The sequence below is a fragment of the Diceros bicornis genome, chromosome 1, assembly GCF_020826845.1.
Source record: "Diceros bicornis minor isolate mBicDic1 chromosome 1, mDicBic1.mat.cur, whole genome shotgun sequence".
NCBI classification, from domain to species: Eukaryota; Metazoa; Chordata; class Mammalia; order Perissodactyla; family Rhinocerotidae; genus Diceros; species Diceros bicornis.
Window position 1 is genome coordinate 40,478,646 of NC_080740.1, and position 121,896 is coordinate 40,600,541.

The window sequence follows — 121,896 nt, forward strand, 5'->3', positions numbered from 1 at the left end:
AAGCTGTAACAATAATAAAAGACTCTTTCTCTCTTACCACCTTGCCTCTGGACTATTGGCTTGTCTTTGCGGCGAGTAGAGGACCCCTATTTGCTAATGATAAAACTATTTAATAAATATGATTTGCATATTAAAGATATATAATCAAATTATATATCTTTAACTTCATCATTAAAGGCAATTGATGATTCCAAAATGTAGCGCAACTTAATGGTTAGTAGTTGAAAATAAAAAGGAAACAAGTACTTTTGTGCAGTGTTTGCAGACTTCAGTCAGCAGTGAAATAATTGCACGGCCTTGGAAATGAACTGTCTACAATCTATCAGCAGCTCTACCCCACTTGCCTTTTAGATGCCACTTCACATTCAGATAAACAGCTGTCAAAAAGTCAATGAAATTGTGATTTGCCCCATCTTTTGAGTGATTCTTACTGATTTGTTCAATTACTCTACCTTGAAAGACTTAAAAAAAAAGCAAATGTCAGTAGCAGCCAGGAACGCAGATGTGTAGAAAATCAGACAAGAGAAGAAGGCTTTGGCATTTCAACTCTACACTCAGTTGCATCTCTCAGGTGCCCTGAGTTATTTCCAATTCAGTCTGAATTCTTCCCTGAAATCCTACACACTACACACACCACTACACACACGTGCACTTGCATTCTCTCCCTCTCTCTCTCCCTCCTCCCTCCCATATTGTCTCTCATTACCCACCCTACCCTCGATGCTCTCCAGAAAAGCTAACCACTTCAACACTATAAATTCATCTTCCAACATTAAAATGCTTCCTCAGATGCTCACTCTGTACCACCTTATCTCAATTTAGGAGTAAAAATAAAAATAAAACAAAGTATCAAGATCTCACATAAAAACTCTTCAGATTTACAGGAAAGCAATACAATTATCACCACTATTGCTTTAATCTCTGGTATGCACCTTCAATATCCCCTACTTCCCCCCAGATATAAACATTCTAGGAAGGTGTAGAGAACAATGGAAGGTGGGCAACCTCTGAATCTGGGATCAGATAGATCCAGTGCTTTGCAGGGCTCCACTAACCTACTGCTTCTCCCTGTTGTCCTTTATGATGCAGCTAAGGAACTTTTAAAGAGTTTGTTCATTCTTAAGTTGATTACTATACATTCCTTGGTGTCTGTTCAATATCCAACACTATTCCTTCAAAGGCATTTGCTCATCATCCCTATACAATGAAATTTTTCCTGAAGTACTCTAGTTGGAATCAAAATTGTGTAAAATGTTTCAAGTGCAGACAGAAGCAGCAGGATATGTCCTGACTAACCCTGCCTCAGCCCCGAGGAACAAAGATTTTGAGCAAAGCAACTCAGTTCATATTGAAATAATTGTTTTCCACCTACTACTTCTAGCAAACTTCTATGTTCACAGGAAAAACTGAAAAAAAAATCTTAAACAGAAACAATCCTCTTATGACTGTTAATCCATTCCACTTTTGCACCATTAGATTAAACAGACACGGTGAGAGCAATAGATCAGCAGCTATACCTACAATAAACAATCTAAAGATACTGTTGGGAGCATGAAAACACCTTTCCTAGTATCCTCTTTAACTACAAAGAGTTAAATCTAAGTACTCAGCAGGATTCTAAAACAAAAGTTGCAGGCTCAGATGAAGACAGGAGCCGGGCAGGTAACACAGGTGACTGTGGTAGGCCAGGGAGAAGTGGGAACTGAAGGACTGTCTAAAGCGGGCAGACAGCACTGACCTCCCTCTGACAGTTGCTGTGAAGGAATACAGGCTCAATGAGGCCAAATCTTTTAATTTTTTGAGAGGAGCCAGAAATCTGGATTTTTAAGTGAGATTCCCAATGTGAAATGTTAGCAACTACTTTTTAAAAAATTAATCAGTGTGCAGATTGTAAAAAACCTATTAGTTCATGGGCCACCAGTCTGTCATAGCTACATATTTAAAAGAAATTCTTCATCATAGCCCTTCCAACTCTACCATCAGGGAGCAACTCTCTTGAATGAGTCTGTGACAAAACAGAGGCAAGAAGTACCACAGAATGATGTCCCATCGACCACCATCCTTAGAACTAATGACTGGATACTTTGGTAAGAGGAACATGGGGTCATGATTAGAAGTGGACTAAGACAACGTTCACTCTCTTCTATCAATGGACACCTTAGTGTGTGAGAGAAAAGGTGAACTAGGCTGAGAATGCAGGGAGGCTCTACAAAAAGGTGGCCGGCCTTCTGTAGATAGATGATTTAGCATACCTGTACAGAATGCTGAGGGGATAGAACAAGGTTGGAGGCCAACATTCTACCATGTTATCCAGCTGTAACCTAAGGCTTGGCTCCCAGCTCCTGATCATGCCAGGGGAAGGGCTGATGCTTCTCCCCAATAATTCATCTTGAAAGTCCTACATTCCAAAGGCTGGGCTGCTAGCCCAGAGCCTGCCATTCAGCCCTGCTATACTTCTATGCTTTTTTCCAGAAAGGGAAAGGCAACGAGGAACTCACATCTCCTATTGTTCCTCCCCTCTCTGGGTTTTCTCCAGTAGATGCTATTACAGGTCTAGGTATGCTATCTGGTCATTGTCTCTTGTGAGGCCTTTAAATGGACATATATGAGGTTTTAGGGAGTGTCTTGACATAAGTACAGCAAGGTTTGGCGTTCCATTGACCTATTGCCACCAGCACACAAAGAAATATAAAGCTGCTTTCTGTGTGATGGGAACTGGCCCTTATCCCACAGAGAGAGTTGCAAATTGTAATATTTCAAGGCTCTTTGGGCATCGTAGCTCAGGACGGACTGGCCATCTGTGCCAGGCTGGGACAATAACCAGGGAGAACAATGCACGTACACAACTGCTGGGCTGGGATGATAGCCAGGGGGCTCAGCGCACGTACGCCACTGATAACCATTTGTGCATGGATACACTAAATGCTTGCTCTGCAAACTCTGTAACTGCTCACTCTGGAAATTACTGATGTTATATAAACTGCTGGAAACTGAGGCCTGGTGAGAGTCTCACCTGTGGAGGGGATGCCTTGCCCAGGACCTCTGATGATCAGATTCCTGCCTAGCCATGTCAATTGAAGGGACTCCCTCGGGCAGTGGGGCTTGGATGTTGTGAGTAATCGATCTGATGCGTTTTCTTTTCAGTCAACCTGGTGTTTCTCTTTCCAGTTGATTTGTGTCATTTCCCTACAGTCGATTTGGTGTTTCCCTTTCTGATCGATCTGATGTTTTCCCCTCTTATTATATGATCTATTCAAATCTGCTGCTATCTCAGTCGATTTGGTGTTTCCCTTTCCAATAGATCTGATGTTTTTCCCTCTCATTATTTGACCTATTCAGATCTGTTTGCGGACTATCACCTTTACTCTCCTCTATATAATAAAATATACCTTCAGTCCATTTGTTTGGAGTGGAAAGTTTCTTTTACGTCTCCGATCGAATCCCCCAAACCCCTCAAAACAGGGAGAAAGCAAGGTCTAGGCTTCAGATGAAAAGGATGAAAGGAGAGTCTCTGAGGTTTAAATATGGTCAAGCCCAGCTCCCTAGGGTTAAAGGTAAAATGGGGGTTTAGGAAGGACAGAAATCTAGCCACAAATGCATTTACTAGCAACTCCCCTTGGCCAGAACGCTCAGTAATCAGTGACAGAACAGGGTCCAGTGAAAGAAAGTGAGCTGGGATTCACAACTAACAAAAGGAAGCTAATTATTTTTATTATAGAAAAAAAGACTAGGGGCCAGCCCTGTGGTATAGTGGTTCAGTTCAGTGTATTCTGCTTCAGTGGCCCAGGTTCACAGGTTCGGATACCAGGTGTGGACCTACACCACTCGTCAAGTCATGCTGTGGCAGTGACTCACATACAAAATAGAGTAAGATTGGCACAGATGTTAGCTCAGGTCTAATGTTCCTCAGCAGGAAAAAAAAAAAAAAAGACTGATTAGAGAATGCTACAACACTACAACTTGCACCTACATTGTCAAGATCAGCCAAGACCAGTTAGTAAAGTCTCGTTATTGTTCTTGTACATTCCTGCTGTTTCAAGTCAGCAGAAAGGTGACTAGTTATAACACTGGTCAAAAATAATAAGTGCTTCTAATACTTGTCAAAAAAAATAAGTTTTTCTTAAAGATATTTTGACTTGCTATAAGCTTATGCAGGGGCTGGCCCAGTGGCACAGCGGTTAAGTTCACGTGCTTCACTTCGGCAGGCCAGGGTTCACAGGTTTGGACCCCAGGTGCAGACCGATGCACCGCTTGTCAAGCCATGCTGTGGCAGTGTCCCATATAAAGCAGAAGAAGATGGGCACAGATGTTAGCCCAGGGTCAATCTTCCTCAGCAAAAAGAGGAGGACTGGCATCGGGTGTTAGCTCAGGGCTAATCTTTTTCACACACACAAAAAAAAAAGCTTATGCAGATGAAGTTATATAAAGGTAGAGCTTTTTGGGCTCTTCAGAAGTTTTAAAGTAAGAAGAAAAGATATCTGAAATTACATGTGAAGTAATAAGTTGTCTAATTACCTGCAAGATCCATGAAAATTTTCAACATGAACATGTTGAAAAGGTAAGATTTAGTTCATTAAGACAGATCGGATTATTGAGGAGTTGAATTTAGACGAAAGATAATTGTGAAATAAAATTAACATGAAAAAGCTTAGCAATTATTTTGTTGTAGTCTTTGAGCAAAAAATGAAGACTTGATTTTTTTTTTTTTTGGCCAAAAAATTTAGTGTTACATAAAATATTAATCAGTAACTAAATCAGAAGAAATCTCCAATACTCTGAAGCTTTACTATGTCTAAGTGCCTGACTCATAAGTAATGTAAATGTTGACTTTTTCTTTCAAATCAGTGGAATCTTTCATGAAGAATTCATGCCACATGGACAATTAGGCTTGATGCACAGAAATGGTGAAGTGTTTGGGTTTTCTTTTCAACTCAAAAGAAACAAACTATAATTTCTTCACCATATTTTCACTGTAAAACTAGGTTGATTTCCACTTTCTTCTTAATTTGAGCTAAAATTTTTGAAAACTTAGCAAGAGATAATTTTCTTACCTTCAAGAATATGAAAAAAAATATTGATCTGGGTTCTGGATGCAATTCCAGGAAGATTCCTAAAATATTGTGGAATATGTATAAAACTCCTGACCTGATTATTCTGATGGAGACAGTGCTTCTTGGAATGTACAAAGGCAGGCGTATTTTTTTTAATTACTTTAATAATTTTATAAAACTTTTCTACCATGAGTATTTCACAAAGCAATCTGTGTGACTCAGGGAGGCGCTTAATGTTCTCAGGACTGATGGCTATAGGTGCAGTATTTTAGGGGGCTATTTCTCTTCTGAACTACCTTTATGCCCCTCTTCTCTCCTGCTACCTCCAATTTATGAGGGTCTTTGTAGACCAGTGAACACTCATTTTTTTCTCTTAGTCATGTGTGTTTGGCCCTTTTGAGAGAGCACATCCATTTTTCATCAGGAGCTCCAGAGACACGGTAAGGAAAACCCCACAGGTAGAAAGGCAACCTTAATATAGATAACAGGATGTTAGGCTCCTGGGCAGCATCTCCACAATCCAGAGCACTCCTTCTGCACGGGGAGGATCAGCATGAGTCAACCTGCTGGAGGTTCCACAGGTTTCCTTTGTGTGGTAAAACTGCTAATGTAACTGTCAAATGCCCTTAAGGGCTCCTCTTCTGCTAGTCCTGAGAGTTTCACTCTCTAACAGTCTTCCTTGGGTAGGATCAGCCCCCTGCACTCCAATGCAATGACCAACCATTAGTTGGTCAATTTTCAGCACTCAGCTGGAGATAGTCACAATACAAAGTCAAGGGGGAATAATTGGGGAGTGAACAGTAAGAGTTTCATGCTTAAAAACAATAAATAATAAACAACAAATTTAGCCTTTCCTTCAAAAGGCAATATACACATTTTTATATTCCACATATTACAGGGGCCAATGTTTCTCTTTACTCCCTCCTGACTTTTGAGTAAGTCAGACAGTTTCAGAGCAGAATATTTGATATTATGATATAGATTTTGTCATTCATTTCCAACTTAAGAGGCGTAGGAAGATCCACCATCGACACCATGTTTGAGATGCTGCCACAGAATCTGTTGCAGAATTTCTATCAGAATTTTAAAATCTGACAAGCAGGAGCGTGGCTTATAATAAAATCAGGCTAAGTAACTCTAAGAATAAAAAAGAGAGAGACAGAGAACTTTTCTGGATTATTTTTTCAAATATATGGGCAAATAAGTTGAAAGAGGAGCAGGAAGTTGATGCAAAAACTGTATCTTGTAAAATACTGCAATTTTGCATGGCTGATTGGTGGAATCCTGGCAACGCACAGTGAGAATTTTATTTGTGAATTAGGAAACCCAAATTTCAGATTTTGATCATTTGAGAAAACGTTTTGCAGAAAAAAGAGATTAGAGATCTATGAGCCATTTCTTACCTTACTCCACTTACTTACTCTATGCTATCATAGGATAAAAAATTAAAAGCAGTTCTGTCAGATCTAAGACGTCTACTGATGAACAATTATTTTAGGATTCTTCATACATCAGTCTATTTTCTTTTCCATATTATAACAATATATATGAGGTTTCTTTATGCCGTAAGTTAATTTCAGAAATGTTTATCTACATGTTTCTTCATAAATATTTTTGGTTATGCATGCTTATTCATAAATATCTAAATAATTAAAGAGAAAGATCTCACCATTAGCCTTGAAAAATATGTCACTTCCTGTGGTGTATGTTATGTACAGTGCCATTCTTATAATCAGAAAGTATTTTTTTAGCCTTACCTTTTGGGGAAACTCTGCATTCACATCAAGAAATGCTAGTACAGGGGCCAGCCCGGTGGCGCAAGCGGTTAAGTGCGCACGTTCCGCTGCGGCGGCCCGGGGTTCGCCGGTTCGGATCCCGGGTGCGCACCGACGCACCGCTTGTTAAGCCATGCTGTGGCGGCGTCCCATATAAAGTAGAGGAAGATGGGCATGGATGTTAGCCCAGGGCCAGTCTTCCTCAGCAAAAAGAGGAGGATTGGCATTGGATGTTAGCTCAGGGCTGGTCCTCCTCACAAAAAAAAAAGAAATGCTAGTACAACTCCAGACAACACGAACTCAAGCTCCTTCTGGTTCTATTTTAAAAGAGATTGTTTTGACAGCTCTAATTGTGGCAAACAGAAATGCCAGTCAGGTAGCTGAACTTGCGTTTCAAACACTATCATTCAGGACTGAATTTATAAAATATTAAATATGAGCATTAAGAATATCATACATTTTACATAGAATATTTTGGTTCCAACATGATTTCCAATTTTCCCAAATCATTGGTCAATCCAATCCCTTGCTACTATCTTACTCAAATTATGCACCAGGCAGGGCATTTTCCTGTAGAAATCAGCAAGTTAACTGGAACAACCTCTCTACAGGAAGGCCCTGTCAACATATACTACAATCTTTTTTCTGAATTATATTCTGATGATAATAAAGTGAAGTAGGTTAAGAAAAGAAAATTAATTTTCTTTATAAGAAACATCTAATGAAGCTTTTATTCAGGGATTCACCACATGTTGAGAGCAACATCCTGGGCTCAAGAGGAAAAATCAGATTCCACTCCCCATTCAAAAAGGAAGTGGAGATGTGATATGGTTTCTAAAGTAATAAATTAAGGAATTAATGACTAGATCACAAGGATTGAGACAAATATTTTAGTCGAACAAGTATATATAAAATATTACTGTTGTATCCTTCTTTATAAAGATCTAGACAGGATTAAAGGATTTACTAAAGATTACTAATGCCTACCACTGTGATTAAGAGTATTCTGTTTTTTTCTAATAGACATTTATAACTAGAAAAAGAGAATTAACTGGACAGTCAGGCTGTACAAGTTGGCTTTTTTATTTTACGAACAAGATTTTTTTAGGAACAAGCACTTATGTGAAGATGCCCTATCACTATCAAATTTTCCTATAGAAAATCCAAAATATTGGAAAATCCAAATAGCTAGATTTTTTTTTTACATAAATCATTGTACTTAAGACAGTGCCTGACAACTTACTAGGTGTTAAACATATATTTATTGAATGAATGATAAATAAGATAAATTAGAAATTGATGAAAATCAAAGTCTGCATGGTATATCTTTTTCCATCCTTTTACTTTTAATCTTGTCTTTATATTTAAAATGTCTGGGGCTTCTTGTAAAATGCATACAGTTGGGTCTTGCTTCACTAATTATCACTACATCAGGGAACTGCAAATCAAAACCACAATGAGATATTACCTCACACCTGTTAGAATGGCTACCATCAAGAAGACAAGAGATAATAAGCGTTGTTGAGGATGCTGAGAAAAGGGAACCCTTATACACTGTTGGTAGGAATGTAAAATGGCACAGCCATTATGGAAAACAGTACAGTGGTTCCTCAAAAACTTAAAAATTGAACTACTATATGATCTAGCAATCCCACTCCTATATATATATATCCAAAGGAATTGAAATCAGAATCTTGAAGACATATCTGCACTCCCATGTTATTGCAGTAGTATTTGCAACAGCTGAGATATGGAAACAACCTAAATGTCCTCCAATGGATGAATGGATAAAGAAAATGTGTACACACACACACACACAATGGAATATTATTCGGATAAAGAAAATGTGTACACACACAATGGAATATTATTCGGCCATAAAAAAGAAGGAAAGCCTGCCATTTGCAACATGGATGAATCTGAAGGGCATTATGCTAAGTGAAATAAGCCACAAAGAGAAAGACAAATACTATTGTATCACTTATATATGGAAGCTAAAAAAAAAAGCCAATTTCATAGAAACAGAGAATAGAATGGTGGCTACCAGGTGCTGGGGGTAAGGGGAAATCGGGCAATGTAGGTCAAAGGGCATAAATATTCAGTTACAAGAAGAATAAGTTCTGAGGATCTAATGTACAGCATGGTGACTATAATTAATAATACTGTATTGTATATCTGAAAGTTGCTAAGAGAGTAAATCCTTTTTTTTTTTTTTTCGTGAGGAAGACTGGTCCTGAGCTAACATTTGTTGCTAACCCTCCTCTTTTTGGTTGAGGGAGATTGTCCCTGAGCTAACATCTGTGCCAATCTTCCTCTATTTTGTTTGTGGGACACTGCCATAACAAGGCTTGACGAGCAGTATGTAGGTCCACGCCCAGGATCTGAAGCCACGAATCCCAGGCTGCCGAAGTGGAGCACACGAATGTAACCACTATGCCACTGGGCTGGCCCCTAGAGTAAATCTTAAAAGTTCTCATAACCAAAAAACAAAAATTCTAACTATGTATGGTGATGGATATCAATTAGACATGTTGTGCTGATCATTTTGCAATGTATAGAAATATCATATAATTATGTTGTACATTAGATCTTAAGCATTCTTACCACACACACCCAAAAAAGTTACCTACGTTAACTATGTCAGGTGATAGACACGTTAATTATCTTGATCTTGGTAATCATTCTACAATGTATACATATATCAAATCATCATATTACACACTTTAAATATATAAAATTATATGTCAATTTTTCCTCTATAAAGTTCAAAAAAATCACTCTTAGGATAATATTTACTGCATGTTCTGACATTAGGATGTATCCCATCATACCTTATAAGAGTAGTCACTTCAACTCAATCAGAAATGTAAACCTCTCACACTATCCCTCTTCATATAAACTCACCACTAGGTTTCTCTAATAGATCCCATTTCCTATTCTTCCTATCCTTAACAAATTGTGATAATATGATTTATAACAAGAAATATATATTTGGTCTTCTTCCCCATTTCTGGCACAGATCTCCTACAAACCTTGGAAATTCCTAAGTGATAAGTGCAATAACGGTGTCTTGATATTCATAACAAACCCCTTTCAACCACACCTGAGTTTTTGTTACTGAGGTAACTTTTGGAAAGCACTTAAGGATGGGGACTGGTTGCCAGGGGAACAAACCATGTGATTGGAAGGTTAGAACTTTCATGTTATTGCAGCATTATTCACAATAGCCAAGATATGGAAACAACCTAAATGTCCTTCAGTGGATGAATGCATAAAGAAAATGTGGTATATATATACAATGGAATACTATTCAGGCAAAAAAATGAAGGAAATCCTGCCATCTGCAACAATATAAATGAATCTGGAGAGCATTATGCTAAGTGAAATAAGCAAGAAAGAGAAAGACCAGGTAGGGGAGAGGATGAATCATTAGCCAATGACCACTGACTTAATCAATCTCATCTATGTAATGAAGCCTCCATAAAAATCCAAAAGGATAGGGTTTGGAGAGCTTCCAGGTTGGTGAACACATGGAGATTAGAGAAGAGCAGTATCCTAACAGAGCATGGAAGCTCCAAGCCCCTTCCCACATATATTGCCCTATGCATCTCTTCCATCTGTCTGTTCCTGAGTTATATCCTTTTATAACAAACCGGTAATCTAGTAAGTAAAATGTTTCTCTGAAACACTCTAGCAAATTAATCAAACCCAAGGAGGGGGTCACTAGAACTTCCAATCTACAGCCAGTTGGTCAGAAGCACAGGTGACAACCTGGACTTGAGATCGGCATTAAATTTGTGAAGACTAGGTCAATGTCCATGGAGAACTGAGTTAATTGGTGGTGTGGAAAAAACACAGATAGTGGACAAATCCTTCCACTGTCTTTTAAAATTCATGGTCGATCACCAATAGGGTGACTATGTATTACAGTTTGTACATTCCTGTATCACTTTACTGTTTTTCCAGTATCCCAACCAACAGATGAAAGCGTCCTCATTTATATAATAAATTAAATGATCAACTTAATTAGCAGTAAACTCTCCTATCCTCTGAATGTTTCCCTTGCCATAACTGCAACTTGATGTCCCCTTAGGACATTGCTTCCCCTGCAGGCCTCTCAAGTGGAGACTGCTTTTTCTCTCACAACCCTCATACACAAAGCCTGGAGCCAGGGTGGTTTTGCTCTTTGATGGCCATTGTCACTTTCCATCCAACTCACTTGCACTCTCCTCCTTTTTCATTAAAAACCTCTAGCTCCTTTGAGATGTATTATCAGACTTTATTATCCCTTGCCCTCCTTGTTGATTTACCTCTGATCACTTCCCCTCACTCATTAATGAATTCAGCACCTACTTTCCACCACTACTCATATTATACTTGGAGACTTACACACCCCAAAGTTATCCACCCAATTCCATAGCCTCTTGATTCTTAAACTACCTAGCTCTAAACATCTATTCCTCTACCAAATCTTAGCATCATTTCTATGGTCACACACTGGAAACTGTTATCAGTAATAACTGTACCACCTCTGAAATCTCAATTTCAAACTTCCTATTCTCTGACCCTCACCTTCCAGCTTATTTATTCTAGAATAAAATAATTCCAATAATTCTCATGACGCCCTCCAATCAGTGACCACACCAAATTTCCACTATCCATGGTCCAGATGTCCTTCTTCCCTCCTATCCAGCCTATTCTATGGTCTAGCACTATAACACATTACCCTCAACTCCCTTCTCTCTCTCCTTCTCTTGTGCTCATCTATTGACACCCCAATCCAATTATCTGCCTACTCTAGGACTATGCACCACAGCAGAATGTGGCGTGCGCACACACATACACACAAATCACATAACCACGCTGACCAGATCTACTTCAAATTTATACTCATATATCTGAAAGGGGCACACAACAATGCCAAACAATCCTACTCCCTCCCCCAGCAGATCTATCCTCTAGATAACTATATCATGACCTCTCTCTCCATACACACATCTCAATATCCCCCTTTGCTCTTAGTTGAGTGCTAAGAAAGTGCTCTGCCATTTTCTTCATAGAAAAAAGTGCAATCAGATAAAAATTATCTCATTTTTTCTTCAAGCAAGTCTACCAATCTACCCAGATAGCTATCCTTAATATCATATCTCTAAAAAAGAAAAATCCTCTAATTTAATCCCTCTGACCTATTATTTCTCTAAAAAATTCCTTAAGGGTTATTTATATGCTGCTTCCTTCTCATGGTTTAGCACAAAACTGAAATGTCACCTCCTTCAGCAAGGCCCTTCCAAACTACTGTAACTAAAGTCTCATCATCCTCTACTACAGGACCCTTTTATATAGCAGTTGTCAATACCTGAAATTATCTTATTAAGGTCTGTCTCCAACCACCAGAACTTCAACTTTTTGGACATCCTGTCTTCTATATCACTGTATTCTCTAGTACCTAAAATAGCGCCTGACACATAATAAGAGCTAAATAAAAATATCTACTAAATAATTTACTGGACTGATTACTGAAAAACACTAAGTAAACCAAGATCTACTACTAATAGACATAAAAGGCAAAATTTACAGACACTTTTACTATATACTGAAACCTGATATTTTTATGGATACCCAAGCCTATTTCACTACAAACATCATCATGTCCATTATCCAAAATAATGGTAGATACATGGAGAGATATATTATCCAATACACTCTGCTCTTTGATGCTAAATACTAGGAATAATTTACATATTTCAAATTAAATATTTGATATTTTAATAATAATTCTTAAATTAATTATTCATATTCAAATAAATAATTATTGAGAATCACCACAAAAATAAAACACAGCAATTATATTTTTAAAAACAATTCAAATAACTTTTTTTAGCAACAAAAAATAGTAAAAGCATTATCCAAAGTAACTATTAAGTCATTAGTAATTTAACTCTCTCTTTTAAAATGGAAATTAAGTTCAACATTGTATTAGTAATTTACTGAACATTAGATATTATAAATTACAAATGTTTAGTTCTAAGTAAAAACTATTATTATACCTCATCAGCAAAAACATTAATAAACTCTAAGCTAAAATGAAAACCAATACTCTTAAAAGTAATGAATTCAATTAGCACAATTAAAAAATCAAAAAGTAACATCATAATCCATTTTTCCTACTTTAACTTACTGAATAAACACTTTATAAATTAAAGGAATAGTCAATTTGTTAATGTATTTTACCTTAAAGATAATCTTTATTTCTACTACTCTTTACTTTTACCTTATTCACTAAATGGATATTTTTCTTTTATAGAAGACTATACACGTCATGGGTGAAAGTATCTGTCATTGTTTGCCACATAGAATTTGAATCTGCAAGAGTTCTGAAACTTACTAAAAGAGCAAATATTAAAATATGAGGTTAAAACGTTGGTTTTGGGGCCAGCCCTGGTGGCCTAGTGGTTAAGTTCGGCACGCTCTGCTTCAGCAGCCCAAGTTCAGTTCTCAGGTGCAGACCTATACCACTTGTCTGTCAGTGGCCATGCTATCACGGTGGCTCATATACAAAAAGAGGAAGATTGGCAACAGATGTCAGCTCAGGGAGAGTCTTTGTCAGCCAAAAAAAAAAAAAAAAAAGCATTGCTTTTGTTTCTATAATTGTAGATATTCCAAAATTGGAAAAGAGGAAAACTTACAAGTTAGATCCAAAATCAAGATTTTTCATGTATGTTTAAAAATGTTTCTTCACTGATTCTATTAAGAAAGAAGCAATTTTAGAAATAAAACTACTTAAAAAGTCAAAATAATACACAATTATATTTATAAAATCTGATGACCATATTATAAATTATTGCCTTTTTCAATCAACTAGTATTTCCCATAAAATCACATATACACAAAAAAATATAATAAGAGATTTCTCACCTTGTATATAACATATTTAGAGAGAGAAATGGGTAAATGCAAGTCACATGTGAAATCCATGAGGAGTATATCTGTGATGAAAATAATCCTGAGGCAAATGTAACTTTTAAAATGTTTTAATTCCTAAATATACTTTTAAGTAACAATAACAGTAAATTATACTTTCTTATTCAAGTGATATCTACTTGAATCTTTTAAGACTCTCTTACAAAGTTTCTTTAACAGATGGCCAATAGGCACATGAAAGATGTTCAACAACACTAATTATTAGGGAAATGCAAATGAAAATTACAATGAGATATCACCTCATGCCTGTCAGAATGGCTATAATTAACAAGACAAGAAAGAACAAGTGTTGGAGAGTATATGGAGAAAATGGAACTCTCATACACTGCTAGTGGGAATGCAAACTGGGGCAGTCATTACGGAAAACAATATGTAGATTCCTCAAAAAATTAAGAATAGAACTACCACATGATCCAGCTATTCCACTGTTGGGTATTTACCCAAAGAACATGAAAACACGAATGTGTAAAGATATATGTACCGCTATGTTCACTGCAGCATTATTCACAACAGCCAAGACTTGGAAACAACCTAAGTGTCCATCAAGGGATGGACAGATAATAAAGATGTGGTTTATATACACAATGGAATATTACTCAGCTATAAAAAAAAAGATGAAACCTTGCCATTTGCAACAACATGGATGGAACGTGAGGGTATTACGCTAAGTGAAATAAGTCAGAAGGAGAAAGTCAAATACTGTATGATCTCACTCATAAACAGAAGATAAAAACAACAACAACAAACACACACATAGATACAGATTAGATTAGTGGTTAGCAGAGCGGAACGGGGGAGGGAGGAGGGTGAAAGGGGTGAATGGGCACATGTGTAGAGTGACGGACAGTAATTAGTCTTTGGGTGCTGAACATTATGTAGTCTACATAGAAATCGAAATATAACGATGCACACCTGAAATTTATATAATGTTATAAATCAATGTTACCTTAATAAAAAAAATAATAATAAATTATGACCTTGTTCCCCCCAAAAATACAAAGTTTCTTTTTTTTTTTCTTGGTGAGGGAGATTGGCCCTGAGCTAACATCTGTGCCAATCTTCCTCTATTTTTGCATGTGGGATGCTGCCACAGCATAGCTTGATGAGCAGTGTGTACGTCCACACCCAGGATCCAAACCCACAAACCCTGGGCAGCCAAAGTGGAGCACATGAATTTTACCACTATGCCACTGGACCGGCCCCAAGACAAAGTTTCTTTAAAAAAATAATTCTTATGTTGTTAATTCAAGTGAACCATTATTAATGACTAATAATGTTTCTCTAATGTGCTTTCTTTAATAGAGTAAATTCACGAAGTCATGAGCATGGAGCACTGCCTGATTTCCTGCACAAATTTTAAACATAAAATTATAATCTGTTAAGACCACAATAGAATCTTTTGTAAAGAAAAATACTTGTGCAAAGATACACAAATAATTTTTAAAAATAAAAAAAAACTAGGGGCCGGCGCTGTGGTGTAGCAGTTAAGTGCGTGCGCTTCACTGCCGGCGGCCCGGGTTCAGATCTCGGGCGTGCACCGACGCACCGCTTGTCAGGCCATGCTGTGGCGGTGTCCCAGATAAAGTGGAGGAAGATGGGCACAGATGTTAGCCCAGGGTCAGTCTTCCTCTACAAAAAGAGGAGGATTGGCATGGATGTTAGCTCAGGGCTGATATTCCTCACACACAAAAAAATAAAAGAAACTAGTACACAGGATAAGGATAGTAGAAAAGGAAAGAAGACAATGAGGGTAATGAGAGAGGGAGAGGAGCCTGGGAAGGAAGAAGAAAGTATGAAGAGAAAGGAGGGAGAACATGGTGACTCTAGTTGACAACACTGGATTGTATAATTGAAATTTGCTAAGAGGGGAGAACTTAAATGTTATTACTGGAAAAAAAAAAAAAGTAAATATGTGAGGTGATGGATGTGTTTGTTCATTAACTTGATGGGGAGAATCTTTTCACAATGTATATGCATACCAAATCACCATGTTGTACACTTTAAATATCTTACATTTTATTTGTCAATGAAGCCTCAACAAAGCTGAAAAAAAAAAAAAGAAAGGAGGGAGAATATGCTAAACACATCCAGTAAATAAAAAAATTAGATTGGACAAATTAAGAGGTAGTGATTCATTCTATGCTATGGGACACATTTAAATGCAGTTTCATTACATCTAAAACACAATATTATTTATCTATAAAAATATCCACTCATGAGCATCATGGCGGAGTGAGCTTTCCCGTGAATTCTTCCCCCACAAAATACAACAAAAGTAACAGCCACAGACAAACAACGGAATCCCAGACAGTCAAAAGCTGGAGCGGAGGGATCCACACTGCCGCACATCTGAGAGCGGAACGTGCTGGGCCCCCGGAGGAAGTGGGGAGAGGTAAGGAGAACTCCGCTCCCTCCCCATCAGATCAGCGATCCGGTCCGCGCGGCTCCCAGAGAGGGGGGAGGGGCGGCCCTCGGCGGGAAACTGCAGCTCTTCGGGCGCTCTCAACCAGTGGGAAACTCCCGCACAGAGGGCTCAGAGGAGCCACAGGGCTACCATCAACATCTGAGCAACCCAGAGAGCGGATAAAGAGGGGCAAACGAGAAGCCTCCCACGTCAGGGACCCAGAGGGCAAAAGAGAGAGCTCCCCCCTCCCCACAACCCGGAGTCTGCAGCTCGACCAGATCTAGCGGTCCGAGGCAGACCTGAATAAATTGGACTGGACCCGTGGATCGCAGTGGGGAAAAGAAACAAAACAAAACAAAACAAAACTGCGGATCGCAGCAGAAAAACTGGGGCAGAGCGCAGGGGGCTTAGACTACACAGCCCTTCACCACCACACAGTGGCGGCAGGTGGAAAGTGCAACCAGAGACTTCCAGGATGAGGAAAACCAAAACCAACACAGGAACCACAATGCAAAAATATATGAAATCACCAGACCAGAAACAAAATGACAAGCAACCAGAAATCAACCCCGAAGACACAGAAATCCATAAACTAAACGACAGAGATTTCAAAATAGCTATCATAAAAACACTCAACGAAATACGAGACAACACAGACAAACAATTCAATGAGATTAGGAGTTTCTTCACAAAAGAGATTGAAATCATAAAGAAAAACCTATCAGGGCTGATGGAGATGAAGAACACAATGGAGGAGATAAAGGAGAATCTGGAATCTTTAAAGAACAGAGCTGACAATATGGAGGAAAGAATTAGTACTTTAGAGGATAGGAATACAGATATACTCCAGATGGAAGAAGAGAGAGAACTAAGACTAAAAAGAAATGAAGAAAGACTCCGAGAAATATCGGACTCTATTAGAAAATGTAACATAAGAATTATAGGTATTCCTGAGGGAGAGGAGAGGGAAAGAGGAACAGAGAGCCTATTCAAGGAAATAATAGCTGAAAATTTCCCAAATCTGGGGAAGGAGCAGGAAATACCAGTAAGCGAAGCCAACAGGACTCCTATATATATTAACAGACAAAGGCCTTCACCACGACACCTAGTGGTAAGGCTAGCCAGGGTCAACGACAAAGAAACAATATTAAGGGCAGCTAGACAAAAACAAAAAATAACGTACAAAGGAACTCCCATCAGGCTCTCAGCGGATTTCTCAACAGAAACTTTTCAGGCTAGAAGAGACTGGAATGATATATTCAAAATACTAAAAGACAAAAACTTTCAGCCAAGAATACTCTATCCAGCAAAAATATCCTTCAAATATGATGGAGAAATAGTAACTCTCCCAGATAAACAAAAGCTAAGGGAGTTCATGGCCACGAGACCGCCACTACAAGAAATACTCAAGAAGGCCCTCAGGCCCGAAAACAAGAAGAGAAAGGGAACACAAAGCTTGGAGTAAGGAGAAAAGTAGGCAGACAAAATCAGAGAAATAGTAGATCTTTACCGGAATAGGTTAGCAACCACTTAAATACTAAACTCAAAGATCAAAGGAAGAAATTCACCAAAAATAAATTTAACCTCATCACTGTAAACACACAGCCACAACACAAGATAGAATAAGGTATAACAAGAGCAACTTAGAAGGGGAAGAGGAAAGTGACTGAATTGACTTAGTGTAAGGAAATAGGAGGCTATCAGATAATGGACTATCTCATACAGAAGATTTTTTGCCCAAACCTCAAGGTAACCACTAAACAAATAATCAAATTAAAACCACATATGATAAACAAAGAGAAAACTAGAAGAATCATAAGACAGAACAACCAAACTGAATTGGCAGTCCAAAACAAATGGGACAAGAAACAAAGGAAATGCAAAAGAACCAGAAAATAAGTGACAAAGCAGCAACATTCAACCCTCATATTTCAATAATTACCCTAAATGTAAATGGATTGAACTCTCCAATCAAAAGATACAGAGTGGCAGAATGGATTAAAAAGCAAGACCCAACAATATGCTGCCTTCAGGAAACACATCTTAGCACTAAAGACAAGCACAGGCTCAGAGTGAAAGGATGGAAGACAATACTCCAAGCTAATGGCAAACAAAAGAAAGCAGGTGTTGCCATACTCATATCAGACAAAGTAGACTTCAAGATAAAACAGGTTAAGAAAGACAAAGAAGGGAAATATATAATGATAAAAGGGACACTCCATCAAGAAGACATATCACTTATAAATATATATGCACCCAACATAGGAGCACCAATGTACATAAAACAACTATTAACAAACCTAAAAGGAGAAATCAACAACAACACAATAATAGTAGGGGATCTTAACACCCCACTTACAGCAATGGATAGATCATCCAGACAAAAAGTTAATAAAGAAATATTAGACTTAAATGAAAAACTGGACGAGATGGACCTAGTAGACATATACAGAGCACTCCACCCAAAAACAGCTGACTACACATTCTTCTCAAGCGCGCATGGAACATTCTCTAGGATAGACCATATGTTGGGAAACAAAGCAAGCCTCAATAAATTTAAGAGGATTGAAATCATAACAAGCATCTTTTCAGACCATAAGGCTATGAAACTGGAAATGAACCAGGAAAAAAAAACTGGGAAAGTGACAAAAATGTGGAGATTAAACAACATGCTACTGAACAACCAATGGATCATTGATGAAATTAAAGGAGAAATCAAAAACTATCTGGAAACAAACGAAAATGATAACATGCCATATCAAACCATATGGGATGCAGCAAAAGCGGTCCTGAGAGGGAAACTCATAGCGATACAAGCCCACCTTAACAAACAAGAAAAAGCCCTAATAGGCAACCTTAAATTACACCTAACAGAACTAGAAAAAGAAGAACAAACAAAGCCCAAAGCCAGCAGAAGGAGAGAAATAATAAAAATCAGAGCAGAAATAAATGATATTGAGACCAAAAAAACAGTAGAAAGGATTAATGAAACAAAGAGTTGGTTCTTCGAGAAGATAAACAAAATAGACAAACCCTTAGCCAGGCTAACTAAGAAAAAAAGAGAAAAGGCTCAAGTAAATAAAATTAGAAATGAAAGAGGAGAAATTACAACGGATACCATGGAAATACAGAGGATTATAAGAGAATACTATGAGAAATTATATGCCAACAAATCGGACAATCTAGAAGAAATGGATAAATTCTTAGACTTATACAACCTCCCAAAATTGAACCAAGAAGAAATGGAGAATCTGAATAGACCAATCACAAGTAAAGAGATTGAAATAGTAATCAAAAACCTCCCAAAAAATAAAAGTCCAGGACCAGATGGCTTCTCCAGTGAATTTTACCAAACATTCAAAGAAGATTTAATACCCATCCTCCTCAAACTATTCCAAAAAATAGAGGAAGATGGAACACTTCCTGAATCATTCTACGAGGCCAACATCACCCTGATACCGAAACCAGACAAAGACAATACAAAGAAAGAAAATTACAGGCCAATATCGCTGATGAACATTGATGCAAAAATCCTCAACAAAATATTGGCAAACCGAATACAACAATATATTAAAAAGATCATACACCATGATCAAGTGGGATTTATACCAGAGACGCAGGGATGGTTCAACATCCGCAAATCAATCAACGTGATACATCACATCAACAAAACAAAGAATAAAAACCACATGATCATCTCAATAGACGCAGAGAAGGCATTTGACAAGATACAACATCCATTTATGATAAAAACTCTCAATAAATTGGGAATAGAAGGAAAGTACCTCAACATAATAAAGGCCATATATGACAAACCCACAGCTAACATCATACTCAACGGGGAAAGACTGAAAGCCATTCCTCTGAGAACAGGAACGAGGCAGGGCTGCCCACTCTCACCACTCCTGTTCAACATAGTACTGGAGGTTTTGGCCAGAGCAATTAGGCAAGAAAAAGGAATAAAAGGAATCCAAATAGGTAACGAAGAAGTGAAACTCTCACTATTTGCAGATGACATGATTGTATATATAGAAAACCCTAAAGAATCTGTTGGAAAACTGTTAGAAACAATCAACAACTACAGCAAAGTTGCAGGGTACAAAATCAATCTACAAAAATCAGTTGCATTTCTATATGCTAATAATGAACTAACAGAAAGAGAGCTCAAAAAGATAATACCATTTACAATTGCATCAAAAAGAATAAAATACCTAGGAATAAATCTTACCAAGGAGGTGAAGGACCTATACAATGAGAACTACAAGACATTATTGAGGGAAATCAACGATGACATAAAGAAATGGAAAGATATCCCATGCACGTGGATTGGAAGAATAAACATAGTTAAAATGTCTATATTACCTAAAGCAATCTACAGATTCAATGCAATCCCAATCAGAATCCCAATGACATTCTTCACAGAAATAGAAAAAAGAATACTAAAATTTATATGGGGCAACAAAAGACCCCGAATAGCTAAAGAAATCCTAAAGAAAAAGAACAAAGCAGGAGGCATCACAATTCCTGACTTCAAAACATACTACAAAGCAATAGTAATCAAAACAGCATGGTACTGGTACAAAAACAGACACACAGATCAATGGAACAGAATTGAAAGCCCAGAAATAAAACCACACATATACGGACAGCTAATTTTCGACAAAGGTGCTAAGGACATGCAATGGAGAAAGGAAAGTCTCTTCAATAAATGGTGTTGGGAAAACTGGACATCCACATGCAAAAGAATGAAAGTGGACCATGTGCTATCGCCATACACAAAAATTAACTCAAAATGGATCAAAGACCTGAAGGTGAGACCTGAAACTATAAAACTCATAGAAGAAAATATAGGCAACACACTATTTGACATTGGGTTTAAAGGAATCTTTTCAGATGACATGCCTACCCAGACTAGGGAAACTAAAGAAAAAATAAACAAGTGGGACTTTATCAGACTAAAGAGCTTTTATAAGACAAATGAAATCAGAATCAAGATGAACAAACAACCAACCAGCTGGGAGAGAATATTTGCAAAACATACATCTGACAAGGGGTTGATCTCCATAATATATAAAGAACTCACACAATTGAACAACAAAAAAACAAACAACCTGATCAAAAAATGGGCAGAGGAAATGAACAGACACTTCTCCAAGGAAGATATACAGATGGCCAATAGGCACATGAAAAGATGCTCAACATCACTAATCATCAGGGAAATGCAAATCAAAACAACACTAAGATACCACCTCACGCCCGTTAGAATGGCTATAATCACCAAGACAAAAAACAACAAATGTTGGAGAGGATGTGGAGAAACAGGAACCCTCATACACAGCTGGTGGGAATGCAAATTGGTGCAGCCTCTATGGAAAACGGTATGGAGATTCCTCAAAGAATTAAAAATAGAGATGCCCTATGATCCAGCCATCCCACTACTGGGAATCTATCCAACGCACCTGAAATCAACAATCCAAAGAGGCTTATGCACCCCTATGTTCATTGCAGCATTATTCACCATAGCCAAGAAGTGGAAGCAACCTAAGTGTCCCTCGACTGACGATTGGATTAAGAAAATGTGGTATATATATACAATGGAATACTACTCAGCCATAAAAAAAGACAAAATCGTCCCATTTGCAACAACATGGATGGGCCTGGAGCGTATTATGTTAAGTGAAATAAGCCAGAAAGAGAAAGACAAACACTGTATGATCTCACTCATATGTGGAATATAAACAAACACATGGACAGAGAAAACTGGACTGTGGTTACCCGGGAAGTGGGGGTGGGGGGTGGGGGATGGGCACAAGGGGTGAAGGGAGTCATATATGGGGTGAAGGACAAACAAAAATGTACAACCCAAAATCTCACAATGTTAGAAACCATTAAAATATCAATAAAAATGTAAAAAAAAAAAAAAAAAAAAAAAAAAAAAAAAAAAAAAATATCCACTCATACCCATTTTTTTTTTTTTGTGAGGAAGATCAGCCCTGTGCTAACATCTGCCAATCCTCTTTGTTTTTTGCTGAGGAAGACTGGCCCTGGGCTAACATCCGTGCCCATCTTCCTCCACTTTATATGGGACGCCTCCACAGCATGGCTTGCCAAGCGGTGCATGGGTGCGCGCCCAGGATCTGAACCTGCAAACCCCCTGCCGCCACAGAGGAGCGCACACACTTAACCGCCTGCGCCACCGGGCCAGCCCCCACTCATACCCATTTTTAAGGAATAAATCCATATAATAAAAGTCCAGTTATATAAAACTTTTGAGTTCACTAAGTCAAACCTAATTTTTACTTACAGCATCAACAACATTTACTTCTATACCAAAGGCAGCTGTATCCAAGGGTCAACAATTTACCTCCCTGAAATTCAGCATTATTCAATGGAAAGGATTCTCTAATGCCATCATCATGTTTTTAAATGGCCAATTTAGGGCAATCAATGGGAATATGTGATGAAGAAACTGAAGATGTTATATAGAAGTGCTCTTCTACATAATTCACTAACAATAGTGTGGTGAGGAGCTTGCTCGTTCCAAAATCTTGGGGAAAAAACAACATTGTAATGGTCATGGCTAAGGAAAGTTGGGTTTCGAGTCTTAAAGTGGAGGCACATAATTTTTCCTAACAGATCTAACTCCCAAGTTCCACATAAGAAATCTTGTAATCCAAGCTATAGAAAGCTGCCAAGCACTGTGACTTGCTTCAGATACTGTAGTTCTCAACCCTTTATACTCACATGTGCAAGAAACTCTCAAACTAAGATCACTCATCACACAGTGATTTTCAACTCACTACAAAGGGACTGACTAAATGTATAGTCACCTCGTATACAAGGGACTACTACCCTCTGAGTTACATGGTTTAAATAACAATTCACAAAACAATCTACCCCACATCAAAGTGCAGTCAGAGGACACGTAAAGTTACAAATCCACAAAACCTGGTTCTAGTCCAGGCAAATCGAGCAAACATAAAGCATAGGAATTTAAAGCCAACCAATACAATAAAAAAGTAACAACTTTTAAAAGCCAGATTACATTTTCAGCTAAAATCCTCACATAATACTACACACTTTGAGAATTTTCAGTAACTAAAAATACTAATAATAATATTTTTTTAAATATTATTTAAAACTTTTTTTAAAGTTTTAAAACTGCTTAATAAAAGCAAGTGACTAAAGAAGCATTGTATACTAGAGAAGATTAAATGGCATGATCTTGGTAAGAGGTCAGTAAAATACTAAAAATTAGTAACATAATTCAAGAGGTCAGAAAAATAATTTGGAAAATTATACATACTTTCTTCAAAAAATTTTATACATTTCCAACAACACGGAATTTTAAGCTTGCTTAAGTGTCCAAAAAACATCCTAAAATGTTGTATTTAAAAGACAAAAGTAGTAATTACTCTAAAAAAGCAACACAAATTGAAGTAAAATTTTAAGATTTAAATGGTGTCTTATGTAGGAACTTTCTTTTTTTAAAAAAGCAACAATAATGGATAAAGGAAATTTGCCAAATTTATTTTTAACACGAAAAAAATTACTGCAAGATGATTTTAACCCATTTGGTAAGAACTCATTATACATTATTATATTTCTTCTCTATTAAACCTAGATAATCATTTGATATTATAGGTGTTTTAGATTATAAATGAGCTAATTTGTTTTTAAATCAAAAAAAAGTCAATAATAGAAATCTAACTTTTGTTGAGATTTTAAAATATTTTCTGCATAGTTTCCCCAAACATTCATTAGCATTCTAGTTATGACCAGCATTAAAGCTTTTAATAAAAGTCTAATCCAGGTCAACAATAAATGAATAAATAAGGATAAAAATGATCAGAAATAACCATTGGTGTATGTTCATGTATCGCATACTCACACATATATATCAAGCTTACTTTTAAATCACGTTTAGTTTTTCCTTACATATTAAAACTGGATACAGAAAACTCTAGAAGTTATAAATAAAGAACAAAACAAAGTCCCCTCTTCTTGCAGTAGATTTAAGTTGGATATAAATATATACTACATATATATCTCTTATTCTATACAAAATCTCAGTAAATATTTTCCCAAGGGGGTGGAAAAACTTTATTCTCTCAAAGTTTTTGCCCACTAAAAAAGATTTAAATAGCCCTAGTTACAGAAATATGTTCTTGAAATTACAGCTGTATTATATCCTACTTCAGTTATTTCCATATGAAAACTTCAACATAACTAGTTTGTCACAGTCAATAAACTTATTCAATGAATACTGAAAAATCTAAACTTATCCAGTGATTACAAATGAAAATGTGTGCTATTTCAAAATTATATGCACCTCTTTAAAAATTAGGGCTACTACCCAAAGCAATCTACAGATTCAATGCAATCCCTATCAAAATTCCAACGGCATTTTTCACAGAAATAGAACAATCTTAAAATTTGTATGGAACCACAAAAGACTCCGAATAACCAAAGCAATCTTGAGGAAAAAAAACAAAGCCGGAAGTATCAAGCTCCCTGATTTCAAACTGTATTACAAAGCTATAGTAATCAAAACAGTATGGTATTGGCATAAAAACAGACACATAGATCAATGGAACAGAATAGAAAGCCCAGAAATAAATCCACGCATATAGGTCAATTGATTTACGACAAGGAGCCAAGAATATACAATAAGGAAAGGATAGTCTCTTAATAAATGGTGCTGGGAAAACTGGACAGCCACAGGCAAAAGAATGAAATTGGACCACTATCTTACACCATACACAAAAATTAACTCAAAATGGATTAAGGACTTGAACATAAGACCTCAAACCATAAAATTCCTAGAAGAAAACATAGGCAGTAAGCTCCTTGACATTGGTCTTGGCGATGATTTTTTGAATGTGACACCAAAAGCAAAGGCAACAAAAGCAAAAATAAAGAAGATGGACTACATCAAACTAAAAAGATTCTTCACAGCAAAGGAAACTATCAACAAAATGAAAGGGCAACCTGCTGAATGAGAGAAAATATTTGTAAGTCACATATCTGACAGAAGGCTAATATCCAAAAAATATAAAGAACTAATACAACCGAATAGCAAAAAAACAATCCTATTAAAAAATGGGCAGAAGATCTGAATACACATTTTTCCAAAGAAGACATACAGACGGCCAGCAGGTATTTGAGAAGATGCTCAACATCACTGACCACCAGGGAAATGCAAATCAAAACCACAATGAGATATCACCTCACACCTGTTAAAATGGCTATTATCAAAAAAGACAAGAAATAATAAGCGTTGACAAGGATGTGGAGAAAAGGGAACCGTTGTGCACTGCTGGTGGGGATGTAAATTGGTGCAGCCACTATGAAAACCAATACGGAGGCTCCTCAAAAAATTAAAAATAGAACTACCATATGATCCAGCAATTCCACTTCTGGGTATTTACCCAAAGATAACAAAAACACTAACTTGAAAAGATATATGCACCCTCATGTTCACTGCAGCATTATTTACAATAGCCAAGATACAGAAACAACCTAAGCGTCCATCAGTGGATGAATATATAAAGAAAAAAAATGTGGTCTATACATACAACGGAATATTATTCAGTGATAAAAAAGAAGGAAATCTTGCTATTTGCAACAACATGGATGGACCTTGAGGGCATTATGCTAAGTGAAATAAGTCAGATAGAGAAAGACAAATACCACATGATATCACTAATAAGTGGAATCTACAAAAAAAAAGCTCATAGATACAAGGAACAGACTGGTGGTTGCCAGAGGCAGGGGGTGGGCACAATGGGTGAAGGAGGTCAAAAGATATAAACTTCTAGTTATAAAATAAATACGTCGTGGGGATGTAATGTACAGCATGGTGACTACAGTTAATTTGCATATTTGAAAGTTGCTGAGAATAAATCTCAAAAGTTCTTATCACAAGAAAAAAATTTGTTGTAACTATGTATGGTGACAGATGTTAATTAGACTTACCATGGTGATCATTTCACAAAGAATACAAATACAGTCACGCACTACATAACATCATTTCGGTCAATGATGGACTGCATATACAACAGTGGTCCCATAAGATTAGTACTATATAGCCTAGGTGTGTAGTAGGCTACCCCATCTAGGTTTGTGTAAGTACACTCTATGATGTTCACACAAGGATGAAATTCCCTAATGACGCATTTCTCAGAACATATCCTTGTCAGTAAGTGACGCATGACTGCATCAAATCATTATGTTGTACACCTGAAACTAAAACAAAGTTATATGTCAATTAGACCTTAATAGAAAAAAATTATGGCAATTAATAGAACACCTAATCACATTAACTGAGTTCAAGTTTAGTCCCTAAAGAATAGTTTCCTTATTCTGTTATACTATTTTATGAAATAAGTTCAATCTAAACTACTTGATTATCATTATTTTCAAACTATAAAGTTCACATACAATTTTGCAAATTGACGTAGGTATCCTCTATTATAGGTCTATACCTAATTATCCTATAATCATTAATGGAAATAATACTGTCCCAATCAGGCAGAACAATTTCCTTCCATAAGAACTTCTAACCCAACTCAACAACTAATCACATTTCAAATTACGGATTTTAAAAAACGTAATAGAGGCACATTTTTAAAAATAAACATAGTATGAAATCTTGCTTTTTACTGAGTCAGTAATTTTTGTGTGTGTCTGTCTCTTTACAGCTATTTGGTTTACTTTCTTCTTCTGGGTAAGTTTAGTATGCAACTCTCATTCTTTAGACAGTCAAAAGCCCACAGACTTAAATTGTATGAAGACTTAACTTAGTATTGTCAGCTGAAGACACCATAACTAGCACCATAAGAACAACTGCACTAAATTTTAACACTGTTCATTAACAGTTCCATTTTCCTGAGTTTGCGTTTGTTCTTTGGCATCGGCTTAGGATATATTCCGTTTTTCAGAAGGTGTTCCTTGCTGAGGCGAATCTGAGCACCATGCTGAAGCTGGAAAGAGCATAAAGCTTGAAGAGGGCGAAGCAAAGTCTGTTAAGATAAAAAAAAGATACTAAAAAAGTGTCTGTGACAAATCATAATATTCTGTCTAGATTTTTTTCTTCAGAAACAGACTACATTTCTTTTTATTATTATTGGCTTTTAACTATGAAAAGCACTAGACATGCTAATAAATATATGATTATTTCTAAATAAATAATTTCTTTAAATTCATACCTTACACACCACTAAAGAATTCCAATAAGAATACAAATACAGATTTTCCATATGGGTGATAAAGTTTGAATTTAGTTTTACACATTAATAGTCAAACACCACAAAAAATTGTTGCCATTATAACAATTTAATCTGTAACAAGCAGACTAAAAGAGACCTTTAGATACAAATTAGATAATTCAGTTTCATTTATAGACTGATGCAAGCTTCCTGCTATCTGATAACAAGGAGATGATGGCAGCAATGGGTAAGTGGTTTACTAATTCTCTCACACTAGTCCACGGACCACACACAAGCTAAATATCCAGGTTTTGGTGCATTTGAAATAATTCTAACTGTATATGTACCTGTCTAAATTCCAATATCTATAGGGCCAGCCATATACATAGACATGCAAAATGGCTGGACCCGTAAGATAAAGAGAATGGTAGAGGCTGTAAAACAACTGGAGCATATGCTCTACCTAAACTTATTCATTTTCAAAAATCAAAAAAAAAATAAAAACACTATGTCAGTGTTTTAAACATATTTTGAGTCAGATTCTTTCTTTGGGCCTGAGACCCCGATATAAATCTCTTAAATAACAACAGCAAAAGCTTGATTGAACAGATTGTTAAAAAAAAAAAAACATAAAAGGAACAAACAAAAACACTGACAGATTTAACAACAAAAATTTCACAATGTCGGGGCCAGCCCAGTGGCGTAATGGTTAAGTTTGTGCGCTCCGCTTCAGCGGCCCGGGGTTTGCAGGTTCGGATCCTGGTGTGGACCTATGCCCCACTTGTCAAGCCATGCTGTGGTGGCGTCCCATATAAAGTGGAGGAAGATGGACACGGATGTTAGCCCAGCGCTAATCTTCCTCAGCAAAAAAGAGGAGGATTGGCAAAAGATGTTAGCTCAGGGCTAACCTTCCTCAAAAAACAAAAAAAAATTCACAATGTCTATGTGAAAATTTACTCCCCTACATATACAATGTAAGGGGTAGCAAAGAGCTTAATAGCTTCAATTTACAATGAACTCATAAACTGTGGCAGTCACTAGTAGTTGCTTCTCCATATCCATTCTTTTCTTCTTTGTTAAAAAAATCCAAAATTTTATTCAAGGTGGCAACGTGTCCAGCTTGTAATATTACATTGGCTAATGGAACAGTCTATCCAATGAGATGTAAGCAGAAGTCTTAGGGTGAGGCTTCCAGGGATACTCTTTAAAACTGGACAGACTTAGCAGGCATTGGTTTTTGCCCTTTCTTCTTGCCTGGAACATGACTGCTAGACATCAGATAATCATCATGTGACTACAGTACAATAAACATAAAGATTAAAGCCAAATACATATGATGAAGGACATAAAGACAGAAGAAATCTGGGTCATTGATGTCCTTTTCAGGCTGCATCCCCAGTCCTGGACTGCTCACTTTGGCATTTCTTATTTACAGGAGAAAAACAAATCCCTATATGTTCCAACCACTGCAGTAACGGCTCTGTTACATGCAACCAAATGTAATTCCTAACTGCTATACACCAATAAGAAAAAGATAAACATCTTGGAAAAGCTCTGCATGACATTCCTGTAGAAAGCCCCTTAAGTTTGTTCTCATAATTTCTTCCAATATCTTCATTACTTCAAACAAGAGAGCAAATGTGGAAACAACTATATATTACTTTACAGAGCCATAATGGACTGATTGGATTCTGAAAGATCATACCTAGGAAACATACCGAGGACTATATACAGACTGAGACAACTGAAAGTTCTATTGCTATGTTAGGACGTTTATTAGATTCTTCATAGATAGGAGAATACTAATAGTCCTGTGGTTAAAGGCCTCCAACTTTTATCTCCTGGAGATAAGATTCTACCAATTTTCTGAGGTAATTAAGAGAATGAATTTTGGAGATAGACAGATCTGGATTAGATCCCCACTCTATCTCTGTGGTCGTTACTAGGGCTCTTCACAAATACGCCAGTGCTCCTTCTTGGTATATGATCACATTGTTTTTTCTAGCCCCCTTTGAAGTTATGCATGGCCATATAACTTACTTTGGTTAATGAAATGTGAGCACGAATAATGTGTGTCACTCTGGGTAGAAGCTTTCAAAGCGGTGTATGATTCACCACCTCCCCTTATTCCTTCCTTGATGAAAGCAGAATGACTGACGTGTCTAGATGATGTCTCCATCAGCCTGGGACCCTAAGAGAATGCAGTGAGCAGAGGTCCCCGGCAACTCCACTGGACAGACAGCGTGAGAGAGGCGTAAACCTTTGCTGTATTATGCCATTCTGATTTTGGAGTTTTAAGTTACTGCAGCCAAATCTAGCCTATCTTGACTAATGCAATCACTTACTAGCTATGTGTTCCCAGATAAGTTATATAACCTCTCTTTGCCTCATCTTCTTCACCTGTAAAATGAGGACAGTAACACCTACCTTACAAGGTTATTATCATGGTACACTAAGATGATGCATTTAAAGTGTTTAGCACACTACTTGATAATAAATGATAATGTTGCTATATAAATTAATAACATCATATCTGAGGCCATTTGAACTATATGAGAGACGGACTGGCTTAGAGAAACTAAGAAAATCCTCTATTTACAAAATTAGTTCATTTCTAAAAGTTTGGGGGGAAATCAGTGTTTTGTAAATCCTTTTGTCTGTAGGTGCAAAGTGACAGTTTTCAAGGGACCATTATTACCAACTTCTGGTGTTGAGTAGAGCTAAGGCACTTAGGCTACGGCACAAAGCTTCGCCACATCAGGCTATACAAGTTCATAAGGTAAAACTGCCAAAGAAGAGAAGGTTCTATAATAAAGACGATCCCCAAGCTCAAAGCTTCCAAGGTATGAAAAGACCTGGTAAATATTATAGTAGCTGAAGGAAAACCACCAACTTTTAGTTCATAATTTTTGTCAATCTATCATCAAGAACCAAGAGAGGCAAGGAAGGGCAAAAGGATTAAACCTTCCTGAGTGCCTGGTGCCAGGCAATTAACACACATTATCCCATTCAATTGTCACAATAATATTATGAGGTAACTATTTTTTGTACATTACAGATAAGAAAACAAAGCACAAAAAGATTACAGAAATTGCCCACTGGCAAAAAGTGATGATGATAAGTGATGAAGTTTTGATTCAAACCTGCTTCAAAACTCATATCATGCTACTTCCAAGTGTCTGAAAAACTGCTCAAGAATAAAGGATGAGGAAGAATCAACAGGCTAAGAACACTATTCTATGCCAAGTTCTTTGTTTTGAGGAGGCCTACCTCTACAGAATGAAGCCAGGTGAAAAACTGCTACTCTTCCCCAACATCTTAAGGCTTTATTAGGATGCCCCTAATGAAAAGTTATTAAGGGAAAAATGTATGTCATAGCTTTCCTCCCTAGGAAAGAGAAAAAATACCTATGTTCAGAGCAGATGTAACTGTGTTTCTCAGTGGAATGTACTCATTTTTTAATTGTAGCTAGATTTGAACAGGCTGAGCTTGGCGTTCCCCCACTAAGAAAGCTAATTTTTTGCCAGCTTTAATAATAAGCAACTTGGGATGTTTCATTACGCATTTCTTCTGCTCATGCTCCCGTCGACCATCTTATCAGTACCCCCCAAATCACACATCTAATTGTCAAACATCCTTTTTCTACTCCTGGCAACTTTAGTATGACTATTCCTAGTGACCAAAGCAAAGAGAACTCTAGGACGTCACTATTACTTTAGGATTTTGTATTCGATTTGATCCATAGACAACAATAACAAAAGCTGAAGAGATCCTGGGTCCTGTCACCTTTCTGTATCTTAAACTTTGCCTGTGTTAGATATTATACTCAGAATACAAGATAGGTTTCCTACTGTGATGGTACATTAATTAATACCAGAATAATATATCTTGTAAAACTGGGAAGGGGGGAACAGTAGCAGCAGTAGCAGTAGCGGTACAAACCCTATCCCAAACTCTAACCCTATTATATTACAACTACTATTATTAAACCACCACCACCACCACCAACATTAAAGCTTCTGTTTAGGATTGCAGTAACGATCCAATTCCAACTGTGGGAATAAGAGGTATAAGTATATAGAGAATTCTTTTCAGCACCCAAAACAAGGAGAGGAAAGAAAGTATTAAATCTATAGCCAAAGAATATTATATTTTCCCTAAAGACTTGAACTTTTAATGGGTCCCAGGTATGTGTTGGCTGATCCTAGAGGTTTACATCAACAAAAAGGAAAATAAATACAAAGATTATACAGAAAGCAAGTTTAAACAACAGCACTGGGTTTCATCTTTCTTTAAGACACCTTAAAACAGTGTAGTTTTTTTGTTCAAGAACATACAGGGATGATGGTGAATAAACAAAATAGAAAGACAAATATAGGGGTATAATACATTGGAGTTGGCAATAAAGTTAGAGGGGAGGGAGAAAAGTCTGAGAACACTCCTTGGTCATTTGGGGTAAGGATCTAGGGACCCTCATGAATTTGTTTTTCTCAAAGGAGAGAGAACAGAAAAAGAGAAATTGCCTAGACCCAAAACGAAGTCTACTCGCACGAATATACACAAAAAAAGCCTACTCGTGAAAGCCTACTTCTTTCAAAAGAAGAAGAGTCTTCAACTCCGACCTTTTCCAAGGCTTAGGGTAGGGAGAGGAAAAAGGCCATTCAACGCTTGCTTCTGGCACTCTTTAACTCTCCCTACTCGCTCGGGAGGTTTTTTGTTCTTGTTCTTGGTAACTAATCCAGTTACTCAGACCTGAGCTTTTATCCATTATTGAAATCTCCTTCATGGCTAAGGCACACTCTTATAATAGTAACCATAGTATATAATGAGAGAGAGAGAAAGAAGAAAGAGTACTTCGTGTGTGTGTGTGTGTGTGTGTGTGTGTGTGTGTGTGTATTAGAGGGGGGCGTTATAAAACTCCATTTAGTTATGTTGCCATCCTCTGACTTTTTCTTCTTGAGTTGTATTTACCAAAAATTTTCAGTGATTAAAAAACTCTAACAATTTAAGTTTTACTATTTTTTTCTTTTGCCATAAATGCAAAGTTTTTCACATATTCCAAAAGATTGAGATGTTAGTAAGCCCACTCAAACATTATTCTTTACTGATGATTATTAATTATATATGAAATCATCAGGCTTTCATGGAAATTAAATAAAATGATGATTGCAGGTTATAACCTTTTCATATTCTGCAGGAGTTTTTCTCAAAAAATTATATCTTTTTTACACTCTAAGCAAAGTTAATAAGATAAACAAGAAATTGGTATACCTCCTCAGTATACCTCCTCAAATAAAAGCACCAATGTAAAAAAAGAAAAGGTTGCTGTAAAATATTCTTTTGTTTCTTTTTCCTGAAGAAGAGTAGCCCTGAGCTAATAGCTGTTGCCAATCTTTCTTTTTTTGCTTGAGGAAGAGTGGCCCTGAGCTAACAGCTGTTGCCAATCTTCCTTTTTTTGCTTGAGGAAGAGTGGCCCTGAGCTAACAGCTGTTGCCAATCTTCCTTTTTTTTTTGCTTGAGGAAGAGCGGCCCTGAGCTAACATCTATGCCAATCCTCTTCAATTTTGTACGTGGGTCGCTGCCACAGTGTGGCTGATGAGTGGTGTAGGTCCACGCCTGGGATTTGAACCTGTGAACCCGGGCCACCGGAGGGGAACACACTGAACCTAACAACTACACCATGAGGCGGCCCCTGTAAAATATTCTTTTAATTAAAACTTAAAAAGGTGAGTACAAGAAAATACAAAATACTAACAGAGAAATACAAAATACTAAAAGAAAAATCTAGCCAAAAAAACTGTATTTAATGTTGTGCTACTTAAAAGCAATTTAGCATATTACAAATGCTGTTTGCACAGCTTAGAATGAATATTTAAATAGTCCAATCTGGAATGCTAAACTAACACAGAAAAACACCAGAGGGGGAAAGAAGGTTACAAAAGTACACAAATTTCTATCACAGATACATTTTACTTGTCACTTGAGCTACAAATTTAACAAGTTATGCACCTCTAAATTTTCTAGATAAAATCTAACCAAACTCCTACTTTCAAAAACTATATCACTTTCCACAGACATACCTCTTGTATGTAACTATTTTTCTCCAAGATGGAAAGAGCAATAGCTGCACACTCCAGTGTAGAAAGGCACCTATTAGTTGGCTGTGTCCGAATTACATACTGACTAGAAACGCTAGTTTTTAACTGCACCTGAAACCAAAAACAGAATAACAGAATGTAATTTTGGTTTTAAATTTAAAAGTATAAAGTCTGTGTTTTAAATACTAATTACTTTAATTTCCTTCCAAAATTTCCAGTTTAGAAATATTCAATGTATCGATATCTTCTATACATAATATACTTTTGTTATTGTTATTGTTAAATAGTAGAAGCAAGAAAACAGTTACACATATATTGGACAAAGAAAATATACCCAGACTATACATAAATTCCTATAAATTAAACATAAAAAGACTAATAGCCCCCTCCCAGTAGGCATCTAGTATCTCTAAAGTCCTACGAGTCTCTCATTCCTTTAAACAATTAAAACTCTCTCATCCATGCCATCTTGTCCCTCAACCTCATTCCTCCTTTGTTTCTCATGCAGTCACCCCATGATGAGAAATACAGTTCTTCTACTCTGTTTTTTCTTCGAAGAACTCCCCTCTACAACTTATATCATTTCTTTCCTCAGAAAGAGGAGGACAGGAGGAGAGGGAAAGAGAGCATCATAAAAGATTCACTACAGAATGTATTTGATTTTGAAACACATCCTTTAAAGCATATTTGACTAATAATGTTTTAGATATGATCATATTAAAATTACTCTGTATTTCTACCAATGAAAAAGACGGCAAATAGATGTAAGGATGGAAAGAGATCCAGGAAAATAGTTGAGAAACATGTATAATGATAAAAGAAAGCCTATGATTAAATAATTGTAAGAATAATTCATAATGTTGATTAACTGTAATTACTGAAAGCTTTGCTATTTCATCAGGTCAACTAGTAGAACAGAGTACAGCCAACTACTGCTTTCAATATTCAGTTCCAAGTCATCACTGGATGAATTTATAATAGACATCTGATTGCAACACAACCTTCGGGAAACATGCAAAATTCACAGTGAATTTTGTTTATTGGAATGAATTTGATTTTTAAAAGAAGTTTGTTATTTTAGGGAGGAGTTTTATTTCTCACTTTATGAAAACTCAGAATGTTAAATTTTTGTAAGTTAAAAAACTTCAGAATATCCTTCACAAATCATCTAACCAGAAATTATCCAGTAACTAGATATATTAAAAGAGTATATAACTAAGATCTGTCATATTATTAACATACATGTTATTAGAGCATGTTAATGTGATCTTCTCACAGTTCCTCCTTTTATGCTTATGTGCTAGTTCACCTTCATCACACACTTGATTCAATGAGTAAATGACCAAGAGCAAAAAGAAACACTGTTGATTCATCTTCTTGAAAAGTCACAGGCATCACAATAAATAATTTGTCAGAAATTGCTTTGTCTTCTTGAATAAAAGTTCAAGAAATCCCAAGGCAAAATTAACTATTCTAAGAAAGGACAAAATTAACATAAAGTCCAGTATAGAAAGAAGATCTACTGAAAGACCAGGATTATTATATCAAACCTAACAACAATTAATCAATCAATCTCAGTCAAGTCATTTAGTTTCTCAGCTCCTCTTCACCTATAAAAATCAGATAGCTGAACCTGATGCTGTTAAAACCTATCTTTTAATGATCAATCCTAAGATTGTAATTTATACATTAATTATAAATTTCAATATAGTTATTAATATATTATATACATAATCTTAATTTCCAAATTTTGTAAGCCATGCTGACTCAAAGAATGCTTCAGTAATTTTGATCTTTTTGGAAGTTGGTTCTCTATGGATATAAGTTGTTTGAGTGCTCGTAACATAACCCTTCTTTACAAATAGGAAAATCACTGGTTGGCTTAGAATTCTACCAGTATAGATTGTGAGCCTGTAATATAACTTCCATTTTAGAAACAGCCAACTCTTTCAAATCTTATTTCTAGACTTAGCTTCAACTCTTTTCCATTGATTCTCTGAATTGGCTAAAATTTGAATTGCTGTAAATTCTTTTGTTGTTACAATGCCGTCCTTTCTTCTCTTCCATTAAATCTTAAATATATATTTAACATATAGGAATACCAGATAACAGTTTGATGGCTATGATCACTGTTCAGATGCCTTCAAAAAGACTTTTTTCAAATGTTTCCTTCCTAGATATACCTTTACTACTTTGGTCACCACAAGTGATTTGTGTCGTTAAAAGTTTGGGTGACATTGCATGTTTTTAGCTTTAGGGCTAAAAAACAAACAAATATCCAAGGAAATAACACGCCATGGCTTATGTTTGCAGAACATATATATTTTTTAAATAATTTACCATAACATAGTTTATTCTTTTGTCAAGCAAACTAAAAATTAAGACCACAAAATTAATATTTTAATTCATAATCCACCCCCACAAACACTGTATTTTTATAATTTGATGGTGATTACTTGTTATCTGTACTCAGGCTATTTTAAGCCAAGTTTCATTACTACATAAAACTGTTGTGCTTCTAACTTAATTATTAAGAGTCACACGTCTTTCTAATTACTTGAGCAGCTTCTTTAAAGGTTTCTAGAAAAATCAACCTATTTTCCAGGCTTTCTGAAACAACCCTAGTCTAGAACAGGCTGAAATAAACTTTCTTTTAGTACCACCCTCAAGTCTTTACCACTGGAAAACAGACATAAAAACCCTCCTTTCTGTAACAGCCTTCTATGATCTTTCAGAAGCAAAATTCATTATCTAAGCTTATAAGGTGCCCTTTGAAAGAGAGGTACTAAATCTTTTCTTCTAGCCCTAATCCCTTGATCCAGTTCACTCCTTTCATTCCCTCAGTTTAGTTCAATGATATGATCTAATAGTGGTAAGAGTCCAGCTGTTACATTACACAATTGTCAGCTCTAACACAGACTTAGCCACTTACGTGCAAAGTTTCATGCATTTACTGGAACCTAAGTGTTATTCTAGATAATGTACATGTATTGTCTCATTTAATTCTCACAAAGACCCTATGAAGTAGGTACTATTATTCTCTCAAACTTATAGATGAGGAAATCAAATCACAGAGAGGTGAAGTAACTTAATCAAGGTTCCAAAATCAGTCCTGGTAGAGCAGATATAAGAATTCATGAAGTCTTAGTCAAGAACCTGAGTTCTGGGCCAGCCCCGTGGCTTAGCGGTTAAGTGCGCATGCTCCGCTGCTGGCGGCCCGGGTTCGGATCCCTGGTGCGCACCGACACACCGCTTCTCCGGCCGTGCTGAGGCCACATCCCACATACAGCAACTAGAAAGATGTGCAGCTATGACATACAACTATCTACTGGGGCTTTGGGGGAAAAAATAAATAAATAAAACTTTAAAAAAAAAAAAAAAAAAAAGAACCTGAGTTCTTCATCACCAAGCTAATAAATAAAAGTATGAACTCTTAGGCAAATCCCAACATATGAAACAAATAAAAACAAAGCTGTTCTACTGGAAAGCAAGGCTGAGGCACTCCTGAATAATTTCAGAGTTCTTTGGTTTAAAAACAATGGTATAGAGGGAAGGGTCTTCTCTTACACAAGTATGAAAGCTACTCGAAAATATCAGTATCTATGCCTTGCTCCAGTCTTGCCAGACTATGAAGCCTGCAAAGTTTCTGCAGAAAGTACAGATTCCATGATTAATGTTGAAATTCAGAAAATTTGATAAAAATAAAGTTTAAAAGGGCATTAGTTATAGATAAAATGTTAATATTAGTGCTACTTCCTAAACACATTACTGTTTAAATTATTTTTTTCTGAGTTGGCCTGAGAAATTTCACTTCATAATACAGTTTCTATAGGAAAGCACATTTCCAAAATTACAAGAAAACTTGTAGAATACATTTGGTTTAAAATTTAGCATTTTCTTACACATGAAAAATGAGAACTAAAGTTATACATTGCTTCTCTAACATACAAAAATTTTGATGTTAAAAAATGCAGATACACAATTGAGAAGCCTAAAAATTAAACACTTACAAATTTCAAATGTGAGGAACTTTAAATAATGATACAAAATTAAAATTCCATTGAGTGACATATTTAGCCAAATATCTTGATTACTGGTTCTTTTTGTTAAAAAATATTTAATCTACCATTGCATGTCACAAAACTCCAACACAGTCCATATGTGAAGTCACTGGAAACTCTGGATATGGAAATATATCCAGAAGGAAAGTAAAAAACACCCAGATTCATGAGATCACAGAATTAGAAGTAATCTTTAGAAGTCAAATAGTCCATCTCCTTGTTCTTAGGCATGACTCTTCTTTAAAAAACTTTGGATTCACAGAATTAATCCAAAGTTTAAAGCAATATTGAAATACAAAACTTTCTTATAATTAAATAAAACAAGGTTTTATCTGAATTTCGAAGCTTCCTCTTAAAAAAAATTAAAGGAGGCATGAAAACAAAAATTACTTAAGATTATTAGCTATAATAACTTCAGAGTGATTTCAGTAAGCAAATAAAATGTTATGCCACTCAACAATGTCAGAAAGAAGAACACCACTACAGATTATAAGTCTTGGCATTCCTTTCTGCTACCCCAATTCCTACTTTTTCTAACAACAGTTAATGAAGACAAGTCTCTGTTGAACAATGCTATAGAAACTAACTTTTGTGATACCCACTGAAATTGAAATCGTCCAACTAATGTTTACATGTATGCATTTTTTCATATTGGCCTTATATCAATTTATATCCTTTATTAGGAGACTTAAATTAGAAACTGATTGAGGATATTAAAAACTGACTTACTAGTCTTACCTAAATAATAACCAATTTTGTAATGTCTTGCTAGTCAACATTTTCCACCAAAGATAAACTTCATTTAACAATTAGCAATTCTCTCCATTTCAAAAGCTGTCATGGCTTCATAAACAGCTATTGAAAAATAAATCATAAATTAGCTAGGTGTGAAATAAAGCACATATTATACAATTACTTAAATTCATTTGCCACATTAGGTTTTTATTTTAAAATTTACTCTAAGTTGCATGCTATTTTATTTTATTAAAAACACTTGTATTTTCTATAACCTTGAATTAAAATACTGTTCATGAATTGGGAAGCAGAAAAGTACAGTTAACTAAAAGTATAAGATGTGAAGTTAGACACACCTAAATTTAAATCTACATAATAGTTTATGACCTCAAACAAGTTTCTCGAACTCTCAGAGCCTAAAACATTAACAATCTTAGAGGATAATTGTGCTTTAAGCAACTAATGTATGTGAAGTGCTTAGCAAAGCCTGCCATACAGTAAGCACTCAACACAGGCAAAGATGTTGATGAGGGTGGTACTGCTGCTGCTGATGCTAACAAGGATGGTGGCAGTGGTGGTGATTCACAACGCTTTCTTCACAATCTAATGAATAAGTGTGCAGCAACTCAGCTTTACTGCAATAAATCCAGATGAGTAGCCTGGCCAAGGGTGTGGAATGCGACGGAACTTAGGACAGAAGAAGAAAAGCTATGGAATAGGTGTTAGGAGCTGGAGAAAGAACCACAACAGAGAGATTTTACTGAATACCAGAAAAGAACAAGTTACTTTGCCAGGTAAATGAAATATTCCTAGAGTTAGAACCTTGTAAAATAAAAAAGCCGAAATATTTCATTAAAGGTATATTTATAGACAAGGAAATAGTTTTTTTAGTCTTTCACCCTTTAAGCACATGATCTGAGCATCATTAAAATGTGCAATAATCATCAAAGTAATTAGATCTGTATCTATATCTTTAGATATTTCTTTAAAACATTTCCAAACAACACTATATAACAGAAAAGATAGACCATGAACTTGTAATGATTTTTGAAAATCACTTTTAAAATGAAAATTTTTCATTTCTTGCATGACTGTTTTATCCGCCTGATGTTTTCAATGTATTTTCTTATCCTCCTCTACCTCTGCCATGTGTAACATATCTGCAATGTTTAATTGATTTTATGACAGTAAAATTGGCAGACAGACATAAAAAAGAGTTGGTTAACAATAGGTTATGTTCCTTTGAGCAATACAGAGCACAGGATACCTAAATGATGAGAAATTATGCATTGCAGAGTATCAGAACTTTTAAGACCTTAGTTTACTTACAATAGTTTGACTCTTCATGTACAAATGAACCAAATATGTAAAATTATAAATATCTATTTACTAGTGTCTCAATAATTAAAGTCTGTATTTTATTGAGCAATATTGCAGAAAACCTAAATAAAAGGAGACATACAGTGTGTTGTTAGAATGGAAGACTAAACCTTGTACAAATGCTAATTCTAAAAATTTGATTTATGAATTAATGTAATCTCAATAAAAATCTGAAGAGGTTTTTTGCGAGATTTCACAAAGTTGATTCTGAAATTATATGTTAATACAAAGGGCAAAAACATCAAGATATTCTTGAAGAAGAACAAAGTAGAAGGACTTGCCCTACCAGCTACACTTATCGTAAAGCAACATTAATTAAGATAGTGTGTGGCCGGCCCGTGGCTTAGCGGTTAAGTGCGCGCGCTCCGCTACTGGCGGCCCGCGTTCAGATCCCGGGCGCGCACCGACGCACCGCTTCTCCAGCCATGCTGAGGCTGCGTCCCACATACAGCAACTAGAAGGATGTGCAACTATGACATACAACTATCTCCTGGGGCTTTAGGGGGAAAAAAAAAAAGGAGGAGGATTGGCAATAGATGTTAGCTCAGAGCTGGTCTTCCTCAGCAAAAAGAGGAGGATTAGCATGGATGTTAGCTCAGGGCTGATCTTCCTCACAAAAAAATAAATAAATAAATAAAAAGTAAAAAAAAAAAAAAAAGATAGTATGTAAGTGGCACAAAGACAAATAGACCAATAGAACAGAATTTAAGGCATAGAAATATATTCTTACATTTATGCACAAATAATATATCACAGAGGTGACATTCCAATGCAATGAGTTTAAAATGGTGCTCTCAGTAAAAGGTGCTGGGACAACAAAAGTCCAATAATCCAGCAGCCATACGGAAAAAAAAGTGAAACTGGACCCATAGCTCACACCAAACACAAAAATCAATTCCACGCAGATTAAAGACAAATGTAAAAGACAAAACTCTAAAGCTTTTAGAAGATAAGAGAATATGAGCTAGAGATAAGAATGAATGTCATAAACAAAACACAGAAAACACTAACCATGAAAACAGAGATGAAAAATTCAACCACATTAAAATCTAAAATTCCATTTATCAAAACACAGCATAAAAAGAGTGAAAAGACAAGCACAGAGGGAATATATTTGCAGTATATATAACTGTCAAATGGCTCACATCCAGAATACATAAAGAACTCTTAGAAATCAATAAGAAAAAAATTAAAAGCCTAAAAGAAAAATGGTTAAAAGATGTTAACAGGCATTTCAAAAAAGAACATCTAAATGGTTAATAATAAACATATTAAAAAGGTGTTAAACCGCATTAATAATCATAGAAATGAAAATTAAAACCAAATGAGAAACTACTAAACACTCATCAGACTGGCAAGAAGTTTAAAACATCTGACATTACCAAATGTTAGAGACGACAACTCCCATACATTGCTGGTGGGAGTGTAATTAGTTATGATCATGTTATAACATTTTGATTAAACCTAGTAAAACTGAAATTAGGCTTAACCCATGACCCATCTATTTCATTCCTAGGTACATGCCTGAGAGAAACTCTCGCAGATGTGCATCAAGATATACGCAAAAGAACATCTATAGCAGCACTTAATCATAATAGCTCCAAGCTGAAAATAACCCAAATGTCTATCAATAATAGAATGGATGAACTGTGATATAGTCACATAATGGGATGTTATACAGCAATGAAAATGAACAGAGTACAGGTATGTACAATAACATGGATGAATCTTAAAGATACGATATTATAGAAACACAAGATACAAGAGAACATATATAGTATGGTTTGATTATACAAAGTTCAAAAATAAGCAAAACTGCATCACTTAGGGGGTACATATCTTGACAAATAAAAACAAAGAGATGACTACAGTAAAGGTCAGGATATGGTTACCTCTGGAGGTAAAAAAGAGGGTAGTGAATGGGGTAGTAACACATGGCAGAAAAGGGGCCTTTTGGGTGCCAACAACGTTCTATTTCTTGACTTGAAGGGTGGTTATAAGAGTGTTAAGTATTTCTTACTCTACATGTATATTTTATGCATATCTCAAAATAAAACGTTATTAAAAATTTTCATGACAGATATTGTTAAAAATTCTCATGATAGGTATTAGCTCCCTCCTTACTATTAGTTTTCTCTGCTATGCAGAACACTAAAATCAAATTGGAAAACAGAAAATAGTTGTGTAATTAGCAGTGTGACCTTGGGTAGGTTACTTCCTTTTCCAGGTATCACTTTCCTAACATATGAAATAATTAATTTAAACCTATCTCTAAGATTCCTTCAGGTTCTAAAATTCTTCGATTCTGTTTATCTCCCATCATTCAGGTGAACACCACCAGGACACTGATTAAATCTCATGTATGCTTTTTTCCATTCTTCATTGTACAGCAAAGTAGAAAAAAACTGCACATGAAATGCCAAAAAGATATACATGCAAACATAATATTTCACTCTTATTTAAAGAACTACAATCAGCCAAGTTGTGACTCTGAATTACTACCTTATTGTCCATCTAAAAGAGTGCTAGGGATATAAATAGCTGCTGATTGATGAATAAGTTTTTAAAACTCAAATATACAATAACTATTCTGTGTCAGAGCTGAAAAGGTATTAAAGAGAAATATAACATGCATTATATTTTGTGGTGTTGTGGAATTTAATTTTTTAAGACTACAGTCCATTCAAGTGTAGTCAACATATTGAGATGTTAGATAATGCCTATACTTGATGTGTGAATTATTTTATTAGACTATTTAAGAGAGCTAGTGAAATCCAAAAAGTGATTTGGTATTTCTTAAATGAATCCATTCAAACACAATTTGAACAACATAAAATCCTGTGTAATAGCCATTAATGATACAATATATTCCCCTCAGACAGATGGTAATAATTCTGTCAACTTTGTAGTATGGAAAATATCTGCATAAATATCAGATACCAAATCTAACAAATGAATTAGTTTTTAGTGATATATATAAAGCTGAAGAACTACCACCCAAAAAAGTGATGAAACACTAATAATTGCAATGAAGAGAGAAAAGAATATGAGATGGAGAATTTTATCAAATTACAGGGATTTCTTTTCCATTCAATAGGAAAAAATTCTGATTTCAAATTAAAACTGAATTTTCCCAAAGCTCATCATTCATCTTTTCAAGGGATTTAAATGAAAATTCTATTACGTGGTTAATCAAAATAGTGGCATATTAATTCTACGCTTCTTTGTGGAAAGCGTTAATTACAATAAAGGTATCATTATGATGATATACAATATTTAACAAATCGTAGTTTATTGTTATATTGTTTTTTACCATCTGCTTAATGAAAGCTTCTCCTGTAGTTTAACTTACTATTATCTTATTAAGATTCCTATCACTTTTTTAATCTACATAAAAGTTGTTTGTGTATATTTAATTTATTGGCAACATCTAGAATCTAATTCCATCTATATTATCTAGTCCTTTTTCTACTAGACAAGATCAACATTCTAAGCCAAAGACACAAACACACAAAATCTTTCTAACTATTAAACTTCTATTTTTAAATAACTTTCTCTCCAATATCAGTACTCAGTTCAAGTCACCATCATTTCTAGCCTGAATCTCTGCAAATGCCTGTCTGGACATCTTGTTTCCACTTTAGTCTTCTTATAAATCCTTCTCTATGTGTCAGCGAAGTGATTCTTTAAAAAACAAACTGATCACACTATTACTCAAGATTAAAATCCTTAGCTTGCCGCTTAAGTAAAATCTTTAACATGATCTATAAATCACCTGTTTCATCAATACCACTCTCTTCCCAGCTCCCTTACTACATACCAGCCAGACTAAGTATGGAAATTCCTTTACCCTTCTCTTTGCCTGGCTAACTACTACTTATGCTTCAGTTATCAAATGCTAGAGAAGTTTTCATGAATCCCCAAGTTCAATCAAATCCCCATTTTAAAGCATCCCTTGTATTCCATTCACAGAATTTACTTTGTAAATTTGTACCTATATGCTGATCTAAGTGGCTATTTATTTCCACATGACGTAAGCTCCATTAGGACATGGACTGTCTATTTTACTTACCACACTGTGTTCTAGTGTCAAGAACAGTGCCCAACACACTGGCTGGTTCAATAAATATTGGATGTAGTCACGAACGCTGATCACAGTCATTAGAAAATAAACAACTATAGCTATGAATTCAAACCCAGCAGTTAATACTTAAGTTTAGGGTTTTTTGTGACTTTACTGGGGAAGCAGATGTGGAAATGAGAGGTGGACGAGGGATCTATATAAAGAAGTTAGGGATTTGTGTCTGAATTTAAACTTATGAAGTTGATAAACAACTGTTGTTAGTCAATAAATTTTTATAAAGGAAAAGTTGGAATTGGAAAACAAATATTATTAGTGGATTTGAGTAAGTTTATAAAGCAGGGAGAGCCCACTCATGGCACACACATCCTATAAGAATTAGAAATTAAGCCAATTATTAATATTAAAGAAAAAGAAGTACAGCTCCACTCAAGCTTAGAAATCTATAAAAAGCACTTAGACTTGATGAACCAAATATAAATTGTGTTTAATTATAAAATATGTAGTGCTTACACATTGCTTTTCTAAAGGAATATTAAAAGGATTACTTTCTTTTTTCTATGTACTTTTAACATTCTTTTCCATAATGCAAAATCTGAAAATCCTACATCTAAATATTTTCAGCAATTTCTTTTGGGATACATGAAAAATTCAACCAGAGAAAAACTCAGCATGTTATTGAAATCTACACGAAGAACATAAATAAGTTATATTTTCCAAACATTATGCTTTAATTCAAAGTGACATTTTTAGAGCACTCATTTGGAGAAAAAAATTCTAAAGGGAATAAATGTCATGCAGTTTTTTAAACTGTATAGTCATATAAGGAAAGTACATGTCACAAAAACCTTTTCTACTCTTATATTTGTGTAATCACATATACATGTACATAGACACACACATACTTATTCTACCATAAAAATGGAGATACTAAAAGTTTCTAAATTGTCAACCCAAGAAATAGGTATAAACTTGATATCATGGGAAGCCAGTATTTTCAAGATCAATTATATCATTCATATGTTTCTAAAACATTTAACATTCTACAGAAAGTTAGAACTTTTAAAAATATTTTTAAATAATCACAGAGACTGTGTTTTAATAACCACAGAATTTACACATTGTTCCTTTTAAAATTAAAATGTTTATAATCTTTTACCTTAACTTCTTATAACAACATATTTTTCTAAAAGAAATTCTAAAAAAGATGAAGTGTCACGCAGACAAAGGATATCTGTTGCACAGCTTGCAAAATAAGCTTTTACTTAAAGTGAGTAGTTTTGGAATTGTTTAATAATATTGCATACGAATGAATGTATAAGTACTATATCCGTAACAATGTAGCATATATTAGTTGTCTTTTGACCACTCAAAGGTCAGCTTTAGTCTTAAATTTAGCTATATATTATACCAGTGTAAAAAATGCTGACCCAAATTTGGACTTACTAACTGATGAAAGATAAAGATGCTTATCTGAAAGTCTGAAATGAAGGTAAATACTGGGCCTGATGATTTTCAAAAACAAATATCCTTAGTATTAGGTCTGACATAGCTTAAGAGGATAACATATAACTCAAGGTTACCATCTTCATTAGAAAAATATTAGAAAAAATTTGCATTTGTGTTTACCTTCCTATAATTTATATCTTTTCTAGATATAAAAAATTATATGTTAACTATAAAAGACCTACAAAATTTAGAAATGCATAATATAAAAAGTGAAAGTGGCCTATAATGTCACCACTCAGAGACAAGGACTATTTACTATATGGTATTTATTCTTCTAACACTTTAATTTTTAGTATACAATTAAGAAATTTTTAATATCTACAAAATAGAATACATAATATTTGAGTTACGAAATATAAGACTAAAACTGACATCCCTGAATCTTCTTCTATTTAACAAATAGAATATAACCAACATGACTTACACTCTCAGGACACTCCTCCCAGTATGCTCTACACACTAACAGAAATATAAGATAGATAGACAGACAGACGATAGATAGATCAATCCATACATCCAATTTCACTTAACAGTGTCCTTAGTAAAACAGTAAAAGTTCTCCTAATAAACTCAACCCTCTGAGATAACCACAACACTAAATTTTTTATAATTCTCTTACTTTTAGGTATTCTAAATGAGACATCGTTCAATTTTGCCTATTTTTAACTTTATTAAAAAGGTATATATTCTTCTGTGACTTGCCTTTTTAACACGATTATAATTCAGAGATTCATCCCTGCTGATTCCTATAGCTGGCAGTCATTCATTTTCATTTCTATCTTACAGAATCCCTGTATGTGAATTTAACACAATTAGTGTAGTCAGAGAAGCTTTTGAGTTGTTTAAAGTTATTTGCTATTATAAACAAAGTAATAAAAATTCATTGTTCTAGTATAGAAGTACAGGAGCTTCACCAGAATACACACCTATGAGTAAAACTGATCAAGTATTGGATTATGCTTTCTCCATGAAACAATGACAAATTATATTCAGAGTAGTTATATTTTATACACCCTTCAGCAGTAAGAGTTCCATTTGCTCCATATTATCTCCCACATTTGATATTATCAGACTTTTAAAAGTGTTTGCCAATCTAGTGGGTATAAAATGGTTCTCATTGTGGGTATTTTGTATTTTTCCTTTTTTCTACTTAATTCATCAGTTTAAAACCCTCCCATATCCTTTATCTTCATTCCAATGAGACTGAGGAGAGATTTTTATTATCCATTTTATAAACAAAGAAATGTGGATGCATGTATTTTTTTTTCAATTTAAAACAAGTTTTAAAAAGTCCCAACAGTAACACATGTATATAAAGCCTAGAGACCTCTGAACGAAAAAAAAACATCTATCCAAAACGAAAGAAAATAGGCACAAGCTTGGTCCAGAAATAAAACTTCAGAGTTGTAAGGAAGGAGTAATTCTGGGTAGCTGATTAGACTGTTCGGGGAGCTCATGTAGGACACCATTTGGGGGTTTTCAGAGTCACCAATGGTGGAAGATTTGCTTGTGACTGTGGTCAGACCTTATTAGGCAGGAGCAAGAACCAGTGAAACAAAGGTGATTATTACTAAGGTGATCTCATTTTGGACCCCAGCAGGATACTGGAGGAATCTTGATTTACCACATTCTATTGCTGGTTTACTACTCACCTATTGTACATGAAGGTGGGCTGACTTGTACCTCTTAGCATCCTAAGAATCTGACATTATCTTGAACATAATAGGTTTATGAATGTTTTTGGAAAGATATCCACGTGAAGTGGAAAAGGCATTAGACGGGGAATGAGAAAACAAAAGTTATAATCCTAAATTCACCAAATACATCCTTATGACTCTGGCCAAGCACCATAACTTCTGTAATTCTCAGTTTTCTATAATATCTGTTGTGCCTGGTAGAGTTATGAGAAAGATCAAATGAAAATGAGTATGGCAAAGCACTCTGCAAACTGTAAAATGCTTTACAAATGTAAAGAGTTAATAATATTATTAATGCTGATAATGTTCAAACTTGCATATCTATATTGTGCAATTTGTAATTTTAAAAGTCAGAAAGCTGATTAAAGCTGCAAGTGAAAAAAAAAGTTTAAAAAAATTTAAGAGACCTCAATAGTAGTCTCCACTCTGCTGTTAACTCGGCAAGTGATCTTTCCTATTTATGTGTATATAACCATTTTTTTTTTCACTTAAGTATAACGTGTGTGTGTGTGCCCCCATTTTTATAAGATTGGGTTTTCTGCCTTTTTCTTACTGATTTGTAGGATTCTTTATATTATGTATTCCAAATATCTTCTTACTGTGACCTGCATTATCACTTTCCTAATGTCTTTGATGACTAGAAGTTCTTAATTTTAATGAAGTATAATTTATCCACCTTTTACTTTACTGCTGTTCATATTGTGTTTAAGGAATCTTAAACACTAAAATCACCTAAAAGGACAAGTGATAATGGCATCTGGCAGACACACAGGGCTGGGTATGTGCCTTTTCCCACCAGCCAGACTGGAAAATCTCAGATTCACATGACATTGAGTAGAGTACACAGAATGGTCTTTCCTCCAAAGTGGGGAATAATTAGCCCTAGACTGAGCACTTGAAAAGTGTTTGTACAACTGCACTTGCTTGCTTCCTCTTACATCTCTGCCATCATCAGGAGAATATGCCTGAGATAGCCTACAGGAAGATGAGAAGCAAGTGGAATACAGTTTAATCACATTGGTGACCTATCCAAGAGCCAGTATACACCAGTTACAACAGTGAGCCCAACCAAGACCAGTAGAGCTGCCTAGCTAGCGTCCAGCTGACCCTGGGAGTGATAAACTTATTGTTATAGGCTACTAAGATTTTTGTGGTTGGTTGTTACACAGAATTATTGTGGCAATATATAACTGACACACTGTGTAAACTTTCATTGGACAAAAAAAGATTTTTGGTCTTAAAGTGATCACAGAGCTTTGCAATATTTCTTTTTTTTTTTTTTTAAAGATTTTATTTATTTATTTGTTCCCCCAAAGCCCCAGCAGATAGTTGTATGTCATAGCTGCACATCCTTCTAGTTGCTGTATGTGGGACGCGGCCTCAGCATGGCCGGAAAAGCGGTGCGTCGGTGCACGCCCGGGATCCGAACCCGGGCCACCAGCAGCGGAGCGCGTGCACTTAACCGCTAAGCCACCGGGCCGGCCCTGCAATATTTCAAAACAAGATCTTCTTCTGCCATCTAAAATAATATGGTTGAACACTTAAAAATGTACACTTATAAACAGTTGAGGGGGCTGGCCCAGTGGCATAGTGGTTAAGTTCACACACTGAGCTTTGGCAGCCCAAGGTTCGCAGGTTCAGATCCCAGGCGCAGACCTACGGACTGCTTATTGAGCCATGCTGTGGCAGGCGTCCCACATATAAAGTAGAGGAAGATGGGCACAGATGTTAGCCCAGGGCCGATGTTCCTCAGCAAAAAGAGGAGGATTGTTAACAGATGTTAGCTCAGGGCTAATCTTCCTCACCAAAAAAAAAAAAAAAAAAAGTTAGGATTATAAATGTTACGTATATTTTAACACAATGAAAAAGGCTAAGGTTCTCCCATTAAATGATGCCAGGCATTAATGATATTAAAACTTTATCCTCATTCTAGGCCTTATCCTACTCTCTGGCATCTTTTCTTGCCATTTCATTACTTGCACCTTATTTTCCAAGGACCCTGATCTGCCTATGTTCCTTATATACATGATGCCCTTTCTCCTCTCCAAGAATGCTCCTGCTTTCCGCTCTTCATAGAAATGTCCTTCCCTCTCTTTGCTGCTTCCCTGGGTGACTCAACACATTCTTTAGGTGGGTAACAGCTCTCCTACAGGAAACATTCCATAACTTCCCCAGCAAGGATACGTGATATTTCTCTTCTCCCAAAATACCTACTATCATTGTTCTTGGAGCAATGTATTGTAATTATATTTACGCATCTGTCTCCCCCAACTCAACTGTGCTTCTTGAGAAAAGAAATCTTGGTTTCTCCTCATCTTTGTGTTTATGGTGCCTAACAAAGGGCCTGGCACATAAAAGACACTGAATAAAATTTTGCTTTATAAATACATGTGCAAGCAAACAAGCAGATAAGCCAACCAGTCACACTCCCTTCCCAGGGCAGGCAGGAACTTTACTTTCTAATTCTTTCTATCCTTTTTTCCTCAACACTGAGGAAAGTATCCTGGAATAGGATATCATTAACTGACAGAAAAATGCCTAAGATTTATGAAAAAGACAGAAAACAGAAAAGTGGTTTCTGAACTAGGATACTTAGTGATAGTTATGGAAAAAGAATTATATGCTAGCGTAGCTCTCCAGAAGTGTTCTGAAACATACACACTGCATGGCTCCCGATATGCTTCCTGTCTGTTATGAGAATCACTATTAAAAGTAAGAAAAGGACAAGGAATCTGGCCCCCTAACAAGCACTCAGTAAATATTCAAATGTAACTTCGGCAAGGAGATTTTCTTATAAGCGATTTAGTATGACAGTAAAAGAATTTTTTTTAAGTAAAAGTGCTAAACAAGTTAAAGAAAGGATAGAACTGCTTCCCACATTGATACTATATTCAATGATATACCAGAGTTTATATTTCGTGTGCAAATTATTTATTTGTTGTTGAAAAGACCACTTTACATAAACAGAAATATATGAAGTTGAAAAAACTGTACATAAACATAGTAGTCTAGTTGGTAAACGTGTTTCTTAAAGGGATAAGAGTTAATAATCCTGAAACTAGTTTACGTGTATATTCAGGTTGAACAAATAATAAATTGTAGATAATGGGATCCAGGTTTCTCAAGGTCAGAGAAAGAATTTATAAACAAGCAAGGGGGACAGACTGGAATGAACCGTGTGGTGCTGGATTAGAGCTGGATATATCAGTATGAACTCATTTACTATATACGCAGACAGCTAATATAGAAATAAGTAGAGATGTACGTGTATATATGAGTTGGTATATATAGATATATTTTCTAGGGCTGTAAACTGAGAGGGCCTAGAAAAGTGACACCCCAGTAGCAGCAAGCATATCTACAGCCCATACCTTGGTTTCTAAATACAATTCATCAACAAAAAAAACAGGGATCCTTGGAGAAACGGCTGAGCTGGAGAAATTTTAGGACTAGAGCAGGAAAAATCCAAGATAGGCCTAGAGCACCTTGTAGTGACAGCAAGTAAGGAACTGCTTAAGACAAAAGAAAAAGAGAGAAAAAAAGGATGAGGCAGGGCAAAAGGACACAGGAATCAATCTGAAAGAGCTCCCAATGGCCAAAGCTGAAACAATTTGAGCAACAAAATAAATAAGGATAGAATTATCACCTAAAGAATAAAACAAATATCCATGAGTCAATATTGATATAAATAAATGACTAAACAAGAAAAATGGGAGAGAATGGACGAATTACAGAAAATTTCAAATAATATATTTAGATATTCCTTCCAGGAGGTGGATCTTCCAGGAGGTGGATCCCCTCCCCTTGAATATGGACTGAACAATGATTCACTTCCAATGAACAAGGAATGGAAATGAAAAAAAAGTGATTTTACAGTGGATAAAGATGGCAGACACCATCTTAAGCAAGTGATCAAGGTTACCATCATCAACGACAAGTCATGTTATTATCACGTCTCCCCTGATATAAAAGAGTACTTCACCTTTGTTGGATTCTTTATTAAAATCTATAACCCCAATATAATCGTGAGAGGACATCAGATAAACCCAAATTGAGTACAATATACTTGACCAGTACTCCTCAAAAGTATCAAAGTCATAAAAAACAAGGACAACAAAAAAACAGTGACTATGAAAACCAGTGACTACAAAACTGTCAAAGATTACAGGAAACCAAGAAGACAGGACTAAATGCAACATGGTGTGCTAGATTGGATCCTGAAACAGAAAACGGACATTGGTAGAAAAACTGGTGATATCTAAATAAAATCTGTAGTTTAGTTAATAATACTGTACCAATGTTATTTTGTTAGTTTTAACAAACAACCATGGCTATATAAGATGTTAACATTAGGGAAAGGTGGGTGAAGTAGTATACAAGAATTCTCTGTACTTTCTTTGCAAATTTTCTGTAAATTATTCCAAATAAAGTTTTAAAAAAGACGATAAAAAATCTGAAAGAAATAAAGATAAAGAGAGTCACAAAATTAAAAAAAAGAAAATGTAATTACATACACTGTCATACCACAAAAATTTACAACTCAGAAGGAAAATGAACTATTTCAATGTCAAAAACTAAATCTATATATTGACATTATTCTCTGAAGCTTAAGAACTGTTTCCTACCTTCCCCTATACTGGCTTTCTTTTAACTTTAACTTTATATTTACTTTAACAATGCCTCCAGAGAAATTTTGTTCTTAAAGCAAATGTATATGTGCTCTTTCTCATATGGTCTCCGTCTCATCCCATCCCCATTTTTACATAAATGGTATTACACTAGACACACTGTTCTGAAACTTGGTTTTGGGGAGTATTTTCCTACTTACAATATAGCTTAGGGACAATTCCACAGCTTTTAATAACTATCAACTGTGTAAAATGCTTCCATTGATGAAATAATTCTTCAAAATGAATTATGCTCTAAAAATAGGCAAAAAGACATGGGGATAAGAAAGAATTAGTTTATGCAAAAAAATTAATTATGTTAGCAAAACCAAAAAGAGTTCCATAAATATTAGTTTAAAATATTAATACCAAAACAAAAATATTCAAATCTGAAATGATATCTCTGCCACCTTTTCCACATTATTAAACGTGAAAAAAACATGTCTTGGACCTTTCAAGTTACAAAGAAAACATCACCAATTAGAGGAAATAAATATTTCCACGAATCTCACAAAGTAAGCAGGCAAATGTTTTTGGATTAACAAAATGTAGACTTGCCTACTGCCAAGGATCAGAATTTACAAGTATTTGAATCTTCAAAGACAAACCTAAACAGATTTTTTCAACACTGAAGTCATAAATTATATACCATCAACATATTCAAAATAAACAGCTTTTTCCTAGTTTATCTAGTTAAAAATCAAAGAAACTGGGTGATATATATATTACTTGCTAACAAGCTCTGGGTGTGTGTGTGTGTGTGTACACTTTGGAAATACAATAAAGAAAACTTGGAAAACATAAAACACATTTCAGTTCTTTGGCTAAATTAAAAATCTTAGACTAGCATAATTAAATGTGAAAAAATATTTAACTGAATCTGTCCACGTTTAGCCTTTGAAACAAGAGAAAGGTTCTATTTGCTCTGATTACATTTTAATTATACAGCTCTATTCAGAAGATGGTAAGAAAATGCAAGATACTAGTCATTGAGATTTTCATTAATCATTTTGTATGGTAGAGAATCTGTTTCATGGAAAGGAATGTAGCAATGTTTTTACATTCATGACTTCATGAAGACTGCATCTGAGGACTAGAATTCCATGTATAAGTTTTAACACCTCTCTTTCAGGGAAAACATCCTGACTCCTGGGCTTATGTTTACATGCCCCCAAAAACATTTTTTTAAAAAGTGTTCAATGCTTTAATTGCCCAGGCCTTTGAATTTCTTTATAGGTCTCTTAGGCAAAAGATTCAAACCTTTGACAATTGTTGCTTTATATCAAATATAACGAACAGGGACAACAGACTTAAAAGGAACATAATAAAGAATATTCTCAAATTACTACAAAACTAAGAGCTATAGTTTTAAATGTCCTATTGACAAGCATTTTTAATTTTTTATGTTTACTGAGCAATCAGTCCAAAGGACAATTCAATTGCCTATGTTATTTAACATGTTTCACACTACAGGAGAACATAAGGAAAGTATATTACAAGAAGCTTAAAATCATGTTGAGGAAAAATGTAAACATATACATACAGGAAAAAAAAAAAAGGAAATGACCAAGTGTTAACTGGTATTATATACACTCTAAGAGGAATACGAAATAGCGATCAGAAGACCACATGGAAGGAGTAAGGACATGAACAGTGGCGATTAGAGGAATGCCTCTAAGAACTAGTGAAATACACAAAAGAAGCAGTTCAAGTCTTAAGCATATTTCTTAAATCTGCATTTGAATTTTCAATCAACCACTTATCACTAGGAGGACTGAGAGATTATTAGGGTCCATTCTTGATTATTTTCTCTGGTCTTCAGGCTATACACCAGTGTGAACCATTATCTGAAAGGGGCTCACAGCCTTGCCTCTTATACCATAATCACCTTTAAATCCAAGAACTAAAAATTCATTTAAAGCTTAGGCAAAACTCTAATTAAAAAAACAAAGAAAGAAATTCTTTGGACCTATTTATTTTCAACTGATTAAGATTAGCAAAGATATTTTAACTACACAAATTGTTTTTAACATAGAAATTATAATTTAAGAACCACTTAAAATATTGGTGGCAAAACAAACATATGCTATTTAAAAAATCAGAGAAGATAAAGCTATGTTATCACCCATTCCTGATTCTAAAATTCTAGCATACTTATTATATGTAAAAATTTCACAGTAATGTGGTCCCAGGTGTCATAATGCTTACTTATAAAAACATCTCTTAATTGCTGAGATGCCAAAGTTGGGTTGCTTCCTTTGATGTATTTTCTCATGCACACAGAAAAGTAGCCCCCTATCGGATGCCAAATTACGTGCTTTTTGCCTACAGAAATAGATATTGTCTGAGAAGTCATTCTGTGACAATAAATTATTACAATGCTGATGCTAATTTAAATACAGCTTGAGACAGTATATAATGTACATGCTTTTTCACCATCATGACCAATTATTCATCTCATAACCTTAAGATACACCTACACTTGATTACTTACAATTTCTGAAATACATTTCAATTTGAGAGCAAATATTCCTTCACAACCAGCTGCCTTCAACCTAGGCTGATTGTAGCTTCACTAATAATCACTTTAAAATAAAATACAGGCAAAGTAAAACATATCGTAAATGACATTAGGGCTATCTTATATCATATTCAAACATAGCAGGAAAGAATAAAGCATTTACTGACTCAAGAACCACTGCTTTAGATCATGAATATGTATTTCTATATCTTCACTTTCTCTTCAGTTTGTTTATATACTATATAGCAAAAGTGCTACTTATGTAAATAAATATAAAAGTAAAGTACTAAACAAACTGAATTATACATATAAACACATAACATACTTAGCGAATCACAGAAAATAGAGCTTAAAATTTCATCCTTCGCATTTTGACATGACCATGTTTTTTCATACTTCCCTTAAAGTCATTGAAAAACTGTCCAAATGTATACAAGTGACAAATTTAAGTAAGAAACATAACAGTAGGTGAAGAGCCCTTACATCTCAAGGAAAAATATGCTCCTTATTTTGCCTTACTTTGTGAAATGTACCAAAGGTCTAAAAGTAGGGTGTTGTGTGTTTGGGGGGTGGGAAGAGTAATGGACCTTTGAAGCAAAATGTCTTAATATGTTCCATTTCAGAACAACCAGGCACACAAGTTACGAATCTAAAAACCTCTAAATTGTTACTTGCCTTTCAAAAAAATCCCTCCCACTTAAAATTAATTAGCTGTGTAACATCAGTTACTTAAATTTGCTAAAATTTAGTTTCCTCATATGAAAATGTGAGATAGAACTAGAGTCCTCACAGTTATAAAATTTTAAAATTTAAAAAAATAATCAGGGCCGGCCCCGTGGCTTAGCAGTTAAGTACGGACACTCCACTACTGGCGGCCCAGGTTCGGATCCCGGGCGCACACCGACGCAGCGCTTCTCCGGCCGCGCTGAGGCCGCGTCCCACATACAGCAACTAGAAGGATGTGCAACTATGACATACAACTATCTACTGGGGCTTTGGGGAAACATTAAATTAAATTAAATTAAATTTTAAAAAAAATCATCATCAAAAGCATCCAAACCAAACTGCTTCTACAAAGACAGCATAATAGTGATGATAAAATCATACACAGATTGACTATCTCCCAAGAGAAGACCATATGGCAATTACATGTATAATAATACTGATGCAAAAGCCCTGGATTATTCATTAACAAACTGAAACAGTGGTATACCAAAAACGGGGTTCAAAAGATGGGTAAGACATACACGAACATTAAAACTCTACAATGGAACATACTACTCAAATAAATAAAAAGGTAAAATTTGTAAGGAAAGAAAGGATATAGTGTTGTAAACATAAATTCTTCTTAATCTATAAATCCAATGGAACTTCAAAGAAAAACCAATGAATGTGTTGCTGTTGTTGTTATATTATTATTATTAGAGTTTAAAAAATAAATATTTATAGTCAGAAAAAAACAGAAAAATTCTCAAAAATATAAAAATGCTAGCTCTGCTAGATGTTAAAATATATTAAAGACTTACAGTTAAAGAAACTAAATTTATTATGGGCCAAAATAGACAGGCAGAGCAACAAAACAGAACAAAGGGCATGAAGTAATGATTTATATACTTTATAGGCAAAATATGCCCTTTAGTTCAAACGTGAATAGGATACACAATCTAATACACTTCAAAGTCAATGATCAAAAAGAAAAATTTCTCTCCACAAGTCCATGACAGAATTATTCTGAAAGATTTTAAAGAATTCTACAAGGAAAAAAATATTTTCCTTACAACAACAGGTCACTAAAACATCTGTTTTTCAATCAATTGTTTACATTACCTACTTTTCGCATTTTTACGAAGACAATTTTTCAGGACAACAGAGTGATTAAGAACTCTCTTGCACCAGACTGGCTCAAAACCAGGCCTGCCACTTTCTAACAGCAAGTCCTTGAGCAAGTTACCTAACCACTCTGGTCTTCTATTTTCTCTTTTTTTGTGTGTGAGGAAGATCGGTCCTGAGCTAGCATCTGCCAATCCTCCTCTTTTTGCTGAGGAAGACTGGTCCTGGGCTAACATCCTTGCCCATCTTCCTCCACTCTATATGGGATGCCGCCACAGCATGGCTTGACAAGCGGTGCGTCGGTGCGCGCCTGGGATCCAAACTGGCGAACTCCAGGCCGCCGCAGCGGAGCGCACGCACTTAACCACTTGCGCCACCGGGCCGGCCGCTGGTCTTCTATTTTCTTAACAAAATACTATGCTATACAAGTTCAAGTTCCAACCACCCCTTTAAGTTACTCATCATTGAGGTTCTCCCATTTGTATGCACAATGCTCATGTTAATAAACTCGTGCTTATTTTTCTCTTGTTAATCTTTTGTCGGTCTAATTTGCAGGCCCCCAGCCCAAGAAGTAGGAAGGTAAAGGAAAAAAGTTTTTCCTCCTCTACAATGCATTGGAAGACTTAATATTAAGATATCAATACTATCCAAAGCGATCTACAGACTCAATGCAATCTCCAGCAAAATCCCAATGACATTTTTTGCAGAAACAGAAAAATCCATCCTAAAATTCATATGGAATTTCAAGGGGCTCCAAGTAGCCAAAATAATCCTGAAAAAGAAGAACAAAGTTGGAAGTCTCACACTTCTATTTTCAAAACTTACTACAAAGCCATGGTAATCAGTGTGTTACTGGCATAAAGACAGATATATAGACCAAGCGAATAGAGAGTCCAGAAATAAACTCTCACATATATGGCCAAATAATTTCAACAACAGTGCCAAGACCATTCAATGGGGAAAGGACAGTCTTTTCAACAAATGAGGTTGGAAAAATTGGATATCCACACGCAAAAAAAAGAAGCTGGGCCCTTATCTTACACCATATATAAAAATTCACTCAAAATGGATCAAAGACCTAAATGTAAGAGCTAAAACTACAAAACTCTTAGAAAAAACACAGCGCAAAAACTTCACAACTGAAGTGGGCAATGATTTCTTGGATATGATACCAAAAGCATAAGCCATAAAAGAAAAAATAGATAAATTGAACTACATCAAAATTAAAAACTTCTGTGCATCAAAGGACACACTAACAGAGTGAAAAGGCAGCCCAAGGACTGGGAGAAAACATTTGCATATCATTTATCTGATAAGACGTTAATATCCAGAATACATAAAGAACTCCTATAACTCAACAACAAATAAACAAAAAAGCTGATTAAAAAATAGGCAAAGGACTTAAATAGACATTTCTCCAAGGAAGATATACAAATGGTCAATAAGCACATGAAAAGATGCTCAACATCATTAATCATTAGAGAAATGCAAATCAAAACTACATGAGATACCACCTCACACCCATTAAGATGGCTACTATGAAAAAAAAAGTAACAGGGCTGGCCTGATGGCATAGGGGTTAAGTCCAGCACATTCCACTTCAGCGGCCCAGGTTTGCAGGTTCAGATCCCGGGCGTGGACATACATCACTCATCAAGCCATGCCATGGCAGCGACCCACATACAAAATGGAGGAGGACTGGCACAGATGTTAGCTCAGGGACAATCTTCCTCAAGCAAACAAAAAGAGGAAGATTGGCAACAGATGTTAGCTCAGAGCGAATCTTCCTCACCAGAAAAAAAAGCAAAGAAAATAACAAGTGTTGGCAAGGAAGTGGAGAAATTAGAACACTTGTTCACTGTTGGTGGGAATGTAAAATGGTGCAGTCACTATGGAAAACAGTATGGCTGTTCCTCAAAAAATTAAAAATAGCATTACTATAAGATCTAGTAATTCCATTTGTGGGTATATACCCAAAAGAACTGAAAGCAAGTCTCAAGATATTTTTTGTGCACCCATGTTCATAGCATCATTATTCACAATGGCCAAACTGTAGAAGCATCCATACATCAACAGATGAATGATAAACAAAATGTGGTATACACACAGTGCGATATTCTTTCCTCCAAAACGAAGGAAAATCTACAACATGGATGGTACAACATGGATAAACCTTGGAGATATTATGCTAAGTGATATAAGCAAGTCATAAAAAGACAAATAACGTATGATTCCACTTATATGAGGTACCAAGAATAGTCCAAGTCATGGAAAGTAGAATGGTGGTTGCCAGGGGCTGGGGAAGCAGGGTATGGGAAGCTATTGTCTGGGTACAGAGTTTCAGTTTTGAAGATAAAAAGAATCTGGAGATGGCGGTGGTTGTACAATGATATGAATGTACAACAATGTAATGCCACTGAAGTGTACTCTTAAAAATGATTAAGATGGCAAATTTTACATTATCTGTATTTTACTACAATTTTTTTTTAAACTATAAAAAGAGCTATAAGTTAATAAGAAACTTAAGACAGACGATAGCTAAAAAGTAGATGGGATCTGACTGGTAGAAAGGAAGTCAACCACATTCCAAAAGTGCTGGAAAAAACTACTGCAGGTCCACAAAAACTCCAAACTCAGAAATAAAAATACAAACATCAATGAAGGGTTCCTGGAGCAATCTTTAGGCTAATTAACAAATGCTGATTAGCCTAGGTCACTCACACTCATACTAGAACCCTTCCCCATATCCTGATCTCTAGGGAGGAGGCATTTCAGTCTACAACCTAAAAGCCAAAAGCTGCTCTTTGAAAAAAAAATGATGATAATAATAATAAACATAAAAGGATGCTCACTCTTCACATTAAATTAGCAAATGCAAATCCAAACAGTGACAGATTAATTTTCCACAATCAGTTTAGTCAGAATTTAATCATTAATTCAGTGGGTGTGGAAAAACAGATCATCCAATACATCAGCACAGCCTTGATATGGCAACTTTACAGTTCTATCAAAATTTAAAACATGAATACTCTTTGACTCAGCCATTTTACTTCTAGTTGTCTACCACAGATATTCATGTATACACAGGTATTAGGATGTTTACTGTAGCACTGCTTATATAATAGCAAAGAGCTGGACACAAACTAAATATACAGCAGTAGGGAAATGGTTAAATAAACTTTGTTGTTAGTGCTGTCGGGGGAAGAGGGCTAATCTCCCTCTGCCCTTTCCCTTAAGGTTCTTCTGGCTGGCCAAATAATCAACAAGACAGGTTAGCAGGAGAAAATAATACCAAGTTTAATAACATGTATACATGGGAGAAAGCAGGGACACTGCGTTTCTCAACACAATAGCAGAAATTCTCGTCTTAAATATCATTTTCAGCCAATGACAAAGGAGGATTTTGGGGGTGGGGGAGTCAATTACAGGAGATTACCATTAAAGCACAGTAAACAAGAGTAAGGTTTATTATACAGATTTAAGTCATCACTTTCCACATTGATAAGTCACTAGAAATGAGCTCATCCCCCTCTCTTCTCCAAACAGAGAGGGAGATACCTTTACAAATGGAGATTTCCCTCATAAATGTAAATGTCTGTCTGGCAACTCCTTGCAGGGCCATCCAAAGAATGTGGCCAGAGACAGAACTTGTGATAAGAAGGGCTTGTTGGTGCTTTTTCTATTCTAACATCTATTTTACATTATATTACAGCCATCAGATGGAAGATCTGTTGCAGGAAGGAGCCACCATGTCAAATTCTTTAGGCAGTTAGTGGGGGAGGTCAAATGTCCTTCAGAGAAAACAATCAAGGTAAAGAGATATATTTCAGGGTGGCCAAATTTTGATCTCCCACAGTGCCATCAAGTCAATTCTGACTCCTAGCAACCCTGTGTACAGCAGAGCGGAAACCTAGCTGGTCTTCTATGCCATCCTCTCCACCCTCCAGTGCTATATCAGACAACGCTCCACTGCTATTCATAGGATTTGCATGGCCAATTTTTTCGGAAGTGAGTGGCCAGGTTTTTTCCTAGTCTGTCTTAGTCTGGAAGCTCTACTGAAACCTGTCCACCATGGGTGACCCTGCCGGTATATGAAATATCCAAGGCATAGCTTTTAGCATCACAGCAACTCTCAGCCACCACAGTATGACAACCGACAGACGGGTGATGTGGTTCCCTGACTAAGAAACCAACCCTGGCCGGGGGAGCTGAGAGTTCCAAATCTTAAGGACTAAATCACCAGTGCTGGCTTAAATAAACTATAGTACCTCTATTCAATGGAATGCCACGAAGCAGGTTTTTTTTTCATTTGTATATCTTATGCTTATGTACTGACATACAAAGCTATCTATACGCAAGGCACTATATTTTACTGGTTAAAGGAATTCTACAGCCAGAGTAGAGCTTGATTCACATCCAGACTGATAACCACTTCTCATAACTTTGGACGTATTCTTTTACCTTTTTCTACTTTTGAACAATAATCTTGTATTTCACTGATTCTTAGACACACATTTTCTCCCCACATTTTAACATCCCTAAAATTAGGACAGTCTTATAATAAACAGAATTTTAGATTCCCAAACATCACAGACAACCTATTTTAAAAATTAATGAGCTCAAAAACACTTATCATAATCAAATGGTAACAGCTGGGATTCTTTTCTGAATTTTTAAAAATCTGTTTAAAGTACACTGCCTAATTTTCAAGCGGAACGGGTTTTTTCATTCACTTCTGAACACAACTAAACTGTTATCATGTCTCCTTATTTCCTTTTTAAAAATACATCTTGGTGTTAGCCCAGGGCTGTCTTCCTCAGCAAAAAAAAAAAAAAGAGGAGGATTGGCTGATGTTAGCTCAGGGCTGATCTCCTCACAAAAAAAAAAAAAAAAAAAAAAATGGGGCCGGCCCGGTGGCGCAAGCGGTTAAGTGCGCACGCTCCGCTGCGGCAGCCCGGGGGTCGCTGGTTCGGATCCCGGGCGCGCACCGACGCACTGCTTGGTAAGCCATGCTGTGGCGGCGTCCCATATAAAGTGGAGGAAGATGGGCACCGATGTTAGCCCAGGGCCGTCTTCCTCAGCAAAAAAAAGAGGAGGATTGGCGGATGTTAGCTCAGGGCTGATCTCCTCACAAAAAAAAAAAAAAAAAAAATACATCTTGGGTTTTTTCCATTCATTAATTCCATTCACTAATTTCCTTACTATCTCAATTTTCATATATTTGTTGGGCTTTGAGACCTCTACAAACTCACACCACTGGCAAATATCGTGTACTAAAATGCATTCAAATGGTGCTATGCTTCACTTAAGGGGTATTCATCATTTGAAAACAAAATGCTATCTAACTAGTTATTTCTGTGTACACGTAAAAAGGTAGCATCTTCCTCATATAATTCACAGTCTTTTCTAACATAGGCTAGTCTAAAACTGGTAAACACTGAAATAACCAACAAAAGTCACAGTTAAAGACCTAAAACTCCCTAATTTAAGTAAGTATTTTGCTTTGGGATTTTTCTTAATTAAAACAAGTACGCTTTTCAGTATTTTCATATGGCTTACTGGAGCACACTGCAAATCATTTCAATCACCTTAAAACTCTGATGGTGTCAGCAAAACATACCACATGCAAACGACTTGACCATCTTAACTGATTAGTAACTTTGTACAACAGAATTAATCTTATAGTTTTAGTTTTAATGTTATAGATTAGATTTTGAATGAATTCTAATATACATCTATTTTGGGATACACGTTTTATTTCTGCAACAAAACACTTAACATGCAAACTACCTTGTGCTTCTCATACGTTCAAATTCACACAGAAAAGCAAACAGGGAAGGTCTAAATATCAATTTTTAACATACCTGTTAAGGGACATGAATTTTACAAGAATATGATTCAAATGGTATCTTTGCTTCCTTTTTTATCATAGATTCCAATGACTCTAAATACCATGATCTAAGATATTTTTTTAAATCTTCACTGTTTACTTGAAAGATGAGATGTGAGTTTTTGAAAGTTGATATAGTGTGTACCGAAGAAATAATGTGGTTTATAAGAGTAATAATTTGAAAATACTCTTTCTTTCTAAACTACCAGCATTATTTTAAACTCATATTTTTCTAGAACCTCAATATTTCTTTTAAAAAATGAAGGAAAATCAAACACTACTGTTCTTAGAGGATAAAGCTACTTCAAAATCTTTTTATAGGAAATAGAAAATAAACAGCTAACAAAAATGACACTTGAAATGGTGGTGCTATGAGTTTGACAAATATTTACAGTTCTGTACCTAATGAGTAGAAGAGAGAAAATAGTATAGTTCAGCATTAGACATAAGATTTTTATAAATTTATAAGAGTTCTTTTCCTGTAGATAGACCTTTGCTGTTACCAGATGAGAAAGGAACAGACAAAGAAAAACATGGGGACTATGATGAATATTCACTATCTGTGATTAATCAAATCTAGAGTATTCTTAATAAAATTTTTCCAGAAGCACTAAAATTCTAGAGAAAGGTACACTCCTCGCTTCACTAACAGATTTGTGCATTTATATATATATACTACATGAAGTTCCTTTTGCACGCATTTTAAAAACTCACCAAAGAACCAGAAGAATACTAAATTCTTCATTCTTTTTGGCTATTTCAAGAAATAAAATATTATATTTTACTTAATGTTAGGTCTTGAAATGTTAATTATGTAACATATTATTAATCTCCTACCCTTCTTCAGAAATCAATGTTTAAGAACATCAATAACACTAGAAAATAGTTCCTTCTTACATGAGTTTGGTGTAACTAAAGTTGGACTACATTATTAGCACACTCATATAAAAAGTTCATCAAAAACATATTTAAATTTATTTTTGTATAGGGCATTCTATTACTTTACCTAACCCAAAAGAACTTGTTTCCTGAAAATATTTCACCACTAATCTCTATTTTAGCCAGCTAAAACATTTAAAAAATCATATGCACAGCTTTTTCCTTTCACAAAAATTATTTCTTCAAATATCCTCTGACACTTTCTATATCATTTATCTGGGCAGTTAGAAAAACCTTCTAAAAACTAAGGCTTTCCTAATAAGCCAGATCCACATAAGCAACCACTACACACTCGAGTCTGGTTTCTGTTTTATTTTACTATAGACTGTTTTTATTCAGTAGAATTACTATTCAATTAAAATTCATTATCTATTCATCTCTGTTCCATAATTTCTCATCCATCCGCTAATATTTACTGAGCTCTTGTATGTAACAGGCACTGTTCTGTACACTAGAGGAAATAAGTAGAAAACTGCCTTCAAGGAGTTAACAGTCATTGGGGATACAAGGACAAACAAGAGACAATCCCTTTACCAATTATCATGCAGTCCAGAAAAACACAGGCAAAAAAATGGGCAATTATTGTGGCACGTAGTAAGGCCCTGTGATAGAAGTAAGTTGTGGGTACTATGGAAATACCTGGAAGAAAAGCCTAATATTGCAGAGGCCATGTCAAGGAAGGCAAATGGAGGAAAGGAAGTTTAAAGTTGGACCTATAGGACAAATATAAGTTAATTAGAGGAATGTGTGCAGGATGGGGCTTCTAGACAAAGGGAATGTCATGTAAAACCAAGAGGTAAGACAATTCCTGCAGAAGTCAGGGAACCACAAAGAATCTATTATGAGACATAGAGATGGTGGAGATGATGCTGTATACTACAAGTTCTATACCTATTCAATATTATTTCAGCTATATTCAATTTATATCGAAATTACAAGGTTTAAAAAGCTGAATGTTTCTCTGAAGTATTTCTTACAACTGCATATGAATCTATAATTATCCCAAAATAAAAAGTTTAATTTTAAAAAGCTAGGTGAGAATTTTTAAAAATAGATTAGAATTAAATTTTTGTTCAGTAAGAAAATATAATCCTCTGATTTCCTGATTCCAATAATTTTACATGGGTGAGAAATTTAGGTAAGAAGTTAATAAAGAAACCCAAATTAACAACAGTAAAAATATAATGTTTATCTATTTTTTAAAAGTATTGATCTATTCTGGATGTTCTCCAAAAGAAGTTAAGCAAAACCAATTTGAAATTGCTGTTATTAGCAAAAATTTCTTCTAACAGGTTTGAATGTCTGGATGGCATAGTGAAAAGAATGAAGGCTTTAGGGTCAGTTTCAATTCCTGGATCTGCCACTTACCTAATCTCCTAAGTGGTCTTTTAACTTAAAATTTGCGATAACAACATTTGATATTCTAAAAGTTTGTGTGAGAATATAAGATACAGGGATGGACTCTAATACAGTTGATCCAAGGGCCTATTAGAATGATTCACAGAGATTTCCAGTTAATTTGACTCTTGTTCTAGATAACTGGCACTAAGTTCAGCCATGTGTTTGGACCAGGTTTTGACTGTCTGGGAAGGCTAAGGGTGATCAATTAAGACTGTGTTCACATCCAAGTGTACAGATCTATAGTATCACAGTACATATTGTTTAACCATGAGACAGATGGAGTACACCCGGCCACATAAGAAGGTCCCCTGCACATATTCAGATAAATATACCGCTCAAGCCTTTTGTATATAAAAGATTGGGCCTGAAGAGGAATGGCTGAACTTCTAGACATTTTAATGTGATTTAATGTGACTCTTACTCACTTGACATTATCATCTGCAATTGTGCACACTCTAGCAAGAATTTTGAGGTGTGAGATTCTATTGCTAATCACTTCAGCTATGTGGACTTTTGTCTGTTTCATTTAGATTATTTTTTTAGTACTTTATTGAGGTAAAACTGACATTGAATAAACCACACATATTTAAAGTATACAATTTGATAAACTTGAGTGTGTGTATATACGTATATATCTGTTAAACCATCACCACAATCAAGATAACGAACATAACCATCACCCTCTTAAGCCACCCTCTTCTCATCCCTCCCTCTCTCCTCTCCCCATCCCATCCAGGCAATGCTCTCCTTTATGACAGTATACATTAATTTGAATTTCCTAGAATTTTATGTAAATGGAATCATACAGTATGTACTCATATTTATATGGCTTCCTTCACTTAGCATAATTATTTTCAGAATCATCCATGTTGTAGTGTGTTATCAGTAATTCATTGCTTTTTACTGCTCAGTAGTTTTCCATTATATGGAAACGCCACACTTTATTTATCCATGCACCTGTTGATAGGCACTTGGGTTGTTCCTAGTTTGGGGCTATTACAAATAAAGCTGCTATGAACATTTATGCACAAGTTTTAGTATGGACATTTACTTTCATTTATCTTGGGTAAATACCTAGGAGTGGAATGGCTAGATCAACGTTAGGTGTGTGTTTAACTTTTTAAGAAACTGACAAACTATTTTCCAAAGTGGTTGTATCATTTTATATTACCACTAGGAGTGTACGAGAGTTCCACTTAGTCTATAGCTTTGTCAATACATGGTGTGGACAGTCTTTTTAATTTTAGCTATTCTAATAGGTGTGTAATGGTATCTCATTGTGAATTTATTTGTATTTCTCTGATGACTAATGATGTTAAGCATCTTTTCATGTGTGTGTTTGCCATTCATCTATCTTCTCTGGTAAAGTGTTCAAAACTTTTGCCCATTTTTTAATTGAGATGTTTGTTGTCTTATTATTGAGTTTTGAAAGTTCTTCATATATTCCGAATACAATTCCTTTCTCAAATCTATTTTTTTTTTACAAATATTTTCTGTCACTCTATGGCTTGTCTTTTCATTCTCTTAACAGTGTCTTTTGAAAAGTAGAAGTTTTTAATTCTGATGCAAGTCCAAGTCAATTTGTTATTTTATGGATGGTGCTTTCGGTGAAATCTTAGACAAACCCTATGTAACAAAGAAAATTCTTCCCAGGGCTCTGGCCCTTCCCTCACAAGTACCTCCTGCAAGTAACAGAACAAGAAAAATTCACCTCATATAAAGATGAGTAAACAAACAAACAAAAAAATTAAATCAGCACGAGACCCATACAAAGCTATTACCAGAAAATTAAGAAGAAAAATGAACAGGAAAAACAAATAGCAAAGGAAAAAAATTTAACATCAAGTAATAAATAATTGTACATTCATACATGAAATACAAAGCAGCTAAAAATGAATAAGGAAGTTCTTTACATACAGATACAGAACAGGTCCTAAAATACATTGGTAAATCAAACAAGTAAGGAGAACAGCAGGTATCTACCACACATCTAAGAAAAGCGGAATATATGTATATATTTAGTTGTATATTAATAAAATAAATCTAGAAAAATACATAAGAATCTTGATATACAGTCACCTCTTGGATGGGGAACTTGGTAAATAGGGCATAGAGGTGGAAGACTTTTCACTGTATACTTTTTCATATTTTTTGAATTTTCAGCCACATGAATATATTACTTTTATAAAAAATTTAATTCCAAAAAAATTAATAATCTTTTCAACAATTATATAATTATTGTGATGCAAGAAAGTGATTCATTGCTTTCTGAGACTAAAATGTATCCCTTAAAAAAAACAATTTTTCAGCAAAGAATGAAGAACTTTACTCAGCTTTCTATTGAAACTCAAGATTCTCTAGCTTCAGAAATATATGCTTCATTCTGTCACTCTTTGGTAATAATATGATGCAAACTATAATCTATTAACTAAGAAAATAGTAATTGAAATAGGCAAGTCCCAGTTATCCAACAAAAGTAATTAAATGCCATTATATACATTACCAATAAATAGTAATTGGTAGGTATTCACTGTAAGCCAGGAGCTATGCTAAATGCTTTACACATATTACCTCATTTAAATCTCACAACCCTCTACTAAGTAAATGCTATGATTATTTCCATTTTCCAAATGAGGAATCTGAGAGCAGAGAGGTAACTTGCCATGTCAAATAGCAAGTAAGCTGTGGCGCCAGGTATAAAGCCAGGCAGTCTGGCATCGATGTTTGGGTTTACAGGCATTATGCTATATGGCCTGTCTTACACATTTCCTTACGTGAGGTACAACAAAGTGCTAGGCAGATCGTCTTGTATATACTCTTCAGTAATTCACATTTTCTAAACTTTAAAGTTCTTAGATTTCGAGTTAATTCATTTAAATTTCTATGTATCTTTGAAAACTAGTGGACCTTACTTTTAGACAGAATGCAACCCTAAGGATATAAATTAAAGCAAGTCACCAAAACACAAAATCCTGATTTCATAAGTTTTGTGTCCTAATTACATGAATTACTCTTTAATTCAAAAGTCAAATAAATGCATAGGTAAGAAGTGTTTTTGTAAAACGGGTATAGTTCATTATAAGCAGGTAAAAGAATAGAACAGAAACACATGAAGGGCTAAATGTGAAATTTTGCAGAGTAAAAAATTCTTACATATTTATATAACAATTTTATCAATAATAAGATTTCATTAGTAACCTCTAGATGCAATGAGAGATTTTTTAATACACCTTCTTTCTTCTGACTAAATTTAGCTAAAATTTTACATTTGTATTCAAGATGTTTTCCAAATTTATAAGAAATTCTCCTGATTCTTTAAAAAAAATTATTTTCATTATTAGTATGGCAAGGTATTAGAAGGTCAAGTATTTTTTAGCCATCTGTTCCCACTACACAATCCACATCACTTCATAAACAGAGGCAGTTTTACCCACCATGCCCTGTAATTGAGGCACATAACCATACCAGCTGCCAAACTATGTCAAGCATGCCTGCTATGCAAACAGCTCTTCTTTCTCTGAATTAATTGTGTCCACTGGGCCAATTTAATGCAGTGCTTCTCCAGCATTTCCTGTGCCAACTGTGACAGCTGTTGCAAGAAAGTCTACAGTGCATATATACTGCCACTCACGGCCTACTCTCAATTGTGGCTATGCAAAACATCTCTGAATAATGTACTCCTCTGAAAGAATGTGAGCAATTAGGGGCTTAAACACCATCAGTACCACAATATCACTTACTAAAAGTTACAGTAATTAATACATGCAAACACAAATTCATTTTATGCTTTCAGCTAGCCCTGGTGGTCTAGTGGTTAAGATTCGGAGCTCTCACCACCACAGCCCAGCTGGGTTCATTTCCCTGTCAGAGTACCACACCACTCGTCTGTGGGTTGTCACACTCTGGTGGCTGCGTGGTGCTATGAGGCTGAAAGCTATGCCACTGGTGTTTCAAATACCAGCAGGGTCACCCATGGTGGAAGGTTTCAGCAGAGCTTCCAGACCAACACAAGAAGGACCTGGCCACCCATTTCCAAGAAAATTGGCCATGAAAACCCCATGAATAGCAGCAGAGCATTGTCTGATATAGCACCAGAAGGTAAGAGGATGACACAAAAAGACTGGGCAGGGTTCCGCTCTGCTGTACACAGGGTCACTAGGAGTCAGAATCGACTTGAAAGCACTAACAACAACAAAAGAAAAGCTTTCACATACGACCACAATCTAGTAAAATCCATTGGATCAAGGAATTAATATTTCATAAATAAAATGCATTATAAATCTTACTAACAGAGTGTTGAAGTGACCAGGATAACCAAGAAATTACTAGTGACTGAATTAAGACCAAACTGCCCTTAGCTCAAACTTCTCAACTTCAAGCATCAAGAAAACACCCACAAACTTTTATGCAAGCAAGAGAATAAAATAATCTAGCTCGGGCCAGCCCAGTGGCTTAGTGGTTAAGTGCGTGCGCTCCGCTGCTGGCAGCCTGGGTTCGGATCCCGGGCACGCACCTACGCACCGCTTCTCCGGCCATGCTGAGGCTGCGTCCCACATAACAGCAAGTAGAAGGATGTGCAGCTATGACATACAACTATCAACCAGGGCTTTGGGGGAAAAATAAATAAATAAAATTTAAAAAAATAAAATAAAATAATCTAGCTCAGTGCTGTCTAATGAAGATATTGCAACCTACATATATAATGTTAAATTTTCTAATAGCTACATTTTTAAAAATAAATCGAAAAAGGTCAAATTATTTTTAATAATATATTTTATTTAACCAAAAAGACCCAAAATAAAATATTACTTAACATGTAATCACTATAAAAATCATTAAGAAATTTTATAGGGCTGGCCCCGTGGCTTAGCAGTTAAGTACGCGTGCTCCGCTGCTGGCGGCCAGGGTTCGGATCCCGGGCACGCACCAACGCACCGCTTCTCCGGCCATGCTGAGGCCGCGTCCCACATACGGCAACTAGAAGGATGTGCAGCTATGACATACAACTATCTACTGGGGCTTTGGGGGGAAAATAAATAAATAAATAAAATCTTAAAAAAAAAAAAAAGAAATTTTATATTCTTTTCTTAAAAGTGTCTTTGAAATCCATTGTGTATTTTATACATACAGAACATGTTAAATAGGAGGCTAAATTTTAACCATAAATATTTAATTGGTTTTTAGACTTGATCAAATTGTTTAAAAAGTAATTCATATATCTAAGTTGTTCCAAACAGAATTCCAAGTTTTCTAATAACACATCCGTGTATCACATAAACACATTCCTTCAGTATTTGCATCCGTATTGACAAAATTGGTTCATCTTTTTAAAATCACTGCTTTAACTCAGAAGCAAAAGCATATCAGTTTAAAACCCATCACTCTCTAGTGAGTAAATTCACTAAATCTTGTGTCGACTCAGTTTTATTAATGTGAAATCCAAAAGGGTACTGCACAAATCGAAAAGTAACTTTAAATTTGTCAATATCAACAAAGCATTCTTCATTTTTTTCTTATAGTTTCCTTTCCTTGAGCTTTAAATTTACCTAATTCGTATAAACTATAATAGTGGTGAAAAAACTTAAATCACAATGCCATTTTTTTTGGTTTTGATTGTTGAACATTTGGCAAACATTTTGACTTGGAGTTAACAGCACATAAAATTCTTTATAAAACCCTTCTACTACACAATCAACAAGCACTGGCAAATAACATAAGATGATTAAATTCACTGTTCTCTATTTCTTTCCAGTGATAATTCACAGCATTTGCATGTGTGTGTGTATATACACACATACATACATATATATGTGTGTATATACACACAATTATTTGTAACTGTACCCATGACACTATTTAGAGAAACTACTTTAGAAAACCAAGGTACAAATATTTTCAATATGTATCATATGATGAAATGAAACAATAAAGAAAACATCATTTCTCCTTGAAAGTTCCAATAAATCCGAATTTTTGACCTACCATAGCTAGGGCACTGTCTACATGAAATAAACTAATTTTTTGATATTTAGAGGAAATTCTTCTTGGACAGATTTGAAAGATTCAAAAAGTATCTATGCTCTGAGTTCAGTTTTTTAGGTTATAAATTGACAACCTTTCTTCCTACATTTCAGCTTACTCAAAGTATTTTTTACCCAAAGTCTTAATTGGGCTGTGTCTCTTTTATTGCACAACATCTAAAACTAAATAAAAATACCTGCAATTTTTCAAATTTTGAATTAACTTATCTTTGCTATTGTGCGAAAGTCTTGTATCCTATGATCAATTGTATGGTGGCTTAATTGAACACTTTTCACTTTTTTGTAAAATATCTTTTTTAGTATTTTCCTCATAATTTTCTAACAAAATTTCCACAATAGAAATAATAATTTCTTTTAGTATCTCACCAACTAAAAATGACTTTCATGTGACCATATAAGTTTTACAAACCTAAGAAATCTAATAAAAACCTACTGCAAATAATAAGTAAATTTAGAACAGTCTCTGGAAAACAAGGTCAATATACAAAATTGAATTCTATTTATATATATTAGCAACAATTAGAAAAATCAGCAAAATACAATGTCATTATAAGCGCATCGAAACACGTTAAATACTTAGAGATAGATTTAACAAAACATGTGCAAGACCTAAACACTGAAAACCACAAACTTGCTAAAACAAATTAAGGAAGAAAAACAAACAAAAAGATATACCATGTTCATGTTTATGACTAGAAGACTCAATTTTGCTAAGATGTCAATTCTCCCAAAATTGATCTACAGATTTAATGCAATCCAAATGAAAATTACAGCAGGTGTTTTGGCATAAACTGACAAGAGGATTCTAAAATTTACATGAAAATGCAAATGACTGAGAATTAGTCAAACCAATTTTTAAAATGAACAAAGCTGAATGACTTATAATACCAGATTTCAAGATGGACTATAAAGCTACAGTACTCAGGACAGTGCGTTATCAGTTAAAGAAAAGTATAGATCAATGGAACTGAATATGGCATCCAAAAATTGACCTATACATACAGGTTCAGTTGATTTTTTTTTTTAAAGATGTTAAGGTAATTCAATGAAAAAAAGATAATCTTCTCAACAAATGGTTCTGTAACAAATGGTGGATATTCACATGAAAAAAAAATTAACCTCATGGGCCGGCCCAGTGGCAAAGTGGTTAAGGGCACGCGCTCCTCTTCGGCGGCCCAGGGTTCACAGGTTCGGATCCCAGGCACACACCGATGCGTCACGTGCCAAGCCATGCTGTGGCGGCATCCCATATAACGTAGAGGAAGATGGGCACAGATGTTAGCCCAGGGCCAGTCTTCCTCAGGAAAAAGAGGAGAATTGGCAAAAGATGTTAGCTCAGGGCTAATCTTCCTGACCAAAAAAAAAAACAAAAACCAAAAAATTAACCTCAATCTTCACCTCACGCTTACACAAAAATTAACTCAAAATTGATCATCATAAAGGCAAAACTACAAATATTCTAGAAGAAGGCATAAAAGAAATCTTCGTGATTTGGAGGTAGATAACAATTTCTTAGAATACTAAAAACAAGAACCATAAAAGAAAAAAATTACAAGTTGGACTTCATCAAACTTATCAACTTCTGCTCTTTGAAAGACATTATTTAGAAAATGGAAAGACAGACCACAGAATGGAAGAAAATATTCATGTTGCATATATCTGACAATGTCCTGGTATCCAGAATATTCACAACTCAATCATAAAAAGACAATCCAATAAGAAGATATATGAATGGTCAACAGCCAAACTAAACCACAATGAGATATCACTAATCATCCATTAGAAGGGCTAAAATTAAAAAAAAAACAGGCTATACTAAGTGTTGTCAAAGATGTGAAGCAATTGGATCTCTAATACACTACTAGTGGAAATGTAAAAAGATAGTATATATTTAGAAAACAGTTTGACAGTTTCTTAATAGTGTTAAACATACACTTAACAGCAATTTCACTCCTAGGTATTTACCCAAGAAAAATGAAAACATATTCACATAAAAACTTGTATAAGAATGTTGACAGCAGTTTTATTCATAATAGTTAAGACTGGAAAGAACCAAAATACCCATCAACAGGTAAACAGATAAATAATTATCCATGCAATGGGAATACCACTGAGCAACAAAAATAAACAAACTGCTTATATACACACACTAATATGGATGACTCTCAAGAACATTTTGCTAAGCAAAAGACATGAGACACAAAACAGTACACACTATTTAATTCCATTTATGTGAAATTATTAAAATAAAAAGAGAAATTTAATCTATTGTGATACAAATAGTGTATCACTACATCAGTGACTGCCTGTGGCTGGGGTGAGGGATGGGAAAACTGAGTGCAAAAAGGACAAGGGACCTTTGGTGGATGACAGAAATGTTCTACATCTTGATTGCTGTGATGGTTACATGGAATATGCATTTGTCAAAAATCATCAACTGTACCTTTTAAATAGATTCACTTTATTTTATATAAATTATACCTCAATAAAGTTCATTTTTAAAACCATAATGAGATACCATTTCTCACCTATTCAATTGACCAAAAAAAAAATCAAAACCTTGACAACAACTTTGTTGGAAAGGCTATTGGGAAACAGGCACTCTCATGCATCGTTGATAGGTACGTAAAATGATAGAAAATAGATGGAAGGGAATTTGACAAAATTTAACAAAACTACGCATGTATTTACCAATCCCACTTCTAGAAATTTACCTTGAAGAAACACCTCCACAAATACAGAACAACATATGTATAACATTATTTACTGCAGTATTATGTGTCAGAGCAAACACTGGAAACAATTTAAATGCCTTTCTACAGAAACTAAATAAACTATAGTTCATCCACTTTAAGGATATAAGGCATAAGGAAACTATAAAAAAGAATAAGGAAAATCTCTATGAACTGATATGGAGGGATCTCTAGGATAATATCGTTAAGCTAAAAAAATGCAAAGGTATACGTATAGTAGGACAGTTTCGTGGAAATAAGACTATGAATATATGTATGCATCTGCTTGCTTTTTGCAAAATGCTATAGTGTGAGAATAAACAAGAAGCTAATAAAAGTGATTACCCATAGAGGATATGTGGAAATGAGGAAGAAGGGATATGGCAAGAAGTGAGACTTCTCTGAGGATACTTTTTATATAGTTCTAATTTTTGTAGATGTGATTAAGTTATAGATCTTGAGATGGGAAGACTTTCCTGGATTATATGGGTGGGCCCAATCTAATCACATGAGCTCTTAAAATCAGAGAACCTTTCCCAGCTACATCACAGAAAGAAGACTGAAAGAACAAAGAGGATACATGAGAGGAAATCAACTCACTATTGCTGGCTTTGAAAATGGATGAAGAGGACCACAAGCCAAGGAATGTGGGCAGCTTCTAGAAGCTAGGACTAGCCTTCAGCTGTCAGCTAGCAAGGCATCAGGGATCGCACAAGCACAAGGAACCGAATCCTGCCAACAATGTGAATGAGCAGTAAACGAGTTCTCCCCAAGGTCCTCCAGAAAGGAACACAGGAGAAAGAAACACAGGAGACTGACACCTTGATTTTAGTTCAGGAACTGTAACAAACTTCTAACTTTCAGAACTGTAAAATAATAAATTTGTGTTGTTTTAAGCCACTAAGTTTGTGGTCATTTGTTAGGGCAGCAATAGAAAACTGATATAGGTTTCAAAAGTATTTACTCCTTGGGGCCGGCCCAGTGGCGCAAGCGGTTAACTGCGGGCACTCCGCTGTGGTGGCCCAGGGTTTGCCGGTTCAGATCCCAGGCCCGCACCAACACACCGGTTGGCAAGCCATGCTGTGGCGGTGTCCCATATAAAGTGGAGAAAGATGGGGAAGGATGTTAGCCCAGGGCCAGTCCTCCTCAGCAAAAAAGAGGATGATTGGCGTTGGATGTTAGCTCAGGGCTGGTCCTCCTCACACTCACACACACACACACACACACACAAAAGTATTTACTCCTCTACAGCCCACCACAGTGCCCACACACACACACACAAAAAGTATTTACTCCTCTACAGCCCACCACAATGCCTTTCTTCTAGTCTTCATGGCCTATCACCCAGACTATAAATTGTTCTGTCTCTAATCCTTCTCTCTTCTAACCCACTCCAGCACTCTGTGAGAAGAGTGAGCTTTCTAAAATGTAATTGGAAAAGGTCACTTCACTTTTTCTCCCCACCTCCACTTGGGATTGTATACAATCCCAAAACAAAACCCCCAGGTTTTTGTTAGAAAATAAAAAACAGATTCTAAAATGTATGCAGAAATGCAAAGAAAATCCAAAACCATTTTTACAAAAAAAAAAAAAAAAAGGAAAAGAATAAAGTTGGAACTCTTATGCTCCCTGATTTCAAGACTTACTAAAAGCTACAATAATCAAGGCAGTATGATATTAACGTTAAAGACAGACACATACAAAAACGGAAGAGAAGAGAGAATCCAGGAACAGATACACGTACATGGTCAAGGCGTTTTCAACAAATGAGTCACAGTAATTGAAGAGGAATGAAAAATCTTTTCTAAAAATGGTGCTGGAGGGCCGGCCCCGTGGCTTAGCGGTTAAGTGCGTGCGCTCCGATGCAGGCTGCCCGGGTTCGGATCCCGGGCGCGCACAGACGCACTGCTTCTCCGGCCATGCTGAGGCCGCGTCCCACATATAGCAACTAGAAGAATGTGCAACTATGACATACAACTATCGCCTGGGGCTTTAGGGGAAAAATAAATAAATAAATAAATAAATAAATAAAAATTTTAAAAATGGTGCTGGAACAACTAGATAGCTGTATTTGTAAAAAATAAAAGTTGACTGTTTCTTCACACCATACACAAAAATTAACTCAGATCACAAATATCAGCTCAAAATATATCACTCAGCCAAAAATATGTAACTTCTAAAAGAAAAAGTAGGAGAAAATCTTTGTGACCTTTGTTTGGGTAGACAAAGATTTCTTAGGATACAAAACATACCAATCATGAAAAGAATAAAAGACTGATGAATTAGACTTGATTAAAATTAGAAGCTTCTGCTCTTCAAAATCAACATTAAGAAATGCAAAGGCAAAACAGAGATTAGGACAAACTATTTGCAATACATAGGTCTGAGAAAGGACTTGCCTGCAGAATATATTTAAAACTCTTGCAATTCAATAATAAAACAAACAATCCCCCCTAAATGGGAAAGGACAGACACTTCACTAAATAAGAAGTATGACTGGCAAATAAGAATATGAAAAGATGCTCAACATCATTAATCACAGAGAAATGCAAATAAGAACCACAATGAGACACCACCACTCTGCCATTAGATTGGCTAAAACTGAAAACACTGACAAGTGTTGGCAAGGATGTAGAACAACTGAAACTCTCACACAAGGTTGATGAGGAAGTAAAACGGTGTAACCACTTTGAATAACTGTCCATTTCCTATAAGGTTAAACAAAAGACACAGAAATTCCACTCTTAGGTATTTACCCAAGAGAAATGAAAGCATAGACACAAAAAGACTTGTAAAAGATTGCTCAAAGCAACTTTGTTCATCCTTTTTGCTTCCTCGGAAACATTATAAAATATCAAACATCCCTTCTCTCTCTGATACAACTTGACCTCTCCTTCTCAACTAAATCCTTCCTACTGACTTAATTATTCTTAAATCTCTCCTATTTAAAAATAATAATCAATAAAATATCTTCTACTAACTTCACAATTCCATCTGGTTTCCACCTCATTTCTCTTCTTTCCAAACTAGTTAAGATAGTTTTCCATGTTAACTGTATTCATTTCTTCACCTTGCCCCTTAAGCCACACTGCCTGGTTTCGATCCCATCACTCCACTAAAACACTCAGTAAAACTAATGATGAGCATCATATCACTAAAACTAATGGACACTTCTCAGTTCTCATCTTAATCGATCTTGCAGGAGCATTCAACTCTGGTGACAGACACTCTTCTTCCTTTGCTCCCAAGACACTAGACTCCCCTAGTTTTCCTTCAACCTATCCGGCTACACATTCTGTCTCCTTTCTGGTTTCAACCTTCTCCTCTGGACATTAAATACTAGAGTTCTTTAAGGCTCAATCTTAAATACTCTTTTCTTTTTACTCTATATTGTCATTCTAAATAATATCATCCATAGCCTAGTTTCACTTACCACCTACCTGGAATGACCCACAAACGTATACATCAGGCTTTAACCAGTACTTTAAACTCCAGTTTGAAAATTATTACTTTTAAAGAGCTTCTGAATTCTCAATTTCATTTTAAGAGAATAGTTCAGAAGACAATATGAAAACATGGTAAGTGCAAAGATTCTCCATTTAATTAGTAGCTTAGTATTATTCTAAGGAAGTAGCCTACCCTGACAGAAAGAACCTGAAAGTCCTTATGATGGCCTCAATTTCAATATATGCTAATGAGGAAAAGGAAAAAAGTGGGTATGGGGCAGTCCTACAATGTGGACTTAACCACAAGATGGTAAGACTGCCCCAAAAGAGGGTGACCAACAGTGCAAATTACCATGTCTTTAGTGGCAATGACATGGTGGTTATACAGCCAAAAGCACTCCAATTAGTGAGCGAGGCAAGGTCAGAAGATTCAGGTGCAGTACCATCATGATCCTATCTTTGGAACAATATTCCAGCCAGTGGGTGGAGCTTTTGTGGTACAACTTCTAAGAGCAAGAACTAGAAAGGTGGGGATTTAAGGCAGAGTTCAGTCCCACTGGGGGAAATGGAACATTAAATCAGAAATCAAGGCTGAAATTCAGTCATCTAGACTGAGCACTCTAAAGGAGAAAAAGCAGAGGGGACTCTCACTGTCACCATGAGTGTTCAGGGTTCACCCTGAGTATCCAAATATCAAGCTCAGAACATTCAAGTTCCAAACCCTGATGCAAGTGGAGTGCCTAATATCCTGCCTGCCTTGATCAAGATTAGCTGGGAAAAAAAAAAAAAATCCAAACACCAGAACTAAGGATGGAAGCATTGGGGCCCCTAAAACTAAATATGCACTCATGAACAGTAAAGACAAGCAGTGGGATCTGGAGTCACAAGACGTCCACTCTCATTCCAGTTCTTACATTTTCAAGTGTGGTAAACCATCCTGAGCCTCAGGTTCCTCGTCTATGATATGGGATCATTAATAATACTTATTCAAACCACCGTACAATTTGCTTGAAGAATGAAATTATATAACGTACGTTAAATTATTTTCTAACATGCAATAATATCCCATAGAGATGTCATTTATTGTTAATACTGGAAAATAAACATGATTATTGAATACAAATAAATTAGGATTAAATAGCATTCACTCAGGAGTTCTGAAGGAACTCAAATGTGAAAATATCAAACTATGAGCTAAAATATGTAATAGTCACTGAGAAGATTCAAGAATTTTTATGTTATTCATTAAAAAAAAGGCTCCAGGGACCCTCTAGGAACTACAAATCAGTGTGTAAACAAGAAATATTTCTCATCATAGGTTGGAAATTTTTCCATATTAAGAATAATTTCTAGTCATAAAAAGCAATAATATTTTCTGTAAAGGGAATTCATGCTTCCATACTTTTGAAGAACAAACATTATGATGCATCTGAGCCTATCATACTGCATGTAGGTCAGATTTTTCATTTTCAAATAAAAAAAAAGAATCTGGAAATGGTTAAGATAAAAACAACTAGAATAGTCACTCTCTAAAGAGGCTATAATAAAAATATTAATTCTCTTCTTAGAAATATAAAAGCCAAGAGAAGGAGCCGGCCCAGTGGCATAGCAGTTAAGTTTGCACGTTCCGCTTCGGCAGCCAGGGTTCACCAGTTTGGATCCTGGGCGCAGACCTACTCACGGCTCATCAAGCCATGCTGAGGAAGCATCCCATACAGAAGAGCTACAACTCTACAACTCTGATACACAACTATCTTCTGGGGCTTTGGGGAGAAAAAAGAAGAAGACTGGCAACAGATGTTAGCGCAGGGCCAATCTTCCTCAAAAAAAGAAAAAAAGAATTAAAAAAAAAAGAGCCAAGAGAAGATGTTACATGTTAATAAAATCACATAGGGTATGGATAACATGAACACAAAATTACCCAGCAGAACAAAACTTGGAGAAGTTGGTCTGGGGAAAAATAAAAGAAATTAACAACTTTATAAAATATGTGGTAATACAGGTAATCCATTACTCTAATTATTCCAGCTAAAAATAAAAATATAAGCTATTTCAGAAGTATAAGATAAATGAATGAATGATCTGTCTATTCACAGTAGTCTGATTTCTTAATTAGCATTTCAGGGCTCTAACACAGGAGAGGGCACATGTAGGCATTCCAGTCAACAGTCCCAGCAGAGCACAGCCTTCCATCCATCATGGAACTACCAGATATATGCATAAAGCTCTCGGACCCTCCAGTCCAGACTAACTATTAGATGAAAACCACCAAGTGACGTCTGTCAACACCAATTCAAACCATAACTGAATTCTTAACCAACAAAAATGTGAGCTACAATAAAATGGTGGTTGTTTTAAGATACTAAGTTTTGTGGGATTTTATTACACAGTGTGTCAGGGGTCCCCACGTCCTCCCACAGGTTCAGTGATTCACCAGGACTCACAGAACTCAGCATTTGGTTGAACTTATGGCTAAGACTTATTACAGCAACAGAATACAAAGCAAAATCAGCAAAGGGAAGAGACACGTGGCAGTCCAGAGGAAACCAGGCACAAGCTTCCAAGAGCTTGTGAAGTCGCACAGGATGCACTTAAATCCTCCAGCACTGACTATAACAACCTGTGCAAAGTGTTGTCTACTACAGAAGCTCATTAGAGATACAGCACCTAAGGTCTTCAGAGGTTAGTCATGTAGGCACCCTTTGCCTGGCACATACCAAATTTCAGACCCCCAGAGATGAGCCGGTGTTCATCATATATGACATTGTTTGCACAAACAGTTTAAGCACAGTGAGTCACTCTTATCATTTAAGGAAAGTTTTATATCTGTATAGGGAACTGTTTACCATTCACATTCCCAGATGCCAGCCAAAGGCCATTCTTGCAAGTGTGTTTCTAAGGACAGTAGTCTCAAACCTGCTGTGTTAATTTTTTTCTGCACATGCAGCAATAGGTAACTGGAACAACAGCCACACGTCATTGTCAAAAACAATATACCAGGCTGTATAAACCACTGGTCTGACCTAACCTAAAATGGCATATCTTCTGTTCCTATGAAAAATTAAGTTAAAAGTAGTTAAAAGGAATAGTGTATAAAACAAAACATACTAAATAATATTTCTTTTTGAAATATGCATCATTGAAAATAACCTCAGAGTAAAATTACTATTTGAAAATTAATTCTTAATCTCAGTCTTTTATACTGGTACATTTGAAGTCTCCTAAAGGCTGACCTTGATAAGAATTTATTCTGAAGAACATACATTACATCATTTGAAAAGTAATAATTTAACGGTCAGTTGCCACTGGGCAAAAACAAATTAATGTGCAATGTTACAATGAATTCCTGATCAGTAAAGAATCAGAAGATAAATTTTAAAACTAATTAAGTTTGTCATCAAAAATTATGCTTACAGGGGTCAGCCTGGTGGCGTAGTGGTTAGGTTCACATGCTCTGCTTCAGCAGCCTGGGGTTCACGGGTTCAGATCCCCGGCACAGACCCACACGCTGCTCATCAAGCCATGCTGTGGCAGCATCCCACATACAAAAAATAGAGGAAGACTGGCAAAGATGTTAGCTCAGGAACAATCTTCTTCAAGCAAAAAGAGGAAGACTGGCAACAGACATTAGCTCAGGGCCAATCTTCCTCACCAAAAAAAAAAAATTATGCTTATTATGATAGTTTGTAATCTGGTGCAAAAAAAAAATTTACAAAATTGGTACTCTAGAATTACTCTAATTTTAATCACAAAAATTGTCATTAAAAACATTTAGTTGGTGGGGGGGAGGAAGTTATCCTTAGCTCCCCTGCATACTTGATATAGAAATATTTACTCGAGTACTAGCAGGAAAAAATACATACAGTTAATCCTCGTTATTTGCAGATTCCGTATTTGTGAATTCAGGTACTCGCTCTCCTTAATTTTTAACTCCTAGATCAGTACTCTAGGTTTCATGGTCATTTGAAAATATGCTCACACACAGAAGAGTAAAAAATCTGATTTGCCCAAAGCATACATTCCCAGCTGAGGTAAAACTCAGTGATGCTCTGCCTTCTTGTTTCAGCTCTCATACTGTAAACAAGTGTCCTTTTCTCCGTGTATTTAGCGCCACATTTTGTGCATTTTTGTGCTTTTTGTAGGTGATTTCACTGTTTAAAATAGCCCCCAGCATAGTGCTGAAGTGCTGTCTAGTATTCCTAAGCACAAGAAGGCTATGATGTACCTTATGAAGAAAATACGTGCCCTAGATAAGCTTCATTCAGGCATGAGTTATATAGTGCTGTTGGCTGTGAGTTCAGTTAATGAATCTATATTATCTAAGATGTAAACAGAAACACACATAAAACAAAGTTATATACTGATTGACTGACAAAATTGTTGTGATCAGAGGCTCACAGGAAACTAACCCTATATTTCCCCTAGGGGCAATGGTTCAATACTTGCTAATTCAGTGTTTACAGCAACTTGATAGAACCCAACTATCACAAATAACAGGAATCAACTGTCTATATCAACTTTTTCTTGAACTTTAACATATATATTCTACATATATATAGAATATATATATAGTTGGCCCAAATCACAAGCGTAAAGCTCTATTAATCTTCACAAAGTGAACAAACTCATGTAACTAGTACCCAGATCAAGAAACAATACAACCAGAATCTACAAACCTCTCACCCTCGCAAAAGAAACTGACCTTTATTCTGACCTCTAAAACCTCAGTTTTGCCAGTTGTAAGCTTTATATAAATGAAATCATACAGACGTACCCTCTTATGTCTGGCTTCTTTCATCAACATTATGTTTATCATTCATGTTGCTACTTGTAGTTTCGTTTTTATTGTTGTAGAACATTCCATTGAATATATCACAATTTATCCATTCTACTGTTGATGAGAATTGGGGCTATTAGAAATAGTGTTAATATGAACACTCTTGTACTTGTTAGCCTAATAATTTTTTAAATGTTTCCACTTATACTAAACGCAAATATAAGAGAAGTTACTTATTGTCATATGAACATCTCTAAATCAATAACAGTAAACAAAATAACACTATAAAACTTTATGTAAGTTTAGCAGACATGGTATTACTATGAAGATAATGAAGGCAAAATTGTGGCAACGAACTAAATAAAAGATAGTTCAGTTTGCAGAAAAGAAAAACTTTTATCCATCCAGAAATTACGTATAGTCATAATCCTGACAGATAAAAAAGATAAAGTATTTGTTTTAAGATGACTGCGTAACAAAGTTAATAGATTAAACAAAACTCAGTGATGGAAAAACTACTCAATAGTTTATTTCCTGCTGTACTTACTAGAAGAGGGTCTCAAAATCATTATCACTATCCAAGTATTTATGTATTCACATATTTTACATTCTCTCAGGATTTAACTATATTAGAAAATATAATATGTAAATATAATTAAATTTATAATTATAATAAAAATTGTTAAAACTCCTAGTACCAATCAGTTTATATATTTTATCCAAGATATTTTGCCTGTATTTTTTGGTAGCTACAATATAATGAATAACCTCTGATCTCCCTTTAAATTGCAAAATTCAAAACAATGAAAAAAAGGGAGAGGATTCCAAATGGATATAAGTACAAACATCACACCGTAAGTATGCCTGACAATCTAACATTGTCAATAAAATAATGAAAATAATGAAGCAGCATTAAAACAACAAAATTTGGGGAAAACCAGACACTAAATAGTTTCAGACTCCTGCAGAGTTCAGTTTTCAACAATTTGATTTTTACTAAGGATCAAATTAAAACACAGAGACCAGTATGCCTCTGATAATTCTTTCTCTAATGCTCACTATCTTGCCTAAATCACACCTTTCATGTAGTTGAAGAAAATGCTATATATTGGTATACAATACATTGGGGTATATCATGTGAATTTAAAGGAAAGAGACATATTGTATCCAGTTAAGTATTACAATGGGCTGCAGGCTGTGTCTGAAACCTGTCAATATATATATGGTATTTTTTTAAGAGATTTATTTATTTATTTATTTTTTTGTGAGGAAGATCAGCCCTGAGCTGACATCTGCCAATTCTCCTCTTTTTTGCTGAGGAAGATTGGCCCTGGGCTAACATCCATGCCCATCCTCCTCCACTTTATATGGGACATCACCACAGCATGACTTGACAAGCGGTGCGTCGCTGCGCACCCGGGATCCAAACTGGCGAACCCCGGGCTGCCGCAGCAGAGCACACGCACTTAACCGCTTGCGCGACCGGGCCAGCCCCCCGAATATTTTTTTTTTTTTTTTTTTGGTTAGCCCTGAGCTAACATCTGTGCTAATCCTCCTCTTTTTGCTGAGGAAGACCAGCTCTGAGCTAACATCTATTGCCAATCCTCCTCCTTATTTTTTTTTTTTTCTTCCCCAAAGCCCCAGTAGATAGTTGTATGTCATAGCTGCACATCCTTCTAGTTGCTGTATGTGGGACGCGGCCTCAGCATGGCCGGAGAAGCGGTGCGTCGGTGTGCGCCCGGGATCCGAACTCGGGCCGCCAGTAGCAGAGCGCGTGCACTTAACCGCTAAGCCATGGGGCTGGCCCGGAATATTTATTTTTAATCCAAGTTAAACCCAAAATTAAATCAGATGGTTCACCATAATCTTAAATTCTTCTTAATGATTCATACTTAACTCTTTTCTATTGTTTTTGTGTTTTGGACAATTTACCATTCAACATATTCTAATAATGTGTCTATATGATCACATAATACTTTCCTCACCTTATGCTATGTCAATATATATCACTGTACCTAGTGATCCTCTGAGAAACAAAATAATTTATGAAAATGTAATTATTTAACTTGATGAAGTACTATAATAGTAGAGAACTGCAAATGTGCTACTTGAAATATCAGTTATCAAATGTTCAAAGGCAAAAAGAAAAAAAATATGTACTTTGTATGGAATAGTATTTAAAACATGACAGGAACTCAATAAATATTTATAGGATGAATAAAATATAAGTGGGTACATGTGTTGGAATAGATAGCTAAAATTATAAAGCACAAGAATATATGACAACTATAATTCATTTATACTTAAAAATAGATCAAATAATGTATCAAAAACTGGTAAGAGTACCCAGATTTCTATAAACCACAGAATTACATTTTCAGGTGGAGACTGAATATTTACAATTAAATTTATAGTTACATCCACTTAACATAATTTTTCTTCAACATAATTATCTCAACACTTAGAGATCTCAACACTTAGAGAACATATATATTTAAAATGTTGCTGATCAATGCAGAGGGAAAAAACAAGAATTACATTTTTTTCAATCACAATCATGTCTGCAAGCAATCATTTGGAAAAAAGTATGCCTGTTACTTTATATGGTAATCAACATTATTCACAGTAAACTTAATACCTACTAGAACTCATAAGTTTATAACAGTTTTTAAGACATCTTCTACCACGTAACACAAATGACTACCATATGGATCTTGAGATTTGGACTGCATGCAAAGTTGTTAATGATATCAAAGGACCACATGCTCTAAGCTTATAAATCATTAAAAAGTTGTTGATATCCTTTTATGTGATATAAATAGATTTTTTTATTACTGTAAGATCTTTCTAAACATTTGACATTATATCTTTTGGGTGTGCTTACACATTATATCATATCACAATCAAAACAAGATTTTATTACTAATTAATCTTTGTTTTTAATTGTCATTAAAAGTATCTTCAATATTATTAATTATAGAGAAAACAACACTTTCTAAATCTCTACTTTTCCACCAAAAACTTGGTTATTAATGTTTACTGTCCTAGGAGTGACACAAATTTAAGTCAATATTCCTCTAACGTACTGACAAAAATATTGCCTAAAAGGTTTTTCTGGGAAACAAATAAGACAAATTTTAAATAGGTTTGAAAACTATAAATTGCTACACAAATGGTAAGGATTATCAATGTGTTTTCATAAGTAACCAAGAATGTCAATAATATTTCCTCTTTTAAAAAGATAAGAACAGAAATTATGAGAAAGAAATGGACATTGTATACCATATTAACTAAGAAGAAATAGCCTCCTTCACATAGTTCTGTTTGTTTTGCTTTAACTTTCTTAAAACCTTAGTTATAAACTATAACCTAGTAGGAATACTAATCAGTGTTAAGGAGTTAAGGATTCCAATCCCACACAGTAAAAACTCAGTAATACTTTGGCTGGATTCAAAACACTTTGAGAATACAAGTACCACCTGGTCCCCTGAAGCCTATCAGAATTTTCAAGGAGAGGGTTAGGACCTCCAAATCTCTAGCTATCTATCTAAAGCAGATTCTTACCACACCTACATACTTCTTTAAAAGTTGAGTATTGTAAACATTATGTAAAATCATTATGAAGATGAAATCCCATTAAAAATAAAATTGAATTCCCCAGAAATGTAAAAAAAGTTATGATGTACCAAAATAAAGAAATAATAGAACCTCTACCATCTCTATCATCACCATAGTCTTATCTATTAACACATATTTGAAATTCAATCAAATAAAATAGAAGAATTAGGGGTAATAACATTTTGCCTTAAAATTCTATTTCCTATTTCTATTAAATAATTGTACATACATTTAGTATGAAATTATGTCACAAAGAATAGAGGATCGAAATCTCTGTATCTCCTTATTCGAGATTATAACCAATATCTTTTAATGCATATCATTAGTGTCTGTATTAGATTTAGGGTTACAGCAAAAACAGGCAATTCAATTAAAAACACAGCTGAAACAATAATCAGATACTACTTTATACCATCACATTAGCAAAAATAAAGATGATAATATAATATCCAGGCTGTCGAGAGTATGGGACCACAGATACTTTCACAGACTGTTAGCGGAGACTAATTTGGCAGTATCTTTTAAGACATAAAATGTACACACTTTCTGGCCCAAAATTCACTTCTAGGAATCTAATAAAAATTCCCATATGTTCAAAAAGCTAATGTGTTCAAAGATGTTCACTAAAATATAGCAATACCCTAAATGTCTGGTAAAAGGAATGGTTAAATGAATTATCATACTTGTATACTCTACTGACACAGAAAAAGATTCATGATATAATGTCAAGTACAAAAAAAGCAAGTTCCAGAGTCCTATGTATAAATGTGGCACCACTTTTTTAACACACATTTTTGTAGCAGGAATAAGACCTTTTTTGTTTGTTTTTTAACCAGCTGAGATTAAGGTTTCTGCCTGTGTTTAGGAAAATTCCTTAGACAAAATGAGGTATACAAAAAGACAGTGAATCAAAGACATACCAAATCACTCCTGAATTTGGAAATAGTGGCAAGTTGAGAGGCAAAAGCGAAGAAACTAAGGGATAAAAGAAGAAACAGACATGCAGAGAGAGAGAGAGAAGGAGAGTATGTGGTGAAAGAACAGAGCTATTAAACATTCAATTTTAAATAGTTCATCTTGTTACAACCTTCCCCCTGCCCCACAACTTCATCTACCCAAACACTGATTACAGTCTACTATACACACACACGAATCCTCTGTGTGAGTGACGTGGGGTACACTGTAGGAAAGGGGAGACACATCTGGAGAGACATGAAGCAAAGAAAAGAGAACATCCATGGGAGACAAGAGTACAGCAGAGTAGGAACTCAGAGCAAGAGGTGACTATAACATTTTTGCAGAGACTTCCACAGCATATTTGACAAGGAATGTGGACAATTTTATTTAAATCTCAAAAGATAAAGCAAGCTCTGTTAACAACTACATTATATACATATTTGTGTATGTTTATATATATTTGAATGTATATAAATGTGTATATGTTATGTATTTATGTATATACATATTTATATAAGTATATGTTTTAAAAACAAAACATTCATTACCCATTTGATTTGTTCAAATAAAACTTCCCTTTTCTATATCACATTGTAAATATTTAAGTTTCTCAGCCTTACTGTTTTCTCCAAGGAGCTAGTAACTAATGGAATTTCTGGTTTATCTTTGAGAACACAGGCCCTCCTAATTAGCAATTGCTAGTGAAAGAAACTTCAAAAAAGATAAGAAGAGATGCTCAGGCTGTTTCTCCTACAGCTGCAGAGGGCAGAACATTCTGAGTCAGAGGGCCTGTCCTGATAACATACAGAACTGAAAGCATTCACAAGAACACTATAAGTCTAATATAGAGGCTGTGTGTTAAGTTACAACTATAATCATCCTGTTCTATTTTCCATGATAAAACCGTCCTTACAAATGTTTATTTGTAACAAAGGAGTCTCTCAAGTCATTTGGATTCAAAGCATCTGAGGATGTCCTGTGACTCTAACCTGTATCTAAAAATCTGATTTTTTAATTGGTTGTCTTGCTTGATAAGTGATTGCCCTGCTAAGATATTTTAACTCTCGTTTCTATTTCTGAAGATATAAATACTTGTAACATAGCTTTGTTAACCACAGAAACTTTGAAACTTTATCCCTTTCCATCCTTCATGCATAAAGGTAAAATAACTTGACTTATTTGGTAGATTCTTTACCTTAAAAATCATGTATATTGGGTGAAGGGATACATTTATATGGTGACTGACAAACAATAATGTACAACAAAAATTGCATAATAATAAAAAATCATGTATATTAATTTAAAAAATGGATTAATTGGATTTCATCAAAATTAAGAAATTCTGCACTTCCAAAGAGACTGCTAAGAGGATAAAAAGAAAAGCCCCAGACTAGGAGAAAATATTTGCAAATCACATACGTGATAAAGGACTTGTAACCAGAATATACCAAGAACTCACAGACTCATTAAAAAGAAATAAAGAAGCCAATTCAAAAACAGGCAAAAGATTTAAATGTATACTTTACTAAAGAAGATATATGGATGGCAAATGAGCACATGACAAGATGCTCAGGGGCCAGCCCCATGGTGTAGTGCTTGGGTTTGGTACACTCCGCTTCAGCAGCACAGATTCGCAGGTTCAGATCGTGGGCATGGACCTATACCATTCGTCAGCCATGTTGTGGTGGCGACCCACATATAAAGTGGAGGAAGACCGGCAAAGATGTTAGCTCAGGGCTAATCTTCCTCCGCAAAAAAAAAAAAAAAAAAAGATGCTCGGCATCATTAACCATTAGGTAAATTCAAATTAAAGCCACACAAGATTTCCCTACACAACTAACAGAATGGCTAAAATTAAAAAGACGCCCATACAAAGTGCTGTCAAGGATGTGAAGAAACAGGATTTCTCATAAACTACTGGTGGGAATGTAGTACTAGTAGTACAAATCTTACAAAATCAGAAAAAATAAGCTGAAAAAGGTAAAAGAAATTGATCAAGATAAAAGCTCAAATTAATGAAATATGAAGTATAAGAGCCATTACAACAATCTAAAGGCTAATACTTTTAAAAGCTCAATAAAATAGAGAAACCTCTTTTGAGTCTGTTCTTGGAGAAAAAATGTGTGTGTGTGTGTGTGTGCGTGTGTATAGTTTGTGTGTGTATGATTAGAAAGGAGAAAGGACACATTCAGAAGAAATCAAAGTAAGTATATAAGAATATATACAGATATATGGCAACCAATTTGTTAAGTCACAAGAAAGATAATTCCCTAGAAAATATAAAAGTTATTAAAAACTGAACCAAATAGAAGTAGAAAGCTTGAATAATTCATACAAGAGTTTGAAAGAAAGATTTAAAAGTTACCACTTTTAAAGAGACCAGGACCAGGTAGTTTCACCAATGAGTTCCATCTAATTTTTAAGAAGCAAGGAATTCCAATATTATTTAAACTATTCCAGCCCACAGAAAAATATTTAAATCTCTTCTATTTATTTGAAGTTAACAATATCTTAGTACCCAAACGTGATCATAAAAGTACAAAAAATATATAAATTATAATTCAATGCCATTAAAAAAAATATGTTTCAGCAATATATCAAAGGGATAATATAATATGACCAGAGTTCATTCCATGTAATGAATTAATCAATAAATTGAAAAATAAGCCATATGATTATAATAATGAATGACAAAAAAGTATTTCATAAAAATTCAGTCATTCCTAATATAAACAAGGTAATTTAGTTACCAAATAAAAGTATTTAAACATAACACTTCTTAACAAAAAATATTAATACACATGGAAATAACTAATCCTTAAACTTCTCTGATTAAATGTCTGAGAGATTCTTAATATAGCTAAATGTCTAAACTATGGTGAAGTTTGGTGGAAGGAACTGAGAAAGAAGGACAAATATGAAATTTTCTACATACCTATCAAACACACACAAGCATATACATACCTATGTACACACATTCACATGTATAAATACTATCAAATTCATATATAAAAACGTATGCATATTCCCTCACAGAAAACATATCTAACATACATAATTATACATTTGTATTTATTCTATGTTAAAATACTAGTTTACCTGAGTGGGCAATCGGAATAAGGAATTCTTATAGAAAATGTCCTTAGCCTGGCTCCATGTACCATCAATGATGATGATTGTGGAAGGATAAATAGGAGAATCTAATATAAATTCTTCCAAATTAGCAGCTTCAGCCCCTGGATATAATATTAATGTACCAGACTTCCGACAAACAGTTGAAAGTTCAGGATCTCTACAAGATTAAAGAAAAAACTTTATTAGATTGTGGGGAAAAAACACCTTTTATTATTCTTATTGGACTTCAATCAAAAATACATATCAAAGCATTTTGGCACTGGAGATATAATAATGAATGCGACAGCCTCTGTCTGCAAGCAACAAAACAATCTTGAGGGGGAAGGAGACAAGTTAAAGAATCAATTAAAGACAATAAACAGCACCTTTTTTAAACTGATAAATGGCATCTACAAAAATGTACACCAATATCATATTTAAAAATATCCCTTGAGATTGAGATCAAGGTAAAGATGCTGGCTTTCACCACTCCTAACATACATTGTACTGAAGGTCCCAGTTACTGCAATAAGGCAAGAAAAAGAAACAAAAGACATAAAGATTGGAAAGGAAGAAGTATAAATGATCCTATTTACAGATGATATTTACACAGAAAGTTCCAGGGAATCTACAAAACAATTTCTACAACTAATGAATGAATTTAAAAAGTCACTGGATATATGGTTGATTATTTTCTTATATACTAGAGGCAAAAAATTGAAAATAAGTATTTTTAAATTCCATTTACAAAGGATACCAAAACAATATATCTCTTACTTATTCCCCCATGATTACTTCACATAATCTAACAAAAGTCTAACTTAATCATTCAATTACCAGATTAATATTAAATCAACAGTCTTAATCAGCTTTAGTTTAAAATCCATCAGTGAATAATAACCTACTGAGTAAGCACTATACTAGGCAACATAGAAAAAACTGAACTACTTGATATAATGGGCTCAAAATGCAATGGGCTATTTGGAAAAGTGTCAAGTTTCTCATCCAAAGCATATTTGTGGAGGAGTTAGATAGCCAAATGTCAGGGATGACCCAGATAGTTTCCATTTCTACCACCATAGATGCTCACCACTTTTGAAATAAAATAACCTAGATCCAAGTTGGCAGATTAGGTGGAACCCAATTCTACCTATATATCCACATCCACCCAAGAATTACAGAGAAACTATCAGTATAAAGAGCTTCTGTGTGAAAGTATCACAATGTAAATAACGATGTGGCTCCTCCCCATGTGAAGAGCCCTGGATCTCACTTCCATTCCCAACAAACTGGCAAACATCACAACAGTAGCACCAAGGCCAGAACAAATCTCACCTCTGGGGGCAAGGTAATGCCAAATCTGCAACAGAAAATTCTATATGAGAAGACTGTGCCTAAACAATAGTGTCAGAGAAGGGAAAAAAATGATTTTATAAAGTTCTAACATGAAGTTATTTTTATAATATGAAGCTAAATAATAAAGAAGGCTAAACTATTAAGGAATGAAAAAGTCTGCTCAATTCCCTGGGCTTGTTGCTAATACTCTTCTTACTTAGCATTTTTATAAGTGAACTGAAAAAGAAATCTCCATATTTTCATGAGAAATTAAATTTTGCATCTAAAAATATATTTAACTGTGTAGGTAGGATCAAAGTAATTTGCGAAGGTTTTGTGAATGGGCAGAAAAGCAACAAATATGCTTCAAAGGTAAGAAAAGACTTGTAGAAAAATTTAAATATACGTGTAGTATATAATTTATATTTATGATAATGGGTTCTGTAATACAGTGTGAAATAAGATTCAAGGACATTATAAAACTGAGGGTGAAGATATCAACTAATGGGCTGCTGCACATAAAAATATTAGGCCTCATCAGAAAGAATATTTTAAATATGACAGGAGAAGGCATTCTATCCTTCAAAAAAATATGATATGCCTATAACTAGAATACTAAATACAGTTCTAGTCACGGCACCTTAGGAAAGCTTTAACGGACTAGAAATGGATGGATATGTGTTTATTTATATAAATGCATATCATATAGAATTGTAAAAAAAGAAAATAAAATTGAACTAAATCTAATAAAAGTACGCTACCATCTTGAAACCACTTTCAACAAAAATGAAATAAACAGTAAATATATATGCCTTTAGGCTTAACATACAGTACTATGAAATTTAGATAATGCTATCAATCCTTTGGTTATTCCATTTCAGTCTGTGTTTTTTGGGGTATTTTTGTTTATGTTTTGCTTTGTCTTGTATTATTTTGAGGGAAAAGGGAGAACTTAAATTTTTTGACCACTCCCAATGTACCATGTTCTGGGTCTAATGAATAAGTTGAAGGAAACCATTTTTAAAGATCTTTGTAGAAAAGAATTACTTTAAATTGCCCTAAAAGTTAATTTACCTTTCTTCACTGAAGCGACGACCAATCTTGACTTTACACTTGTCCTGGGGGAGGCATGCTGCTAGTAGAGGAACTGTCCGCAACACTTTGTTTTCCTTTAATTAAAAAATTAATTAAAAAGTACATTTTACTTAGACAAATGCACTTTTAAAAGTTTTATGATGAATATTTGATTAATAATATATATAATTTTCATAAATCTTTTAACACAGACCACAGTTTAATAAAAAGAGCTATAGTTTCCCTGATTTATCAGTATTAAATATAATACAAGTGTACATTTTAATTCTATTTGTGTGTTTAGAGGTTTACCGATCAAATAAGATAACATTAATCTAAATAATGGTTACGATTATGAAAAATGTAAATTTGTGCTTAACTAAATCAAATTATTTATTCTGAAAAACTTCTTATTTCAACAGTAATTACATTTTGTAGTATGTCAACTTGAAGATAACTGCCTAGATCTTTATGCCAGAAAGCAAAGAAGTTCTCAAAAAAACAAAACAATGGTGCCTATCAAAGGGACACAGAAGCCAATCTCAATGGCCAAACTGGAACAACTTGAGCAATAAAATAAATAACATAGTATTTGGATTATAACCCAAAGTATAAAATAAATATAGAGTCCCTACTGATATAAACAAATGATTGAATAAATAAACAAATGGGAGCGAAAAGACAAATCTTCCTTTTTGAAGAATTTCAAGTATTGCTGTAAATATGCTCCATTCCAGGAGGTAGAGCTTAATCTCTCCTTCCCACTTGAGTGTCAGCTGGATTTATGGCCTTCCTTCCAAAGAATAAAGAGTATGGAAAGGGAAAAAAATAATAACTTTAGAGCGGAGAAATCTGACCATTTCTGTAAATTCTATTAACTACCATCAGTGGTTTTTTCAACATCATAGTTTCCAACACTAAAAACTACTTTTCTTGTTGTCACAAGAATTCTACCTTAATCCAAGTAGAGCCAGGTGATTAGCTACTCTGCCTTAGTTGCACACTTTTCCTGGTTATTTTGGTCTATAGGGCACAGTCACTGTCTGGCTCTTCTCAACTGGCCCAACTGGGAACGTCATGCTTGATCACATAAGTGACACAGCCCCTCTCTAATCTGTTTACCTACACACAGCCCAATGTTATCTTTAATCAATTTATATAATCCCACCTATATATATCCTCACATTGAATAATGTGACTATTTTTGTATCCACAAAAGAATCACAGTGTACTTAAGGAATATCAATCATTACTCACTTTCCTTTAGGAATATCAAAGTTACTTAGAAAATTAATACACAAAACAGTAATATTACATATAAATTTACTAAAGTAATTAAAAATAAATTTATACTTACATTATACTTGTAACAGAAACAAAAGGTATTGCAGTGACGATATTCAGCAACCACAAACACACACACCCACATATATACACCCTTCAGGGACATTTTTGTGTTTATCTCTTTCACCCCTGGGTCTCTGAAGTGTTGATTAAAATAATATGTAAAAGGTGAATTTAAAGATGCTGACAGTAATTGATCTACCTAATAAAAAGCTGGAAAAGGAAACAGAAGAATCAGAATTTGCTGGGACTTTAACTTAATAAAAAAGAACATGTAGCAGGCTGGAGCTCTTAGGGAGCCTGAAAATAGTAATTTGGAACAACTAACATGATGAATGAGACTAGGAGGAGAAAGACGAGAGGGGAGTTTTAGGACATTTTCCAGTGTTTCATACTGTTTTCTTCCCTCCTTACCACCACTATGAGACTTTGACACATACTTAAATCACTTTTGAAACTTTTACCAAAGTAACACATTTACATATGTCAAACTAAATAGTGCCAAAAGATTTATAATGTTCCCAGATACACTCTCTAGTACCACTTCCAGAGGCAACCAGTTTAACTCTTTTAGCCATTTCTTCGTAGTATATCTCCATATTTCTATATATGTGTCTTGCTATTTCTTGATTTATCAATTTTAGATACTATCTACAAACTACCATTTATTATCATTATCATAACAGCTAACTTTAATGTACATAATTTTAAGTGCATTATATATACAGATGGATTCATTTGCTGTTTACAATAACCCAGTAAAGAAGTATATCTTTTATCACATTCATTTTACTGATGACGAAACTGAAGCACAGAGAGGTTAATTAACTTGCCCAGGGTTACAGAATTTACAGAGCTATTAAGGACTTAAACTCAAGCAATCTGGCTCCTGAGACCTCACTCCTAACTATAGCACTTTATAACTACAGCCTGTCCTAATAAATGAGGATTTAGCTTTCTTACATTACTCCTTACCCTCATGTCTTCTAATATTTTTAGTTAAATCAATAAACTGTGTTTACATCATTATGGCTACATATACATTGTTCACAAAAGGCCAAGCAGTTTAACATAACATTTTTTCCTTGTAAAGCTTTTTGTTATTTTTGAGATAAGTGCTTTGTTTTTATCCTTAAATAATTTTCTACATACATATACCTACTCTTTGAAATGCTCCATCATATCACCTCCATATCATCCACTTCATTAAAGCCCCCTCCTAGAGCCTATCCAAATGGCTTTCAATCACTTTTTAGGGAGAGCCATCAAATTGGCATATTCTTTTATTGAAAACAGTGTGCTGAGATTAAGCACAAGGCAGCCCAGTATTACTGAGTTAGATTAAGATTGGAAAGTTTCTTGGGCGATAAGGAAAAACAACATAGACCTACTTATATATACATAAAATATATCTGTAGCACACAATTATACACCGATCTATCTACAATTATATACAAAAAATCTATATGCAATTATAGACGGATCACCTAAATTGTGAATTAACCATGGAAAGAAGGAAGGAAAGAATGAATGAATGAATGAATGGAGGAATAAATAAATAGATTTGAAAACATTAAAACTGTCACAAATCAATAAAAACACCTACATTTTAAAGCCATCTTATGTCTGGAACCACACAATAATGAAAAGGCACCATGAAAACAGCATTCGCCATAAAAAGTCAAGTTTCAGCCAAAACGGTTATGACTAGCAAACTATCATTTTATGTAAATTTGAGCTGCACAGTGTTGTAAGTTTAAATAAAGTAAAATAATGCTAGTAACCAAATTGTCACAATCCTGACAAGAGCATGTTGCTTGTTAACACGAAAAAAAGGTTACCCAACAAATGGAATATTTAACAATTTGCAATAAAAGACTAAGTGTTTCATCATTTGGAAAAAGAAAAGACAGATTAATATTTTTTATGTCTTTGTTAAAGTCTTCAAGTCATATAGCCTTCAGAAATTTAAGAAAAAAATTTTTCCTTTTTCAAAAGCCTGATTTGATCTATGATGTCCTGAGTTCATAAATGTTAGAAGAGCTTTAACTTCAGTTTACATTAAACCCATTTTGGACCATGCATCAACCAGTTTTGTATTGATTATAATTTGTGGTTTTCTAAGACCTCCTTCCCTCCTCTCTTCATTACTGCAGTTAATCAAGAGTTACAAACACATACACACCAGCAAATACATAATTCTCACCCATGTAGGAAAGTATTAATTAAAGGTCTTTATAATATATATACTATAAAATATACATATTCTGTTCATTTAAGGAAATAAAAAATTTATTTTATATATTCATTTTGTAACACTAAAATGCTGAGAATTACTTCTACTTTAACAAGAAAAGACATCAAGGAATATAAGCTATGACCAAATTTTAAAAGTAATGATTTTCTTAGCTTTTCATTCAAAAAAATCTCATTTTTTTCTTCATACAAAACTGTTGGAGTTCTAAATTTCTATACTATTCAATAACACAGTTTTTATGAAATAACACTGTTTTATGAAATAATATAGTTTTTATCTGTCTCTAAAGCATATGATACTATACAAGCATATAATATGTAAAAGAAACTATTTTCTCCCAAAGAGAAAAGCATTTATCATCAATTTATTTTCAGAAATGCTAAAGAGCTGGGAGGGATGAGTATGTTCATCTGTGTGTTTCCTCCCGTGTACTAATATTTTAATTGAAATTGTGTGTTTTACAAAATCTTACTCACCTCTGCTGGATGCTGAATTATGTACAAGTGGGTAGAGATGTGCAGAGGATGCACTGGTAGAAATGGACACAAACATACTTTCTGAGGCCGGCTAAAGGGCAGAAAGAAGAAGGAAACCTGTAAATGTTTAAAAACAACGATATAACAACGTAAAACTTGAACATAATTCCACCTCATTATATAAAGAGATTTGCTAAAGCTGCATTCTTTTAAAACGAAACACTAAGAATGAATTTAATCAATCAGACTTTAGATATGAGAATTTGGAAAAAGATTCAAGTAAATTCTTTACCATCAATATAGATCAAAGTACCTCAAAAAAATCATCTTATCTCCTGTGGAAGAATACTCGTAAGTCACCACCATGGTCTTTTATTCATGAAGTAACCCTTCTACTAACTAGCATTCTAAATAAAGAACAGATCTCATGTCAAAGAGAAATCTGGCAACTCTTCTAAATCATCTGAAGGTGGAGGGAACAATACGATGGTAAAATATTAGAATATAATTACCACCTAGAAGAGAGTTCTAATCAAACTTAGCCATCAATCAACATGGAGAGCTTACTAGTTGGGAGAAGAAACCCAAACAGGGACCACCAAATTATATTTGGCTAAAATTATATCCACAGATTGTCTGCCTTATCCATTTATTTTCCCTTTTGTTATCATTTACTTGGCTGTTTTTGTTTTACTTACTTTTTAGTGCTTTACTATTGTTTTGGTAACACACTCATTATAAAATTCAGATGGAATAAAAGGGTATACTTCCCATCTCAGTCCTCCAGCCTAGGGCATTCTCTTTCCTAGCGGCAACCAATGACGAGTTTCTTGTGTGTCCTTCCAAAGGTATTATAGGAATATACACAAATATTTTACCATTAAATCCATTATTTGATATGTGTGTTTCTAAAATCAAATTCATCATGAAGCCAGATACAGTATATCATGGGAGTAAATTTTCACAACAAATCACTATTACAGGCAGATGTTACACGTCATTACAATAGTATACAAGTGAATGTTATATTAAAGGGAATTCCCAACAGCATACTTACTACTACAAAACAGACCACTATCAACTCCTTCCTCAATTTTACTTATATAGAGGTATAGCCTGAGGTAAGAAATGCTTATATTAACAAACCATAGAATGTGAGTAAATTGGTTCAATTGTATCTACCACCTCATTCTGCAAGAAACTGTCAAATCTATGCTCCTACTGAAGAAATTATTTAGATGATGTCTTAGGAAGAGGTAGAAACGTATTGTACAACTTGACTCCACCTCCCCTCTCCACCACCAAACCTCGAGTGGACAATTAACCAAGGAAAACAATATATTTGCTTTCCAGTGATGTCTGAAATGATTCGGTATGATTACTCTGCCCTACACTGGATTCTCTCTCAGGAATGTGAGCAGATTTATAGGGATGGAGAGAGTCTTTCAGTGGTCACAAGAAGGGTAAACACAAGTAAACACAGAGAGGAGCAGACAGTGATTGATGAAACTAGGTACACTGACAAACAGATCAACGGCTACAATTAGAAAGGATTCCTCATTCAGTAAAAGGATGAAGAGGTTGAGGTACATTCAAACTCTAAAATTTTAAGTTTCTGATTTTTTTATATGAAACTCTGTATGACTGAAATGCACAATCAGATGTCAGTAAAATTCTTTTATAAAACGTAATTTAAGATCAGATCAAGCCATTTAAAAAATTCAGAATTTAATTGGATATCAACTTAAATATCCGCAAATTATATGATTCTGAGAATATGAAAGAATTAAAAAAAAAATCAATCGTGCTATGCAGGAAACATCCACATATTAATGAGCCAAGTAACTGCAAAATCTAATCAAGTAAACAAGCTGGGTGGAAGCTGCAGATTTCTGTGGGCAGCAAAAAACTAGGTAAAATAAACCCTGAAAATAACATCTTCAGCTCACGACATATACAGTGATTATAAAAGTCCTTAGTATGACACTTTGGATAGTGCACAGAACTGCTGTGGACATTGGCAGCTCTGGGTTTCACATCTGACCAAAATCTCTGTTCGTTAGGAAAAAAACAAACCTCGGGCTGGCCCGGTGGCGCAGCGGTTAAGTGTGTGCGCTCCGCTGCGGTGGCCTGGGGTTCGAAGGTTCGGATCCCGGGTGCGCACAGACGCACTGCTTATGAAGACATGCTGTGGCGGCATCCCATATAAAGTAGAGGAAGATGGGCACAGATGTTAGCCCAGGGCCAATCTTCCTCAGCAAAAAGAGGAGAATTGGCAACAGATGTTAGCTCAGGGCTAATCTTCCTCACAAAAAAAAAAAAAAAAACTCAATTACTTGGGATGGTAATTTCCTTACTGGGAACACACCTTGGAACTTTAAGAAGATGTAGAATTAAGTAGTTTGGAGAGTTCCACTTCCAGGATGACAGGGAAAGTTGCTTCACAGACCCACTGCCCAGTGAAACAAGCGAAGCTAACAAAACTATTTTAAAAAGCAACCAGTTAAAGTCGCTGAAAAATGTCCTAAGCGCATATTTGAAAGAAGAAACATTATTCAAGAAAATCTACTAAAACTTGGTATTGGGACACTTTGTGGCATTTGAACCATAACCCACTTCCTACCTTGCTCCAGCTCAGGTTGACAGAAGCTCCACTCCAGCTAGGTGTGTCTAAGAGAAGAGAGCTCCCTCTCAGCTCCTAATCAAGGTGTACCATATGTCAGAAAGAAAGGTAGGCCATCAGCATTTCTCATCCCCTCCAACTCCAAGTTGAAGAGGCTAAATTCCTGATGAGTGTGGCCAAGAGGGCAGAGGCTCCCTTCCTCCACCCAGCCTCCAATTATAAAACAGGAGGTCTACCACAGTGCAGGAGGCTGAGAATGCTGGAGCCCCAACTGCCCTCACCTCAGTTTGCTCATAGGATAGAAATTCTACACCAGAAGCAGCAAGCCAGAGACCACTGCCCAGCCCTGAGCCCAGAACAGTGGCTCAGAGAGTTTGCCCAGAAGGAGAGGTAGACTATAAGAAAAGAGAGCTCTGAAGCTCTCTCCAAAGTAACTGCTTTATTTCAAACAGAGTGTGAGGAAGTTCAAGACTAAGGGTGCTTTCAAAAACAATACTTCCTCTTAATTAAGAGCAATAAACTAAATCATAGGCCAGCTGGTTCATTAGAAAGAACCAGGGAAAGACACAGCTAAGAAGAGCACACCTGCAGTCAGAACAAACCTCAAAGAGTGGCCTCAAAAGCTACCCCAGCCCGAATTTAACTAGATCAAGCTGCTGAGCAATTTATTCCCTCTGGCGCTGTATCGAAATGATAGAACAATCAGCTGGTAATTAGTGCAGTCTAATGGGTAGGATGTAATACCAAAAGAAGGCAGCTTAAGAGAAAGATCTGGAAAAGAAGAGACATCCAAAGAGAACCCTGCTAAAACCACCGTGACAGTGATGATGTTTGCACAACTTGGCTAATATAATAAAAATCTCTGAGAATATACAATAAAATACTATAATAAAAATCTCTGAGAACATTTAAAAGGATGGATGTCATGGTATGTGAGTCATATCTTAATAAAGTTGTTATTTGAAAAAATGTAAAAATGCAATGGAAAAAGAATGTTCAACCTAATTAGTAAGAGAGAGGCATTTTATCACTATTTGATATTGTGTTATCTGAAAGTGGGTTACCTTCCCTACAATGTAAGCTACATAAGGGCAAGGACTTGGTCTACTTTTTTCACTTTTATATCCCAGCACCAAGCATAGTAAGCTACCAATAAATACTGTTGAATACATGAAGGAATACCTTTGCATTCCCTCTTACCTCCACCTTGGGATGCCCTTCTCCTGCTACACAATTTCTTATTCTATCCTTTCATTTTCTTACATATCAAATATTAATCTCTCCTCCACTTCGTCTCTAGTACTTAAGCAATTAGTTTCTATTACAGGTGAAATTCAGAGTCTCAGATCTCCCTTTGCTATAATTTGTGATTATTTTGGTAAGCAATCACACATAAGAGGCAAAAATATTTATTGAAGAAAATATTTACTAAAAAAAAAAATCAGCTAAGCACTATGTGTAAATACTGTAACTGTGATTTAAGCTAAAACTAATTGTTTTGGCTTATGCTTTGACATGCCCATAAAACATCATTCCCTATTTACTTTAATGCACGTCCCTTTTATTAACCTAATCTAATTACAATTACTTCAACTAATAAAACTACAGTTCTTTAAAATATTTTGCATTCCCTATTTAACAAGTTACTTTACAATATGAATTTGCGCTTATTTGTTACTTTAACAGCAATTTTTCTCATACTTTCCTCCTCCACAATGGTCTGCACGTATTGTGTTGGTGACTAGCTATACAAATGTTAAACCATCTCTCACCAAACTAATGGATAAGTGCAGAGTAACTGCTCTCTTCATTCTAAAATCCTTTTCCAATAAAATAAAATGCCTAGGAATAAATTTAACCAAGGAGGTGAAAGACCTGTATATTGAAAACTCCAAACATTAAGGAAAGAAACTGAAGATACAAATAAACAGAAAGATATTCTATCCTCATGGAATGGTAGAAATATTATTGTTAAAATGTCCATACTACCCAAAGTAATCTACAAATTCAATGTAACCCCTATCAAAATTCCAATGGCATTTTTCACAGAAATAGAACAAAAAATCCTAAAATTTGTATGGAACCATAAAAGATTCTGAATAGCCAAAGCAATCTTGAGAAAAAAGAACAAAGCTCTAGAGGCATCATGGTCCCCAATTTCAAACTATATTACAAAGCTATAGTAATTAAAACAGTATGGTATTGGCATAAAAACAGACACATAGGTGAATGGACCAGATTAGAGGGTCCAGAATTAAACCCACACACATATGCTCAATTAATTTACAACAAAGGAGCCAAGAACATACAACGGGGAAAGGACAGTCTCTTCAATAAATGGTTTTGGGAAAAGTGGACAGCCACATGCCAAAGAATGAAACTGGACCACTATCTTACACCATACACAAAATTAACTCAAAATGGATTAAAGACTTGAACATAAGACCTGACACCATAAAACTCCTAGAAGAAAACACAGGTGGTAAGCTCCTTGACATCAGCCTTGGCAGTGATTTTTTTTAATCTGACACCAAAAACAAAAATAAACAAGTGTGACTACATCAAACTAAAAAGTTTCTGCACAGCAAAGGAAACCATCAACAAAATGAAAAGGCAACCTGCTGAATGGGAAAAATATTTGCAAATCATATGTCTGATGTGTGGCTAATATCCAAAATATATAAAGAACTCATACAACTCAATAGCAAAAAGCAAACAATCCGATTTAAAAATGAGCAGAAGGGCCGGCAGGGTGGCTTGGCGGTTGGGTGCGCGCACTCCGCCGCTGGCGGCCCGGGTTCGGATCCCGGGCGTGCACCAACGCACCACTTTTCCGGCCATGCTGGGGCCGCGTCCCACGTGCAGCGACTGGAGGGATGTGCAGCTATGACATGCAGCTGTCTGCTGGGGCTTTGGGGGAAAAAATAAATAAATAAAATCTTTAAAAAAAAAAAAAAAATGAGCAGAAGATCTGAATAGACATCTTGCCAAAGACGACATACAGATGGCCAACAGGTATATGAAAAGATGCTCTACATCCTTAATCGTCAGGGAAACACAAATCAAAAGGACAAAGAGATATCACTTCACATCTGTTAGAATGGCTATTATCAAAAAGACTAGAAATAACAAGTGTTGGTGAGGATCTGGAGAAAAGGGAACCCTTGTGCACTGTTTGGTGGGAATGTAAATTGGTGCAGCCACTATGGAAAACAGTATAGAGTTTCTTCAAAAAATTAAAAATAGAACTACCATATGATCCAGCAATTCCACTTCTGGGTATTTATCTGAAGAAAATAAAAACACTAATTCAAAAAGATATATGCACCCCCATGTTTATTTCAGCATCTTTTACAATAGCCAAGATACAGAAACAACTTAAGTGTCCACCACAGGACAAATGGATAAAGAAATTGTGGTATATATATATTCAATAAAATATTAGTCATAAAAAAGAATGAAATTTTGCCATCTGCAACAACATGGATGAACCTCGAGGGCATTATGCTAAGTGAAATAAGTCAGACAGAGAAAAACAAATACCATATGAGCTCTCTTAAAGAAACAAAAAACTCAGCTGACAGATACAGAGAACAGATTGGTGGTTGCTAGAGGCATGGGGCGGGGAGTGGGAGAAATGGGTGACCTGTTTTTGTTCTTTATTTTAAGTTTAAATAAATTGAATTTAAAAAATAAAAATAAAATCTTTTTCCAAAGAACAAAAAATCTCCCTACAATCCAAACTTAACTCTTGAAGATTTAAATATTTCAAATCGATAATGGATTAAAGAATTTATACATTCAACAAATCTTTATTTAAATATTTGAATGTCTAACTATGTGCCAGATATTAGGTACTTGGGACAATAAAACAAACAAAGATTCCTGCCCTCATGGAGCTTATTTGTTTTAGATCTTTTAAAAGTTCTTTGCTTCCTATTAACTATTATGATTGACAGAAAAAAAATACATATAACTACACATCAAAACTGATTATCTATAAATAATGAACATCCACTTTAAAATAAAAATCAAACTACTTCTAAAATTTACATAGATCTGAGAAAGAAAAATTAATATCTGAATAAATAGCAACTGGTCAATTATGTATAGGTTTGGGGAATAACTATTAAGATATGTCACTGACAATGTCATTGCCTTGCTATGTCACCTTGAGCACATCACAGATTTTTAATTTCTTCCTTCATAAAACTGGTAATAAGGCACCAAGAAAGTTCTGGGGAATAACTACTGAATCACAGGCAAATGTTATAAAAATGTAATCATTTGTGACTATTATTTTTCAGCTAATTTATAACAGAATGACCAAAGTAAGAGCTGAGATTTTTCTCTCTTACATGTTTACAATGCATTGCAAATGCATAATAAATACTGTTTTCCATCATTGGGGTTTATCTTCTTTAAAATCTATACAACCCAATTAATGTTAATTATATTCTTAAACTATAAATGGAATTTTCAAATAATTTCCCTGAGGGAACTTCATGAAATAAGTTTTTTCTTCTTTTCTCATTAAAGATGTATGTATAAATATGTAGGCTTCCTGTCAGACTAAGATTGACTGGCTTCCGAAGTGAATGCTGTAATACAAGGGTAATCTGTCACTCTAGGCATGATATCTCCGACAGCCTGTAGCCAAATAAAATTATACCTGACATATAACTAAAGATGCTAGAACCTACAAATAACATTTTTCAAAAGTTTAATTAAATTTCTTACATAATATTCACTGTAAGTTATTTTTCTCATAGTACTGATTTTAATCAAGAAAATCTCATATAGGCAAACTTGAAAGATTAGTGAATAGACTTACAAGAATGTATCTTTAAAGGATTTTTTTACCCATTCAACAAAAGCAAATACCCAGAAAAACAGTGCACCTCAAATTTCCCAATACTCAACAAAATTTTTATAGTCCCAAGAGAATGAAAAAGTAAAGAACAGAGTTTCGTAGCTCTTCAACAGCTTAGTTGAATAGATATACTGCATTACACATAAAAATGCCAACAACTTTCTAATTTAAAACAGGCTTTGCAAAACTAAATACCAGAGTGCCCTCTACTGTCATTTTAAAGAAACTTAAATAACCTGTAAAATAAACTCTAGTTTTCAAATTTCTGAAACTATATTCAATATAACCAATGAAAGAACAAACAGATTTCCGTTATTAATATAGTATTACAAATTTTTATCTCATAAAGAGAACAAAAATAGGTAACATCTACCATGTCTGATTGCTTCAAGTATAAGTAACAATGATATTCTCATACGCCCCAAAATTGTTTTTATCACTACATTGTTTTATAAATAACCGCCTTCAGGAGTAGAGGCAGGACAGGCTTAGGGGAAAAAAATCACTGTTATAGGAGAGGAAGTAACTTTAAAAAGAGAATAAATATCTTTAGATGACACTTTCAGAGACCTGTGCCCCAGAGGGCATGCCTTGAGCAGTGGTCTCCAAAGTGGGTTAAGTAAAATGACCCAATGATGTGCAAAAAGAAAATATTATCACTTCTATTTATAATTAAGCATTACTAATATTTAGTATATAGAATAACACTCCCTCCTTGGGTTGGTATATCAGATGATGTGTCAGGATATGTAATATCCTGATAGAAAAGGAGTTCCATAACATGGAATGTTAATAATGGCACCCACAAAGAAATGATATACACCCACAGAGAATCTATATTGAAGAAATTCTAACTGCACAATCACAAATGAACAAGCATATGGCAGAGCTGTTTCTTTCTTAATCCCAGTTCAAACTCTTCATCAGAGTTTAGAAAGCTAATTAGAAATGACAATAACTTAAAAAAGCAGAAATTACAAAAATTATTTGAATTGTGGATTCACACTTTACTATCATTAACAATGAACCTCACCATAAGTAGATACTATGCCTCAAAATAACGGATACTGATAGTATGACTCCATCAAAATTAGCAAGACATTTTTAAATAGTTTATTTTACCATTTTTCCTTCCTTTTTAATACCTATTTTTGTGTCTGTTTTATGAGGCACATCATACACTAGTACATAATAAATACATATAATCATAGATAAATATATATACCTATTAGAATTACCTCCTATATTTTTCAACCAACTGTGATATGTAGTCAAAATAATTTAAAGATCACTGGCCTAGAGATAAGCTTGTTCCTACCATAAGATCTGTAATTACCTACCATAGGATCTGTAATTAAGAAAATTTTTAGTTAAGTGTTATTATAATTAAAGAAGCCTCAGAGGAGCCACATGCCTGGAAAACAAAAGCCTTGTGTCCAGAAAGATGACTATATTCGGCAGCTATATAAAGTCCCTACTAAAACCACAATGACAAGGTGACAGGGCAACTAAGACTGAGAATCTTACCACAAAGTAATCATCTATATTCAGTTATCCTATTATTTACTTTGTCCTCTTCTATAGAAATGTAAACAAATATAAAAAAATAGCAAACATCTTTCTTAATAGCAAATTCAGTTAATCACTCTTTCCTCTGCAAACTCTTATTTTATACTGTCACAATTTGTCTTAAATATTAGTTACTTAAACATATTTTCTCTCACACTAAATTCACTATAAAACTCAAGGAAACAATTTCTTAATCATTTTTCTATGACCCAAACTGTGTTTTTATTGGATACTGAATACTGAATACATAATGATGGAATAAATAAAGAATATCCACATGATTTATCAAAACAAGCCTGTACGTTCTGTGTGTAGCAGAATTCTATGCTCCTTATCCACCGGCCAACTAAAGGGAACAGAATGAATATCCATCCCGACAAGCAAGGAGTCACAATAAAGCGATGCCAAGGACCAGCTATCCCTCAGTAGAACTATTTTACAAAGAACAGCATAGAATGAAGGGACCATTTTACTATGAAAGTTCATTTTGCTTATTCTTTCCTCTCCTTTCCCATACCTAAAAACTGTCTATACTTTAAAATATAGATTTTGTATAGCTTATTTATTAAGGAAGTATTCCTCCTAATTTCATATAAATGTCCTTTTCTTCAAAAAAAGCAAAAGAGGGGCTGGCCCAGTGGCTCAGTGGTTAAGTGCGTGCACTCCACTGTGGCAGGTTCAGATCCCTTCCGGGGTTCGCAGGTTCGGATCCCTGGCGCGCACCAATGCACCACTTGTCAAGCCATGCTGTGGCGGCATCCCATATCAAGTGGAGGAAGACGGGCACGGATGTTAGCCCAAAGCCGATCTTCCTCAGCAAAAAGAGGAGGGTGGCACTGCAGTGTTAGCTCAGGGCTAATCTTCCTCACACACACACACAAAAAAAAAAAGCAAAAGAGATTGAGAATTTTCTTTGATATAAGAGAGAGAAAATATAATAAGGTTTAAGTTAGTGTTGCTTTACTAATAAAATAATACAATAAAGCTATGAATAAGCCACTGATTTTGATGCCCCTAGAAAAAGTGTTTTTCATCAATGTAACATTTATTTGCAGCTGGAAAGTGAGTACTTTTGAAAGCCCCAGGATGACAAAATCTCCATCATGAGGCAATTTATTTATGGTGACCTGCAGCATCAACACATGCAAAATTACTTACTTGCCCTTAACCTCTGAATCTAGAAAAACTACCCTAACAGGGAAGAAGTTAACTAACAGCAAAACAGACCAATTTCATAAATAATAATAATGATATTTCATGGAGGAGGAAAATAAAGAGGGAGGAGAGAGGAAAAAGAGGGGAAAGGGAAAGGATAAGGGAGAGGAGGAGAGAAGAAGAAAAAGAAAGGAGAAGAGCATGAGGAAAAGGTAAAGAGGAAGAATTTAACATTTATTGCACACTTCTATGTTACAGGCACTATGTTAAATATTTTATCTTCATTTAATTCTCACAAAACCTGTCCAAGAGAGGTAGTATTAATGTCCTAATTTACAGATGAAGAAACCAAGGCTTAGTAAAGTAAAGTAAATTCTCAAAAGAAAACAGAGGTGGGGCTAGAATCCAGTTCTGTCTAATTCCAAAACATATGCCATTAATCAATACATTTTGCTGATTCCATACAAGCATTTAATGTTCAATGAAAAGTTTTAACACATAATTCTATCCAGCTGCCCTAGGTCCCAGAAGGCCTAGCACTGGAATTAAAACATTTGGTGATAAATAAACCCAAGAGTCTGAAAGAGATGACCAAGCAAAAGATCAGAGCCAAAACATTCATAAAATTCTCTAGTATAAAATGGCTACAGGTAATTAAGGATATGTGGTTAAAGAAACAAGAAGAAATATGAAAAGGCCAACTCACAGGAAGCTAATAGTATGTGAGGAAAACAGACAAAGTCAGAAGAAACAATTCAAACTTGAAAGACAGCAGGAAGGATGAAAAATGGTTTCACAGAAGACATCGTATTTGAGCTGGACCTGAAAATAAAGTAGGATTTCAGACAGCAGAGATGAGGGAGGAGCATTTGATACAGAGAGAAAAACAGAACAAAGGAAAGCACAACATAAAAAACACCTGTTTTAGGCGTAAAGCAAAACATAAAAAACACCTGTTTCAGGGAGTAGTTCGGGTAGCTGAGAAGGGGGTATGTGAAGGGGATGGTGGAGGAAGAGACAAGCAGGACAGGCTGAGGTGTGACCTGCAGGGCTTTGGTGGCCACACTACAGTCTGAATTCCATTCTTTACCTAAAATATAAGCATGGAAGGTCTCCAGGAAAGGAATAAAAGAAGCAGACCTAGATGTTAAAAATCGAATGAACTTTGTTGAAAGGGAATTGGATAGATGACAAAATGGAGGCTGCAAAGCTACTTCAATAAGTACAGGACTGTAAAAATTCAGGGCAGAGCAATGGCACTAAGAAAATCCAAGTACTAAAAAGTAGTTTAAATACCACCTCCACTGTGAAGCTTCAGGTAGGGGTTCCTCCCAATTCTGTCCTCCTAAAACACACTATTTATGCTATAATGACAACTGGCTTATATGTGTTTCTCCCCTTAAAGATCCTTGATGGTAATAGCCAAGTTTCATTCATTTTAATACCCCCAGTACCTAGCTTGGTGACAGGCTATATTGAGGGCAGTCACTGGCATTCCTTGGAACCCCGGCCATAAAGCTATCCTAACAGCATCAAAATCCCACAATGACTTCTAATATCTTTATCAATTTCCTAGATATCTAGCTAGATTGGGCTGTTTCTCTACCACTCTGACAGATTTACAAGAGTAAACCTCAAAAGGTGACTATAAAATTTTCAAGTTTAAAAAGCACTGGAGGGCCGGCCCCGTGGCTTAGTGGTTAAGTGCACGCACTCTGCTGCTGGCGGCCCAGGGTTCGGATCCCGGGCGCGCACCGACGCACTGCTTCTCCGGCTATGCTGAGGCCATGTCCCACGGACAGCAACTGGAGAGATGTGCAGCTATGACATGCAACTATCTGCTGGGGCTTTGGGGGAAAAAAATAAATAAATAAAATTATTAAAAAAAATAAAATAAAAAGCACTGGATAAGTTATCTCGTATATGTGGATAGGTAGTGGTTGTCATAAGGGGTAATGAGGAATTTCCATCTGCTCTATTATATATTTCTGTAATGTGTAACTTTTTCTACTGATCATATACCACTTGTATTCAGAAAAAAAAAAAATATTTTCAAGAAGCACTGAATAGATGCTCCCTCAAGGTTTCTCCAAAAGTCTGTGGTTTTCAGATCTTTTCACCAGAAAAGATGTTTAATATTTTTTACAATCATATGCAAATTAGCTGACGATATGCTATGTCAGTCTTAGCTCCTCAGTATATACATAAGACAAAGTCAAAAATAATTATGAAATGAAAAGATCAGGAGCTATACAAAGTTAATTAAATTGATAAAAGTAGTCACCATCAGAATGCATCTGGTGGTATGATGCTTTTCCTGAGAGTTCTCCAGAATTACAAAGCAGAAGTCCATCAGTAACAGGGGTATGGGTGACTTCATGTGTATACTAGATTTGAACAAATAATATGCTATATTATGCTATAGATATGCTATATATGCTACAGATAATGCAATATGCTATATGCTATAGATAATGCTATAGATATGCTATAGATAAAAAGAGCCATGTTTCTCACTGTCAAAGAAAGAAGTTAGAAATAAAGAAAGGAAGAAGGCTAGAATAAACTCTGTGGTACTGGATGGAACTTATGATACACACACACACACACACACACACACACACAGAGATTCGGAAACAAATATAGAAGTAGACGTATGCAAAGGTCAATATATATACAAAAATATCCTAGCTCTGTCCACTGATAAGATGTCTATCCCAGTAGCAACAAACACACCTAGAGCCCCGATCTCAGTTTCTAATACCATTCTCCAAGAAACCAGGGTTTCTTGGAGAAGTGGTTGATTCTAAGTCTGGGAAAGGGAAAATACAGATTGAGCTTGGACCATCTTACGGTGCCAGAAAGTAAGGTCTCAAAAAAGGATAAGCATGCCAAAAGGGTCCAGGAGCCAACCTTTCACACAAGAGCTCCCAACTGCCCAAGAGGAACAATTTGAGCAACAAAGTAAATAACAATAGTACTGGATTATAACCAAGAGAATAAAATAAATATCCATGATTCCATATAGATATAAGTAAATTGAATAAACAAACAGGAAGAAGAGACAGCTCTTCCATATAGAAAAATCCCCATCAATAAATGTAGAAAGAATGGAGTAAATAGAAAATCACCATTAAAACACCACAGTAATAATTGTTACAGGCAAGATCCACTAATGCATGCAAAAGTTAGTGGGCAAAAATTTGAGGAAAAATAGGATATTTGCAGAGTCTCAAAGTAACTCCCCCTCCAAGATATTTACTAATTGCAAAGGGCAAAAGAGTAACTTTTCAGTAGAAAAACCCAGCAAATACCACCTTCACCAAGTGATCAGGGTTAATCTCAGCAGGAATAGGGCATATCACCATCATGTACTTCTGTGCTAACAAGGGATAATCACGCTATAATTATTCCTGTCAAAAAAGCATAACCTTATTCTAATCATGAAAAAACATGAATCAAACCCAAATTGAGAGACATTCTACAAAATAACTTATCACTACTCTTCAAAAGTATCAAGACGATGAAAAACAAGAAAAGCGTGAGGAGCCATCACAAACTAGAGGAGACTAAGGAGATACAACTAATGCAACATGGGACCCTGGGTTAGATCCTGAACCAGAGAAAACGAGTGCTCGTCAGAAAACTGGTGAATTCCGAAACAGTTAATAGTGTTGTACCAATGTTCATTTCTTAATGATAACTGACCTTGTTGGGAGATAATTCTCCATAGGTCTCTTGCATTTCTGTGTGTCTTGTGAGTGAGGCACTAACTATGTCTTTGTTCTGGACTATCTTTTCAAAGATGTTTGTATGGTGAACTGCCTTTGAAGATAGAAACAAGTTCTCCCAAACATGCAAAGGGCAGGTTTGCTTACAAGCCATTATAGTAGATTTGGGAATCCTAAACTCAGGGTTCTTCAGCCATGATGCAAACCCACTGGGTCCACAGCATTCACCTAGGCCACTTTGTGAAAGCCCTATAAGACACGGGGTAGGAAGGGAGACCAAAAGGAACCACCACAAACATGAAGCTCATACTAGGTGTCGTGCCATGAGTAAAAAAGTCCCTTGTCTTTGACCCAAGAATCTCATGGCTTGCCAGCATCCATGAAACTGGCAGGCTAACTTGTCCACTTGCAAATAAGACAAAATCTCAGACCCTTTACAGTTCATGATAGCACTAAGGTTATGTACAATAACCATACTGGCTTATTGGGTGAAGGATATACAGGAACACTCAGTACTATTTTTACAACTTTTCAGTAAGTTTAAAATTATTTTAAAATTAAAAGTTAAATCAATCAGTAGCAAAATAACAACTCTCCCATTCCAAGAGAAAATAATAATAATAATAACAATAATAATGGAATCATCATTGCCACTGTATAATTTGCATATATTACATTAGGTTCTCTCAAAGAATTCATGATTTGTTGGCAGGTAGGAGAAATGGGTGAAGGGAGTCAAAAGGTACAAAGTTCCAGTTATAAAATAACATAATAAATAAGTCATGGAGATGTAACGTACAGCATGATGACTATAGTTAATAATACTGTACTGCATATTTGAAAGTTGCTAAAAGAGTAGATCTTAAAAGTTCTCATCATAAGAAAAAAATTTTTGTAACTGTGTACGGTGATGTATGTTAACTAGACTTATTGTGGTGATCATTTTGCAACGTATATACAAATATTGAATCATTATGTTGCACACCTGAAACTAATATAAGGTTATATGTCAACTATACCTCAATAAAAAAAAAGAATTCATGATTTGCTAGAGCAATGGTAATCACTGCATTTTTTTCAGTGATTTCTTCGGTTTGAGGGTTTGCATTCAAGACTCAATTTCAAGTACATTAAGGGTTATATATATGCCTTGTTTATTAACTACTTTAGGCAACAGTGTATCTTCAGTTTTGTGGAGAAATTGGAACCCTTGAGCACTGCTGGTGGGAATGTGAAATGGCTGCAGGTGCTACGGAAAACAGTTTGGCAATTCCTCAAAAAATTAATCAAAGAATTACCATATGACCCAGCAATTCCACTCCTAGGTATATTATCCAAAAGAATTAAAAACAGGAACTAGAATAGATATTTGTATACCTATGTTCATAGCAGCACTAGTCACAATAGCCAAAAGGTAGAAACAAGCCAAGTGTCCATCCACAAATGAATGGATACTGGATAAACAAAAGAATGGATAATGGATAACAAAAGCAGTATAACATACAATTCAGCCATAAAAATGAATGAAATTTTGATATTTGCTACAACATAAATGGATCTTGAAAACATTATTCTAAGTGAAATGTCAGAAACAGAAGGACAAATACTGTATGATTATACGAAATATTTAGAATAGGCAAATTCATAGAAATAGAAAGTAGAATAGAGGTTACCAGGAGCTGGGGGCAAGGGGATGGGAAGTTATTACTTAATGGCTACAGAATTTACGTTAGGGATGATGAAAAAGTTTTGGGTATAGGTAGTGGTGATGATTACACAACACTATGAATGTATTTAATGCCACTGAATTATATACTTATAAATAGCTAAGATGATTAAATATTGTTATGTATATATTAACACAATTAAAAAAAAAAAGATTAGCCTGCCAAGTAAAATGTCTACATAAACAAACAGATGAAACACATTTTTACCAGGTTAATCCCTCTAACCCTCTGCAAGATCAGGAGACTCATTCCACATCTTTTAATTTTTTTTCCTTGAGTAATCCTAAAACATTTCTACTTACTTCACTTCACTGCTTCCTCTTTCCCCACAACCCTTTCATTAGGCTTAAAATAGAAAAAAACAAAAAACAAGCAAACAAACAAAAAACAGCAGAGGAAAAAAAATAAATTACTATCAATAAGATCTTCAAATTTGCCTTTCTGACTAAAAAGTGAGGAGCCACCAATAGAAATGAGAAGCTGACCATACGCAGATAAAGGATTCAGGACATAAAAGCTCAACCTTAAAAAAAAAATTAAAATTGCTCATCCCAAAATCATTTAAAATAGCCATGGACAAAGGAAAAAGAAAAGAATTTATGGATTAGAAGAAGGCAAAGAAACACCTCACTGGAAGTAGTTACTATACGCAACAGGAAAACAAAAGCAGTCATACTGTTTATTTCAGTATAATTCATTATTATGTGTTGTAATAATAAAAACATGAAAGCTAAAGCAGCTCTGCCTCGTACTAGTCACCTGACCTGGACAGTATAAAAGAGAATAACTATTTAAATTACAAAGTTATCTTATGTATTAAATAAAAATGTAAATGTAAAAGCACTTTGTAACCTTCGAACTCTTTTTAAATACCAAATTTTAGACCAGACTACTTCTGAATATATTCTGTCACTACAAAAGCACTAACAGAACTATGAAAAACTAATTGTGGGCAAATATACTAAAGAATTAACGGGCTTTGATGTTCTTTGAAGAAAACTGTTATCAGATGGCAATGATATAATTCTTATTTTTCTTGGGGAAAATAAACATTTACAAAGCTCTAATGTGGTTTCTAAAATTGGTCACCCCTCTTTGGAGACTTAATTAAGATTAAGAAAAAAATCCCTCTTGACATATATTATCTTTGCTCAACTTTGACTATATGATTAGCTTGCACATTAATCTGTAAACCAGTTAGTTTTCCACATATATTACAAATGAACTACTTCAAAGAATAAACATATTTTCTATACTAACAGGAAAGAACAAATTAACAATAATTTTCTCTTCAGAATAGGATAACTTTGATATGCACAAGGAATTAAATTTACAGATTATCTAAGATTTTACCCTAAAAATTATCATCAATAATCTAGCTGATTTTAAGTTTACCAAAAGTTTGTTTTCTAAGTGTTGATACCAATTCAACAATCTTAATTATTCTAAACTATTTGCCTTGGAAATTACACTTTTCCCTACCAAACTTGCACACTGATTTACCCTGCTGCTCAGGCAGACCAGCCACAATGATGTACATGAGACCCAGCATCAAAAAGCAAATTCCTACGAGGAGCAGGCAGTTAATCACAGAAAAATTAAGCAGGAATGACTGGGAGCTGTGGTGACCTGGACAGATCATGTCCCATCTAAGAGCACAGCCAATACTCAGCTCAGCCAACTATGTATTGCTCAGGAAGGGGGCCCCCAAGCTGCTAGATCTTCTCATTCTCACAGAACCCAGAAATCTGGATTTTTATATAAAACATCTTGATTTTTAACTGTTAGCAACTAATTTAAAAACTGGTAAAAAAAAAAAAAAAAAAAAAAAAACAGTTCAAAACATCTATGAGCTGCCAGTTTGTGGCTCTTGTATTCTTAAATATCCGCAGTCTTCCCTCCTTCCCTCTTTCATGATTTTATCCCCATTGCTTTTTTCTCCAGAATAGCCAAGCCTAAAGAATAAGGAAAAGGCTAAGACATGAAATACAGCAGGTAGATGTCGTTAAAGGGTACAAACTTGGAACTAGACGATGAATAAGTTCTGGAGATCTACTGCACAGCATAGTGATTACAGTCAACAATACTGTATTATATAGTTCAAAACTGCTAAGAAATTACTGATTAAATCTTCTCACCACAAAAAAAAAAATGATAACTATGTGACGATACTGAACGCTACCAGTGGTAATCATACTCCAAAATGTAAATATATCAAATCAACACCTTAAATTTACATAATGTTATATCTCAATTACATCTCAATTTTTTTAAAAAAGGAGCTAGAGAATACTAAAGCTCAGGCATCTTGTGACTAAGCTTGAAGTAAAGAGACTTTAGCTTAAAAAGTATGAAAATCAGAGCTACTCTTGCAGCCTTAGTGGCTCCAATTCAACTGGTGACTACACACCTACTCTGCAAACAAAATTGTAAGGCTTCTTCAGCAAGCACAGAACATGGAGCAAGCACAAGTGCTAGGACGAGCCTGGGAGCCAAGCGGACTGGAGCTGGAGACACAACTCTGCTACCTGCTTGTTACCTCTACCTCCTCATCATTTAAAAGCTAACGATATCATCAACTCTAGAACGCTGTTATGAGAAATAAATAAAATATCATACATAAAATACCTAGGCCTGGTAGGTAACCTGCAGATGGCCAGTGCTTAATAAATGGGTGCTAAATATAGTACTGTGGTTTATTACAATCCTTACAACTTTTCTGGGAAGAAAGCATTGGAGAGGGGACTTGGTCTCCAAGTCTATCTGCGTCAGTTTGTGTGCAGGCTCTCCCTGCTGTTTCTCTCCCTCAGAGAGATTAAAAATACTCTGAATTTAGCCATTTTTCCATTATTCTTATGACCAATGATTTGCAAGTGGTTTCTAACTCTTGTCCACAGGCTCACAGCAATACACACACAAGATATAAAAATATAATTAACATGTCTAGCATCTTTACTGGACAGAGGCCCTTCCCAGTCAAGCCTTTTACCACTGTATCACCATCCAGTTTGCATTTTTTTAATAAAATAAACTATGACAGCTAAAAGCCACCTATAAAAGTCAAACTTGTCACCATCACTCAAATATAAAAATACTTCAGTGGCTGGTTGGTTGGGTTCTAGAGCATTAGGCTCAAACTCTCTAGCATAGCTTATTTGGCCCTTCCCAGGGCAACCACCTCTAATCTCTGCAGCCTCGCCTCTTACAACTCCCTCCTTTCTGCCAAGCTCTCCAAATACACTATACTCTATACACTGTAGTCCTGCACATGCTGTTCCCTCTAACAGGAACACACTTTCTATAAAACCTGTACCTTGCAATAACAAATTAGTTTGGGGTCTTCTAAAGAATATTCCATTCATGTTTAAGACGAGTTGTATTTCTAACAAGCAAGATTCTGCTGAGAAGTTAAACTGAGTTTGCACTTCCTGGATAAAACCAATTTATGGAACTCCCTAGGCTGTGACATTTATAGTAATGTGTTTAGAGAAGTGAATAGATAAGGTGTTTTAAGTAAAGGGCCAAATAACTGTGACTTACTGATCACTCAAATCTAACAAAGCACTTTAGTTTTAAAAATTATGATAAGCATAAATGTAAAGAAGTTCACCCAGGGAACTAGTAAAACCCTAACAGTCTAATGAAATAAAATATAAAGAGCCATCAATTAGTTTATATTTTATTGATAACACCTAAATATTCTCCATATTTCTAGAACTGTGTTCAAACCAATTAAACAAAATGCATAGCATGTCAAGGGGGAGAAGAGCTTTTAAAAGGTAGACAATTTCACCGGAAAAAGCAAAGTGCAGAAATGTTGGAATGAATCATAATCCTAAAGTATTAACTAAATGTAACTGAAAACAAGCTAAAATCCAGCAAGTCATTTTTATTTTTTAAAAAGCAGATCAGATTGGGGGTAGGGAGAGATGAAAAGGCAGAGGAAAGAGGATTTTTAGGGCAGTGAAAATACTCTGTATGATACTATAATGGAGGATATATATTATTATAAATTTGTCCAAATTCAAAATATGCACAACATCAACAGTAAACCCTAACGTAAACTATGGACTTTGAGTGATGATGATGTGTCAATTTCATTAATTGTAATTAATGTACCACTCTGGTGGGGGATACTGATAACGGTGGAAGCTATGTATGTGTTAGGGCAGGGGGTATACGGAAAAATCTCTGTACTTTCTGCTCAATTTTGCTGTAAAACTAAAACTGCTCTAAAAAATAAAGTCTATTAAAGGAGGAGAGCAGATCAGAAAAATTATAAATCTTCGCTAAACATAGACTAATTTTTTTAAAAAACTATATACAGCATTTATAATCAACAGTTCTGCATTCACTAAAAACTATGTGATAAAGCTAGCATAATAATTTAGCCCTGGATTCATGTTTGAAACACTTTTCTTTCAGCTTCCTATCAAGATCCCTTCACAGCATTTTTAGTGTTATCTCCTAACATCTTTAGACAACTTGTTTAAATAAATTGTATTCACACATCCCTTCTGTTGAGATACAGTCCTTTCTAGACACAAATTAATGATCATCCTCAAAGGTCTCTTGAGTGCCTACTATACACAGTACATTTAGAAAATGTAAAAAGAGCCTTACACGCAAGATCCCTTCCTCTGAGGTCTTACAATCCAGCCCTGGCAAAGGTCAAAATGTCCAAGGTAGGATACTCCAAGTACTCTAGTGGTCAAGACATTCAATCAGTCTGTCCTTCTGTTCCCCTTCTTGCAATGCTGTTCTCCTGGCTGGATCCTTCTTATCTTTCAATTTTCAATATAAATGCTATCTCCAGAAATCTTTCCTGACACCATCCTGCTATTTTCTATCATGGCATCCCATTCCTTTCCTTTATTGCTGTTTTTTTCCCCAATGTAATTACGTTTGGTGGTTTATTTACTGATTTATTATCTGTATCCAATCACAGACTGAACACTTCATGAGGACACAGACTCCACGTATTACCAGTGAGTAGCAAAGCTCTCAATAAACACTGGTTAAATGAATCTACAGGTCTGGTGCTCAGGAGAAAAGTCTGGGGTAGACGTGATAACTTACTCATGAGAACTGGTAACATCACCTGTGGGAAGTGTGTGGGGTTAGAAGAGAAGTGAAGACCTGAGGAAGCCCAACACTTAGAGTTTCAGTAGAATAGGCAAAGACGACTAGGACAGAGAAATCAGATAAATCAAAGGGAAGCCAAAGAAAGAGAGTGCTTCCAGAAGTGAGTAACAACTGCAGAATGGTACTAACAGGTCCAGTAAAAAGTGAACAGAAAAGAATCCCCTGGATTTTCTCTCATGGAGTTTACTGGTGACTTCAGTGAAAGCCATTTCAGAGCAGTGTAGGATCTGATGACAAACTGCAGAGTGATTCCGAGTCGAGGAAGTAAAGGCACTATCTCATAGTTAAAATTGTTAAGGGAACAGAGAGATAGGTGATACATGGAGACCTTCAGGAACCGAGGGAAATGATCCTGAACACCCAGGAGGTAGAGAGAGTAGTATATGTGAACAGCATGAGATTCAAACAAGCAGGTAGAGCAATCCTCACAGTCCTGCAGTACACCAGCACAATGAGGTAATCCTGAAAAGAACTTAAACAATCCGGCATACTGTGTGCATTCAATAATATTAGTTGTTGTTGTTGCTTGTTTAATAAACTGTCTCTTCATTAGACTGTAAGAGCCACCATGAAGGCAGAGACAACGTGTTTTAGCCATGCCTGCATTCCCAGGACCTAGCACAGTGCCTAGCACATAAAAGGTGCTCAATAAATATATCTACGAGAATTCAGAACTCTCAATACTACAATCTTAACTATTGTAATGGTCACCTTGATTGTCTCTCTTCTCTAATCCATTTTTTGGTTTTTTTACTGTGAGATAACTACGTCACTTAAGCATAAAAGTGTTAACTATTGCAAATGTTATTGTCATTATGCCCTTACTTGCCCATTAGACTCTTAAGTTTCCTGACAGCACAACTCATGTCTGCTCAGCCCATGAAACGCTCAGTGTCTTGCAGGAAGTAAGGCTATATATCATGAACCTGGATAAACGGCTTCTTACTAAAGAGCTGTGACAGGTAGCTCAAAGTGATTCCAAGGACAACCAGCGGACCCGCCGCCTCAAGCGCAGATGCCACAGCCAGCGCTCCGCGGGGCCGAAGGCGCAGCAGCCGCCTACGCGGCAGGGGGCGCTACAGCTTCCTCCGAAGGCCGCCGCCCGCCTCAGTCCCCGCCCCCGCCCCGCGGTCACCTGCAGCGGCTGCACTCGGGCCTCCGCTCGGTCGGCTCCACCGGTAGTTCCCACAGCCCGTCCGCACTGGAGCCTTCCGCCTCCGCGCCCAGGGCAGCCGCCGCTGCGCCGCGCTCCCGCCGCTTCTCCTCGTTAGGTGTCTGAGACCTCGAGGCCCCAGGCGGCCGCTCGATGGGGTCCCCGGGTGTTCGCGCCTCTTTCTGCGGCTCCATGGCGGGCGCTCACGGCGGCCTATCACATTGAGGCCCCCGGGGCCGCCTGGGGGCGCTACACGCTGGAGAAACCGGCCCGCGCTGCACGACGCCACGCACGCATGCCACGTACGGGGGGCGGGCTTCCGAAACCGGGCTCAAGGTCCCACCCCGCGGCGGCGAAGGCGAGAGCCCTCGATGAATACGCAGTGGGACCTTTCACCTAGAACCTTGGAAGGGAAGTGGGGCTTGTCTTGGGGAGCAGGTGGGATTATTAGGTAAACGTCCCTGGGACAGGTAAAGGAATCCCCTCTGAGAACACTTCAAATAGCAAACCCGAATATACCTTCCTTAATTTCACCCTTTTAAAAGTGAAAATAAAATAGAATTCTGTATTTTCCGCCTTAAGATGGCAGTTTAGGAATTAGCTGGGCGAGTGGCACAGCAGTTGTAGCAGCTCATGGACTTGATAGCTAAAGGCCAACAAAGGAGAGGTTGTTACCGACCGAAAATTAAAGTCACGGCTAGTCCGTTTCATGCGAATTTCCCGCTCTAGAAGGGCAGGGACCTGTGTCTTGTACTTCTTGGTATTTCTCTTCGGCATCAAGCATACCATTTTACACTAGACACCAAATATTTCTTACATAAGGTTTTTAAATTGTCCGAGGCCCCTAAGATCAGGAGGCAGTAGGAGGGCTGAGATTTTAAGGATGAGAAAAAAAAACAGCCATAGAAAGATAGCTACTTTGCCCAGGTTTTTACAGCCCCTGGATAACAGCAATATAGCTGGCAGTTTTTTAAAAGCCAAAATGAAGTCCACCTTAGAATGAAAGCGGAAATACGGCTTGCTCAAAATGGGTGCTGATTCTTTTCCTTTATTAATACTTTACTTCTATCAGTATTCTACATGTAAAGAAAAAATTAAACTTAGTTTTCCTCAGTCATCTGAGTTAGGTTTTGCAATCATAATTATCTTGATTCTAGAGCTATGAAGGATTAAATACAGTATGTATTCTAAGATCCTCCTTTTTACAGATGAGGAAGCCCAAAGAGAGGAAAAGGGCCAGGTAGGAAATTGAAGCCTCCTGACTTCAAACCTAATGAGTTTTCCACTGCCCGCGTTGTTCTCAATCTTTGGGTTGATTAGAATCCTCTTTGGAGCATTCATCATTATTTGATAAAGCCCTAGGTTCTACCTCAAACCTAATGAAGCAGAATCTCACTCCCTAGGTAGTCCAGATGAGCACCAAAGTTGAGAACCATTACAATTTACCTAAAGTAATTATTTTTCTCATAAGAAATGAATATAATCAAGATTTCTCTCCTCTATCTTTTTAAATTGATCAGTCTTTGTTTTTGTTAGCTGATAGCTAGCTAAAGATTTTTTTTTAATGTCCTTTTTTGGGGGACTTTTTCACCACAGCAATAATTCATTATTAACATCACTTTCCTTTCCCTTGTTTTTCTTCATTCTTTTTTAAGTCCTAAATTCTCCAAATTTTAAGATACCGCAATAAGTAAATATTAAAATTGGATCTGAAAAGTATGATGCAGAACGATTAAAACTAGGATGTCTAAATACCTACCAAGAACTTGGCAGATGTAATAGTTTAGTTAGTCTAGAAAAATATAATAATATAACTTTATATTATTATATATAATATAAAATATAATAGAATATAATATAAATTTAATAGTTTAATTAATCTTAGGAAAAAGCACATTTATTGAAAAACTTTCAATTTGTCAGGCACTCTACTAATAAGCACTTTATATGCACTATTTCATATAATCTTAGCAATAACCCTATGAGGTAAACATTATGATTATCTCAACTTTACAAAGAAACCAGAGCATAGAGAGATTAAGTAACTTGGCTGAGGTCACATAGTAACTGTTTAAGATATAAATTGGAATGATTAACAAAGATGTCCAGTGCCAAGGTATTTGTCTCCTTACACAAAGCACTAAATAGACATAAATAGTACTAGAAGTCAAAGATATTGGGTGCAGAGAAAACCAACTGAGAAGATACTGGGCTACTTTCAAATCCTGAACTTTATATTAACTCAGTCTGTCAAGACTTCTGGCTGTCCTGGTGATTTTCTGGAAATTTTAACTTTGGTGGCGTAGCAGTTAAGTTCGCATGTTCTGCTTTGGCAGCCCAGGGTTTGCTGGGTTGGATCCTGGGCACGGACCTACTCACCGCTCATCAAGACATGCTGAGGCAGTGTCCCATATAGAAGAGCTACAACTCTACAACTATGATACACAAATATGCACTGGGGCTTTGGGGAGAAAAAAGAGGAAGATTGAAAAAAAAATTACAAAAATAAATAAAATTTGACCACAAGAAAGAAATAGATGACCAGAATAGACCAATATCATGAAAAAGTTATCAAGGAATTGCCCCCAGTATACTCTAGGCTCAAATGACTCTACAAGTGCATAGTTTCAACCATTCAAAGAATGGATTATTTCTATGATTAAAACTGTGATAGAAAAACAGGAAAACATGGAAAGATATTCAGTTTATTTCATGAAGCTAGCAAAATCCTGATGCCAAAAACTTGACAAAAATAGTACACAAAAGAAAAGACCATTTACATTTATGAATATAAGAAATATCTAAGTACAATATTAGCAAACTGTCTTTAGTAGTAATTGAATCATCAACTATGATTAAGCAGAGTTTATCAGGGAAATGGGAGAATTGTTTCATATTAGGAAATCAAATATGAAAGTCATTGTATAGTAGGTCCAATAAGAAAATTCATATAATAATCTTAATATATGCTTAAAAAAAAAGCATTAGAGACAATAAACAGACATTATTATTTTAAATAAAACAGCTCTCTTAAAAAAATCTTAGGGAACTAAAGATAGAGGATACAACCAGTATCTGTCTACCTTGAACTTAAAAGTTGATATAGGAACCATTACCAACAGACGATGTCAAATTTAAAAGTGAAACATATGCCATTTACATAAAACTAAAGCCAGATTGTGGCCGGCTTGGTGGCCTAGTGGTTAAGTTCGGCGTGCTCCACTTTGGCAGCCCGGGGTTCACGGGTTCAGATCCTGGGCACAGACCTACACCATTCATCAGCCATGCTGTGGTGGGTGACCCACATACAAAATAGAGGAAGATTGGCACAGATGTTCGCTCAGGGCAAATCTTCCTCAAGCAAAAAGAGGAAGATTGGCAACAGATGTTAGCTCATGGCCAATCTTCCTCACGCACACATACAAAAAAAACAACTAAACCTAGATTACTGTCACCATTATTTAACACTATTCCCTTATTTTTCTAGCAAATGCAATTAAGCATCAAAGAACCAAGCCTAGCATTTCTAATAAGGGAAACTACACTTTGTATATGATTTTGAAATAATTTACAGGAGACTGGTAAATTCCTTGACAGTTTGGGTAAGCATATTCAATTTCCATTAACAAACATTTTACAGCAAGTGAAAAAAAAAACAACTTTCCTTAACATACATGTTTCACAAGCTTTGAAGTCACCCAAGCTTCTCAACTAAATATTGCATTCTTAGGAGATCAACTTAAAAAAATTTGGAGCTGAACAACTGATTATCACTGAGATTCTCTTCCTCAGTTTAAATAAACACTAAAGACAAAAGAATTATGATAACAAGAAAAAGAATATATATGTAAATATAAATAAAAGAAAATCTCCCAGATAGTCTCCAACAAAGCCATTTGTTTTTTCTGCCTCCCTAGTAACTAGAAAGAAATATTCTCTCTCTTCTCTTCTTTATCTTAAGACAATTTAACAATGTTTATAGTCTCTATTTACTGGCCACAAATACAATTGTAATTTTTGCATTTCTATGACTAGGGTCAGTCACAGACATTACATTCCTGATTCCTACAGGCAGACACTCTAATAATAGATACTACTATTGAGAAGGAGGAGAGAAAACTTTATTTCTTCAAATAATATATATATCCCAATATATTAATATTAATTATAGATATAGATAGATGATAGATAGATAGATAGATAGATAGATAGATAGATAGATAGATAGGGATAGAGATATCCCAAGACAATCAACAGGAAAACTCTAAGGATTAATAAGAATAAATATGAAGATTCAGTAACGTGACCAGAAACAAGACAGGAAAAAATCAAGATTTTCTATATGTCAAAAGACATAGAATGTCAAAAGACAATTGTAGGAAGTGAGTACAGTCTGTAAAACTAAAGGCAAAAGAAACTACATTAGCACTGTACTCTAGGTGATAAAGTTGTTTCCTACGAGAGCACAGGTTAACAATTCTTATACTCCTATACATGTATACTGAAATTGAACAATTAA

At 35.3% G+C, this 121,896-nt stretch overlaps 1 protein-coding gene across 1 annotated transcript; it reads right to left on the reverse strand.

Annotated features, from left to right (window-relative positions):
* Window positions 1–24,222: 24,222 nt before the first annotated feature.
* DTWD2 (DTW domain containing 2) lies at window positions 24,223–117,620 on the reverse strand. The gene is made up of 6 exons (XM_058539034.1): window positions 117,360–117,620; window positions 95,402–95,492; window positions 91,325–91,419; window positions 88,901–89,093; window positions 33,502–33,630; window positions 24,223–27,235 (listed from the first exon to the last, which is right to left on the reverse strand). The coding sequence occupies exons 1-6, from the start codon at window positions 117,569–117,571 to the stop codon at window positions 27,065–27,067; spliced, it is 891 nt and encodes a 296-aa protein (XP_058395017.1). The 5' UTR covers window positions 117,572–117,620; the 3' UTR covers window positions 24,223–27,064.
* Between the last annotated feature and the right edge of the window lie 4,276 nt (window positions 117,621–121,896).

Bases quoted from the DNA above. Each gene is read 5' to 3' on its own strand.
- DTWD2 (XM_058539034.1), bottom strand. From the start codon at position 117,571: ATGGAGCCGCAGAAAGAGGCGCGAACACCCGGGGACCCCATCGAGCGG. The intron at 95,493-117,359 runs GTGACCGCGGGG...TCTGCCCTTTAG, and splicing joins CCCGAGTGCAGCCGCTGCAG to CCGGCCTCAGAAAGTATGTT. The intron at 27,236-33,501 runs GTATGTCTGTGG...TTATCTTAACAG, and splicing joins AAAATAGTTACATACAAGAG to ACTTTGCTTCGCCCTCTTCA.